Below are 139,326 nucleotides of genomic sequence, written 5' to 3'. Positions count from 1 at the left end.
GCTGGCTGATAGACTTTCAAGAAAATGAATGATGTTATAATTACAACTCTGGGCCTAAACCTAGTGTTGAGAATGGAAACTCCAGTAAAAGGTGACAGTAGCTTTACTTAATGTAGATGTAACTGGACAAAATACAGCACTAAGTTTTGGAAGAAGCTGCTCACCCCTTAGGAGTTACCTGCAGTTACAAATTAATGTAACACCTGGCCCAGAGACCAGTCTGTCAGGCATGTGGGAATGATTCTTTGGAGCCCAGATGTCTTTAATGAAGGATCTGGGAAAACAGGATGAACTCTTAGTTGAAAAATCTGCAAATCATTCTGCAAGTGGAAGCTGCAAAACAATCCTTAGTGCAAATCGGAGATTTTAACTCTGAAATTATTAGGAACTGCAGCATGTTGTTGTATGTGCATGATTCTTCTCTGCTCTATGCAGATACACTTGCTTATTTTACACTGACACATAGTGCTGAGATTTTTTTAAAACTTGTTATCACTTTTGGAGTGATTTTAAAGAAAAAAGCTTTATTGTTGTAAAAGCCAACATGTCTTTAATCTGTTTTTTACTTTCAGTTATATTTTTAGGCCTATGAGTCTTGACAAAATGTTAAAATATGCATTTTATTTCAAAGAATAGATAAATCCATCGAATATATGGGATGTTGTCACTGAGAGAAACACTTATCCATGTAACTGAGTTATAAGTAAATATCCTTTCTGGGCATACAGACATCATGTTGGGGATAGTGTGTACCTGTGTGTCTGTTGGAGTGCAGGCTGCATGTATTTGCTTGTGCACAAGTGCATGTTTTACTGCATTGGCCTGTTTCAGACTGCTCAGTTATCATATACCAACAGAAGCTTGTGTATTAACTTGAGCTATGGCAGGCCTGCAGGAACCCCCTCTGTATGTGTGGATATAGATGTAATATTTGGAAGTAAGTTTACAGTTCCTTTTTCTATTTAGGTTTATTTGAATCACTGTCAAGGATTTACATGTCTGTGTGTTGGTCATTTAATCTCTTGAAGTTAGAAATTCATGAATATCACTTCATATCAGCAATAAGGCATTCCAGGTGCAAACTTCAGGATTACAACTGTACTTGGGTAGATGAAGTTGCAGAACTTCTGGCTTCATGCCTTAGACTGCCATGCTGAGATGTAACATTCAGCTGTCCTTGGCTGCCTGTTGTGTTTCATTGCAATGTCGTGTGCGTTACCATGTAGAGCATAGTTTGAACACATACATGTAGAGCACACATATTAAGGAAACCACAAAGGAGGCCACCCACACATCTAAACAAAACTGTCTTGTATCATGTTGGCCTTTATACATGTTTAAATGAATGAGTTGAACTGTGACATAGTTACTGTTATTAATTTTGTCATAGTTTTTAAGATGTATTCTTGATACTTCAATTGATTCTGCTTTAGGAGAATCATTTAAGATTTTTACCTTGCTTTTTATATTAGAGAAAATTATATTGCAGCACCATTGGCACAGCAGCCTTAAGTAACAGAAGGAGCCTTTTATTTGGGAGAACATTGTGGTTGTTCCTGTAAAAAGGCATAATTAAAACAAGTGACTGAAAGAATCATATCTTACAAAGAAAGTGAATTAATTTCTTATCCAGCCATGGACTAGCAAAAATACTGTCTAATCTCTGGTTTCTGTGAAAAATAATAAGTTCCAGTGATATCCCTCAGTGGGACAACAAGAGGGCATAATTGCACCAGACTTGTGCAGACAACCCTGGCTTGGTTGTCAACCAGATCACAGGTTTAACTCCCTGAAAGAGTTGTGGGAAGGTTTTACAAATTTTGATCTGCTTTGCTGTAGATGTTGCAATTCAGTTGAAACATGTGCCTTGCAAGCTTTTATTAAACAAACAAAAACCTCAATTCATATTTCTTTTTGTGAAGATTTTTTGTTTTAATTCCTGTCCCTCTGATTTCTAGAGTTTCTGTTGTGTCTTAATATGCCAGCCTCCGAGGATGCCCAGGTGGTGCAGCTGGGATGTGTTCCAGCCATCCAACAGCTGTTCACTGGGGAGAATGGGAATTGGAATAGCAGTTTGTGTGACTATTCTGCTGGCTTATTTCCTCCTTCACATTTCCACTTTCTGATATACTTGATCTTAGTAAATGCAAAAAAATTACCTTGAAAAAATAAATTAGTATAGTATTTTCAGGCACTCACTGTTATCCTTAGACTTGTGAATCAAAGTTTCACCAACCCACAGCTAAGCTAACAGACATCGTTTTGTCTTAATCTTAAAAAAAAGCTCTTTCACTTCCTAAATTACCACATACTCGAACTCAGATTTGACAGGAGATGCTTGAGACTAAGGAAGGGTATTTCTGAGCATAAACTTCTATTCATATTATTTAAAAAAAATTGATTTAATTTTTTCCAAAGTAAATGGAAATACAACATTGAAAACAAAATTTAATACAAGCCAATCTCAAATACATTTTCCATAGGGGTTTGGGAATAAGGAGAAGATGCACAAATGTGGAAGAGGGCCAAAAGGTTTCACAGGCATTGAAAATTCTTCCAGCTGTTTGCTCTGGTGGCATTACTATATACTGAAAGGTAGAGGCTAGGGACCAAATCTTGTTCTTACCACCTTAATTTCACTTAGTCATCTTCAAGTGTCCAGACCTTGTGACATTCCATCAGCTTTTCCATGCGATTCACATGAAAAGGAGCTGCAAGATGAGGTTGTAGGGATTGTTAGGTATCCTTGAAATACTTATTAAAACTTCATATAAGCTGTCCTTCAACCAAAACTCCAGCAGGAGAAGGTGTAGGCTGTGCTTGTGAATGCCTGGGCGTGTGCACACATGATGTGTTTGCATTTATAAAGGTGTCTCTTTTACTGTTGTGTTTTGGAGATGGAATGAGGAACTTCTCTTATCCCTAATGGGGATTGAATATGTGAGTCTGGTAAATATTGATGGGCAGGTGGACTCTGGAGTAGTGTGCTATTGGAGATGAAAGAGAAGCAGAACTTCATTCCAACATAAGCAAAATTTCCATGTGAAGTAATACCTCAACATAAATCTGCAGAATCATGCTTTAATACTCTTTTTAAAACCTAACTTCAGAGGGAAAAGAGTGGGAATTCTAAGACATGCCTTGTGTGTTATCTTAATCTTTTCTACTTCATCAGTACAGCTGAAAAACACCATCATGTTGCTGCACTCTATGCCAAATGCAGACCTAGTGATGCCTAAAGGTCTTCTGAATTGTTTTGTACCTCAACAGTGTGTTTAAATGTAATAAATCTGGCAGTGGTTTTGGTTTCAGCACAGTTAAATGTATGTATTTCTGCCTTTCAAGTGATGTTTAAGGTTACCTATTTATTTGATGGGACAGAAGGTTTAATGTCTTTCAAAGATTCAAACTTGTTTACTTCAGTAATGCAGAGGAATTATTAGTGGTGCTTTACTTGTTCACAGTGATGTTCAGCAGTAACCTATGTGGCATATGGACTTATCTATGTGCAGCTATTTAATAACAAGTCTAAGGAATACAATTGCTTTTATCCTGTTTGTTGTCTTGGACAGTTTTTTATCAAAATCATGTATACATAGTAAATATTTTTCTCTTGTAACAATTTTTTTTTCTTTAGAAAAAAAATTTAATAAAAGCCAAGTCCAGAAAGTATGGATTCTTTGTGACACAAACCATTTTATCCTTTGAGAAATCAAGGGAAGACTGTGCAACATGGCTCAAAAGTCTGTCTTGACAGGCAGCATAAACAGTCTTGCAGCTCTTGAGGACAAGCAGCCTGCTCAGACTGGATCCATATGTCGTGCTGACTGTGGCTGCCTGTTGAGACATACTTGTGTGAGGATGAACAACAAAATGTGAGCTGCTTCATATGGAATTATTGAACTCTGTGACTTTCTCTCTAAAGATCTTCGTACAGCGAGCACATCACCTGGAAATAAAGTGCTATGCAATGTCACATGCTTACTGATTTAATTTTTTTTTAATCTACTAATGTATTATCTGCTTTGAATTTTTACAGATCATGATCACATATTTTGGAGCCCTCTACTGTTTTATACAATATTATTAGTAGGAATCTTTGAATGAATATTACTTTGTAATAATTTAGCATGTAATGATACAAAATCTTGATTTTTTTTTTTTTTTAGTTAAATTCTGAAGACCATACAAATACCCTACAGAGCACATCTCCAAAACCAGATCATTTAGCACATGAAAAAAAAATTACATATTTGCATCTTAAATTTATAATGATTCTGAGTTTGAGCATTTATTAGACTGCTTTGTTTTAGGCAAGTCAGGAAATGAGCTGATGATGAAGTATCCAAGTTTAGCCATTCAAGTAACCAGGCTCTATGGTTGCTTAGCTCAAAGGGGAATGGAGCTTCCTGGCAGCAGGAAATTCATGTTGGTATTTGTGTACTTTTCTGTGCCTTTATGCAAAACTGACTGTGGTTACTAGCTGTGAAACAGAGAACATTCTGTTACATGTAATACAATTTGTATTGGTATATGTCTGTAAATAGATGTTTTATGTGAGTCTATCTCTGTACAAAATACATATTCTGTTTATAATCAGTGATTCAAAGGTGTTAGGTAAAAGTACTATTGGTTTGGATGATTTTCCACCTAAGTAGTGGTTCTGGAATCTGTTTGTGGGACCTAGTTTCCAGATCTTCCAATTTTTGCAGTGACCCAGCCTATCATACCTCAACCCCTGTATGCTTTCAGGTTGCTTAGGTAATAAATGTCATGGACATTTTTTAATGATGATGAGATGCATCTTGTTGTGGATTAAACTGCATATATAGAATATATCAACATTAGCAAACCTGAGAATTACAGAGCTATTCAGTAGGTTGTAATACACCATCAGTACATTTGCTTTCAGAACCTTGAACAGCTTTACAATGCCTTGGAATTCTTCTGTTTCACAGTTACACTGTACTGGCTGCTGTCAAGCCATGACTCCTGCTGCTGCTGTGCTGACTGGGAATGGGAAGACCCAAAACATGTTAAGACTGACTTTATTTTTAAACTGCAGTAAATACCAGAGTAATTCTGTAAGGTGAGGGTGAATGTAAAGTGATGCCTTAAGCTATTCTCCCCTCTGAAGCAAGCTGATTAAGGACAGGTAAGAATGCAGCTCCATTCTTCACTGCCTCATGTTACACTCTCCATGAGACTGAGCACAGGGGCTGTGGTCTCCCCAGAGAAGCTGCTGGTGCACCTCTGGTTTCCCTGGCTGATCTGACTTCAGTTCTGGGCAGTAAGACAAAATCACTGCAGCAGAAGTGACTAAACCATTTATGCAACTTTGGAAAAGTACATTAAAATCAAGCCTGTATTTAATTTCACCATGAAAACCTCTTCCTGAAACACACACAGTTCTGAAACACTAACAGTCATTTTCATCTATTTCAGCATTATTAACACATGGAGAAATGCTGTTCCTTTCTTTTTTCCTTTCCTTTTTTTTTCTTTTTCTCTCCTCCCAGAAGTTGGCCCATTTTATGACAATCTGAGCTGCAGTCGGAACTGCTGGCTGTATTCCAGGGGCTTGTCCCAGCTGTGAGGCAGGGACAGAGAAAGGCTGTTGGGCTTGCTGATGTTTTGGCCTCAGAATGGCAGTACTTCGATTTAGTGATTGCAGTTCACAGTACTCAGTTCACTTGATCAGTTCACTTCTTCTTTGCTTAAGAAGAACCCTAAAACTAAATTTCACTATGATTGGCAATAGAAGCTGACACTGTCCTGAAGATATCTGTGTTGGTTTAGACAATATCTAAGGTGTGGGGGCCTGAATATATGTATTGTTATACATAAGCCCCCACACTAAGGAGCTTATTTATTTATATTTATTTCTTTTCTATGTTGTTTCCTATTGAAACCAAGAGCCATCTCCGCTATCTTTATTGAGAAGTCCTTTTGGATTAACACTGGATCAGTCTATGTGGATTCTGCTTCAGTTTTGCAGGAAGAGACAAGTTCCTTTAGAAAACACAGCTACACTCAAGTGTGTTTGCATCTCTTTAAATGGTAGGGTAGGATCTGTGGCCGCAAATATCCATACATTTGTTTTGTTGTCACACAGGTTTTGTGTAACTGGATGTCAAAAATAACACAGTTGTGCTACTGAGTATCCACAAGGGGAGCTTGGCTCTGGTTCTGCTCTGTGAGGTGTGCTCTAAATTCTGGCAATGGGAGTGACATGCAGGAGAAGCTTGAATTTCCATCACCAAAATGCTGTGTTAATGTCATAGAAATACACGGGCTCATAAGTGGGAGGAAATACTGTGAATAAATGTAGTTTATATCTTCACAGGCTGTAGGGAAAACTGCATGTTTCTAAGTGCTTGAATAGAAGAGAATAGAAAAGGTAGTGTGTCCTGTAATGTAGGCTAAAAACAGGAACTTTATTTTGAGAGGATTTAATTTGCTTGTTGAAAGTTGTGTAAGGATGAAACACACTTCAGAAGAGGGAATGCTGTGCTGTGTCTCCATACAGAGCTAAGCTTGTCCTAATCTGAATGCTTGTTTGCACGGTCTGGCTAGCTCATTAAGTGTTTTAAATTAATGAGCTTCTAGTGCCTTTGTGAAGGAAGGAATTAGGGCACAAAGAGCAACCTTAGCATACTCAAAGCTTGCTACAGCACATTAACCAGGTATGGCTCTGGATGGTTACTTTCATGTTGTTACTCGTAAACCATTCTATAAAACTGGTTTTACTTTTTGCCTTCCCAGTCTGAAATCTTGCATTGTGCCACATTTTAGAAGCTGTCATCCTTGAGGGGGTAAAAAATAAAGGTTGACAGCTTGTAATAATGGGATGTGATCTCCCAACAATTACCTCTCCTTAAAACTGGTAATTCCCCAGGTGCCACAGGTGCAGGTCTAGCAGTTGGTTGTCACCTTTGACTGCTGCCTGTAATATTTGACTAAAGATGAGTGAAATGGATTCTGGCTTTCTTGAGCAGAGCTTCACCTCCAGCCTAGATATGTCACCTCTGAAGTTACAACACAGCTGGCAACAAACACCCCTGCCTTCCTAACAACCTTCTGGTAAAACTAGCGAGCCTGCTCGAAGCAGGAAGAGGGAGCATTTCTGATGGAACAACACCTAACACCGTTTGACCAGCTGGATGTGGAGACTGCACAAAAGGCTGTTCCTGAGCTGTTACCATCACTGTGTGAAGGGAGATACTCTTGTTTATTAACAGGAAGATGCTGCTGCTTGGAGTGATGAGAAAATGAGTACTGTTTGGTTTGATGAGCAGTGGTTGACACTGCAGTGGTCTGGCTTGTATTGACACTTCCATTGATCACAGACTAACCAGAGTGATGAGTTCCAGGCCCAGATTGTTTTCTGCACATTTAGTGAGACTGATGTGTTTTGCTCAGTATGTTCAGAAGGACCATTTCAGTCTTGCTCTCAACAACAGCACACACTGTTATTGTCCCAAAAATATTGCATCTTTGCTGAAGGAGCAGCATGAATGTGCACTTCTGAGAGGCTGTGCTTCCAAGACAAACCCAGCTTATGACAGAGGACCATGTCTGCTGAATGACAACTACTCTTATGATTCAAGTGTCCCAAGGTCCTCTCTCCTTTATGCAATAGTGGCTTTTTCCTCTGTTTCTTTTATGGTGGTTCTTCTGGCTTGGCTGAGTGGATTTTTTCATACAGCCTCAGGAGAAGGGGAGAGATCGCCCATTTTCCGCCCAGGTCACTCCCCCAGGAAGTGTAGTTCATCCTGTCTGCTCAGCTTGCAGAAGACCTGGAGGGAGCAGCTGGATGCATGTGGTGGCTTGACCTCCGTTGAATGCCAGGCACCCACCAAAGCTGCTCTGTCACTCCCCTCTGCAACTGGACGAAGGAGAGAAAATACAACAAAAAGTTCGCGAGTCGAAACAGGGACAGGGAGAGATCATTCACAGATGACCCTCACGGTTAATGTGAAATGGGGGAAGATGAGGCATTTGCCAATCAACATTATGCGCTTTGCCACAGAATAGGAGAAAGTGAGGAATTTGCACTTCAGCGTTGCGCGCTTTGCCACGGGCGGGCTCCCCGCTCGACCAGGCGGGGCGGGCTCCGTCCGTCCCCGCCCACGGCCGTGCGTGGCTGCGGGACGGGCCCGGGCTGCCCGTGCCGTGTGTGCCCGCGGTGGGAGCGGCGCAGAGCCGGGCTGCGCTGCGCTCCGCTCGGCGGGATGGGCAGGGCGCGGCGGAGCGGCTGCGGGCTGCTCCCGCTCCCGCTGCTGCTGCTGCTCGCCGGGGCGGCGGGGCTGGAGTGCGGTGGCTCCCCCCGCCTGCTGCGCTTCTCCGGGCAGGTGCCCGAGAACAGCCCGGCGGGGACGCGGGTGCGGGATTTGCGGGTGCCGCTGCGGAGGCTGCTGGGCCCCGGGGAGCCGGCCGGGGAGTGGGCGCTGGAAGGCGACGGCGCCTCCCGCTTCTCCCTGCAGCGGCGGCCGGGCGGCGGCGGGGGGCTGCTGCTGCTCCGCACCGCCGAGCCCCTGGACCGGGAGGCGCAGCCCGAGTACGGGCTCCGGCTGCGGCGGCGGGCGGGACGGTCCCCCCGGGAGGCGCTGCTGCGGGTCCGGGTCCTGGACCGCAACGACCACCGGCCCCGGCTGCCGCCGGCGCGGCCGCTGGAGGTGGACGAGCTGGTGCCGCTGGGCACGGAGGTGGCCCGGCTCCGCGCCTCGGACCGCGACGAGGGCGCCAACGCGCGCCTCACCTACCGGCCCTGGCCGCCGGGTGCCGGCAGCCGCCTGCTCTTCGTGGTGCCCCGCAGCGGGCAGGTGCTCACCGTGGGCTCGCTGCTGGGGCTGCGCCGGCTCCGCCTCTGCGTGGCGGCTCTGGACCACGGGCGGCCGCGGCCGCTGCGCAGCCCCGCGCGGTGCCTGCGCCTGGCCGTGCGCGGGCGGGGGGCGGCGGGCCGGCGGCGGGAGCCGCGCTCGCTGCAGCCGCCGGGGGCCGGGGCCCGGCGCTACACGGCCCGCCTGGCCCCCGGGGCGCGGGTGGGCGACACCGTCTTCACCGTCCCGAGAAGCCGGGAGCGGGCGGCGGGCGGCTGGTTCGAGCTGGCCTCTCCCGGTGCCGCCCCCGTGGGGATCGACAGGACGTCGGGGCGGCTCTACCTGCGGCGGGAGCTGCGAGCGGGCGGCCGGGCGGAGGTGCTGGTCAAGGTGCACCGCGGCGGCGGAGGAGGTAGCGCTCCGGGAGGGGACGGCGAGGGTGGCCGGGACGGGGTCGGTTCTCGCCGCCGCGAGTGGGTCGGGATGGCCGCAGAAGGAACGGATGGGCATAAAGGGCTGCCCCGAAGGAGGGGGATGCTGGCCCGGCACGGCCGTGCCGGGCATTTGCCATCCGAGGGGTTGAAGCCGCGGTGATGCTGCCTCCGTGGGGCGCGCAGAGCCGCAGGCGGCTGCGGGAGCTCGGAGGGGGGCGTGGGAATGTGCGGGCTCTTCCCCGGTACCGCCCGCAGAGCTTCGGCCTCTTGCCTTTGAAGGAGCAGCTGGAAATGAAGGGAATGGTGTTTCGGTTATGCTGTCTTGTAAGGAATTGTTGTCACAGTAGGTTCACTTTTGTGGGACCAGAGGCGTCGGCTCAGGGCCCGGTAAAGAAGGGGCCACGCCGCAACAGACGGCTGGTTTCATAGTGGGGGCAGCCAGCAGGGAGCCTCTCCTGCCGCTCTGGTTCTGCTGGAAGGAGCTGGGAAGGAAGAGGTGACGCTGTCCCGGGTGTGGGCACTCACAGCCCACCCTGAACCGCACGGAATGGTGCTGGGAGTCAGCCACAGCGCTGGAGAGCAGGGAAGGGAAGGGAAAGGACTCGTTACAAAAGAGATGTCAACGAGCCTAGGACAAGAAAAAGGGAAAAAAATCTGAATCAGGAATCCTAGGAGTTGGTGTAGAGAACTAAAGGGAGATACTGTATGTCAAGAGTTCATATTCTGTTGTGTACTAGGTTTTCCTAGTAGGACAGCAAAGAAAATGGCTAGACTTGATAAACTTCTTAAATCACATTAAGCTTGAGGTGTGTTATGGTTGCAAGAGCCATCCTAATTAATGTATGTGTTACTTTCATCTTGGAGTAAGATTTAGAGTGTGTTTGTAAGTGCAGTTCAGGTCGCTAAAAATGCAACTGGTTATCATTTGCTTGGGTTTATTTTGTATTGTTTGCTTTTTTTCTTCGATGCTTGCAACCAAAAGAGGGAATATTTACCAATTTACATCAATGAATTTTACAGTCTAGTGCTCAGGAAATGTGAAACATAGAGCTGGGAGGAAAACAAATATGTTGCAGCATGCTGGAGACTGTGATCTTCACCAGACTGCTGTGTGCAATCTGCAAGTCCAGAGCTGCTGCCTGAGAAAGTTACTCTTGCAGAAATGGGATGTGTTGTGCAAGTGACAGACATTTAACATTAGAATAACTCTGCACAGTATTTCCAGCTACTAACTTTAAACAAATCACCTGATGTTTAAAGTAGAACTTCTCATTCAAGCTAAAGATGGAGCTGGAAAGGGGACACACAGCTTGGCTGTCTTGCTAATTTATAATGAAAGCAAATAACCTTGTGAACAGTGTTCAGCATATGATTGTGTTGTCCTCTCCAATCTGGTGGTGCACATCATGTTTTTACCACTGTCTGTGTGCTAATAATGTATTGACAACAGATGAGCCTCAGGGAGAAAGGAATTCAATGATCAAGTGGGACAAGGTCATTTAGGCACTCCTTTAAGCTACTTAGAAAATCAAAACTCTCTCATAACTTTGTACAGCAACAAACTTGGGATGTTTTTCTGTCTGCTTATTTTACACAAGTATGGTGAAATGGTGAAATGATTTGAGCATCCATTTTTTTAATCTGAAGAGACCTGGTGAACTGTCAAAAGTCAAACAGAATTGACTTTGGTCTGCTCCTCATTTCTCCTCATGTCTCTTACTAAATGTAATTAAAAATCACTCACAAAGCAATCAATATTATGGAACATGTGCCAAACTTTTAATAACCTCTTTAATTGAAAAACAAAGCTATCAGACCTTTATTAATGGCCATCTCTTATGTAAAAAACATGAATGGACTTAGGCATTTCACAGGTGCTGCGTCTCCAGGGAAGCGTGTGTCTTGGGGTTTTGGATGCATTTGCCTTTTTTTTTTCAAGAAAAGAACAACTTTTTAAAAAATAAGCTTTAAAAAATTAAACAGTAGGTCAGATAGTAACTTAGAGCACAGTTTCCTGCAACAGCAGTCCTAGCAAGACAAGGTAATTCTGTGTGTAGTTGAAACACTGAAATAAAGCTGAGTGCAGAGTACAAAAGCCTTCTGAATCTTCCCAGTGCTCAGCAGCACACACAGCAGTGATAGGGAGGGGGCTGCCATCTGTGTGTGGGGACCCTGTAGCAGGCACTGTGAAAACACAGCTGTTCTCCCACTGAATATACACCTGGTACGTGGACTGTGAAACATGGTAAAGGTGTTGGCAGAACTTCTGTGGCTTGTCTTATTTACCTCCACAGAGCACTTTGCATCTTCTTTGGCAATCTGACAGCCTGAATCTGTCTGTCAAAGCCTTGCTGGTCTAGGCTCTGTGCATGGATGGTTATGGATTGGACCTGGAGTTTAAACAAGAAGTCCCATCCTCCTAGATTGCTTTCTTCAGTTCACCATTGTTTACACTTTCTGGTAAACAATGGTGAATTGTTTACCAAAGCTGCAATGGTGTCCTTCGTGCTCAGGCTGGAAAAGGATTGTTCTGTCTAACTCAGCTGTGAGGAGAACTTGCTAACACTTTATATGAAGTTCACAGTTATACAATAAAGCAGTACAGAATCTGAAAAATATGAAAGCTAAATCTTAAGGCATCAATACAAAGGTATGAGTTGCAGACCCAACATTTCTCATCCAGATTTTCTTTTGGTACATTTCACATCCTGGAAACACTGACTGCACCATCAGAACAGTGTGTGGCCAGAGCATGGAAAGCTGGGGGTGGTGAGGAAGAGTTGAAGTTCCCTTTCTCTCCCATGTCTGCCTCTCTTCATGCACACCTGCAAGTACCTACACAGGTTTTCATCCTTCTCATTCCAACTTACACAGGGTGGGATGTGCAGATGCTGTTTCCTCTTCTGCTCCCTCAGCTGCCCTCTCTGATGCTGGCAATGGGTACTGGTGCACACTGTGTGGAAGTCTGAGGTTTAGGACTTTGTCTATCATGCTTCATACCCCTATTCTCCAACTCTAGAAGACTTTTAGTTCTCTGGTTTGGTTCGAAGGCTTTTCTGGTGGTTTGGTTTTTGGTTTGGCTTTGTTTTTTGGTTTGGTTTTTTTGTTTGTTTGGTTTGGTTTTTTGTTTCTTTAAACTTCAGGGCCTGTCACAAAGGGCAGTGCACACAGAGTGCACACTTGGCTTGGAGTAGTGAGCCCCAGTGGGAGATGTCCAGGTTCCTGCACACACTCACACTGCAGATACACCCCACATGCTCTCTAACTGAAAACAACTGTGTAGGAAGTCACTCCATTATCTGCAGAGGGTAATTTTGTTTGGCAACAATAGGAACTCAGAAAAAGCATGGCAAGACAAATCTCTTCCCCTGCCATGTGTCTGCAGTGCACTGAAGGGTTAAAGGGTCAGTGTTAGCTGCCCCTTAACTCTGGGATGCCTCAGGGCATCAGAGGGGGGTGAACAGCAGCAGGTAGTTTTAGACTGAAGTGAGTAAAACAGTTGCAAGGCTGTTCAGTATTTTCCTGGCTTTGGAGGTGAGGTGGATACCTCATTCCCTGGTCTCTTTCAGGTGGGATAGCAACTGTTTACTACTGTAAGTGAATGCCAAGGAGATGGATGTTAAATCTGACTGAGGAGGCTGTAGCATAGTGCAGTTCCTTCAGTGCAGTGTCTTCTGGTAGAATATGAGTAGTGCTGAACTCCAAGGGCTCACTGGAAGCAAACTGCATTTTAAAAAGGCTCCTGTCAGAGCTTGACATTCCTGTAAATACTGCACATGGAAAGAATATGTGGTTTGAGTCCCTTTTACTTTCTTAGGAAATTTCCACCAGGAAGCCTACTGGTAAGAGAAACCTTTCAATCCATGTCATACAGCTTTTGTAAAAGGTGACAAGTAATTAATGTATGTTGCTGGCTGTGATTTCAAACCAAGACATAGGTTAGGTTTGGGTTTTTTTGTTTTTTTTTTTTTTTTTTTTTTTTTTTTTTTTTTTTTTTTTAACAGAGCCAGAAATGTCCCCCACTGCTTCCTGGCACCTCCTGACATTTTTAGAAAATAAGTCTCACTCCAGAAACACAAACTTGACTTGATCAGCTATTGAGGTCACATTATATGCTGCCTTTTTTTTTTTTTCTTTTTCCTGGGGGTCAGGGGGGTGTTTCCTCCTGGTATCAGACTGATTAAAACCATCTGTGGATGCCATTAGTGTGCCTCCAAATTCAGGTACCAACAGAAAAAGCTTGCCTCACTTAACCCATGAAACCACTTTAATGGCCAGGGCTCACTGGATGAAAGAGCAAGCTCTGGGATGAAGGTTATTACTTTACCATGTCTGCAAATATCTTTAGGAAAACCTTGCTGTTAAAAAAAAAAAAAAAAAAAGTAAACATACATAATGATCCAGAGGCTATAAATTAGTTTTAAGAATGTCTGACAAAGTCATTAACTTTGAGAAGCCTACAAAAAGCTTAGAACTGGAGAGGTAAATGTAACGCTTATGTTACAAGTATTCTTGTAAGTTACACAAGCTATTTAAACCACGAGAAAACCTCTATCATAACAAATTTGAGAGAAAAGCAGTTGGAAACCTGAAAAATAGAACATTCAACCCTTTATTCTTAAGATTAGCATCCTGAATCCTTTTATACAGACAATGATTTAGTATTTCTGAGTTGCATTACATTTCAACAGCAGGAAAGCATTTAAAAATCTGTTTTTAGACCCAGATCAAAGCTGCACCATGCCAGAAACAGCCCTGCATGCTCCTGGTGCTGTCTCACACTCCGGGAGCACTGTGCAGGGTCCAGCAGTGTTTGATTTTTATTTGCTGGTAGGAGCCAGCTGACCTGGGGCTGCCTTTACACACCTGCCTTACACATGGGAGCCCCAAAATTCACACCTGCCACGTTTGCTCAGGCAGGGTATTCATGTTAGCTCCCCATGGAGAATGTGCACAAAGCCCTCTCTTTGGGACCGTGGCTGAAGGGGAGTTGAGCTTCCTCCTGCTGTGTGTCCCCAGAGGGCTTGCAAGGCTCTGCCCTCCCCAGAGAGCAGAGTGCCTTCACAGCTGCTGTTTGGGGCAGGCACTGGGGGCTCCTTGCCACAGCAGCACACCTTGGCTGCTGCAGCCTCTCAGGTTGGCCTGATATTGGCAGCTGGAAACTGCCCAAAGGTTAAAAAAATATTAAAGCAGAACGTTTAAGAAAAGCCTTTAAAAACCTGACCTGACCAAACAGGCTGATGGAAAGGACTTGGAATTCTGCTTCTGCCATGAATGTTGCTGATGGAATGCCCTAAAAGCAGTACTGGATGATAGCAGAGTGAGGAGCCATTGGTTCCTATGGGTGGAAACCCCGTGTGGCATAGACACTGATCTGGGAGAGAGAAGCAGCAAAGTGCCAAGGGCCATGCCTCTGCAAGAGGATCTGTTTAGAAATCTAGAATAAAAGGGGAACTGGAAGGTAACCTAGCAACTTCACCTCCTCATTTCTGAGGGCACAGAGAGCAGCCAGCAGAGAGCTCCTTTGGGGGCTGCTGCTCCAACCCCCCCCTAATGTTTAGCTGCTGGGTCTGAGCTGCTCCTCACAACTGCACCCGGGGGGGGGTAAAGGGGTAAAGATAATATTGCAAAGCTTTTTGGCATCTTTTTGTACATGTTAAACACATTTGCTGTCCTAAAATGATTGTGTTTTGCTGGTGGCATGAACTTCTTAAGTGTTTGGAAAGAAGTTAATAGACTCTAAGTATGGTTATAGGAATAGCTCTTACTGCATGAAGCTTCAGCAAGCAACTTTTTATTTTTAAAATGTTTGAAAAACCTTCAGGGAGAAGAGACTTAACTATGTTAAAGGACAGCTGATAAATGCCTATAGTTTTTCCACAGGAAAACTGAACATCAAAGCAAAGTGATTCCTAACCCAGACTCTGCTACAACCTCTAAGGAACAAAATTTTTTTTTATGTCCCACACAAAATACTTTAAACTTAATAAGTGCTACTTCAATGAGGAAGAGCAATGTGCTGGGTAGAATGACAAGAAGACATGATTGTAGCTGTGTCTTACTGCACTTTCCTTCTTTAAAAGCCATAAAAAAGCCCCCAAATGCCCTCTGTGCTGTTGACTCCTCAGCTCCTCTTACTGTGTTGGTGTGATCTGACTTCCTCATCTACTGATGTGCCTGCAAATAATACATTTTTTATAGTATTTAATAACATTTTTACTGAGGATTAGTCAGCTGTCAACATGGCAAACTGTAATAAAAACTTGTTTTATGTGGAATTCTGCTATATGGAAGCTTTTGAGATCCTGTGAATTGTTGTGCCTCCTACCTTTTCTGTGGCACTGTGTTTCTAATTCTCCTGATTGTGTGGTAACAAGCAGCTCTTGGCAGATACAGTGGATTTAAGGGTTGAGGCAAAAATGCTACTTCTGTAATCACAGGTCTGAGAGTGCTCAGAGCTTTCCTCTGGAAACAGACAACAAAATTAAAACAGATTTGAAAAACTAGAGGAGGACACCACAGGCAAGATGATGTGATAGCAGTAAAAATCCAATGGATTTTGAAGGCCTGTTCCTATAACTGCCTGCAGCTCTTCCTGTGGTGTACATTCACCTGCCTGAGGAAATGATCTTTGGTGCCTGACAAAGGCTGTGGTTCTCAGACACCCCATGGGATGGAGGTACCCCCTGCAGCTGTGCACTCACACAGAAAGGGAAAAATGGGCCGAAGGTTTTCCTTTGCTGTGCATGTGTGCAGTGGCACCTGCAGTTGCCTTTCAGCCTGATGGTCCCACCGGGTGAGTCCAGAGGCAGCACTGAGGAAAGCAAGACCTTGCCTCCTAAGCTGGGTGAGGATGTGTGTACATAGAAAATGTGTCCCAGTGCTGGTGTCTATTAAGAAATATGTAATAGATATAATGCAAGATTATCTCTGCAGGCTGCTTTTTCAAGCTTGCTGGTTGTGGTTAACTGAGGAGAGAAAATGGAAATTAGCAAAGCTTCAGCTGAGGCAGTTGGCACAGTCCCTTTGCCCAGGTGTGCTGGGGCTGTGGGCTCTTTATCCCAGGCTCCTGCAGGGATTTGTGAACTTCCAAGGGAATAAAGAGTCCTATTTCCAGAACTGATGGTGAGGGTATTACCTTGCCTTCAGGACACAGTACTCACTGCTTGGTCCAACATGAGTCCAGTCGGTGCCCTAGGATGTTGCAAAGGAATGTGTTACTCCTGGGCACTGCACCCAAACCACTTGTGAGACACCAAATCTGTCAATTATTGAAAGCATCACACCCAGGAATCTCTCATCAATGTTTCAGTTGGAGCTGACCCATCATGTTCATGACAGCAGACTAGCTGCACTAAAGGTGCTCCCATACAACTTTTCTTAAGGGAGTTGGGGAAAAGAAATTCATAAAAGTAAGCCTTCATTTTTGAGGGTGAGATCTGTGTTGTGAAGACTGTCCCCACTGTGAGAGCTTCTTGGTGCCCCTGCACTTCTCCTGGGGGAGTGACAGCACATGCTGTAGCTGGGGCAGAGGCCCGAGCATCATAGGTGCTGCTGACTGGGTTAGTCCTCAAGTCCAAGTTCAAGCTGCTTTCTCTTCTCCTTTATCTCATACCTTTATTGGGGGTGCTCATTTTCTGGCCAGCTGCTGATGTTTGAGCTTGTAGGAATAATTTACCACCAGATTTGAAAGCCCTTGGGCAGGACAGAGTGGCACAGTGGACAGCATGACTGTGGAAATGTCACTAATGATATCATTAAAATGCAGGGGGGAAAAAAGCAATTCAGAAAGTGATGATGAACTCTGGTTGAAGACCAAGTGCTGCCACAAGAAATTTTGGTTTAAGTTGAAATATGCCCAAGTAGATTATGCCTATTGTCCTGAAGATGAAAGGGAGGTTTAGCATTTAACCATTTCTCAGGTGTAGATTTCCTGGCCATGGTTCAGTGATGAGCCAAAGCTCCTGTTGTCCTGCCCTGCACTGAGGACTCGTGCTGTGGCCTGACAGCACAGTGGGGGCTTTCCAGCATCCCACCTTGGGGTTCTGTTCCAGCCTGGGCACTGCAGACTCTTCTTCACATACCACACTCTCTCTTTTCAATTCAAATTATTCTTTTTGCCTGAGGGGATAGAAATACAATATAAACTGCCATTTTTTTTATGCACACTTTTTAGTTTTTAATTTTCCAGCATTAGTCCCCTCAAACCCACATCAGTCAGTGCAGCTCTAATTCTTATCTTAGGAAAAGAATCACAGAATCACAGAAATTCTAGGCTGGAAGAGACCTGTAAGATCATCGAGTCCAACCCATGTTCTAACACCTCAACTAGATCATGGCACCAAGTGCCACATCCAATCTTTTTTTAAACTCTTCGAGGGATGGTGACTCCACCACCTCCCTGGGTAGATGATTCCAGTATTTGACCACTCTTTCTGTGAAAAACTTCCTCCTTAATCTAGCCTGTATCTCCCTTGACGCAGCTTGAGACTGTGTCCTCTTGTTCTGTCTGTTGTTGCCCGGAGAAAGAGACCAACCCCCAGCTCACCACAGCCACCCTTCAGGAAGGTGAAGAGAGTGATAAGGTCACCCCTGAGTCTCCTTTTCTCCAGGCTGAACAACCCCAGCTCCCTCAGTCGTTCTTCATATGGCTTGTGTTCCAAGCCCCTCACCAGCCTCGTTGCTCTCCTTTGGACACGCTCAAAAGACCTGTCTTCTCTTCTCTTCTCTTCTCTTCTCTTCTCTTCTCTTCTCTTCTCTTCTCTTCTCTTCTCTTCTCTTCTCTTCTCTTCTCTTCTCTTCTCTTCTCTTCTCTTCTTTCTTCTTCTGGTGAGGGAGGAAATGAAATTATCAAAGGAGTGAAATTGATACAGGCTTGCAAGAATAGCCACTTGCAGTTTCCAAACCCTTTCCAGTTCTTTCTTTGCTTTCATATTATTGTCCAAGGAAGGTGTGGGTGTATGTGCTCTGATCTGCTGAATAATGTTTAGCCCTCCAAGACACAAGCTTAGCATTTCTTCATTCCCCCCACTCCTGCACTTGCTACATCCTAACACTTTACTTAGGGTGCTCTTAACTGGTGATTGATTGGCATCCCTTTTGTTTACATGTCTTTTTTAGATGTAAGCAGGAGGTAAAGCTGGAGCCTTGGGGATACACCAGTATCTCCAGGAAAATCAGCACTCCCTAGTGTTCTCTTCCAGACTGATCTTACCAAGACTCTTTCCAATGTGTGGTGCAGAGGCCAGGCCATCCTGTTGTTAGTCTGGTTTCCTGATTATTTCCTTCCTTACAGTGGATAATTCATATTGACAAAATTGGGTGAACTGCAACATCACTGGGTGATGTTGCATTCTGATTTAATAGGATGCTGTGGTTGTGTCAGGAACAAAATAAACCACTATTGATTTCATAGGCTTGATCTGTTAATGCCTTTGCAGCTATGACAGTTAAAAACCCAATGCATTTCTGGGGAAAAACTCTACTTTGTCAAGGCTGGTTTTGTTTCATTGACTTGTTTCAAGACAGTGGGATAATTTTACACAGTATCTGATTGCCATGTGTCTGAAACACCTTAAAATCCTTGGATTTCTCACACCTGGTATGTGTGCAAAGGGGAGTGACCAGAACAGAAATGTCCCTACTCATAGTGCTGCTTCTGAACAGCTCTTTCTGCATGATAGGGGAAATTAGGGTTAATCAGTGCTGTTTGACTGACCTCCTATCAGTCTCCAGACCATGTTCAACACTGCTTTTTTAGGGTTTTGGACTTGAATTGATAAAATTGATAAAATTCTTTGTAACCATATTTTCTTCCATTTATGCCTTGCTAGAATTAGAGCTCTGATCTATATAGATATAACCTGGACTGTTTTGTCAGCATGCTTGCACGTTGCTTCAATTTAAATTTTGTTATTTGCATGGAGAAAACAGCTTTAAGTCTGAAAATCTGAAATAAATGCTGAGGGCCTGAAGGAGTGAGCCAGGTCTCAGCTGCAGAAAGATATTCCACCCTATAGCTGAAGTTTATTACCCCTGCTGCTGTACTGCAGCCCTCCAGGTTTGGCTTCATCCCATGTTTTTCCTTTCATGTGTGGTGCTGGATGTTTGTAGACTGCCATTCACTCCTTTTCTCACTTCTTACCCTTAAGCAAACAGCAAAGATAAAACACAAAGTCCCAAGAATGTTTATGTTAGAAGTTCCTTGAAGCTGCAGGGGAATGAGTGACATGTGGACATATATGCCTCAAAAATCAATGAGATGCAGAAGCTGAAGGGCAGGGAGATTATTGTGTGATGGAAAGGATTTAACAGTCTTGCTGGTTCTGTGCCCCTGCCTAGGGGCAGGTTTGGTCACAGCAAAGTGATTGCCAGCAGATATTTGTCTGGTCAGGTCTTAAAGACTCAGTGGTGGAGGCTGTCTCACCCCTCTGGCCACTGTCAAGGGCTCCCTTGTCCTTACATTTAAAAACATGGTGAGGGAATCCACCCAACATCTAATGCCAGTCTTTTCCTTCAGAATAAGAACTAGCTATTTTTTGGTTTGCAGGTTACAGAACAGCTGACTGACTTCATACCTTAGTCCTTAAGCCTCTTATATCAATGTTTGCATGTCTCTTGCAGTCTCCTGAAAATCTCCAGGTCTTTTCCCCTCTCTTGAAGGGCATTCTTTCTGGTTATGCTCTTGGCTTTTCTCTGGACACTTGCCAGCTGGTCTTTCTTGAAATCCAGCCCCTAGAACTTTAGTTCACTGGATTGCCCGGGGAGGTTTTGGAGTCTCCTTCCTTGGAGATATTCAGAAGCCTTGTGGACATTTTTCTGGGCAGCCAGCTCTGGGTAGCCCAGCCTGAGCTGAGTGGTTGGACCAGATGCCCTCCAGAGGTCCTGCCACCCTCACCCATCCCATCAGTCTGTGATCTGAGGCTTTGTTAAGTGTCACAGGGCTGAACATGAGCCAGCAGGGCCCAGGTGCCCAAGAAGGCCAATGGCATCCTGGCCTGTGTCAGGGCAGGGATTGTCCTCTGTACTGGGCAATGGTGAGGCCACACCTCGAGTGCTGTGTCCAGTTCTGGGCCCTCAATGCAGGAAGGACACTGAGGGGCTGGAGCATTTCCAGAGAAGGGCAGCAGAGCTGGGGAAGGGTCTGGAGCACAAGTGCTGTGAGGAGAGGCTGAGGGAGCTGGGGGTGTTTGGCCTGGAGCACAGGAGGCCCAGGGGTGACTCTATTGCTCTCTGCAATGCCTGAAAGGAGGCTGAAGCCAGGAGTGGCTCGGTCTCCTCTCCCGAGTAACAAGTGGTAGCACAAGAGGAAATGGCCCCAAGTTGTGCTGGGGGGGGGGGGGTTAGAGTCAATATTAGGGAAAAAAATTTCTCACAGAAAGGGTTGCCAAGCATTAGAACAGGCTGTCCAGGGAAGTGGTTGAGTCACCATCCTGGAGGTATTTGAAAGACATGTGGATGTGGCATTTAGGGACATGGTTTCATGGAATTGTAGAATTCTTAAGGTTCAAAAAGACCTTTAGGATGATCAAGTCTGACTGTCAACGTAGCACCAGCACCATGTTCACCATTGAATCATGTCCTCAATTCCATGTGCACATGGTTTTTCAACATTTCCAGGGATGGTGAATCCCAGGTTCAGTTGTTCAGTTGGCAGTACCAGGTTAATGGTTGGACTTGATGGTCTTAGAGTCTTTTTAAATCTGAATTCCTCTATGTTTCTATTTAAATACACCTTTCATAGAGAGGGAAGGTGAAGTGTTTGTAAAAGTCCAGAAAATTATGGTTAATTTGAGCAACACAAATATTTTCTCTGACATGCTGTCCTGAACTCAGTGAAATTTGTTCCCTTGTCTGTCTTTTTTAAAACATAAATCTCTGTTTTACTGCTGACTTTTGGTGGGTTTTACAATACCTGCAGCAGGATTAGGACCTCATTATTGATTGGTACTTAACAATTGGATCACCTACATGGAGCAATATTAAGAATAATCTGTATAATTGCTATTTTTAAAATAATTCTGCAAGTTTCACTATAAGGGAAAAATACTTGACTAGACATTCAATCTCTGCAGAAATTAGAACTGCCTGAATTAGACCAATAAATGAATAAAAATATCTTTAAATGCTCATGCCTACAAGTTTTCATCCCTTTACTAGCAAAATAACACTGTCTGTAACAGGCTGAATTAGGACATGTATTTGCCAACCCTCCTTCTTGGCTATAGATAAAACAGTGACTGCTCCAGCTGCATGAGCTACAGCCTCATGCTGTGGGTTGTGCCTCGTCCTACACAGCAATACAGAGAAAAAAAAGTGAACCAATGTTCTCCTGTAATCAGTGCTGGTACATGAGAAAACCAGAAACCATGTAATCTAAGAAAACTAAGGAAACCATGTCTTAAATTATTTTAAATACTATAAAACCCCACAAAAATTCAGTAAAGTTTTTTCCTTCCTTGAAACAATTATCTCTGGGAAATTTGTCTAGCACATATTTTTACTGCAGGGTAAGGCTGCTTGTAAGTGCAGGTCTGGTGTGTCAGGGAATGTCTGTCTGTGGGTAGCCTTTTATTTAGTATCACATCCCTGAGACACACACCTAAAATTGTTTGGAATTTCTGGCTTTTGGTGCTGGTTTTGTCCATGTGCTCCTTCTTCCATCCTGTGTGAAATGGCCTTCTTGAAGGCAGAGTTGAAGGGTTTCCTGTATGAGACACACACACCTGGGTGGGGGTTTCATTGTGTAGCGGTGCAGCCCTTAACAGACCTGCAGCCTCAATGCAGTTTGTTGAAGTATGTGATCATATTTTAACAGGCAGCAAACGTACATTTCTCCTATGTACCTTTCTACATACCCCCTTTCTACATGTAGTTTCTCTTTTTATTCAACTTTATTCTCTACATTCCATAATATATTCTTTTTAATTTGTAGTCAAATCTTAAGGCCACTTTTAGAACACAAATGTGCTTAGGAAAATTTCTTCAAGGAGCCCATACATAACTTTAGCATCTGTTAGTGACTTGCTGTGAATTAAAAAGGCTTGAATATAGGTCTCCCTATAGGTAAAAAATAGCGTGATTAAATCTCTACATGTCCTTTGCAGTGGAAGCTTCCTTCTCAGTTTGTTTACAGATACTGATGGATAAGATCTTAGCGTTAAGCTGGAGACCAAGCTGTGTGGAAGTGCGCGTGTGTTTTGCAGATGATGACTGGTACCTGTGCCACGTGACCCTCCTTGCCCCAGAGGAGGAGCTGCTGTCCTGGGCCATGTACCCGTACCCGTACCTGGCGCGTGTCGACCCCGATGCGCGCAAAGGCGCGCTCGTCTACCAGCTCACGGCGCGTTGCAGCAGCCCTGAGAACGCCTCTGCTGCCATAACCTACACTCTCACTGCAGGTAGGGCCAGTCTGAAAACAAAAGGTGAAATTCTCTTTAGTTGCAAATGTTTCTTACCGAGTTTACAATTTCATGGGTAAATTTTTCCCGTGGGGAATCCTTAAAGATACAACAAGTACAGCAAACAGAAGCTGGAAGTGCTGTAAGTAAAAGTTACATGGATGGGAATCTTCCTTCTTGCCATTTTCTTTGCTTATTTTGAAATTGATGGCAGCTTTATTGTTAGCTTAAGGCTCCATTTCTTACTTGTTCTTGTCTCTTTTACACTGCTGGTCAGCAAAACAGTGTGTGTGAAAGATAAGGTGAACAACTGGAAAGGTAAAAAGTGGTGCATCCAAGGACAGAGGTGGATGAGTTGAGGATGGCTTACTTTGAAATGGTGAAAGTGCCAATGTCCTTGCTGTGGGGCATGTCTCAGAGCAGCTTTGTGCCTGTGTTGGTAGGTGGTGACGAGCGATTCCGAGTGGATAAGGACACTGGCATGATCATGACCACTGGTCTGCCTCTGACGTGGAACAAGGAGTACGTGGTGACTGTGGAAGCCTCTGATGAGCAGGGCAACCGAAGCCCCTACGCCTCCGTTTCCATCCTGGCCGGCTCCCGCCCTCCGCAGTTCACGAACATGTCCTACAGCGTGTTTGTCCCTGAAAACACTCCAGCTGGAGAAAAGTGAGTTGTGCTTGGTTGGGTGACTCCCTTCCTGCAGTCTGAGAGGGGCTTCACAGAGCACAACAGGGTGAAACTGTTGTGATTTGCTTCCTATGCATGCCATGCATATGCATTTGTCTATCACACTTTAAAATTAATGTTGTGTTTTCTAAAAGAAATTATGCCTCTTTTGATGTTTCTCCAGTGTGACATGGGTCTCCATGTGCCACATGTAGTCTGGGATGCTGGAATTATTTTAATGCTTTTGAGGTTTTAGTGCATTGCATCGTGAATTAGAACAGCCAAACTACTGCCTATGCATCTCCTAGTGACTTAAACAAATGCTTGAAGAAAAGTCTTTTAATTAACCAGATCTGGAGTTGTTTGTGTCCTGTTTGACTTGTATTTAAATTTCTAGAAAGACAAGTCATTGCCATACTTTTGAGATAACAGCAGCAGTGTGAAGTGCAAATAGGTAAAGCTCAGTCTCCAAGGGGCTCTGCTGTTGCACGGAGAGTGGCAAAGCCAAGCCACAGTGCGGAGATGCTCTCAAGCTGGCTCTGGGTTTATTGTCACTGTTCAGCTACTTGAGAGCAGAATGGGCTTTAAGGCATCTAAGGAGCAGGTAGAACAGTGCCATAAGGCCTCTAAGGAGCAGGAAACCTCCAAATAAACTGATGACCTAGGAAAAAATTGCTGGAGATGTGCCACTAATCCTTAAGAGAGACTGAATGAGAAGGAGGAGGGAAATTTCTCTACTTCACAGGAGCTTTCAGTGAGATGAGCTAAAAGTGTATTATGCTGGTGAAAGACTGGTGTGAGAGGTGGAGCTTCAAAACACAAGTCACAGTAGGGAGGTAAATATTCCTTTGATATCCTGCCAAGGTGGACAGCAGGATCTGAAAGCCCTGTGCTCCATGGGTTTCCCATCCATGTCTAAACTCATTTCTTTTCTAAATATACAACTACAGAGAAACTCAGAAGTGTAGTAGGTCACTTATTCCTGAATAACTGAGAAACTGGGGGTAAACCAGTTTCTCAGTTATTCAGGAATAAGTGCTGTCATTTCAAAGGCTACAATAGGGAAGGAAAAGATGTTTTAGTGTAAGTGGGGGTTGAAATGGGTTTTTATTTCAGCACTACTATATCGGTGAATAAGTTTGGTGAGAGAAGAGAAGGTAGATGAGCTCCCTGTAGCAAAAGTGGTTTCCAGTCTGGATACAAAACTGAGCCAAACATTGACAGAGAGTGAGCAAGACACCTTTCCTCACCCCATCCTCCTCTAGCTGCTGAGGACACAGCTTTTGTTGGTATTGTTTTGAAGCAAATGTTGTTCTCTCGTTCTTTGCAGAGTAGCAGTTGTTGAGGCTGTTTCTTTCCAGAGCCAGCCTCTTTCCTACACTCTCCTGACCAACCCCTCTGGGCTGTTCCGGGTGAGGCAAGAGAGTGGAGAGCTCAGCCTGACCCACCCCGTGGACTACGAGAGCGAGCACCACCTCTACCGCCTCCTTCTGAAAGCCATGGAAGTTGAGAGCACTCTCAGCAGTGTGACTGAGGTACTGCAATCTCTTCACTCCTACCCATGGTCTGCCAGCCCTTGCTCCAGGACCAGTTACACAGATGGATAGCCCAGCGAGGATGCTGGGCAGCAGGGAGCCTTGTAGTACAGGCAGAGATCTGGGCTCTGACCTGGGTTCACATCTGGGCTCTGCAAAAACCTCTTGTTAGTACTCTTTGACTTTGCCTCCCATCTTGGAAGTGGAGGAGAAAACACTTCTCTGTGTTCCAGGAGTAGGGTGAGAAGAATAGCATCAGAGGTGTAAGGATGGGACAGCAGCAAAAGCACTGAGTGCAACTGCAGTGTCCAGAAAAAGGTGCTCCTTTAGCAGTGTAAGAGCTAAAATCCACTCTCAGTGTGTCCTTTTTCCTCAGGTCATGGTCCATATCACCGATGAAAATGACTGTTCCCCTGAGTTCCAGCGCTCCATTTACAGCAGAGACAACGTTCCCGAAACCATTCCCGTTGGCACGTCTCTTCTGCAAGGTGGGGACCATCCTGTCACCTCTCACTTCAGTCCTGCCACAGGCCTGCTAGTTTGTTACCTTTCCATGGTCTGGCCGTGAGGGAGTGCTCTCTTGGTAAGGTGTGGATGGCAGCTTTCCTGGCAGTCTGGGGATGACTCTTAGCTATCCTGGAAGTAGAGCTGTGAGTGTCTTCAGGTGAGGATCACTGTGCTGTCCCCAAGGAGACACCCTGTGCTATCCAAGGGCAGTTAAAACAGCTGATAGGAAGTGACTTCATTTCCTTTAAATGTTGTAGCTGTCTTTTAACTCATCTTGGTAATCTTTTTGTGCGCCAGAAGCAGCTACAATTAGTTTTACTTTCCTTAATGTGTTAAGAAAAAAACCTGGGCTTTTTTTAATGGGCAGCTTGCTTTGTCAAATAGGCATTTATGCTGTATAACTGACTTTCAAAGTGTTAAAGGAAAAATATTTTGAAAGTCTGTGAATTTAAATTTATGGTTGTGGCTTACCAGTCATCATCCCATGTTTGTTTTTAACATGGCCATGTGTCACTTGCATATAAACCCTGAGTGCACAGGTGACATTTTTAGAGGCTAAAATGGTATGCTGATAAAACACTTCAGGGGGTATGGACTCTGAGAAATGAGTATGTGCCAAGGCAAGACTTAGCAAAAAGATGAAAATGTAAATTTCCCAAAGCTGGAGCTGAACTCTGCAGGTTGCAGAGGTGATAAGAAGTTTAGCATCCCTTGTGTAAGGGGGCTGCAGGGCCTGCTTTCTCTAAATATTTGCAAAGAGAGTTCAGAGCTTGTCAGACCTAATTTTTAGATTTAATTGCTCTTGGGAAGAAAGAAATTTATCAGAATAACCAAATCCTAAAATTCCTAAGCATGTGATTCTCCTTAAAGAGATGGATATTCTTCTGTCCAGAGGACTTGTAAAGCTCATAAAAATTCCACTTGTGGGGGAAAAAACTTATGCCCCATGTCCAAAGAAAGCAGAATGTCAAAGCTGTGCAATTGCATCCCACATTGTTGTCTTGCCACATGGGGTACATTTCAAGAGAAAGAGCGTCTTAGAAAAGAAAATGTGAGGTGGAAGTATAGTGGCAGTCAGTGGAAATGGGTGTGTGAAGACTCACTTGCTGTGGAAGGGCTGAGCAGGGTTGTTGGTGGCTGCAAGGGAGCTGTGCCTTGTGCAGATGAGACCTGGGCCACCAACTCTGACTGCCAAGGCAAGTGTCTCAGGAAAAAAGACAAATAGCTCTTACCCTCACTGTAGCTCCTTGAGGGATGGGATGTTGCAGCCTCAGAATGACCCACAAACCTTCAGCTGCATCACTGTGCCAGCAGGACAGGGCTTGGAGCTGTAGCTGGCAGCTCAGTCAGCTTTTGAGCCAGAGTTATCTCGCACTAAGCTAGTTCAGAACATGTGCAAAGCCAGCGCAGAGCTGCTTGTGCCTGGCATATGATCCTTAAAATATCCTTTGCAAGGCACACCAGTTTCCAGGATGGAACAAAATGGAGAGGAATGGGATTCCCAGGTGCTATTGGGAAGTAAGGCATGTTTCTGTCGTGTAGAAGTGCCACATTCCCTATTTGCCAGAAAACATCTGGGGGAAAAGAAGCATATCGTTAAGCACATAGAATGTATTTCTGTGAGTGGTTAAATGGCTCACTAATGGCTGTAGATTAAATCTGAATTTTTCAAATAAAAAAAAATTTCACATTCTGCATGCCTTTCTAAAAACAATACTTAACCACTACATTTGACAGTCTTAAATCACTGTCATTTTAGTTTTTGTGTTTTGTCTGTCAGTGCAGCAAGAGAGTGATTAACACTAAAGCCCTTGATTTTGTAGTCTGTAATACAAACATTTATTCACAGCAGGATTTGGAGAGATTTTGAACAAGATATTGAACCACTCTAAATATCCTTGTAAACAAAGATGAGTAACTTTCCATAGGCATATGCAGTTGAAATTTTTTGCAACTAAGTAGAGCAGTTCTTCAGTGTACTTTTGAAATCATTCTCTGCTCTTTTCCTATTTTGAGTTAGTATTCTGATAGAGGCAGGTTGTTTCTGCCACCCCTCTGTGGATGGTGCTGCAGCTGTTTGCTGGGGTGTCCACATGCTGCAGTCACTGTTCTGCTTGCACAAGGCTGCCACGGTGGCTGCATCTGGATCCTACTGGTAGAATAAGGAGTTTGTTTATTAACAGTGTGGGAATGATGTGAAGCCTCGTTGTTAGGCTAGAAAAACTGCAAGGTAATTGGAGAGGTGAGCTTCTGCTCTTAAAAATCACTTTTGATGCTTTGTTGTGCTGGTTTGCTGCTCCTGAGCAGATGGGACACTCAGTGTACTGAATAAACACTTACTGGGGGGAATGTTTAATCACTCTTTGTACCTTGAAGTGCCAGGTAATTAAAAAGTATATAACTGGCTGGGAGCTAATTGAATTTGAACATAGCATTCCTGGAAAGAGCGAGGAACCAGTTTATGACTGATAATGTTAACCAACGTGCATACTGATTGTGTGCTAATTACCAGTGTTGACTGCTATTTGTGCAAAGCCTTTTGTGCAGTGCTGGGATCACAGCTCTAGCAAATTCACCCGACTGAGATCACTCAGGTTGGGTTGGAGCAGAGGGAAGAGTTGTTTTGATTTTTCGCTCCCAGCCTCCTCCTAAGTTCCCAGACTCTAACCACAAAAAACAAAAACAACAAAACAAAAACAAAACGACAAAAAAAACCTTTTATGGATGAAAGAGATTTAGGTGATGCCTGTTCTCAAAAACTGACAAAAAACCAGAGTTGGCTTGGTGGCAAACGGCATAACCAAACCTCCTTTGCAGTATGACTGTTCTGTTAATTGTGTTCTCTAACAGTGTTTGCAACCGACTGCGACTCTGGCTCCAACTCTGAGATCTCTTACTTCATCCAGAGCACTGATTTTTCCATCACACGTCACGGGGTTGTCAATTCTAACCAGAGGCTGAACTTTGAGCGAGCCAACCACATGTACGAGTTTGTGGTGATCGCTGTGGACAGAGGACACCCCCCTCGCACGGGGACGGCATCTGTGCGCATCCGCATGGCCAACGTCAATGACGAGGCTCCCGTCTTCTCCCAGGCCCTGTAAGGCACCCTCAGCCCCTGCCCCGCTCTTAAATGGTGCTGGTCTGACATGTATCCTTTGTGCACCTGTAAATACCAGTGAAATTGAAGGGTAATTTCTATATAGAAAGGCTTTAGGAGTTGGACTTTCATTTCTAGAGTGTATATTAAAAAATACATCATTTGTGATACCAGTATATTGACTTTATAGAGAGAGAACAGAATGAATCAAAGACCTGTCTATACAGGGAATGATTTTGACTGTGTTGACTCCTAGGTCTCAAAGTGATTATCTATGTATAAATAGGTGACAAATAAATATGGTACTTAGCAAACTACTACTAAAATTTAATTTTAGCACCAAAAGATTGTATTGTAAGCTAATTTCATGAGCTCCTGCTTCTTTAAGACTTCCTTTTCTTTCCTGTCCTCAATTGAGAAAATTTCTATTCTTTGCACAATTTTGAAGTCTGAACATATTTTAAATACAAAACATACATATATTTATTTATAAAATTAAATACTATTTTACATTCATCTCTGTAGTATCTGATGCTTTCCATTAATATATAGGGGCATAAGAAACACTGCATGGCAGATACTAGTCCTTTTACTCAACTTTAGTAGACAGATGATCCTGTTTTACAGTACAACTTATTATGGTGCACATTGTTATACTCCAAAGGATCCTTCAAAATTATGTATATCAAAGGTACAGGATTACAATCCTAAAATAAGTACCAAATGTTGAACAAAGAAGACATACCTTGAACCAATTTAAGATTCCGTGCATGCCCAAAGCTTTATGATTGCATGCCCAAAGCTTTATGATTGCATGCCCAAAGCTTTAAAAAGCCATTCATAGTGAGTTCATACTGTTGCTGATGGTTAAGAGGGTGATGGTTATTCTGACACTTGTGTGCTGCCATTGCTCCCTTGTGTCCATCAGTTACAGGACCTTCCTTTCGGAAGATGCTGGTCCCGGCACCTTGGTGGCGACTGTTCGGGCAGAGGACCCTGATGGGGACGGGCTGCTCTATCTGATTACAGGGGGCAATGAGGAGGGCAACTTTGAGCTGGATAGCCAGAAAGGTAAGGAAAGAGGGTTTAGAACTCAGGTATTTACTGTCTAATCTCTATTGATTCTGCCCCACCTGTGTCTCAAGAACCATAAGAAAGCTCCGTATTTATATAATCCGCAGATGGGAATGCTTTGTATCAGTGAGCATTAGTTCTTTGATATGATGGTCGTTCTTTAACTATCAGCCAAAACTTGGGATCCTGGTCCAAGTCTGTGCAGACTAACATGAACAGTTACAGTGCTTTGCTACCAAAATACAGTAACTGTTCAGAGAAATGTGATGCTCACTTGATTTTGTGTGTTTACAGAGCAAATTAACATGACACTTTATGCTTCCAAATTCAGGTATCATTAAACTCCGCAGAAACCCACCACCCAGCCTGAAAGGGCCACAGTACACCCTGAATGTCACTGCCATAGATGACAATGCCTCGGGGGGACCCACTCCTCTGAGCAGTTTTGCTGAGGTTATTGTAGGAATTAATGACGTTAATAACAACAAGCCGGTCTTTAGAGAGGTGAGATGTCTTTCTGCAGATACTCTTTTCCCATCTAAACTATAACTGGGGTAATAGTCTCTATTGCTACTGGTGGCTGCTGGTGGGCTGAAGGGTCTGTGTGTGCAGAGCAGAAGGAACTTGTAAGTGAACAGAAGACAATTCTCTTCCTAGAGGAAGTGTAAAATCTTCATCCTCCTTTTCCCTTCCTCTCCCTTAGAGATTGATTTCTTTGTGTGCATAAGTAATAGTAGTGATTTCCTTCCAAGTTTTTCCCAGACCTGCTGGAAGAAATATTGACACTGTGCAGCAGATTCACATGACTCTGTGTAATATTTAGGGTCGGATGTTTGGGTGTGTTTTTAGTGCGCTTACTACAGTGACAGCACCTGGGTTCTGGAGAACCAGCCTCCAGGCACGCATGTGCTGCAGGTGGAAGCCTATGATGCAGACCTTGGCATCAATGGAGAGGTGAAGTATGGGCTCATGCACCGAGATGGAGCTTCCCTTGGCTTCAGCATTGATCCAGACACAGGTCAGTATCTTTAGGTTACTGAGAAAAAATGAAAATTGTACGTTGTATTGTAATAAAAATACCTCTGTATCAGTATGTTCATGTGGGCTCATGCTTAACCATGTAACTGCAGGGTTAGCTGTGACAGTTTATAGGATAAACACTGGAAAATGCTCAGGGTATGTAAATACCCATGCACATCGATTAGATATGATTAGATTAGATTAGATTAGATTAGATTAGATTAGATTTAATGAAGGTTGTAGTGATTCAAATCATAGTAGCATATAATGGTTTGGGTTGGAAAAGACCTAAAAGATTATTTATTTCCAACCCCCTGCTGTGAGCAGGGACATCTTCCACTAGACCAGGTTGCCCAATGCCTCATCCAACCTGGCCTTGAACACTTCCACAGCTTCCCTGGGCAACTTGTGTTGGGCAGTGTCACACCACCCTCACAGTAAAGAATTTCTTCCTAATCTAAACCTGTTCTCCCTCAGTTTAAAGCCATTACCATTTTTCATATCACTATATGCCCACAGACCCTCTCCAGATGTTGTGTAAGTCACCTTTAGTTACTGGAAGGTGCTGTAAGGTCTCCCTGGAACCTTCTCTTCTCCAGGCTGAAAAATCCCAGCTCAGTCTGTCTTCACAGGAGAGGTTTCCAACTCTCTGATCATCTTCATGTCCCTCTTCTGGATTCACAGATCTACATCCTTCTTCTATTGAGGGTTCCAAATGCAAATTAAATAGGGAAACCAATCCCAGTTCAATAAGAAGATAGAAATGTGTTCTGTATCAATTACCTTCTTATTTGGATCAAGAGTAGCTATAAAAATGCACAGCAGAAATTATGATTTTTACAGGTAAAGTTTATTCTTCCCTATGATGTGGCCACAGTTTATTTCTCATTTCATGCACAAATAGGAAATCCAGTGCACTGCAGGCAAAACCCTTATACCAGAACAGGGCAATGATGTATTTATATACGATTTATTTCAAATGAAGATGTTATGTAGTTGTTGATGTTTCTATAGTCAAAATAGGAAAATGGGATATTGTTATCTCCAGGGCTGTGCAGGAGATTGGAAAGGATGACAACAGAGCTGAAGAACTCTGAGCATAGGGAGAAAAATAGGTCTAGAAGTGGCCACAAGAAGGTCAGTTTGAAATCTGCTAACCAGAAGAAAATAGCTGAGGTAGGGAGAGACTTGATTAGTAGGGAGGAAAACCTGAAGATTTGTAGGAAATGGTTTGGTTTATCCACTATACGATTTTACCCAATTTTAATCTGTTCAATGAGACAGCCTCCAACTCCTGTAGCAGAGGTTACTTTGGTCATGTCGCTTGTGTCTTCTGTGCTGTGACTCTTCCTCAAGTAATAATAAGCTGATTCAGTTACTTGGACTAAACCTAGAGAGGCTCTTCAATGAGAAGGAGAAAGTCCTGTGCTCCATGAACCATGAGATAACAAGATACTCAGACTGAGCTTTTTATCAGGGCAGCAGGAAAATGTGGAATGTGAGGAGAGGAGAGACAAGAGAACTGGAGCTGGTCTAGTCCAAGAACACATTGCAGGATCGGTGAGGATCGAGCCTCACGGCTGTGCTGCACGCAGCCAGAGCTTCCTTTTGTGCAGGAGTTGTGCAGGTTGCTCTCTGCAGACCCAGTCCTGAGGCTGTGGCAGGCAGCACAGGAGTGTCTGTGTTGGCAGGAGTCATCACCACCACGCAGAGTTTCGACCGGGAGCAGCAGCGGGAGCACACTCTGTCTGTCACGGCCACGGACCGGGCGCGGGAGCCGCTGATCGGCGTGTGCCAGCTCACCGTGCTCATCGCCGACCTCAACGACAACGAGCCCAAGTTTGAGAACAGCCGCTACCAGTGTGAGTGCTGCTAACTGCTTGTCCCAGTGCTGCCACAGGAATTGGCTAGGAGGTTATTCCTTGTAACAGCAGTCAGTCTGTTAGGTGACCAATCTTCCTTTGTTTCCCACTAAGCCAGTTACTGTTTAACCCATCATCAGTAGGAATGAGCAGAATTAACCAGTGCTCTTTAGTCACTGCAGTTCTCTTAAAAACATTTACATACTCACTCCTACAGATGAGGCAGGTCTGATCCCTTCTCTTTGCAGCTTTTCTCTGCACACTAAATTTTTCCACACTAAATTTTTATTTGATGTCCCAAAACAAAACATGACATCCTAGCTTGGAAATCATCAACCCTGACCACAAGTACAATTGTCATCGGTGTTGCTGTAGCATGATATTTCTGTTTGAATAGACTGAAGTGGCATTTATGTCTTGTCAAACAGCACAGAATCCTTGGTTTCCAGGCTGCCTTTGGCTGGGAGCCAATGCCTGCTGTGTCTGTCCTGCTGAGCTAGCTTTTCCCATTTGACCTGGTGACATTCCCTTTTTCATCCCCACATGATATGCTTTACATCGATCTATTGTTTAATTTGACTTGATGCTTCTCCAGTAGAATCCTGCATTTCATTACACTTGGACTCTCTACATCTAAAGTCATGAGTATAATCTCTAGCTGTTGGACTGGAACAGGTCCTTCCTTGCATAATTGCTTGAAAATGGAAAAAAAAATGTTGCTGATGCATCTGCCAACAGCTTCATTTTGGAGTTTTTTTGCCACTTGTGTGGAAATGTCATGGAGGGCAAAGCAGTGACCAATGCCCTATTAAAATGAAGATGGCTTATAAGAAAATTGTCTTTAACATCACAGATGCCACCATTTTAGAAGGATTCAAAAATAAGTTGGATGTTTATATTTTAGGAGTTTAACAAGAAGTGACCTGCTGGGAAATATGCTAAATATACATCCACATCTCAAAGTTATGTACAAGGACAGAAGGAAAATTGTCTTGCACCTTTTAAAGTATCTTGTAGTGACTAATTCTAAGTGCCAAATTCATTAAAATGTGTAGATTTGGAATAGCCATTTCTACAGTCTTACCAGTGTCTTCTGCAAACCTTGCCAAAGCAGCACTGAGAAGTTGAGTAGGAATGATCTTTCTGGAGAGAAATATTTTTGAGTGGAGCAAAGGTAGAGGTAATGTTTGTGCGAAGATGAACCTTTTATTCCACCATCACACGTGTCCTTCAAGTGAAACTGCCCAGGATTCTTTTTCAAAAGCTGTGAAGCTGAGAGGTTGCATTTGTGATTATGGTGGCTTCAGCACTTTGAGAAACAGGCAGGGTTTTTTTCTTTTTTCATGAACAGAGGGTACTGGCAAAGGTTCTGAAGAAAGGCAGCTGTTTGAGATGGCAAACCTGCAGATAACGAGGTCACCTTATGCCTAGCACTTTCCCAGTGTCTCTACATAAGTAATCAATGCTTGAACGTCACAGAATTAAAAATAGCTTTTTCCCTAACAAGATCAAAGGCCATTAGTCATAGGTTTCTATTCATCCTGGCAACTGCTGGTTCTTTGCTCTCAGCACTAGGATGTTGGTTAAATTCCTGATTTAGCCATGCATCTTATCATCTGTCTGCGAAACAGACATTAAAGAAATGCTAAACTGTAGTAGGGATGGTACAGTAAACGTTAAAGTTGTGTCAGAAGCAAGCAAAGCACCTGAAATGAGAGACTACCACCCTTCCAAGTAACTTTGTCTTTTTTATTACAATGCAATTTAACTGAATTTGGCTGTTAAAGACAGCATAAACACACACACACACACACACACAAGCCTAAACACAAAAAAGGAGAATTTTACAGTGATTTATGGCAGTTAATTCAATTTTCATTAATCTGTCTTAGTGCTGGTAAATCTCTTGTGAGATTTGTCTGTTACTTGTCTGTCACTGACATACCAAAGACAAGAATCCCAGGACAGTTAAATGGCACAGGGACAAGTGAAGCCAATTAAATCTCAAATTACTGCTCATAGAGCAAGTGGTTGCTGCTGTTTAAAGTTGTACTGCTCCACTACTACACACTGTAGGCATTAAAGGAGAAGACCAAAACAGAAAACATGACTGCTCCATAAGCAGTTCTGATTATCCCACATCAAAAATGCTAAAGGACACACATATAAAGGACATCAAAGATATGAAATCGTTTCTGAACAAGACACAAATTAACAGACTGACTGGGTTGCCTAAACCCAACTGCAACAGCCTTCCCGCAGTCAGCTTTAATACCCTGAGCTAGTGGAGCCTTAGTACAGGGAAACAGCTCAAAAACACAATCAGGCAAGCACACATAGCTACCTGAAAGAGGAATTGGCACTGGATGGCTGAGGATAGAGGGAAGAGCTGGACCAAAAATCAGTGCAATGTAAAGATGAGTGTGGAAGAGACACAGACAGCAGGGATGGGATGGTTTCATATGAAACTGTGCTTCACAGAGTGGATGAGAGCAGGAAATGACTGCTCATGATTTCCCATCATTTTGTTGGTGTCCCTTCCAGAAATCAGGCCTTAGGAAGACAAAATTAATTATTCTTCTGTGCAGTGGGCTCTTCAAATGCATGACTTTGCCAGCAGATTTTTAGATGACAATTGCGTGAGCAGGTTCAAAGAAGGATTGGTCTCTCTAGAACTACAGGCAGAAAGACACGACTTCTGACACAGGTGGATTTCTGGGAACAGGGAGTGAAACTTAAGGAAAGAGACATACATAAAATGATCCTTGCCCTTGCCCTGGGCAGTTTTTCCAAAACACTGTGGGGCTGGAGGCATTTTTTCTGTGACCTGAGTCTTTGTGCTTTGCAATTACCTAGTGCCTCCCACTGGCAGTGCTGCTGGCACCACTCATATTCAAGACTAATTCAATTCACACAGAATTCCCTTTGATACCAACCTGCTTTTATTATCAAAAATCTCTGCACTATCATTAGCTGAGCCCAGCAGGCTGGGCTGTGATCCAAAGCAGTGGGCATGTGAGCTGCTGTGGGGTTGCCAGCACCACCCTGGAGTGGCACCAGTGCTGGCAGCAGCAGTGTCAGTAAATCTGCACCACCAGCAGCTCACTTAACAACCCAGCGTGGCAGGGGAGAGGGAGGGGAAGCTGAAAGAGAACTACAGACACTGTTGGTGACAGTACTTTATAACCTGCTTCAGTACAGAAACATTTAATCTCCCATGAAGGGAACAATGACGTTTTACAGGGGTATTTCTTTACAAATACAGCCTGCTAAACCAGAGCAGACCTGCTGACAGGATCTTTGTCTTTTCAAAGACTTCCTCAGCGAAGACACTCCGGTGGGGACGAGTTTCCTCCGAGTTGCAGCTCACGACAGTGACCAGGGTGTGAATGCTGCTGTCACATACTCAATGCTAGAGCATCAGCTGGAATACTTCCAGATCAACCCCAGCACAGGCTGGGTGTACGTGAATTGCCCACTACCCCAGGTAATGTGAGAGTCCAGCCCCTCAAATCCATTGCAGAGGGTTAATTGCAATATTTTCAAGCATCCCGTGCCTCTGTTTCCCAGACAATGCGCATCAGCCGCTATATTGTAGCCACAGATGGCGGGAACAGAAGCAGCACCGTGGAGCTGACGGTGACTGTCACCAGTGCACTGAGCCAGCCCCCACAGTGGGAACAGAGCTCTTACTGGGTCACCATCCCCGAAAACACCATTCGTGACACCAGGATTGTGGTAGGTTAAAAGCTTGATTACTTCCCTCCCTCTTCATTTCCACTTCTTCCTCTGTTGTGCTCTATGTCAGAAGTTCACAGATGCCTACTCTGCAGCCTTGCTGCATTGCACTGTGCCCTTATGAGCCTTCACTGCTCTGTACCCGTTAAAGTTTGCCAGGTGTACCTGTCACAGAACAGGGGGGCATTTCAGCTGGCAGCAGTTTGCCCAGTGAATTCTTACATTACAGGAACAGGACTTGTGCACTGCCAAAGGAAGAAATGCTTGTGTGTTCCCTCCAAGAGCCAGCTCCTCACTCCTCCATCCTCATCCTCAGTGGCTGTGCTATCTGCTTGTGTCTTTCTTAAAGCTTTTCTCAGTTTAGCACAAGAGTGTGGAATGACATAGCTTGCTTTGGACTCTTCAAACCCAAACCAATTCCTTTTTAACCCATAGAGATTTAGTCTTTAAGGACAGAAGACTTAGTCTTCTGTATATTGCCACATAATTCCTGCCTTCCTCCTCCTGCATGTAATATTGAAGCACTTGGAAAAAATTTAGGGTTTGAGTTTTTCTTCTGTAACTTGCGGAGTAAAATGTACAATTCAGTGGAGAAATGGTCTCCTTATGGATCAGTTTTGCTTTGGAAGGAGCAGAGTGGAGGGATTTCCTATAGCTGTGCTGCAGTTCTGACTCTGAACATTTACAGGCAGATAAATTGCTTGTTGATTTAACACCTGCTAGATATTGTAAAATAAAACTCAGCTCTGTAAATGTTTCTGTTTTGTCTGTTACCTGAGTCATACAGGTGAGTATGTTCTTGGAGAACATACATGTGTGTGTGTTTCTGCCATCAAACTCATCACCCAACACTTGCAACCCCGTGCTTCATGAATGTATGTGGTGGCTCTTTTCTTCTTCAGACCATCAAAGCCACATCCCCTCTTGGTGATCCCAGGGTCACGTATAACCTGGAGGAGGGTCAAGTTCCAGAGACTAACATGCCAGTTCGTTTCTATCTGAAGCCAAACAGAGCTGATGGATCTGCTTCTCTTCTAGTCGCTGAACCACTTGACTTTGAGACTACTAAGTTTTTCACCCTGACAGTCCGGGCACAAAACGTAGCAATGACTCCTTTAGCTTCCTTTGCCACTGTGTGTGTGAATATAACAGGTAAGCTTTGCTGCTGTTCAGAAAAATATTATTTTTAGTATAATGCCATGAATTAAGGTAATATCCATGAAATGCCAAGCCACCTCAGAATACTTTGTATTTTTCTATACTGTAAATAGTTCTGCAGTCATTAAAGAGGTCTGTCTGAGGCAATTCCTAAGTACAGCCATCAAATGTGGAGATGTGGTAGTGCAAAAATGAGCTGTTTGAATGTTTAGGCAGCACTGTAGTTCTGTAAAGGTACTTAGAAAGATTTTCTTTCGAAAGGAGGAAAAACCTAGTACTTGTTCCCAAGCTATTGAAAGGAGATGAGTATTACTGAAAATACTCTGTGCTATAGAAAGCAAAACAGCTCAGATAGGCCAGGTTTGTGTTGGATATCTGTTTAGGGGTTTTTGTTACATTCAGTATTTTCCATTGCATACTGAGATTACAGGCACGAAATTTATCCTTATGATAAATGCAATTTTCAAAAATTTGATCCAAACCTCCTTATAGTGGGGTCTTTTCATAAGGCTCTGTTCCAGTAGATCCACATAAAACTATAAATCTGATATTAATCCCTGTTTTTGCAGGATTAGTGGAGTTACTTTTGTTAGGCAGACATCCAAATGAAAATATGAATAAATGAAGTCTCCAGCAAAAACATTTGTCTTGCCCACCACCATAGAAATGAAAATGGGGTAGTAATTTGAAAGGGAATCCAACTTTCCTGCTTCAGTTTATCACAGCATTGTCCTGTCTTTCACAATCCACCAATGCAAAACCCCTCCAGGCTGTAGCGCAGGGTCTGAGCCTCATTGTAGGTTATGGATCCTGTCCCAAAAGGTTTTTCATGTAGTGCAGTTATTGGTACCAGAATTTGGCAGAAACTTTATTCTGCTCACAAGAAAAAATCCTTTTTCAGCAATTTAGCTGTGGATGAAAGCCCTCCTGGTCCTGGCATTTACAGACTTAGTATATCTCTGGTCAAACCATTAGCCACTATCTCAGCTGGGATCAGGCCACTGTTTCCCAGAAACTGCCCAGTGTCTATAAAATGTCTCCTGATTGCTACCATGAGAATGAGAAAACCCAGAGCAGGATTGCTTATTACTATAATCCTTAAAAGTCCTTCCTCCAAGCAAAATACAACTGTGGGGAAAATACCAAAAAACCACAAAAGTAAACAAAAAAGTTTTAAAATATTTTCTTACCATGATCCTCATCACCTCCTTTTTCAGATGTCAATGACAATGTTCCTTTCTTCATGTCTTCTAACTATGAGGCGTCTGTGCCAGAAGGAGCAGATGTTGGCACGTCCGTGGTTCAGGTGTTAGCTATGGACTTGGATTCTGGCCTACATGGAGAGGTTTGACCTTAATCCAGTTCCTTTCCTCACCATACTCAAGCTGTGGTACTGTAATTAGTGAGAACGTGCAGGGTAATGAGCCACCAGCAGTTCTTACACTTGTCAAGCATTTGTGTGTCTTATGGCTGGTGTGCCTCTCACGGGATGCAGGAGAGAAGATGCCAGAAGTGACCTCAGGGTCCTGCAGCTCATCCTGATCCAGCAACCATGACAAAGCACTGCTGCATGATTCTCTGGGCTGCTCCCACGACAAGACAAGTGGCTGTGGCTGCAGGACATGTTTTCAAACTCCTGCCTCTTTAGCTCATTTTTTAATTGACCATCAGTGATTATTGTCAGTTATTCACAGCGTTTTAAGTATGGTCGATTAAACACCATCATTGGTCAAACCAGCATTTGACCATCATAGTAATAATGACCCAAGCCTAGGAAAGAGCAGAATTCTGAAGGGAATTGCTCATTTTCTTTGCATTTTCCTGAGCCATTTCTAAAAATCCTACTAGCTCTTCTGTGAAGAAACTCTAGCTAGTGGAGATTCTGGGAACTCTGCTGTTCTGGAACTGTCATTTTGTAGCTTCTGAAGAGCAACCTGTGTGGTAGAACAGTTGGTGCTGCTCTGGGCAGGACTTGAGAGTGGGGACTGAACTGGTGTTTTTTCGGAGAATGACTTTTATTAAAGGGAAAAATGTGAATAGCTTTCATTGGTGGAGGTTTTCATTTATTCAGTCTCATTGAACAGGACCCAAATTATTAGTTTGTTTGTTTGTTTCTTTGTTTGTTTGTTTTGGGTTTTGTTTTGGTTTTGTTTGTTTTGGGTTTGTTTGTTTTTGTTTTTTTTTTTAATCAGAAGCACAGTGAATTACTAGAAGCTGAGGAGACACCAGGGAAAATGCCAGTCCATACATTCTCTCTCCTTCTGTTATTCTTGATCTTTCTTAACTGGCCACTGTTGGAGATTAGATACTGGTCTTGATGTGCCTTGATGTCACTGGTACAGATGTTCTTCAGTTTGAGAATTCTCCACTTTTTATATAAAAATAAACAAAATACTTAGAAAAAAATTGTTCAGGTGATCTGTCTTTCCTCAGAATGTTGCTACTTTGCAGACACAACCAGGAGGCTACTGAGGAAGGGGGAAGTCACAGCACTTAGACATACAAATGAAAATTGAAAATGTAACCTCTTTTAATAACTTCCTTTTTAGGTTCACTACTTAATATTAAAAGATGCTAATGAGGATTATCAGTTCTTCACCATTGAACCTGAGACAGGAATTATTTATACCCAGGCATCTTTTGACAGAGAGAAAAGAGCCTCTTACTTGATTGAAGTTCAGTCTCAGGACTTATCAGAATCTGCTAGACCTGGTGTTCATGGGCAGCCCAACACAGGTAAAACTAAGAAGGAATTCTGTATTGGGCTTTTTAACTTTCATAGGCTTGGCAGGTATGTGAGCTGTTTGGAATAAAGCAGGGTATTCCACCTCTGCCATTTCTCCTCTGTGTTCCTCCTGCATGTCTCAGACACAGCCTACGTGAGGATTTTTGTCAGCGATGTGAACGACAACGCCCCGGCATTTCCTCAGTCAGTGTATGAGGTCAGCATGGATGAGGACAGGGAGGTGGGGAGTCCTGTTGTGACAGCAACAGCAGATGATGAAGATGAGGGTGAGTGGCCCCTGCATGTCCTTTTAAATCCTTTTCATGTTAATGTGTGTTTGTGTGTAGGGCTACTTCCTACATGGACAAACAGCTCTCTGCACTCAGGAGACAATTCCATGTTTCAAACATTTGTAAAAGTGGGGAGAGAAGTTCTGGGTGTCTATGAGTGCTGTCTTTAATTAGGTGCTCAGGTTTGTAGTGCAAAGATTAAGTTAGCTGGCAATGTCTTTGGGGCAGAATGAAATCAGCCTGAATCACAACACTGCTGTAACTTTATACACTTTCCAGAGCACATGCGTGCTTTTTGCTGACTCCTGTGCTTTCAAGATCTCCCTAGGAGTCAGTTCTATTTCCCACTATTGTAAAAAAATCAAGTTGTGTTTTTTGGTGTGTTAGTGGGTTAAATATACTTGCGGAAGAAACTGACAAACAGTGGAAAATGTGGGATGGCATGGCCAGAAATGAAGTCAGGAAGAAAGGGAAAGTCAGACCTTCCATTTGGGCTCACCCTGACACCAGCTGTGATGGTGTGAAGCTACCCCTACAGTGTGGTGAGACCAGATGGACAGAGCCAGTCCAACAGCATGTACAACATGCTGACAACAGTCAGTCCCTGTCTTTGCATTTTGGTTGCTTTTGTGAGCTGGTCCAGCTCAACTTGCTGAAGAGGAACAAATCTGTTGGTTAAAAGAAGGCAAGCCAGTGACAGAGCCCGGATAAGAGCCAGAGGGACGTGTTGCTGGGAGCAGGTGAGAGCTGACTGTTCTTTCAGTGACAGTGCTGCAAAGCCTTTTCACTTTCTAGCCATCCATATTGCTCTAGTCATGTCATCCACAGCTGACTCACAACTTAAAAAGCTGAATGTTCTTCTTGCTCCTAGCAGCTCACCTATTTAATTTAGGAAATGACTTTGTATACTGAAATGCAATTTTTTTTTTTTTACCTTTCCAAATAAGTAAACAGGAAGCACTAAACTATTTGTTGTTGTTCCTAAAAGTTTTACAGCAAACAAAGAGCTGTTGTTGCGCAGGTGGAGTGTTCGAAGATGAATTCTTGCTCAAAATAGAGGACTTCTGTTTTATTTTAGCACCACCCAGTGGTTTAAAAAAAGTTGAGGAATACTGGCATTTGAAATGGGAGGCTTAGGAAACATTGATTTTCTTGTATTTTCAGAGTATGTTACATTTTTATTATTGGCAAATGAATGCACAATGATTTAGAGGCACACAGTCTCTCCATTATCAATCAACAAGTGCTTGTCTGTGTCTGTAAATTATACTTGTAAATATAAATGCAAACCTAGCCTCCTATCTACTACACACAAAACCTTCAAATTTCATATACAGATCATTCTGTGTGTGTTTTTATGTTTTATCTCACAAGCACACACCACAACAATCTTGGAAAATAAGGTTTCTGTTGGATACATGTCCTTTGTGCATAGCTGGATTGAACATTTCATAGAGAGAACAGGGGACAATTGTTTCTTTCTCTTATAGGTGCAAATGCCAAACTAAGGTATCAGATCACTTCAGGAAATGTGAAAGGGGTTTTTGATGTGGAACCTGAGATTGGAACTGTCTTCATTGCTCAGCCTCTGGATTATGAACAAGAACAACATTATGAGCTCCGGCTTGTAGCTTCTGATGGAAAATGGGAAAACCACACTCTTATCATCATCAATGTTGTCAATAAGAACGATGAAGCACCAGTCTTCACTCAGAATGAATACCAGGGCAGTGTCTTGGAGGAGCTCACTGATCTGCCTGTACTTGTCCTAAAGGTAAAGCAGTTTCCACAAAGCAGGGCAAAACCTGGCTTTGTGTTCAGCCAATCCCATCCATTCACACAAATACAAAAAGATAGTGCATTTAGGGTGGGTGAGGCCTGTTATTAGGACTTAGCTAGCAACTTTCTGTAAAGAATAGAATAAAGTAAACCTGGTAATTTTTCGTGGTGGACTTGCTCTCCTCACCTACATAAATAGCGGCTGGTTTTGATCTTAGAGTCTTTTTCAAACTGATTTCTAGTTATTGGAAAATGGGATAATTTCCTTTACAAAGAAGATTTGGCACATTTTGAGTAACTCTATAAGCACAGAATGGTTGGCATGTGTACTTTATGCATGTAATGGTTAAATTTTTGCTACCAAATAAACTTTACCAGGGATTGTTCTTTGACTCCAGCTCAGTCATCTTCATTGTTTTGTTGTTAGAGCAGCTCTTGGTAGGTCCAACTAGCAATCTCCTAAACAATCCCTGGATATAAATCAGGAGCTGGGAGCTCTCTCTGGCCTATGCTGATAATCAGCTTGGATGTATGGCCTGTTTTCACAGCAGTCTGTAAACTCAGAGAGAATCAGCCTCTGCATGCCTTTGTATTCCAGCTCCAAAATTTTCACAACAAATATTTTCTCAGCAGAACTGTTATTATTTTGATTCTTCCTACAGTTTTTTCTCTTTCCAAAATAAATGGGGGAGTAGAATATATTAGTCTGTGGAAATGTCCTGGTTTTGTTTCTCTAGGCTGTGCATAATATTTTTTGAAAGAGTACTTGAATGACTCAAGCCAATAGATGCTTGCTGTTAAAATTCACACTGTTCATTTAACCTGCACTGTAGCAGCTGCCATCAATAAGAGAAGTGTGATTTTCCTTTTTTGTAACATAAACACTTGCCTGCTGTGGCTTGTTCCAGGCTTCTGCAACAGATCCTGACCAAGCAGCAGATCAAGCTGCCATTAGCTACTCCCTGCACGGGCAGGGAGCCGGCAGCGAATTCAGCATCGACGAGAGCACAGGTGAGATCAGCGCACACACCAGGCTGGACCGGGAGAAGCGATCCACGTGGCGCTTCCTCGTTCTCGCCACGGATGAGGGCGGAGAGGGCCTGACTGGCTTTGCAGATGTGATCATAGAAGTGAGGGACGTGAACGACAACGCGCCCCTTTTCCTCTGTGTGTCGGATGGCTGTTTCACAGGCCACATCCCTGAGGGCTCTCCAGCTGACACTCCTATCATGGAAATGACAGCAGTGGACCTCGATGACCCCAAGGCTGGTATAAATGCTGTGCTAACATACAGTATCATTCAGAACGTCAAAAACGAAATTAATTTGAACTTGTTCTCAATTGATTCAGTTAGTGGCACCATCTCTACGGTGCTTGGGTCCTTGGACCATGAGAAGGAAGACAAATACCTAGTGGTGGTTGAGGCCAGAGATGGAGGAGGGCTCACTGGGACAGGCACTGCCACTATTTTGGTGACTGACGTGAATGATCATGCTCCAGTCTTCCTGCAAAGGATCTACACAGCGTTTGTCTCCGAGAATGCGAGTATTAACACTGAGGTGGCAGTGGTGTCTGCTGTGGACAGAGATGAGGGAGAAAATGCCATGGTGACATTCAGCATTGTTGATGGGGACAATGACCGCAAGTTCTCCATAGAGACAGATGAAGTCAACAACTGTGGGTTTATCCGACTACGCAAACGGGTCGACTTTGAGAAACCTCATGAGAGGGTATTCAATTTGACTGTGAAAGCAGAGGACATGGATTTCTTCAGCATTGCTCACTGTGTGATCTATGTGGAGGACTCAAATGATCATGCTCCTGTCTTCTATCCGCAGTTCTATGAAGTGGCTGCACTTGGGGAAGATGTACCAGTTGGCACCAAAATTATTCAGGTTTCTGCTGTTGACTTGGATTCTGGCCTGAATGGGAGGTTTTCTTTCCACCTGCTAAACAAGTCTGATCCAGGTGGCCAGTTCTCTTTGGTTAGTGATGGGTGGCTGATGGTTGCAGGATTGCTGGATTATGAGACGGCGGCTCAGTACCAACTCATTGTGATTGCCACTGATATGGGACAGCCCCCTCTGACCGGCAGTGCCACTGTTTTGGTGACTCTGCAGGATGTAAATGACAATGGGCCAGAGTTCGAGGCACATTATAACCCAGTGGTCTGGGAAAACACAGCTTCTCCACAGGTTGTCCAAATGAATGAGACCTCCACACTGCTGTATGCCAAGGACCGGGACACTGCTGCGAACGGAGCCCCTTTCTCCTTTCGCCTCCTCGGTGATCTGGATAGCCTGACCAGCTTCAGCCTGCAGGACCTCCACAACGGCAGTGCCGTGCTCACTGCCCTGCGCACCTTTGACAGGGAGGTGCACAAGGCATTCTTCCTGCCCATCCTGATCACAGACAGCGGGATCCCACCCATGAGCTCCACCAACACGCTGACCGTCAACATCGGGGACCAAAATGACCACCCGCATTCTGCTGGGTACATGGAGTGTCTCATTTACAGCTATGATGGTAAATCACCCCCTGATGTTTGCTTCCAAGTGTGGCACAGGGTCAAAAGAGGCAGCTTTAAGTTTTACAGGAGGACTGTATCCTGTTCCACATTAGCTGTCAGTAGGGGTGCTACTGAAGTTTGCTTAAACCCCAACAGAGAGCAGTAGGTATGTGGGGCACAGGTCTCTGGGCCACTTGATTTGTAGAAGAAAGTGAGCCAGCCTTGAAGAAGGAGCATAACTGGCTGCTTTTCTTGGCACCTTTCTGTCAAACTTGAGTAATGGTCTCTTGGTTTCAGATACAGTTTTTCAGCAGCATTAACATATCAGGGGAGAAAAAATTACCAAAGTTCATAATGTTGCTGAGAAATTATGAGTCTGAATGCTGAGAACTTTTTCTCCTGCATTGAATTTTAATGAATACACTTATACTGAACTCATATGTAAACTGCTGAAACATTCATCTAAGTCTTCAGCTGAAAGATGCTGTTATGGTGGAGTTTTCTGTGAATGCTGGCTGCATGCAGTGTGAGAGAAGCTTCTTTCCCTTCTTGCTTTGGCAATTAGGCAGCAGTATTCTTGTGATCTGGTGCCCCCATAATAAGCCCATCAGGAAAATAAAACACACAAGTAAAAATATTTTGGGATGCTTGCATGTTGGCTCAGGGCGTTCCTTCCTCTTCTACTCTGCTCTGTGTCCTATGGTTTGATAGCGCATTAGATAGATTATCTGTTGTGGCACATTAGGAACTACTTCTGAGTAGATGCTGTTTATTTGTACTGAAGCCTTGTACTGCCTGTTGCATAATTACTCCAGTTCAGCTTCTTGTTAAATTGAAACCAAGTCTGTTTCTATTTGCTGAGAAACCCTGTCTGTAGCTTAAATACCAAACATTTTCATTCAAGCCTGAATTCCATATTAGTTGTTACTTTCATCGGTACATTAGTTAATTTCTGAGAGGGACTATTCAAGACCTCAGATCTTTGATTAATTAAAATATAAAGGAGAGGCAGAATCAAAAGGCTACTATCACATTGTATGTTACATTCATATCCTGTGGGAATGAAACACCAGGGCATCCTGTATCTCCTGCAAAATACCCAGTGAGTGTTGCCACAGCTGCCAGAGAGGTACAGTTTCCTCTCCTTGCATTCAGTTCCTCGGTTGTCAGGGTCTGTGCTGCTCCTTGTCATACGGTGAACTCCTGCATTTATCCTTTTTGTGTATCCTTGATTCTTTACTCAGTAGGTTTATGAATTCAGAAAACTATTTCCTTCAGAAGTAAGGAGGAACCTTTCCTTCAGAAGTAAGTTTTGTAAATCCAGAAAATACTAATCTGTCAGTTTTGCTGAGAGGATGCAAAACAAGCAGAATACATGCTGCTTTCCATCTCACCCCAGTCTCACCATCTACTCAAAATAAGCCTGGCCACTGTATTTTGGGCATCCTCTCTATCTTGCTGTAATTTCTATCTTGCTGTTATTTCTGTCTTGCTGTAATTGCTACTGTTTTTGCTTTTTATAACCCAGTCTGCATTTTGGTTGTTTGTCCTGCCCAAACACCAATCCCTGTCTAAACCACTTTGTAAGTTGGTTGAATAATGCAGATAAAACTGAAAATTCTCAGAGGCGGCTTTTCTTTTTGCATTCCCATTGCTTTTCTTTGCAGTTACCTGTAGAATTAAATCTGTGTAGTCATACAGCAAACATGTGACAAGCAGGGCACCATGTGGCATTTGCAAACCAGTGCATGGCTCTCAAGAACTACCACAACTGTTTTTGTAGAGCTCTCAAGGCTTATGACACATGTGCTTAGACCAGAACCTGTCTGTGTACATGTGAGAGCTCTGACTGTGCACCTGTGTGCTGTGTTGTTCCAGGTATTCTCCCCACGACTGTGCTGGGCCAGGTCATTGCTCCTGATGCTGATGACTGGGATCGCAAAATCTACCAATTTGAAGGGAAGACATCAAGGTATTTGGAGAGAAAAATTTTGCATAAATTTTCTGGGAAAATAGAGCACATACAAAATCACAGCAAGTTTTTACACTGACTCTTTTTTGAAAACATGAGTACAAAATAATTTTGTTGGTTAGACACTTCAGTGTGCAGATTTCCAAAAGCCCTTCTGAGTGTGAGGCTGCAGTAAATAACACTGCATGCCTAACCAGTCTGCTGCCCATTGCCTCATGGGCCAGAATTCTGAATTCCTGTTCACAGTCATTCCCACAATCTGTATCAGTGAGCTGCTACAGGAAACATACCTACTAACTTCTAAATTCCTTCATCCAAGCTCCTGGTGTTTCCATGTCACCATTGGTTTCAAGACCTTTTTAATACTAGATGTATAGACTTGGGAGTGTCTGAATTGTGACTGGAGCTGAGATGTACATGTGCCATTCAGAGGTTTTGACAGAGTGTCACTCTCAGTGAATGTATCTACACTAGGAGTTTGCACTATTTCCAAAGTTATGGCTATTGCAGCTTTAGTCTTCCTACACAGTTAATACAGCACAGCAGCAGGACAAAACCTTCATGATACACTGGTGAAGAGTCATTAGGAGCCACAGGAGATAATGTAAAAAAGTTCTGTTCTGCTCTGTCCTTTCATGAGAGAACACATCTGCTATCTTTGATAAATAGAAAGTGGCTCAGAAAAACCACCAGTGATGATAATTAGAACTTAGCTTTTGAACTTCTCATAGCTTGTTCCTTGGCTTAACTCTTATTACAGGTACTTTATCCTTAATGATAACTCAGGTTTGCTGACTATTAAAGAAGGAACCCCCCCAGGAACATACAACATAAGAGTTAGAGTCATTGATGGAGTCTGGCCAGATGTTATCTCCACTGTAAAGGTTATAGTGAAGGAAATCAAGGATGACGCCCTCCGTAACGCTGGTTCTGTACGAATAACAGGTAAGCAATGTGCTCAAGTATGGTCTAGGTCTGCAATGTTACTGCTCTGATACTTTGAATTCTGCTTGGAATGCTCTTAGACATGGGATGAGAATTAATAGTTTTCCAGGTTAGGATTTGAAAATGCATCTTTGCATGGTCCTCTGATGCTGCATGTGGAGAGGCACCTATGGAGAAAATTGACAGCAAGGAAAAGTTGTCTCATTTCTATACCAACTTTTAAAATATGCAGCAACTTATATTTCAGAAGGAAAACTTTATTTGAACAAATGCCTGCCTGAAAATCCCCAACCTTTGCGGAAAAGTAAAATCTTCTTAAACATGTTTCTCCTTCTAAAAAATAATTTTAAAAAATTGGTAATTAATAAAAGTCTAAAAAGTTTCAGAACACACAGGTTTAGTAGAAGCAAGCATGGAAAATTTCAGAGCCTAAAAATTACAATACTCCTGAATTTGCAGTTGAGTCCATTTTCTGCAACCTTATGATTTATTCTGTGCTGCTCCTTTCTTCTATTGCTACAACAGTTGCAAGAAACAGGTGTCAAATTTTCAACTGCTGTTACAGGTATCACACCAGAGGAGTTCATATCCCAGTCCCCTGAAAAACAAAGTAAATACTACCAGATGAAGAAGCTGCTTTCAGAAATTATCTCAGTTCAACTGGAAAATGTTCACATTTTCAGTGTACTGAATAGCCCGAGTCCAATCCGAGGGGTTGATGTTTGGTTTGCAGTTTATGGCCCACCTTATTATAAAGCAGAAAAACTTAATGGCAATGTAGCAGCTTCCAGAGCCTGGGTAAGTATCCATCCTGTGTATGAAACCACAGCATCTTCTCATTGTGTCTATTCAGGTAATGCCTGTGAATGTGAACAATTAGAATGATTGAGAGAGTAATGTGTGATAGTTTTAAATAGATAGCTTAAATCAGTAAAATCAGACAATCCTTTTGCACTTATACTAAAAGTTTCAAATACTAATGTTCTGAAAGCCAGACTCTAAATACATATCAAGTCACCTAAACACAATATGCTTTTAGGACTGCGAACACGTTTTTCCTATTGAAAAGACTGTAAAACACTGTATAAAGAATGTGTTTGGCTGTTGCCTTTCTACATGATGCTTTAATGTTTCAATTTTTAGTTCTCTAGTTGGAACTCCCAAACCAGTCAAACATTTCAAGGTTCTAGACTTAAAAGAGCAAAGTAGTAAAAGAGCCACTCTCCAGTACAAAACCAGGTTGGAATATGTGTTTAAAATTTAGTAAATTTCCTTTCCCTCTAGCAAAAAAAAAAAAAAAAAAAAAAACCAAAAAAAAACCAACCCAAAAAACCTTCCAAACCAAAACCACCATTGAAAAGAGTTAAATTATTTGCTCTGTTGAAAACATATTGGTGCAGAGTTGTACCAACTCATACTTGCCAGGAAAGATATTTCTTCACTATCCAGTGCCAATTCCCAGTATCTTTAAGTCAGAAATTCAGATTAAAAATATAGTTTATATGCTGTGTAAATAATGCATCAGAACCATTAGTGATAAAAAAATTATCCACTCAGTCTAATGCATATTGAGAGTATTTTTGCCTTTAAAATGCTTATTCATGCTATAATTGACTTATACCAAGGCTTTGGCCTTAACAGATGCCAGACTGAGCTGCCTTTGGCTGTATAGGGTGAGGTAGACATTGGAAGGAATTGGCATAGCAACCAGTTTTGCAAATAAATAAGACTTGGGCTTTTCATTGCTGTCATTGGTGAACTCAGTGGAAAAGTCAGATGAATGCAACTAATTATTCTTCTTCAGCTGGAAAGCATTCTGGACATAAATATCACCCAGACTGGCATTGATGAGTGTGTGACTGCAGAGTGCACTCACAGCAGCGGATGCGTCAGTAAGCATGAACAGAACCATGTACCAACCATAACCACAGCTGGAAGTGTTTCACTGGTGTCTGTGACAGTCCTGAGCCATGCTGTGTGTGGCTGTGCTGCTCGGGAGAATCCTCATCTTTCCTGCTCCTCATACCAGACAAACCCTTGTCTCAATGGTGGCACATGTGTGGATACCGATTTGGGCTACAGGTTGGTAAAGCTCTGTAAGGTGTACAAACACAGTGCATGTAGAGCAGACTGTAAGGAGGATGAGTCAAAGCTGCAGGAACCATCACTTCATGGCTTCTCATTGTGGCAAATCTAAGTTTTGTTTTACTTCACACACAGGTCTTGCAAAAGAACCTCTATTCTCAGGTACATATATTAGGTACATATATTTTATGTTCAACATAGTCTCCAGGAAAACCTTGGGAACATTCCAGGCTGCACCAGTTCCATTAATGCCACCCTGCAAAATGCTCTTAGTTTGTGCAGCCTGCCCTAAACACTTTAATTTTGTTAAATGTTTTAATCACATCTCTTATGCCACTTAATAACCTCTTCCCCACATTTCTTGCCTTATTTGTTTCTCCAAAAATGAGATCTCATAGATAATATAGTATAAAGATGAAAAAGAAATTATAGGACTGTACTAGCTCAGAATTGGCCTGATCCCATTCCAGAATGTGGCTTCCAGCATGTTTTGCTTAAAAATAATCATCCCAATATAGGAAAGCAGAAACATTGGCCAGTGTCTTCATAGCACCCCTAGTAGGGGTGACAGGACTCAGACTGAAGCTGCAGAAGCTCTTGTCATGCAAAAGTTCTTATTGCTACTCAGGCATAATCAGACAGGGAAATTTTGCTGCTCAGAAACTCTAGGCAGGCTCTGTCACGTATGATTTGTTCAATTCTGAGGTTTCTTTGCTTTTGCTCCATGTTCAGTAGTTTTGGGTGTCATCTTTTCCTGCATCCTACCCCCATCATTCTGCTCTCAAATGTACTAGCAATCTAAAGCAAACAGAAACTCTGAAATAGGAGCCCAGCTGATCTCCCTTCCTGTCCCTCTGCCCATTTCTGTTGTTCCTTTGGTTTCCCACTTAGAGGTTCTGTTACTGTCATACTGTGGCTATTTTTTTCTACAGATCATTAAGGAAAGAACTCCAAGTGTCTCTTGTTTGATAGTGTAAAAGAAATAAACTAGCAAGTATCTTGCAATAAATATGAAGAGGTCAAGATTTATGACTGCCATAGCCCTTTTTTTCTGGGTGATATTTCCTCCCCACACCCTTCCTGCAGAGACTCCGATTGGGCACAAGCTGAAATTCTTTCCCAATGAGAATAATCAACCATTGTATTAATCTCCCCAGGGAGGTGGTGGTTTACCCAGCAATGGACTCTACCAAGATGCTAGGCCATCTTGTCTAGATCATTCTTTTGCCAAGAAAAGTTGCACCAAATTATACTTGAGGGCCATTCCACCTGGCATTCTGTGATTCTGATTTTCCTTTGCTTTTCCTGTCAGCATTACAAAGTCTTCAGACAAGCTGATAACTAAGCCTAGTGAAAAACGTTTTTCTTTTTTTGTGCTGAAGGTGTAAGAGGTTTTCATGAGCTTTATGTATTACAACAGGTCCATCATTTACTCACAGAATATCCTTGCATAGACATATTATAATTTAGACTAAATTTATATTGTGTTTGAACAAACAAGTCAAAACATTTGTTGAAGTTTTGCTAGTGCTTTACCTGTACTATGGCCTAGGGAACATGGAGTCCTGTGTTTAATGTGGAGAGTCCTGTTCTCAGAACACCTTTGCATTTTCTGTTTGCATGGTGCATATTTGCTTTTATTTTTTTATTAAATAGATGCAAATGTGCTGCAAATTTTCATGGACCAGACTGCCAGCAGACAAAACACAGCTTCAGAGGCCACGGTTATGCCTGGTTCCCTCCTCTTCAGCCCTGCTTTGAGAGCCGCATCTCCTTAGAGTTTGTCACTGAAGTTGCCGATGGCCTTCTGTTATACCATGGACCAGCGGCACGAGGGCAGCCTGGAGAAAAAGAAAACTTCCTTGCTTTAGGTTAGCACCTTATAGAGTATTTGTGTTTATGTGAAGGTGAGATTCTACTTAGTTCATAGGTTTGGGATTTTATTTTTAAAAAGGCTCAGAAAGTTACTCCTGGAGAATAAGGAGAATGCACAATAGTTTGCCAGTATGCCTAATTCATATCTTTGTGTCACTGTTAGAAGCTGGACTTTTTTTAAGCTGTCTAAAGATCTTCTCCAACTAAGATCTAACTGCAACAGTAATTTCAACTTCATTTGAATGGGAACATGGTTACTGCATATCCAATAAGAGTCTTTCCTTTGCAGAACTCTCTGGTGGTGTCCCATCGCTGACTGTGAGCCACAGCTCTGGTGAGCTTTTCCTGCAGCTGTCACAAAAAGTTAATGTTGCAGATCGCCGCTGGCACAATATTAAAATTATAAATGATGGAAAGGCAAGTGTAAATATGGCACAGGCAGTCCTATGTAAGCATTAATTCATGTACCTAGTTATTCCTTCCAAATCCTTCCTCTCTTCTGTGGAACTCAATCAATCAATTTTCCATCATCTCTGAAATGGCAGGGGTAGAAGTTTGTCAGTTCGAACATCCTCTTAGTCTTGAAGTAGTGAAGCAAAACAAGGCCTGGAGAAGTCTGATCCAGTTATGAAACTGGCCATGCTATTTCCTTTCTTTAGTTATCCTGTCTGCTGCTTGGACAACAGAGTTGTGATAATCCAGGGCCTAAATGCTTCCTGATGTGATTGGGTGAAACATTTGTACTTTATCTGAGTGAGAAGCCCTGCCCCAGCAAGAGACTTTAGATGTGTAGCACAAAGGAGGTAGATGCACTTTTGTGTACAGGGAATATCTTGCTGATACAACACTGCTGAAGGCATCTGCTAGGCTCCCCTTCTCTCCCACATAAGACAAGCCAAAAGGCAGGTCAGGATATGGGATGCAGCCTGACAGACCTTCTGCTCTGTTAGGTTATCTCTCTGTGTTCTGATCTTGCAGAAAACTCCAAGAATGTCCTATGCTCCCTCTACTATGCCAATGACTTGTCATGGTCATGGCAGAGTTAAATCTTTCTTTTAGTTACATGCCATGTGCAATAACTTTCCAGATTAATATGTGGAGTATTTTATTATTTTAACAAAGTTTCCTGCACTGTAATTGCTAGTTACTGTTCTATCTTCTGAGAAGTGAAAGAAAATATGGAATTAAAATATATGCATGTCTCTGGATATAATTGTTTTAAATAATGCCTTTTTCTAGGAAGTGAAGCTGATTCTTGACAACTGTATGAATGTCTCAGTTAGAGACAATGGCAGTGTCACTAAGAAGATTTCCCAAATGGATCTGTCTGCCTGTGAAGCCTCTGGAGAGATTGTGGGATCTCAGAGGTAAACAAAAAACAAACAACAAACAAACAAAACCAAACAAACAAAAAACCAAAACCAACCAACCAAAAAAAAAACCACCACCAACAAAAAAACCAACAACAACAAAAAAAACCAACAAAACCCCCTGAAACACAACTAGTCAAAAGAGCTACAGAAAAAGGTGAGGGTGGGGTGGTGAAATCAGCCAGGCTGCTGTATTTTGCATGGCACTAATTCTTTCTTTCCCTCCCTCCTCTCCAGCATGGGAAAGCTCTTCAGTGGCCATCAGCCCCTGCAGCTGGGGGGAGTTAAGCAGACCTTGCCTTACCGTGACTCCCAAAGGCACTTCAGAGGGTTTGTGGGCTGCATACGCAACGTCATCGTTGACAGTAAGGTAGGGCCACAGAGATCACTTTTGGGTTTACTGCTAATTGTAAGCACCTGCTGTGATGGTTTTCTTTGACCTTTTCCAGGTCTATGATTTAGAGCACCCTGCAGAGTCCCTGAACAGTGCTCCAGGCTGTATCCTTATGGATGAAATGTGTCAGAGTGGTGGGATGGCCTCCTGTGGCACCCATGGCAAGTGTGTTGGTGGCTGGGATTTCTTCCACTGTGACTGTTCCCCAGGATATGCTGGATTAGCATGTGAAAAAGGTACTGCAAGTTCTAGGGAGAAATTTGTGGTGAGGATCTGTGGAAGCAGCATCAGACCCTCTGTTCCAGTGTTCAAAGTCATACTGCCATGACTTTGAACAGAATAGAATAACAACACCATGCTGTACTCTGGGAATGATTTAGATCTTCAAAGATGTAAAGATCCTACTAATTCTTGTTAATTAATGTCGCAGATGAGGGTTATGTTTAGAGCTCCTTTATTTTGCAGGGTAGGGAAATGGTCAGACAGGTTGTTTTGTCATTTTTATCCCCATCCTATTTCCCAGTGGTGAAAAGGGAAATATTCTGCATTGTGCCTTTTTCCTCTGCTCACGCTGATTCCAAAATGAAGTTTAATGAACATATGAAACCTGTGGGCATAACCCTCTTGTTATCTTCAGACCCCATTTCCCATTTGTGAAATGGTGATAATTGCATTTACATCTGTCATTAGAATGAATTGCAAGTTGAGCAATTCCCCTAGACCACAGCTGTTGGTGTATGTGAGGGCATAATATCACGCTGCCTGCACCAAATGTGTTATCCTGTAAAAGCCAGCATGAAATATGTATCAGAGAACAAAAGTTTCCCGTGGTGGATAATGAAAACCTCTGAGATGTTGTAAGAAAGTGGAAAATTTTAGCACAATTCAAAAACTTGGGAAATAAATTATTTAACTCCTAGTAGCCCACATCCATGTTTGGGGTACAGGGGATATACACTTGAAGTTGCCTTTGTCCCCTCTATCTTAAAACCTTCATCAGCCAAGCAGGAATCAGAAGTGAGTGACAGATGTTTATTGGGACTTCACCTGCCTCTAGGTACAAGGTACAAACAATGTGGTTGATCATAACAATCTGTAAAGAGCACCAGTGCCTTGTAACTCTGGGGGGTTTTGTTGGAAGAGAATTGTCCCACTCAGTCCTGTAGTTTGAGCTACAGGTGAGGATGAGGAGCAGAGAGCAGCTGGAAAGGAGTGCTTACAAGCTAGTGTTGGATCAATATGTTGGAATTCATGAACAGGACAATAGTGCATTACTCTTATCCTTTCAGCTCAATGCACTTAATTTTCCTTCTTGTATACAGAACAATAATACCCAATGCAGGCAGCCAGACCCTCTCTTTCTCCATCTGCCACACAAGACTTAAATAGTTTGACTGTACATTACTCAGTGGAAACCCTGTCTGTCCAATAAGGGGGAAGACTGGAATTGTAACTGGAGCATTCACTGTTTAAGGTGTTCATAATGACCAAAAAATTGGTTAATATAGTTAAGCTATTTGTATTACAGACAGACATACTGGTTTATAAACGTCTGCTTGGATTCAAATCCTACTCTGTTTTGCACTATTTTTAAATTCTGCTTCACAAGCCCAGCTGCTGTGTTGGTTCTACCCCTCATTACTATGGGACAAACCAAGGGCTCAGAAAGCAATTGTTCAAAATCTGTAAGTCATATCCTGATGTAACAGAAAAACTTTGATTGGCACCAGCTTCTTCTAATATATTGGGCTGCAAAATGCTGGTGTCCAGCCAGTGCTTTATGAATGACTGTGACATTCTCACAGCAAGGAGCAGACAGCTGAGGACAGGAGTCACTGGAGCATCCCAGGAAAACCCATGCCTGCTCATCAGCTAGAACCTGTAGCTGCAGAGACAGTGAACAAGAAAGAACTGGGTTAAGAAAAATGATGTGGGGGGGAAACCTAGAGGAGAAAAGAAAACATGCTTCAAGAAAGGAAAGAGAGAAGACAAACGGTGAAAGGAAAAGAGAGTGCAGAAATTAAGTCTCTTGATCATTTGATATTTCATGTCCTGGGAACCAAACTAAATGCCCCAGGATGAGCTGGGTACTCTTTGGATTTCTACTTGCACGGCACTGACATCTGATGAGCTGTTGGTGACCCAGTGTCTGTCCTGTCTGTTAACTAACTTGAACTATCTCTTTATCTGGTGAAAAGAAATTTCTTTTTTTTTCTACTAAGCTTGACCCAAAACAGATCTAGAATCGCTGTCAGCTAATGAGACTGAAATAGGTGCCTGCTCTGCAAGAGCATCAGGGCCTGGGTAGTTTAGTGGTGCTTGATTTCCACAGAAGTATGCAGTGCAACTTCATCAAACTCTGTGCTGGACCCTGCGTTCCTCAGAGGGACAGGGAAACAAATAATTTCAGTGCATTTTCCCTAGTTAAAATAGTAAACACTAACTTAATCTCCCTTTGTAGTTAAAAAAGTCCTGTGGCTTCCTGGAGGCTTTCTCTTGTGCCAAGTGAAATGGGAAGTAAAGTGCAAATTTTCTAACAGTGGGGGTTTTAACCATGGGATTAAACTACTGAAGGAAATATTTGGTTCTTTTCTTTGGTTGGTTTTTCTGGGAGTTGTTTGGTTTTTCTATTTTTCAGATCAACATAAGCTACTTTACTGGAAAATATGCTTCAGATTTAAAAAAAACCAAAGTGATTTGGGCACAGTGTAGGAGTGATGGGGTAGAACATTTAGCTTGTAACAGGCAGACTGCAAGAGATAGTATCTAATTGTCCCTTTCCTGCTTAAATTCTGAATCCTTAATTTGCTGGTTTTCTCTTAATTCCCTTTGAAGTGGGACAGAGGTTGCTTTCCATGATGCTTCATCGTATTACCAAAATTCCTTAAGATCTAAAACTCTGACATTCAGAGCTAGTAAATTCTCCAAGAGCAGAAATCTGAGGGAGCAGCCATTTCTGAGGTTTTCACTTTGTTTTTGCGTGCTGTGCTCAGTTCTTCCAGAGTGGGCTTTCGGAAGGGACAGCTGGATCCATTACGAGCCAAGGAGCACGCGCAGCACGCGCAGCACGCGGGTGCAGCTGCTGGTGCGCACCCGCATCTCCCACAGCACCCTGCTCAGCCTGGCCTCCGCCGACGGCAACGGCCACATCCGACTGGAGGTGAGCAGAGCTGCTCTGCCTGAGGCTCTCAGTTTGTCATGGAGTACCACAGCGAGAGAAAAACACGCGGTTTGTGGTTAAAGACATTTGTTCTGTCATGTAAAAACAGCAAGAATTTTCCATATGAGGGTAACTACTCTCATTTGTGTTGTCCATCTCAGCATTACTCTTTGCAATCAATTCTAGTTTGCACTGCCCATAAAATGTCCATGTGATGCATGTGAATGAAGAACATTGTTCTTCTTGTCCTGCTTGCTTTTTCCCTTGGCTTCTCTCTTTCCCTGTCTGTCAAACTTGCCTCTACATTTTTGTTGCTGTTGAAAAAAGCTGTGTGAACTATACTAGCCAGAGAGAGGCTACTTATTCTAATTGAAACAGGAGGGTCAGCTGGGAAGACTTAGAGGTAGCTATCAATAGGGAGAAGACTGATTATAAAGAGTTCATGTGAGTTAGAAGAGTGGCCTGTAAAAAAAAAAGAGTTGATAATTCCTCCACCTGTAGTTTTCTTGTGGTAACTTTTATCTGGGAATAAAGCACTTAAAAACAAGAATGCCATTTCCATTTTAAAAACTGTCATCCATTTCTTGAGGCAGGACTGTGTAATAACATTTAGAAGTGCAATTATGTTATTAAAGGTCTTTATCATCTTCTTCTAGGTGGTTGAGGGTTTCTTTAGTGTTAACTTCAGTTTGGGGGACAACACCCACTTTTTGAGAATGAGAACATTACGTATAAACAATGGCCAGTGGGTTCTTCTGACCATGGAGCGCTACAACAATGAATTTACCCTGCGTGTTAACAGTGGTGGAGGGGATCAGGAAGTCACCTCTGTCTTGGGTGTGAATAGATGGTTTGAAATGGATTGGGCAAGCATCGTGCTAGGAAACCGCCTTCCCAGTCATTCAGAGAATGATTTCCAAGGTAAGTGATATGATGGATTCCTAATAGGGGGTAATTAAAGCCTGAAAGTGGCATCTTTGAGTGTATTGGATAGTCTACAACCCAGGTAACAATTCCTATATGGACTACTATGCCCTTCCTTTACTGGGGAATTCAGTGTTCAACCCTATGTGCCATTGTATCTGGTTCTGTTGAAAGCATGAGATTTCCTGTAAATATTAAAAAAAATAGCACTTCAGTTTTTTGTTTCATAGAATCATAGAATAGGTTGGAAGAGGTCCTAAAGATCATCTTGTTCCAAGCCCTCTGGCAGAGGCACTTCTACCAGATCAGGGTTTCTCATGCCTCAAGCAGTGTACTTGTGGTGTGATCTGTTTTTGTCTTGGAAGGATCTAAGGAACAGGCAACACAACTTTTGGCAGGAGGAGAAAGAATTACAAGGCAATTTGTGGTATTCTCTCCATTTCCTGGGATTGTGTGCTGAGACAGATTGTTGTTCAACAAGAAGACAGCTTTTCCCATTCTGTTGCTTTTTATTCAGCCCCACTTTTAAGATTATATCTTAAATCTAGATTAATTTAGTGGAGCTGTTCTGATTCACAGCACCATTCTGCTGAACTGTGGTATTGGTACAGTGCAGCTCTCCTGCAGAAGTACTGTCAATCTGTAGATTGACCAGAGCACAGTAGACATATTTTCTGTCTCTCTCCTAAAATAAAGCTGAGGAGTATAAGGATATTTTTAAACAATGTTTTAAGTTTTCTTCAATGCTTTAAGTTCTCCTACTTATGTGCTGGGGGCAAGGCTTGAGGTGGGGAAGAAGCAAACGGAATGTGCTCCTGTGCGTGCTCCTGTGCTTTGTTACAGGCTGTATGCGCGATGTCCGGCTGGACGGACAGCCGCTCCTCGTGGAGGGCAGGAGCACAGAGTTCGGACTGATTCTGAGGCGGCAAGGGGTCACCATGGGCTGCCACTCCAGTGCCTGCAGCAGCCAGCCCTGTTACAGCCCCTTCCTTTGTGTAGACCTTTGGAGAAAATACGAGTGCCGGTACATGAAGCTTTTGTTTTCATCCAGGGATGGCTGGGAAGCTCTTTCTTTCCACCTTTGACCAGGCAACTTGCTTCTAATAGTGAAATTCCCTGTAGCTGCTGGCCAGAGAGAGACATTATGAGAACAAATTCTTCTTTCCATCTCATATCCTGTCATGGACTAGACTTGCCTTTCTATGCAAGTCTGATATGCAGAAAAATTACTAATTACTCCACCTTTTTTTCCATGGTGAAAAGATCACCAGAAGGCCAGTGAGAAAATTAAATGGCCTTTAATAAAAGGTGGATTGCAAAAGCTTTGGTCTGTCCTCTGTATGAAAATACCAACATAGTGTATATATACACTTATAGTGTATATAGACTCTGTGTGTGTATACACATCAATATATACATACATACATGTATATAAAATATATATTTTATAAATATATATGTGTATTGCAAATACATGTTTACATATATTTCTTGTAAAGAAGTTGAAATTAATCATAATTTGTATGAAACAATGAGACTTTCAAAATTAGATTGTCACAAAACTGGATTCTAGAATTGGCTTCCCAGGGCCAGAGCTGAAGCCCAACAGCTGTTATCCTACACAGTAAGTTTCTTGGAGAAAATCTGCTATTTAAAGAAAAATTTCAAAATATTTATTAAAATATGCAAACCAAAATACAGGCATTTCTGTTTAAAAAAACCCAAACATAAATACATGCAGGACTGAGAGGAAGAGTCACTTGAATTCTTGGAATTCAGACGAAATTTGGCACTTGTGAAGTCTGATGATTCTTTGCTAGAAGAGGCTGTGAGATTGTTTTAAGTGTGCTTGGGGACACTCCATTCTTCAGACTGCTTCTGAAAGAACAATATGAAGTCTTTGCCATTTTTTCAGTCCATTTTTTTCTTTAGATTGCAGAAAGAAATCTGTGACCTCACACTATACCTCCAGGGCCTCTCCAATTACATGCAAGAAGAAATCAATCCTAAAAGACAAGACGAGTCATTCCAAGGTCAATGATATTTCTCCCCAGGGTCCAAAGGAACATTACTGAACTTATACCACATGCTCACTAGCTCTCTGCCTATTGATCTCAGCTGTCCATTTTCTTTCAGGGTCTTTGATTAGAACATGGATTGAGAAAAAGGGTTAGTCAGAAAATGATGGCTCCCTCATTTAAGGAAAGAGTGAAGCTCTTCTGCATATCTTCTCAATCAGGAAACCAGAACATGTGTTCATGTTTTCATAAGTCTACTAGCTCACTAAGTTAGACTCTCCATGTATTTCAAACTTGCAATGTGGATTTGTGGTTTGCTTGAGAATAATTAAACTTTACTTTAAGAAACATTAACAAACTTTGCACAAAACAACATACAGCTCCAGATGCTTTGCTTGCCTATAAGACATCATCTGCTTTGGTTGTTCAGGTGCCCAGCTGGGAAAGTAGAAGTGACTGACACCCTTACAGGGCTCAGACACTGTACCTCATCCCCTTGTGGACACTGGACCTGTAGGAATGGGGGTACCTGTGTGGCTCAGTCCCAAGACAAGACTATCTGCCAGTGCCCTGAAGGTTACAAGGGAAGATGGTGTGAAATTAGCCAGGTGAAGGCTGCAAGACCTGTTGGACTAAGCTCTGGCTCTATTCTGGCAATCAGCATGTGCCTCCTTGTCTTCCTAGGTAGGAGATCATGTACCCTTTTTCCTTATTTTTAATCTTGTACCTTGTTCCACTGAATTAAGTCTGCTTTACCTTTGAGTCTTGTGATCAGTATTTTGCCTTTTCTGGAGATCACTATTTGAAGAAGCTAAGAGACAGACATCAGGACATAGTTAGAGTTTACTTGCTTTGAGGACAGTTCTAGCAAAGTTAGGACTTTTCCAGTCACTTACTTTCAATCCCTCTTAAGTAAGAGCTTTCCATCTTTGTGTCCAACTCTGTGTGCAGCCACATCCATGTGAAACCCCCACCTGCCCTGAGCCCTTACATTTATAGTAGGTAGAACCTACAGCTACATATGCTCTTCACATATTAGGAAAGAAGAGAGATCTAGAAAGTTCATGGTCTTAAAAGGCAAGCCTCATTAAAAGCATGGGCACAGAGAGATGTTCATAATGTGTCCTTTTTCAGCTGCACTTTGGCTGAAAAATTAGTAACACCATAAATTAATAATACCATAAAACTGTGTTGATAAACTGCACAGACATCTCATAATAGCGAAGACTCCAGGATTATATTACACTTGTAACCTTCATTAAAACAGTGGTTTACTTACTTTGGGTATCTTATTTACTCAGGATTGGTGAAAGGCCAGAGATTGGCCAAAATGCCTTCTATTTAAATGGATTCCTTTAGGTAAGTAAAATACCCTTTTAATGAAGTTTATGATGTAATATACATAGATTATTCTTTACATTCATGAATTTTAGTTGTTTGTATATTAATAATACTCATTTCTTACCTGCAAATTTAGTTGTCAAATTAAGAGTTGATTTAATATCTCAGGAATTATATAACTACTTGTTTATCATGCAACATACCTTGTCATACCTCATATAACAAGTACGTGTCTTTATTTCTTCCAGCACTCTTGGTTTCCTACACAGTGTGGAGTCAGTGGGGAAGTTCAGGGTTTCGGAAAGGAGGAATTTACCACATTCCTGAAGAGCGTGAAAGCTGGGAGGATGTTAGAGAAAATGTCTTCAATTATAATGAAGAAGGAGGTGGAGAACGTGACCAGGTATGATGCAGCTTCAATCCAGCTTTGCAAATCCAACATCTCCTCACTTTCCTTTCCCAGACCTTTTAGTTAACTTCTTCTCAAATTGGCTTTTTTCTTCTTCTTTTTTTACCTGAAATCCTCTTAACTGGGAGGCTTCTATTTCAGCCCCGTCTGTAGCTTTAATGATGCTGGTCGTGTGTGCCCACTTTCAAGGGTGGGCTTTGGACACCTCATTGTTGATTTAGCTGAAAATTACCATTACACAAAGGGATTTGGTATGATCTGAACTTAGTCCTCTGAACTAGGCACTCCCTTCTTCAGCTTGTAGAAAACTCAAAGAATTCAGTCTTGTGTTGTTTTGTGTTGTAAAACATTTTTTCAGTCAGTTTCCTTTTGAGTTGTTTCTCTCTGATATTTGCATTCTCTTTGTTTCCAGAATGCTTACAATATAGATGAACTGAAGAAACCTCTCCATAAAACTCCCCGCTCCTCCTTGCGAGCAGCTGCTCCACACTCCAGGACACCAACTGGCCCAAAAAGAGACTCACTCCCCAAACATGCACATCAAAAGCAATCAATATCAGCTGTTACCAGCATCCCAGACTTCAAGGAATATGTTTCTCAAATCGTACGGGATGCAGACAATGATCTAAAGAGTCTTCCAGCTGACACTATTCATTTTTACTGCTTGGAAGGGCAATGCTCTCTAGCAGGGAGCCTTAGCTCATTAGATTCCATCAGTGGGGATGAAGATCTGAATTATGATTGCCTCCAAGAGTGGGGGTCAAAGTTTGAGAAGCTTAAAGAACTCTATTCAGTCTCAAATGAAAATTTATAACCAGAGTTAAACGAACTTGACACATTGTCATGACATATGGACACTACTTATAAAATTGCCCTTTTTTATATATGTTACATCAAGTAACTTACATGATGCAAGTTTTTGGCTACAATAGCATGATATACTCACTTTTCCCAGGAGTGATAATCTGAATAATCTTTTTATATGCACTCTACAAAATTATTTCATTATATAAGTGCAAAGACTTTTAAAGCATGAATTTTCTTGAAAACTTTGGAATGTAGAATAGCTATAGAATAGTATTATAATATCCTTTTTTATTTATGTAGACCACACTGACTTACTAGAATTATCGTGGATGCAAGAACTTGAATTATTTTCTCCCTAGTATTAATGTGAAACCTATCAGGCAGGTAACAATGCATAGGGCATTCTTTTTAAAATGGAATTAATTTTAGACTGTGAAATAATTATTACCAATGTTAAATATAAAACATTTACGATTTCTGGTTTCTTGTCAGCTTTTATTATATCCTCCTAAACTCTGCTCTTCCATGACATGACACACACCACCACACTCACAGGCTGCTCAACTCTATGGGACTTTTTCTGTCTGACCCTTTTTCTGACTACCTGTACCAAGGGGAAAAGAGTAGCAAGATCCCATCCGTGAACATGACTTTGTGACAATTTTACACTCTTAAAGGCAGCTGTAAGACCTGGGAAAAGTTTATTTTCAGTAAACTTTTATGTCCAGCTTTGCTTTTCACATGGAACCCTTCTTCAAAATGTGGAGCTGGAAAACAAAAGAGCTGATAGCAAGTGTGAAGACAAGACAGAAGGATATCCAGGCAAACGTTGGAACTGAATTCTTTCAATCAGGACAATCATTGTAAAAGTTGGGATCCTCAAAACAGAAAGCATGGGAAACCTAGCCTCTACTCCTTTGTCTCCACCTGCTCTCCAAAAAACAACTGGTTTTAGAATGGAAAAAAGGGAATCAGAAGCTTCTGAAATCTGACATTGACTTGAACACTCACCTCTGTGACCATGAGCAAATCACTTTGTTCTTTCCCTTTCTCTCTTAACTCTCTGAAGCTGGAGCTCCCCTCTTGGGCAGCTCCCAATGCATGGGGTGATGTGTGAATGTTAATAGGTGCTTACAGAGTGCTTGTAAGCTCTAAAGCACCAAGGGGTTTTTAACTGTTTTCAACTCAGTGGGATTTTTTAATTACCATGATACTCAACATTTGTTTTTTTATCATAGTCTTGACACTTGCTTTGATTTATTATTGATGTTTTAAAATTAGATTTTTCATCACTCTTCATCATTTTACTTGGCATAAAGAATGCAAATGTAAATTAGTTTTGTACCTAGAGGGAAGATTTTGATACTATTAGAACAAATAGTTTAGATCAAAAATAAACTGAACAAAAGTACCATGTGAACAATTTGCAGTCATTTAATAAAATTATTTGTGTAAATGACACTAAATTAGTAGTATTTATTAGAAAGATTTGGAGAAGGAGTCACCATGAGCCACTCCTTCATGCCCAAACCTCACATGGCTGGGCACTGATCGTTCTTATGGAGTCATAAAAAATAAATCGGGTGCATATATTAGCATATAGCCACATATTGTTTCATGTAAATTTTTTCTCCTTTCTAAAAACGTGTAGTGTGGTAAGAAACTACATTTCTTATACGAAGGGATATTAATATGTGATTGCTGCAAATGAAAACTGCTGAGCCACAGAACTTCAGTAAGGTGACTCTTCCGAGTGTTGAATTCTTACAACATTTTAAGTGAAAGAAGTGGATATACATTTTTATTGCTCTTTTATTAAGTTGCCTCTTCTGAATATGGTATCAAATAAAACTTAGCATAATTATTGGTAAACTGTCTCTTCCAAAAGAGACCAATTTGAACAATGTGCTACAAATCATGCTAACAGACTATGATCTCCCTGAGGGTTATTTTGTAATTCATATTCTGAAACTGAACATTTTACATTTGGATGCACTAAATAACTCAGGAAAGCTGAAGCAGTACTTAATTTTTTCCCTCAAAAAACTGAACATACAAAGTAAATGCACAACAGAAGATAAATTGCATTGAACTCAGGACATGTAATGGACTTCTTTCCTCATGGCAGGTGAGAAAGAAGAACCTCTATCTCTATCCTCTATCTCCTTGGGTCACTTATAGCAAGATGCAGAATGCTAATAGCTGAGAGCTGCACATGACAGCCCCAAGAGTCATGTTATTTGCCTGAAAAGTATGGTCCAAACACTTCTTGAACTGCCAGGCTTGGTGCTGAAACCACTTCTCTGGGTAGCCCATTCCACTGCCCAACCACCCTCTGGGTGAAAAACTTTTCTAGTACTGTAATATTATTGTATGTAATCATGTATCTATATTGCAAACCTCCTGTACAGCCTTTGTGAACTCTTCGCTTGGTAAAACATTAGAGAGACACAGCTAATTTACTGAAATAGATAAAAGCTTCTGCTGGTCAACATGTTCTCCCCAGGACATATGTGTTCTAAGAGCAGGGATACCTGAAAAGCTTCAGAACCAGATCCTGGCTAGTTGCAGTTGAGAGAGTGGCACAGTTGCACGTGGACTCATGCAAATACTGACACCTTAATAACACTGGAAGATGTTGCTGCTAACACGGACATGGAACAAGTCCAGAGGAGGGCCATGAAGTTGATAAGAGGACTGGAGCATCCCCACTGTGAACATAGGCTGAGAAAGTTGGAGCTGTTCATCCTGGAGAAGAGAAGGTTGTGTGGAGACCTCATAGCAGCCTTTCAGTATCTGAAGTGAGCCTACAGAAAAGATGGAGAGGGATTCTTTGTCAGGAGCTGTAGTGATAGCACAAGGAGGAGTGGATACAAATGGAAAGAGGGGAAATTTAGGTTAACTGTTAGGAAAATATTCTTAACTGTGTGCATAAAAGCCATGCTATGAAAAGCTAATGTCCATAAAGGAGGCAGAGGAGTCCTGCAATTTTATTCTAATAAAGGGGGAGAGTCACTGGGACAATCCCCCATGGGGTCACTCTTGAGGTTGTGGAGAATGCAGCCTCCTTTCATCCTAAACTCCCGACCGCAATGTTGCCCTCTTTGTTTCCCCACTGGCTGAGGTACTAGGAAGGTACAGCCTTCCAAAACCACGTACCACATATTGCCCCAAAAACATGTATTGTCATTTTACCCTAAAGTTGGGAAGTTCAGACTGTCTAGGTTCTGTGGATCCACCAAAAGTTCAGACCATCTGGGCTCTGCAATAGACTTTGCACAGATGCATTTCTCCTAATACTCTGAAGTTCAGGAATTCAAAATGTCTGGTCAAAATGCCTGGGTTCTGTAACAAACCCACACAGCTTGATGCTCCTAGAGACACATTTCAAAGACAGTAACACCCATTTCTCCTAAATCTCCTAAATCATCTTCTGATCAAATAATCGGTAAAGACATTAGCACCCATCTTTCCTATCAGCTGTGAGGGAGGTGAAATCCTGGAACAAGTTGCCCAGGGAGATTGTGGATGTTCCAACCCTGGAAGTGTTCAAGGCCAGGTTGGACGGGGCTCTGAGCAACCTCTGGTGGGAGGTGTCTGTCTGTCCGCGGCAGGACAGGTTGGGTCTCGATGATCCTTAAGGTCCATTCCAACCCCTTAACATTCTATGATTCCATGATTTAAATCTGCCTCCATGGACCAAGGTCCTAATTTCTTTATTCTTTCATGAGGCTCATGGGCAGGAGCATGGAGGGTGAGCCATTTATCGGCCTGAGGGCTCACAGGGAGCACTGCGGGGACAGGACGGCGATGGACGCAAAGGCAGAGGGACGGCTGCGGGGACAGGCAGGGATATGCGCCGAACTAGTGACTTGGGAAAGAAAACCACCGATGGAATAAGGGAGCCAGACTGCTCTGCCGATAGGCCCGCTCCGCAGGGCCGCCCCACGGGGCCGCGCTCCCCGCGCCGCGGCGGGCGGGGCTCTCACGGGCCGCCTCCGAGGGGGCGCGGCCGGCGGCCATCTTGTGCGGCCGTCGGTGGCTGCGGGGTTTGTGCGGGTCCCTGCCGAGCGGCCGGCATGAGCGCGGAGGCGGCGGACCGGGAGGCAGCCACCTCCAGCCGGCCATGCACGCCGCCGCAGACGTCGTGGTTCGAGTTCGTGCTGGAGGAGGCGCTGCTGGAGCAGCACCTGCAGAAGCCCTCTCCCGGTGCGTGCCCTGCTGGCCGCCGCCTCCCCTCGGGGCCGGCCGCGCTCCCCGGCCCCTCCTGCGGCAGGCTCGTTCCGGGGGCAGAGGGGCGGCAGCGGGGGCTCTGCTGCGGTGCTGGGGAGAGCGGGGCACAGGGAGCCGGGCACTGCCCGCGGCCGTGCGGCGGCATTTACCGCCGGCAGTAACGCGAGTTTTCTCATTTCACTTTATCTTTCCTATTTAATAACTTCATTTCACTGTCTTTCTTGTCTGGTAGATCGCTTTTCCTTTCGCGTGTGTGAATGTTGTGTGCGGAAGTGTTGTAGTTTGTTTATTCGGTGGGAAGCGCTGCTCATGCATCATTGCAGCTGGCAGCTGGTTTTCTGCCATTGGGGTCCTGTTAGTGGCAGGAGCTGAAGTCCTCCGACAGGTTCAGTGCTGAAATTGCTCTCTGGACCTGGAATAAATAGAATTCTCGTCTGATATGTTATAAGAAAATGGCCGTATTTAAAATTATCTGATCTTTTGATCATAAGTGGTAGTCATCTTTTCCAGCACCTGAATTCTGCGAGGAGGTGGAGGAAACAGGAAAACCTGGGCCAGTGTTGCCTCTACAAAAAGTCAATTTAAGCGTAATCTATCTTAGATCTATGCTTAGATTTTATACTCTAAGATTTTATACTCTAAGATTTTATACTTAATTAATTAAGTAATTTGATAATACTTGCTTTATGTTTCACAGAGTTCAGTGAGATTGTAATAGCTATGGTTTGGCCTCTTTTTTCAAAAGAGCTGAAAGGTATTGGCTGTCTTATTGGGAGAGATTGGGTGCTTTTTTGATGCTGTGTTTTAACCAATCGGAAAGTATTTCGTAAATGTATTCGGAAGTACCAGCAACTGCTTGTAAATATACTTTATGTGCAGAGGATAATTACAAGTAGATGTATAGTTTTTGTATCTTGTAATTTCTTTAGGCAGCATTTATTTTCAGTAGATGCAAGTATCAAAACATAATTAATACAAAATAGTGAAAAATAAATAAAAGTGTGAGAGTGTGGTTACCATGGTCAAGTGAATTTTAACATTTAGCAAAGATACGTTGACAGTCTGTTTTGAGTTAGCACATGCAGGACACCATTTAGGATTAGAATCTACCAAGTAACAATGTCAGCACTGTAAACACCGAGGATAAAAGAACTGTGTTCATAGCTAGGGAAAAAAAAATAATTTTTGGGCTTATAAAGAATTTGAGGAGTGGCTGTGTTTTCTTGCAGACCCGCCACCTGTGCAGCTGATTGTTCAGTTCTTGGAACAAGCTTCAAAACCATCAGTGAATGAACAGAACCAAGTCCAGCCACCACCTGATAACAAAAGAAACCGCATTCTAAAACTTCTTGCTCTCAAAGTTGCTGCTCATCTGAAGTGGGATTTGGATGTATTAGAGAAAAGGTATAGTCTTCATGCTAAGTTTACTAAATTGATGTGGCTTGAGATACTTATTTAAAAAAATGGAAGTCTCTCTTGCTCCCTTTTGGGTATGATAATTGAAATTTAGTTGTATTTTAGCTGTAAGTTATAGAAGAGTTTTGATGAAGTCAGTGTGTCTGAACAAATCAGGAATGTCTAGAGAGGAAAACCAGCATGTCTTAGACATTAAGATGTGTACATGTAAGCTTCATAAAGATGAATTTGAGGTTATGTTTTCTTCAGTGACAAAACTACCATAAGTTTCCTCATTCTGACATGCTTGAAATTGGAAGTCTCGCTCCACTGTTGTTGATGTGAATTGCTCCATGTATCTCTGAAATGACTGTGGTTGAAGTAGACAGACCCCAGCTTTGCATCTTTCCTTTGGACATTTCAGCTAAAAGATGGTCTGATGAGCTAGAACAGTCAAGAACTACTTCACTTTGGCAGTGCTGTGCATGTTAGGGAGCTGCACTCACAGAATCACAGGATGGGTATGTTTGGAAAGAACCACAGTAGGTCATCTGATCCAGCCTCACTGCTAGAGCAGGGTCATCCCAAAACACATGGCACAGGATTGTGTCCAGGTGACTCTTGTTTACACTTGGCTTCCTGTTGGCACTTAAGTAATGGCAGAAGTTCCTTATTCATTCACACAGGTCTCCTGCCCCCTTTATCTGTAATTTAATGTAAAATCTTAAGGGCGCAATAATTGCCCTGGTTCTAACTCACATGGAATTGTAGAATCATTTAGGCTGGAAAGGAGCTTTAAGATCATTGAGGCCAGCTGTTAATTTGACACTGCCAAGCCTGCCACTAAGCCATGTCCCTAAGTGCCACATCTGCATATAATTTAAATACCTTCAGGGTATGATGGTGACTCAGTCACTTCCCTGGACAGCCTGTTCCAATGGCTGACCACCCATTTGGTGAAAAACTTTCCATAAAATGTAATCCATTTCATAAAATTCAATCTAAACCTTCCCTGACACAACTTGAGACCATTTGCTTTCATCCTGTCACTTGCCTGGGAGAAGAGACTGGCCACCCACTTGCTACAACCTCCTCTTAGGGAGTTGTACAGAGTGATAAGGTCCCCTCTGAGCCTTCTTTTCTCCTGGCTAAACACCCCCAGTTGCCTCTGTCACTGCTTGTGAAATGCTTCTGATAGAACACAAGACCTGAAATTTATTAAACAGAAATCCTGGCTTTAGCTGCTAAAAGTGTAGTTTCACTGGTTGTTTTCAATACTTGTTGCAAAGCATACAAATTTTTCACAAGATCAAAGGTACTTTGGCAGTAGCTGATCTAATTTCAAAAAATGTCTAAATTAGTAATAATATTTTAGTTGTGTTAAATTATACCACAAAAGCTTGGAGCAGTGCAGTCCAGCCTGCATGTCTTCTCATTTTATTGAGGAGAGTCCTGTCCCAGCCAATGTATCTTGTACTTACCACTATTCAAAAAGTACTTAGTCTTAACTTCACTTTCTGTGAGTGAAATTTCATTTGTGATGGAAATGCGGTTGCTTACCTTCAGGGAGTATGATCTGGGGCTGCTTTGAAAGAACTCTTACTAGCTGGGTCGTGCTGTTACAGGTGACTGGATTATTCTGGTAAGGTCCCTGTGTGGGTAATGCAGTGGTGCAGAGTAGCACTTCAGCTGTCTGGGTGGCTGAACTACTGCTTGGGCCCATTCTCTTGGGCTTAATTCATGCAGCTAATACTGGTAACTGCTTTACATACCTGATCTCAAATGCTGAATAAACATCCCTGTGATGCTAAGTACTGAATAGTACTTAATGGTATTCAGCAGCCAGTACTGAATAGTAGTGTACATTGTTTAACATTCCATAAATAGATTTACTCTATGAAATATCTGATTCTGTCTTTTATTTTTTAATAGCTTGTCTGTTCCTGTATTGAACATGCTATTGAATGAACTTCTGTGTATCAGCAAAGTTCCCCCAGGAACTAAGCATGTGGATGTAGATCTGTCCAGCTTACCCCCAACCACTGCAATGGCAATACTACTCTACAACAGATGGTAAACTACTACATGGCAATAATATAAAATCATTATGGAACAAAGCAGTGCTTTCTTCTATCTGTATAATTGTATGTAGATGGAGAAAGAACCCTAAAGTACTAAGTGTTGTGATCTGTTGCTAGGTTATAGTGAAGGAGCAGAGTCTGAAAAGCTATTCTAGAACTGGTTTTCTTCTCTAAAAAATAGTCAAGATAATGATTTGAACTCTCTCCTTATAAATATAAAAATCTTCATCTTTCAGCTTTTTATGGACATAAAAGCATTTCTTAGCTGCTAGATGTGCTCTTGAGTAAGGGATATGTTCTAATGGTATAATGTTTCTGAAATGGCAAACTGCTATTATCAAGAGGCCTGTAATCTGCTTATTACATTTCTGAGGCTAATACCATTCTTTGCTTAATTTTTTCCCCTGTGTAGGGCCATAAGGACCATCGTTCAAAGTAGTTTTCCTGTAAAGCAAGTGAAACCTGGTCCACCTCAGTTAAATGTGTAAGTTACAGATATCATTAATTTGGATGTCATAGGTATTTTATAATCAGAAATGTAATTTCTAAGTGGATTAAATAATGTTTCTAAAATGTCTAGTTGTTACATGGATAACTTGGATTTATTTCAAGTATATTCTCACTTTCCTGTCAGACATGCTTGGTACATATACTTGTCTGTTGTTCCACTCTGTCAATGTTATAATCTCTGTGACTTTGTCATGGCATGAAAAATCAAGAGAGGAAGAGAGGTGGCAATTTCCCTTGACAGAATGCTTATGCTCTAGTTTAGCTGGGGTACATTTCTTGCATTCTTTTGCATCCCCGACTTTCAGTAGCTTGCTTAATGTTGTTGTTTTGTTACACCATTTGGAAGCATTGTGTGTGATAACCTTAGAAATAATGAAGTATTTGCTTCATTAGGCAGTAATTTGTAATTTAAAATCAATTTTGCATTTTGCCTTCTAGAAGCTGTGAGGCTTTAGTAACAGCTTGTCCTTGACTTTTATGTTACAGTTATCTCCAAAATTTGGAAGTATCTAAGTGGTGCTTTTCATATGTTTTATGTTAATTTTACACTTAAGTATTAGACCATACTTGTTTGACAGAGTCTGTTAAATATGTTGATTAAACATACTCTTCTTCCTCCTCCGTATTTTACTATAGATGTTATATAGTCCTATATGTATCTGAGTCTGATCCTGAATAAAAAAAAATCTCTGTGGGAAAATAATTGAAAAATACTTTTAATTTTTGCATAAACATGTGGACATGCTTCTGCTCCTGACATGTTTGAGATTTAAATGTTGAAGCTTCATGAGACTTGAGGCTGTGGAAGCTTTCTTCATTATCATTTTGCTATTGAATTGGTATTAACAATCTGATCTTGGAAAAAGGCAATGATAACTTTGCAACTTTTTGTTTTATTGAACCACATTCTCATACAAAACTATCTTTTCATTATGAAGGTCTGTATTTCAGATAGAGATAGATAAGAGCAGTCAGTCGTCCTGCATTATGATGTTCAAAATGTAGTTAAGAAAACCAAGCATGAATGAATTATTATATCTAGAACATGAAGTATTGTGCAGATCTGCCTTATAACTGAATGCTTGACCTCTTGTATCTAACTTGCAGTATGAATCATATTCAGCAAGAAAAGGAACTAACTGAAAATATTTTGAAAGTGGTGAGACTCTTTTCCCTCATATTTTTACTCAAATTTGCATGTAAATATGAATTTCTTTATTGTACAAGAAATACAAAAACCAATTCTACATTGTGTAGAATTTTTGAAGGACTTTTTAAAAAACTGTTCTTTTACTGACCTGTTTAAAATGTAGCATTAACTGAAACCCAGAGTTGAACTCAAGACCAAGAGGTTAATTCTTTTAATGCATTTGAATTATTACAGTTGAAGGAGCAGGCTGCTGATTCCATCCTGGTCCTGGAAGGAGCACTTAAATTGAACAAAGATCTTTATGTCCATACTATAAGAACTCTGGATTTATTGGCCATGGAACCTGGGATGGTGAATGGAGAAACAGAAAGTTCTACAGCTGGACTGAAAATCAGTACAGAGGAGATACAGTGCCAGGTAGCTCACATTTTGTACTAAAGCTTTCAGTTTATATCTCTTTCTTTAGAAAAAGTGTTTAGTAATAATTTTGAGGTAAATCACAGTTTTTTTCTATTAATGTTCCTTGTGTTATTTTGGGTTTGGTTTTTTTGTCTGTCGGTTTCTTGTGTAATACAATGAAATAATACTGCCTTCATTTTTACATTAATAGAACTTTTTTTAATCATTGTAACTGTTGTTACTTCCCACTAACCTCTCACTTTTGCCCTCTCAGTCCCCTGAAATAACCCATTATATGACAAGGATAGCTTGCTGCATTGTTTTCAATGATTATGAGGAAATCATTCTTTAATTTTGTTATGCTTGTGCAGAGTTACTTAGATTGCAGTTAAAGGGGAAGCAATTGAAGTATGTGGGGTCAGGTGTGCAGTGTATGTTGGTAAATTAGATAAAAGTAGGAGTAGTTTAAAGTACAAAGCTGAAATACTTCATCTTGACTTGGAACATGATGTCCAAGAGTGTGTGTTTGAAATGAGTGCTCTTTGCAGGTTTGCTATGATTTGGGTGCAATCTATTTCCAACAAGGGTCTACAAATGCAGCTGTTCATGAAAAGGCTAAGGAAAAGTTTTTCAAAACAAAAGAGTTGATTGCAAAGGTAAGAAGTGTTCTTTTAGTATGTGTGTTCAACTCTTTTCTAAAAAAATGCCTTGTCTAAATTATTGCTTCCTTCTTTAGCAGTTTAATAACTCTTAATGGTACACAGAGTTTTTAAAGAAACTTTCTGAAGTTTTGAGAGTAATTTTATTCACGTTGTGCCTGGTTTGAAATTATATTAATTGTTTGCAGTATATTGCTGCTTTGTTCTACCTTTTGTAATGAATAGTCTTTTACACAAATTGTATTGATGCGAAAAACGTAGAAATGACAGCTCCAGTGCTAATAGTAACTTGACTGAACAGTACATCTGTGTCCATGGTGATGACATGTTTTTGAGGAAGGTAACCATACAGCACTTTTGTTTTTTTTTTTAACCTAACTTTCCCTTGGAAATCAGATTCTCTATGTTCTAACCTTTTAAAAAAGTACATCTTATTTTTTAAGAATTGTTTGCTTCCTTTTTTATTTTGTTTCATATTCATATTTTCAAAACTTCAGAATTCCAGTTTTTATTTAAATGAAGTGTGTGCATGTACATTCTTTTGTTCTTTTGCTGTTGGAAATTGTGAGTCTCTGTTTTGTGAATTAAGCATAGATTTCATAATGCTTTGGCTACTAAGATCTGCTGTAACTCTTACTTTTCAGAATGGCTCATCATCACTTCATTTTACCATAGATGAAGCACGGTTAGCTGGGTATTGTCAAGCTTGTGAAGTTCTCACCTCATCTTCTGATGATGCATCTCAACAGGCAACTCCTTACAGTAAAATCCACAGCTGTATGAAATCTGGCAAATACCAGGTAGAATGCCTAAACAAACCCATGTATATTTGAGGGGGGGGGTTATCCTTCTTTGTGGAGGATTCAGTTTGAACTGGTATGGATTTTAAGAAATGTTTAATGGCAATTTAACTGTTTACATACTGGTTTAAGTTCTATGTGTTTAGGAATATAATATAATCTGGTACATATTGGATTAAAATATCTTGGATTCCATACAATGGTAAATAATTCCTGCCAGCTGACATAAGAGCTTTTCAGATAATTCTTTGGGTATTGAGAATTATTCTTTCAGCTAATTCTCGGGTTCTAATTCCTTGGCTTTCAGAGACTGTTGCTACTTAGATGTGCAAGTTTGTTTTGGGTTTTTTTTTGTTTTTTCTTTGATTTTTCTGATAATAAAGAACTTCTTTTGTTACTTGATTTCTTTTTGATCAATTAATTTTAGTATTAAATATGGATGTGAGATGCTTCTCTTAGTTTTCTCATTTTTACCAGGTAAAATAATTTTCTGTCTGGTTCTATTGCATTATGCATTGAGTATTCCAACTGTTTTTGTTACAGGACTTAGTGAAGATATTCCTTGAAGATAACCTAACCCTCAGTTTACCTGAACAGTTCAGACAATCAGTGCTGAGAGAACTCTTCCAAAAAGCTCAGCAAGGGTGAGACATCAGAATATAATCAATGTTCAGTGATGATGAAGAGTAATTTTCATTGGTAATATTTTTTGTGGAAAGTGTGTAAAATCTTTTCACAACAAACTACTTACATCCATGAAACTTCAGCCTTTGTTTCTTTTAGCAGTAGTCTAAACTACATTTTACATCACACTACAGCTCCTTGGTTGTATCTCCCTGTGGCCATAGATGGAAAAAATGTAATGCACGTTAACAGTTGATTTTATCACTTGACTGATTCTTTCAAAAAATTTTTGTCCACCTGTTGTGACACCACTCTTTGTGTGTCAAAGCTGTTCTGTGACCTTCAGTTTTGTGTTCTTGCAGGAATGAGGCTCTGGATGAAGTGTGTTTCAAAGTCTGCGTGTGCAATACAGTCTGTGATGTGTTACAAGGGCGAATCATTGATATTCAGTTTTGTCAACTGTTCCTGAAACCCAGCAAAGAGAAAATAGACTTCCTTCTTGAGGTAAAACATTAGCCTAAAATTGGAAGTGAAAATGATACTTAGTGAGAGATTTCTTTCCCCACATGACTGTTATTATTGCAAGGGATGCTCTGCTTTCTGAAGCAGAGAAAGGTCAAACATTATTCAACTTATTTGCAGTTAGGGCAGCTCCACTCAGTGATCAGTTCTGCATCTGTTGTTCATAGCTCTGTTTCCATCTGTCAGGGAGGGTCCAGTGGAGAGCTGTTGCTTCAGGTTGTATTTGAAATTGCTGCTATTCCTGATATTGTTAAATTATGTAGAGATATTGCTGAATATTTGTTTTAGTGGAACAAAGAATCAAATTCTCCAAGACAGAGAGAATGAGTAGAAAAAATACCTGTGGAAGAGGACCACTTTTCCCTTATTAGCTTTGTTGTAGAAGTTAGCATGGGATGCAGTGATCCTGAGTTACTGTTACGTGTGAGACCTGCACTGTTACCCTTAGTGAAGCTTTTTAGGAAACTGAATGTTGCTTAAGCTAAACTTAATAGTTTTATTTCTTTGCTGTTATTTTAATGTATTTTATTAATTTGAGCCTAGTTCTTTTGCTTGTCTCTTCAGTCATGTGGCAAAAAATAATTGACAGTGCTCTGTACTGCAGAGCAAGTAAAAGCTTACATCAGCCACTCATATTGGAACTGGAATGTACTTCTAAAAAAATTATTGCAAGCTGATAAATTCAACTGTCTTCTAGTTATTTTTCAACTTCTGGTTTAAAAAAAAAAAAAACAGGTCCTAGTGGATCTTATAATTTTGCACTTAGAAATACTTCATTTTTAAACTCATGTGCTAAATGATCTTGTGTGGCACCCAGTGTCAGTGCTTCTGTATACCAGAGAAGTAGGAAAAAGGAATGTGGATTATGTCTTGACAGAAGATGACAGTTGTCTGAAGCATCCTATCTTGTGTACAAGTTGAAGGAAACTGATCCATGTGTGATGGCAGTAGCTTTTATCAGGTTTACTTCAGAGACAGTCTTATTTCACACAGTGGTACTGAGATTTCTTTATCAAGCTTTGTCAGTCAAATCTTACCTTACTTTCTTTGGCTTACAAGAAACCCTTGAGAGCTGGTCTCATCTCTACAATAGAGTAACTGAGTCATGACAGGATTACACAGAGCACAACAGAAATACTGGTTTGATTCTAGATTAATTAGGGTAACCACCCAGCAATGCTGCACTTGGTTCCCATCTAACAGCACTTGAGCAGATTCAAAAATTGCTCTACAAAGTAAAAACAACAGACAGGCAAAAAGAGTTGGAATTGTTCTGGGTGGAGAAGCAAAGGCTCCAATGGCATCCTTGAGAACTTTCAGGCTCCTAAAGGGGACTAGAAGAAAGCTGTTTTGCATTTTGTTGTGGGACAGGACAAGGGTAATAGGTTCCTACTCAAAATGGCAGATGAAATGTTAGGAAGAAATCCTTTACAGTGAGGGTGGTGAGGCACTTGAACAGGTTGCCCAGAGAAGCTGTGGATGCCCCATCCCTGGAAGTGTTCAAGGCCAGGCTGGGCAGAGCTTTGAGCAACCTGGTCTAGTGAAAGGTGTCCCTGCCCATGGCAGGGCTTTTAGAACTGGATGATCTTTAAGGTCTCTTCCAACCAAAACTATTCCATAACTTGTTGCTTCACCTGAGGTAGAGGTTTACTGGCTGTTACTACTTGTGAGACAGAAAGCTGGTCAGTAACACTGGCTATAACTAAATATTATAATATGTGCAAGGTGACTGCTTAGTTATTTTCTGCTTTCCTTTTCCAGGTTTGTTCAGGATCAATAAACTTGGAAAGTGCTTCTGAAGAATTGAAGAGAAGAATGGCAGCGTTTCTCAAGTATGTATCCATATTAAGATAACATGAATTTGCACTTTGTAAGCAATGTAATACAACACAATAAAAATTTCAAGAACTTACAACTGGAAAAATAAGCATTTTTTTCCTACTTATGTACTAACATTTTTATTTGCTTAGAAACTTGTGTTTGGGCATGGAAGATCTTCAGTTTGTCTTCATGATTTCATCTCATGAGCTTTTCATAAAACTGCTGAAAGACGATGAACGGAAGCTGCTCATTGACCAAATGCGGAAGAGATCTCCTCGAATCAATCTGTGCACAAAACCTGTCACTTCTTTTTATGATATCCCAGGTAACTTTCACAGCATTTTCATTAACTGCAGCTAGTGTCCTATTTCCTTGATGAGTACCTTGAGGTTACAAAGTGCAGGTCTGTTCTCAAAAAAGTTTATAATGTTTTTAGAGAGAGTACTTCCTGTTATTGGTTGGCGCATGTCCTGCTTGTTCAAGAAGTTGGCTGCTACTTGCTTGTTTCTCAAGTGAGTGTAATACATAAGCCCAGATGAATGTGTCCTCGGTGACAGAGTGAGAGAGCATGGCATTAGTTTGAACAAAATGTGGCTGTGGCAGCTGTTCCCAGAAAGGGAGTCCTGCCTCTGGACTTACATACATTAATGATGATGTGACTGTGCGGTAAGCTGGAACAGGAGTGCATCTGAATGAAATTTTTAACCTACCAAAGTAAACCAGTTAAATTCCCCAATACAGCTGGCTGGCTGTGCAGCTGCACAAGTCAAAGCTAACAAGAGGAGCCAGATGGTGGCTGGAGCTGGAAAGGCCTTACCTTTTCTGAGGTTGAATCTTTGCTCTGCTATAGCAAGAGTGGTCAGAGCTGCTGGAGTGAGGAAGGGGATTGCAAGCAGCCCTTTAGGTCGGGTGTGAAGGTAGCACAACGTGTTTGTCAGAGGACACAAAAGGATGTCTGGACCTATGGAAGCATGATGTATCTGCTGTTCTTACTATGTTCTGATTGAAGTGTTATATACTAAAGAATTGGAAGTATCTACATTGAGAAGAAATGTGCTGAAGACCTGGTTGCTTTTCTTCCAGCTTCAGCAAGTGTCAATATTGGCCAGCTTGAGCATCAGCTCATACTGTCAGTGGATCCATGGAGGATTCGCCAGATCTTGATTGAGTTGCATGGTATGACCTCAGAACGCCAATTCTGGACAATTTCTAATAAGGTAACTTAGCTCATGTGCTCACAAGAGACTGTAATTCAAGGACTGGTGAGGTATCATACTGCAGTGAACAAGAAACATTTTCTTATAGATCCTCAGGGTGATTTATCTTTTCCTTCTCTGCATAGTGGTGGTTTTTTAAGAAGGATGATACATATCTTAACACACATTCTGTATGAAGAGTGTTACAAAAAACCTATAACCTTTGTTTTAAGGAATCACTGGCTGTATCACAAGCTTTCCTTATGAGAAAAGATTTTTTGTAGCTTGTCCTTTTAGTGTTCTGACTAGATAGCAATATAGTTTTAGCTTAAATTTCTGTCATTAGAAGGTGGGAGCAGGAGAGAGGAGGACTTTGTTTAAGTAAAGATTTCTTGTCTCTTTTTAGCTCTTCCCTTTAATTACTGCATATTCAGAGTGTGAACAAAGGGTTATCGGGCGTTTTTATAGTATTTCTAAATGTACCATACATTACTTGTGATGAGATGTAAAGACAGGAATTGGCAGTAATTTTCAATATTTGGGGTTTGTTTATGTTGTTTTAAACAGTGATGTGAATTCTAAAACTTGTTTCTGTGCAAATATCCTATGCATTTCTCTCCCAGTGGGAAGTACCAAATGTTTACGGCAGTGTTATTTTAGGAATCAAAGACAGTCTGACTAGGGATTTGGTCTACATCCTGATGGCCAAGGGATTGCACTGCTGTGCCATTAAGGTGAGCAAGCCATATGAGCTTACTGGTTGGTTTGGACAATTGAATCTTAATGAAATGGAAAATTTGAAAGCCCTTTTTTAGAAAAAGAACTGAAAAATTGGGTGGTGAGGGAGATATTGTGACAAGCTCCATGTGTTGTGTAATGGATAAGGATTTCTGTCTCTCAGAGTTTCATCAGCAGAGCAAAGATAATGGCTTTCCAATGAGTTGGGCCTGGAGATAATTTCATTCATATAAAGTTTTGATTATGTTGTTCTAGATCATGTGGCATCTACATCCAGTGGTGATTTGATTTACTGATATGAAGTGCGATTCTTTTGAATAAGTGTATTACTTAAGGAATTTATTGGAAATGCTGTTCTATTTTCCTTGTAATTGACAAATTTGCTAAACTGCAGCTAAAACAAAATTGTAGCAAGCATACCAGTAGTTGATTCTAGCATGTTTTTGCTTAAACTCCTTGTTTTGTTTTCAGAAGATCTGGAACTCTTAAGCTTAATAGCAAGTCCAAAGGACTCATAAGTAGACACTGTGAGATGCTTGAGCAATGCTGATGCTAATGGATGCTGAGTCTGGTTCAGCCAAGATAGAGCTGATTGCACTTTAGCTTGTAGTATTTCCCCTTAGGAATTTATTAGGAATCATTAACGCATATAATTTTTATTGCAGGATTTTGTCCATGCAAAACAGCTTTTTGCTGCTTGCTTGGAGCTTGTGACTGAGTTCTCTCCAAAGCTCCGTCAGGTCATGCTCAATGAAATGCTGCTGTTGGACATTTATACTCACGAAGCTGGAGCTGGTGCTTCTGGAGAGCGTCCTCCTTCTGATCTTATAAGCAGAGTCCGAGGATATTTGGAAATGAGAGTGCCTGGTAAGTACATTACTGTCTTTCTGAGGAGCAGTAAAGCACAAACCTTGAGAGAAGGGGAAAAAATCCACAGCAAAATAAAGCAACTTTGTATTGCAGATTAACCACTGTGTGTAAATGGAAAAACAGTGACTTTGACGCTGGTTTTAGTAAGTCTTCAGAAGTTTTATTAGATTTTAGGATTTTGAAGTGAGCATGATGCCTGCCTGTTGCTAAACATTGACAGTTTCTATTCAGTGCCACTTAAAGGACTTGAACAGGATTAAGATGTCTGCACTTCTGCCAGAGGGTTTTGCCAGTTCTTAAAGATTCCTCCTGGTTTCACAATAAGAGAGTAGCATTGTACTGTTGTGATTAGGTGAAACCCTTGTTGCTTCTAATTTCCAGAGGTGAGGTCTCCCATTGGGTTAAGCATCATATCTTCCTGTGATATCAGTGGAGCAAAAACAGCTGATTAGAGGGAATGGGATATGCTTATTTTCATACAACACCATTTACAACACTGTTTTCTCAAAAATAAAAAGCTAAACAAAGAATCCCTTTCCTTTTAGATATTCCTCTTCGACAAGTTATAGCTGAAGAATGTGTTGCTTTCCTGTTAAACTGGTGTGAGAACGAGTATTTGACCATGCAAGTTCCATTACCTCTGGTTCAGACTAATCCTTATGTGAAGGTAACAAGTGCTCACTCTCAAGGCTTTCTCAGACTGTAGTTGACTTTTTTTTTTGTTGAAGTATTTTGTACTTTTCAAAGCAAGTACCTTTCTGCTTAAGAGTGTGGGGCTTTGTGGCTCTAATGAATTGAGTATGGGGTAGAACATAGGGCTAAGCAACAAGCATGTTTAGCACTTGACAAAAAACATGGAAGCTGTGCTGCAGGAACACATGAAATCTTGCCCCTTGTTGGCTGCCAGCTAAGGTTGGTTCCATCAGGGGTGTGTGGTTATGATCCATGATTGAAATGCTGTAGCACTTCCTAAAGGACTCTCCTCTCAGCTGGAATTCAGCCTAGGTTGATGTAGGAGGTATGAGAAGTGTGCAGATCTCTGTTTTCAGGTCTGGCTTCTTTTCTGTTCCTGAGATACTTATGTTCCAAATGCACTGTAAGAGTTCTGGTTTTTACCCAACAGTGGTGTTGAATTTTTGGAAACTTTGCCTTCTTTGAAACTTTGTTTTCAAAATTGTTTTGCTCCAATGTTTCTACTTCACAGTTAGGGCATGGAGCAGAAGGCAGGTTGTATCACAGGACAGGTTCATTTTTACCCTGCTCTGCTTACCTATGATACTTCCTAATTTCTGTTCTGAGGTTCAGCTTTTTTGTATAATATTGTGCCAGTTTCAGTTAAGATTAATTACTACATGGAAGTTAAATGAGCTCTAAAGAGCCAGTCTTTATTAAACCATATTTTATGGGGGTTAGGTTTTATGTAATATATGTTTGTTTTCTGGAGCTTTTAATAATGAAATAGATACCAAGGAAGCTAATAAATGGCAAAATGCTCTGTTTAATTCCTGTTTTCCAGCTTCTTCATCAGTGGTCTCTGCTGCAAAATTTAGTCACATTCCTTTGTAGTTCATAATTTAAAATCACTTGCTTTGCCATTTTAAAGGCCAGTAATTCCTTTGCTGTAGATGATATGCAGAGGAGCCTTAGTTGCTGTGTTTTTTCTGTTGCGTTGTGTAGCTGGGCCAGTTGCTGGCTGCCACGTGCAAGGAACTGCCAGGTCCCAAAGAAAGCAGACGCACAGCTAAAGATCTCTGGGAAGTCGTCGTACAAATCTGCAGTGTATCCAACCAGCACAAACGTGGCAATGATGGAAGAGTGAGTTTGATAAAACACAGGGAGTCTACATTGGGTATTATGTACAGGTATGGTTCTAAAATTATTTTTGAAGATGGCTTGAATGGTTTGTTTGATCCCATGTTCTCGTCAGAAATTGTCTGGATTCCACTATCAGAGTGATGGCAGCAGCTAAAGATCTGAGTAAAAATCCTGTCCACTGTGGGAGTTGGCTTTTAGTAGGGATGTGCTGGCTTTCCTTTTCAGAGGCAGAAGAGGAGTGTGTGGGAGGCAGCTCTCCCTGCAGAAACTGAAGCATATATGGCTGTGCTCCCATTATAACCAGTAAAGTCAATGCATCTAGAGGGCAGTAGAGCTGATGGCTGGAGGTGTCTACTTTGCAGCAAATAGAATTATTGTGTATCAGTTTTGTACTTTTATAGCTGTTTCAAGCACATAGCTCACAGCATGGGTATCTATACTTAGATTTGTATCTGGGTCTAAAGCTAAATGTTACTGAGTTCTTGAAATGAAATTCTAATTCAGCTAAACTCTGCAGAGTAAGAAAATCAAATTACTCTGGTCAAGAGTCTTCTCTGTCAGACACCTTAGCAGCCTTAGCCTCAAATGACTGATTCAGGACTCTCTGATTTGTCCAGTGCTGGCACCTGATTTGTCCAGTTCTGGCCTGTTCTGAAGTCTGAGCCTAAGTATAAGTTGTCTAATATGGTATAGTTTGGTTTGTGTGCCTGTATTGAGCAGCTTTCCACGTTAAAGCCTTGGGAGAGGTGCCTCTGTCAAACCTCTGTGTCTTTGCCTTCCTTGAGCTAATCAGGTTAAGGTGTGCCAAAGGCCAGCTGCGTTTGCCTACGCTGCTCTGGGGCAGGTGTAGGGGGTACCAACGTGCTGCAGCTTCCAGTTGTGTACTCTGGCAAGGAAAAGGAGCACAGCTGTACTCCAGGTTACTGAACCTTTCCTCATCCCTCTGATTCAAGTAAAGGGCAGTGACCCTGTTGTTATTATGGAAAAGAAGTAGTGAAAACTTTTCCAAAGGTTGTCCTTGTCTGAATTGTCCTATGCTGACAATTTCTGATGTTCATTACAAGGAAACTGAAGTACATTATAAGTGATCACTGTGTACCCTCTTCTCTAAGTGTGTAGGTCATTGCTGCAAACCTGGCTTAGGGAATCGCAGTACAGTTCAATTGATTTCCCCTTTAGAGTCAGTGGTTGACTTCTGTGATTTTCATGCCTTTTATAGTTTGATAGAAGAACATACTAACCTATTTTTGGTTTGAAATTTGCTAGTAACTGTATTAAAAGTGAATGGGCTGGTCATTTTCATTTACATGCCCTATATTTGTAAACTTAGAGGTGAAGGGGTGTTTTAGCAGGTGAAGAATTTGCTCTACTGACTTGTGTTTTAAGTGTGCATATATTCTTTATTGTGGATGATTTCTTACATGGGTATTTGTGTCCCTCATTTAGGAGTGAATTGTTGTCCTTCATCAAAAAGCTTCGGGTAAGTCACAGTGGTGTTGAAAATATGTTTGCAACCAAAACATCCTTTTGGTGTAGTATTTTTCTGGAGTTTTTGTGTTAAATTCCAAAAAATCTAACAGTTATATGGGTGCTTTGTATGGCTGTAAAACGTCAGAGTTTGCTATACCTGGCATACAGCAGTGTGGAATAGCTTGTAAAAAAATTACCCTGAATTCTGGTGGAGATCTGTTTACATTGGGAGTGTATTTTATTGCAGCTGTCACGAAGCAAAGCATTCCTTTTGGAGGGAGACAGAAGCTGCTACATGCATCATACTAAGCAGCAGAAGTAAGAAGGAGGGAAATTGTTTATAGCTTCTGGGTTTGTAAATGCATAGAAAGTTGTAGTAAACCTAGCTTAAGCTTAAGGTTAGGTAGTAATCACAGAAACAACATAAAGATCTGTAAAACAAAAGTAAAGTTTATATCCAAGGAGTTATTCAGGAAAAGATGAAGTAATTAAAAACTTTCTACAGAAACATTCTTGCAGTATCCTTGTGGTGCAGATCTCTTAACAAAATATTGTCCTATTTCAATAGGAAACTATAATGATTGCTTGACTTCTTACATAGTTTTGAAGCTTAGGGAAGAAAGTGGAGTTTTGTCAGTTCATGGAATATTTATTTTCCCCTACAGGAACCATTGGTTCTAACTACAATATTGTCCCTGTTTGTCAAGCTTCATAATGTTCGGGTTAGTATATATCATCAAAGTCTTTCTTGGTTTTCTTGAAATGTTTCTTGTTCTGATTTCTCACACCATCTTTCTTCTCTTAGGAAGACATTGTGAATGATATTGCAGCAGAACACATTTCTATCTGGCCCTCATCCATCCCCAAGTAAGATAATGATTAAGAACACTTTTTCAAAATACTGTATGTGATGGGTTTGGTCCCAGTTACTGTTAGTGTGGTTTCTCCGTGTAAAGGCATCACTGCCCCCATTCTGTCTCTGGAAAGGTTGGTTTGAGGACATGGAGAGTTTTGTTCCTAGTTTGATGGTCCTGGTGGAGATAGGGGAAACAAGAAAGAGGAGGAGAAAAGGTATGGCTTTTAATCTGTGTGCTTTATTGAACTATATGTTCACTTTATCTGAACCATATAATACTTTATTGTGAAATCACTAATATTTTTTGAGATGTGTTTGAATAATAGCCAAAATAGGAAGTAGCAAATGGTATGTATTGATTTATTCTGACTGTATTGAATTTTATTTCTCTACTGAAATTTAGAGGCTCTGTGGGGTGGGATCCCAGAATCTGGTTTAGTTCTGGCATTTTGTTCAAGCCTGTGAAGGCTGTATTTGTTCAGTCAGATTTACTATATTGTAACAACAGTAGTATTACTCAACACAAAATCCTTTCTGGAGTTAGTTATGCTTCACACTTAGGGCAAGGTGCTTGGGACCTCACCTAGAGGTGAAATCAAGTTAGTGGTTAAAAAAACAAAGCAGTAAGTTAGGAATTATTTTTCTTTCTTTTTTCTTTCAGTCTTCAATCAGTGGACTTTGAAGCTGTGGCTATCACAGTAAAAGAGCTGGTCAGCTATGCCTTGACTATCAATGCAAACAACCACTTCTGGTTAATTATTCAGGCAGATATTTATTTTGGTAAGTGAAACCAATGTCTGTGTTTAACATGTGTAGAGGAACCTTGCTGCTCTGAGATTTGTTTGACATAACCCTCCTTGTATTTCCTTTCATGAAAAGAAGTTTAAGTGATATATGAGGTTCAAATCTTCAGATGCAGTGGTGTAGGTGGGTTTGTCTGGGAAGGTGTCTAAGCCCACAGATAGCCTGAGCTTCTGATAGGTCATGCAGACTTGCTTTTAGGGGAAGGGAAACTATGAGTTACCCTTAACTTCCCTCTTCTAGTGCAGTTGGTCCTTGACTGGTGTAACTGTGCAAAACCATGGCACTTCAGTGTTTTATAAGTGAATGGAAACTTGTGAACAGTGATTGCTTTTAAATGTGGAGATCAGCTTCAGTGGAGCACAAGATGAGCAGAGTGGAGAGGATCTGTATTTTATATAGGGAAGTATCAAGGGTTTGTAAATGAGGAAGCATGAGGAAGGGTTTGTAAATGAGGAATAGCTACAGCTTTATAACTCTTGGGGTAAGAGGAGGAGTCTTAATGCAGTGCTCAGTGCTGTCATGTTACATGTGGGAGAGTGATTCAGGGTGATAAACTGTTTTCCAGTGTTTATTGCCTGTACAAAGTGCAGCAGCATCCCAGAAGGAGGACATTTATGTAGGGAGCCTCAGAGCTGGTGTTTAAAAGAGCAGTGGCAGTGGGCTGTATTTCTGTTTTGCTTCTGCCACAGAGCCTGGAGGCTGCTGCCTTCTCTGCAGCTCAGGAAGGGCTTCCTGGGAGTGAAGTAGTGCTGAGCCATGAGGGTGCTGTTCTCTCACTCACACCAACTCCTTCACTACCTGTGTGTGCTCAGCTCACTGAAGACAAGTAAAATTCAGCTATGAGAGATGTATCTGAATAATTATATAAACAGTTGATCTGAGTATTAAATAACTGCTGTATTTGAGACCTTATTTGGCTTTTTTCCCTTGGCAGCAACTAATCAGTATTCAGCAGCCCTTCACTATTACCTGCAGGCAGGAGCTGTATGCTCGGACTTCTTCAATAAGATGGTGCCACCAGATGTGTACACAGACCAGGTGAGCTAAAGTGGGATTTGCAGAAATCTCTTTGGATTCAGACAGCATCCTGATTCTATGTAGAGACAAAAGTGTCCAGCACACACACTTTCCTGTAGCATGTGAGGTGTATCTTGATGCATGTAGGAACAGATGTCTTCATCAGTTCTTTTCTTTTTTGGCTTGTTGCTTGAAAGCCAGAGGAAATCTGAGCCTTCTCCTCTGCTGAATCACAGAAGGCTTTTCTGTTAGTTCATAGAGCCTGCAGAGCTGTGTGCTGGGAAAGCACTGTGGGACACCAGGAGCGTGGAGAGCAAATGGAAAACCCCAGAGCACAATCAGTGTGTGGTCTGACCATCCCCAGCTCATCCCTGCAGAGCCACACCGTGCTGGGCAGGGCTGGGGCCAGAGGGGCTCAGGACAGTGCAGCAGCCCTGCCTCACCAGCAGTGCTCACCTGAGCTCCAGCTGCTGAAAACATCTGGCTCCTACTGTGCTGGGAATCTCTATAGTGACAAATAGGGATGTGCTGAAGCCTGGGAGTTTCTAGGGGGCAGAAGAATGTAGATAGCTACTTAGGTGGTCCCTTGAAAATAATAATAAAACCTGCAGTTTGTGTTCCAAAACATGCATTTCAGAACGTGTTCTGTTTTAAACCTTTCTGTAGGTGATAAAAAGAATGATCAAGTGTTGCTCTTTACTCAATTGTCACACCCAGGTAAGAGGTGAAACATGGCATTAACTTAAACATTTGCTTATAAATATTTATATAGGGGATAAATTTAAAAAATACTAACTTCAACTTCCCTTGGAAATACAATCTGCATTAGAGTAGGCTTTGTTATGTTTGCTTCTAGGACAGTTAGAGGACTAAAATTAGTAAATATAAGACATACTTGGAAATGTAAAATGTAGAAGTAGTCTGGGGGTGTTTTGTTCTACTTTTCTCTGATAATATAGACTTTTTTTTTTTAAGAGAGGAGGTATCCATGGGGTGGTGTTGGGAACCTGGCCTTGTTTTTCAAAACTCAGGTTCTGTTGCTGATCCATGGGGTCAGTCATTCTCCAAGAAGTAACAGCACTTGTACTGCGCTCTAAAGCTCTTCAATGCATTTGGAAACCTGGAAGCCAAGTCGCTCCCTTCTGATCTGAGTCAATCCCCTTTTCTTGTAGCTGTTGCCACTGCTGTGTGAGAATGATCTGTGTTCAGGTGCTCAGAACTTGCTTGCCCTGGTAACAAGGTCTAGATTAGGTCTAGAAAAGAAGTGGCATGAACAAGGCATTGTGTGGAAGGTTTGTTTGTGGGGAATTGAGGCTGTCAGAATCACCGAGTCTTTCCTTACAGGTAGCTATTTTGTGCCAGTTCCTCAGAGAAGTAGACTATAAAACTGCTTTTAAGGCACTGCAGGAACAGAACAGGTAAATGGTACAACAGAGTTTATAGATGCCTAAACACAGTATGTGACTCTGTCAGTTTAACCTGCCTTGTCTTTCAGTCACGATGCCATGGATTCTTACTATGAATACATCTGGGATGTCACCATCTTGGAATACTTGACATGTATCCTTTTGCTGGAATACCACACATGCTGGATGTTGACAGCTGAGAAAAAGTCCATTACCTACTGACTTTTCTTGACTCATCCTCAGATCTCCACCACAAAAGAGGCGAGACAGACAAGCGGCAGATAGCAGTGAGTTAACTCAGGGTGCTGGGACTTCTTTAGAGTCTTTCCCTCCCTGAAATCACCTCTGAAAAGGTGGTTTCTGTTCCAGTTAATTCCATCACACAATTCTTTTAGAATCTGGGTGCTTATGTCAAGTTGTGGCTGAAGGGGTGGGGTGATGGGGCATACAGGAAATTAAAACAGAAATAAATCACCCATGGAACTAGTGCTGAAAGTGCCTTGAAATGAAACAGCTCTACTGGAAGGCCTCATGCTACTTGTGTCTACTCTTTTGTTTCAAGATAAAAGCCATTGGCCAGACAGAGCTGAATGCCAGCAATCCTGAGGAAGTCCTACAGCTTGCTGCTCAGAGAAGGAAAAAGAAGTTTCTTCAAGCAATGGCAAAACTTTACTTTTAGGCTAATGCTGGAAGATGATTACAAAATGTATAAAAGTGAAAAAAATCTTTCAAGACTTTATTATTTTTAAAAATTCAATTAAATTTTTGTACAACATTTACAGTCTAGTATCTTTCTTCTTAGAAATAGATGAAATCTTACAATAAACCCCTTATTTTTACAAACTGTACAGAAGGCTGGAAGCAACTGCAGCTAGTTCCACAATGGCTTGTTTGAGAAGACATGAATTCAAGTTTACAAAGTTGTTGTGAGTGTAAAGTGGATGTGGGTGGCACTTGATGCTCTAGTGCAGCTTTGTGGGCTGCTCAGTGTAATGTAACACTTGTCCCTGGGTGTGCAGCACAGATTGGAGCATCTTGAAAGAGGGAAGAGGAATGATACCCTTCTTTCCCAGTACTGCCCTTCATCACAGAAGTGACTCAGAGGTAGTGAGTATTCCAAGGAAAACACAGTAGTTAATGCTGTTCATAAGCACTGCTGGCATACAGCTCCACAGTTTAAAATACTGTTCCTATGATGCGAGTGGTTGCAGAGTACCTGCGGCTCCCTTTGCTCCACACCTTCTCCAGTTCTCATGCTTTTCTTTCTTGGTGCAAGTGGCTGGCTGGGGACTGTACTTCTTCCAGTTAGGGTTACTGCAGCAGCAGCTTCTTTGCTGGTACTCTTACCTGAGGTCAGTGATGCACTAAACTGAAGTTCATGGCAGGCCTAAAGGGCGTTAAATACATCAGGCTCCTGTGGAGCTGGGATTTGGTACAAGGCTGGCTGCAGTGTCCTGCACACACAGAGTGGTTTCAGAGATGTGAACTGCTTACCCAAGGGTCCCTGTAATACTGCACCTGAGGGGACTGACTGACTGACACAAGTGAGCTCTGACCTTCCCAGGAAAAGAAAAAGGGTCAAGAAGAGGTAATACATACAAGCTGTCAATATTCTCCTGCTCATCTAGCCCAAATTAAAGCAAGTAATTTGCTTTAATTATATATATAAGCTTGAGTGGACAAATCTTGCCACCCAGCCCTATTTAAGGATGTTCTTGAAAGTCATAAGTTAAGAATTCAGTTCCCACCATTAAGTCTTGTCAGAATGGACCAAAGTGGTCCAGGCTCTTGTGGTAGCAGGGTGCAATGCTCAGCTGAGCTCTTTTTGTCAAGTCTTTTAGTAGGAGGATGCTGGTCTCAGTTTCCATCTGCTGTGTCTTTTACTGCCCAAGTCTTTAATAGCAGTAAAGAGCATGAGTCACCTTTAGTGTGGTCTTGTTCTGAAGCACCAAGTCCTGTTTCTGAATCCATTTGTGATAATTGACTGTATTTCATTTCTTCTCTGTGCTTTTGGGAGGGGTTATAATTCCTCCTGTTGACACAGGTGATAACTGCCCTGGGGCAGTAGACACTACTGCACTGTTCACTTCTTCCTGCATATTGGGAAAGAAGACAGCAATTAATACCTGTGACAATTAATACCTTTTTTGTGGCAGGAAGAGGCAGCAGTGCTTCCTCACACCACTCACACTGTTCAAGTGCTCTAAAGTCAGGGTACTGAGAAAACCAAAGTGACATTGCATAACAAAGTCACAAACAGCTCCCCTGTACTGGTAATGCAAGTGTGTGCTGGGAGTGTTAGGGTAAAGCAAGTGTTGTTTACAGCAGCACTGGTGGTGGGCACTCCCTCACTGAGGTGAGCCAGGCCAGGTGTGAGCAAGGAGGTGCTTTGGCCTCTCAAAAGCTGCCCTGGGACAAGGAACGTGTAATGAACTCTCAGCTGCCCAAACTGCACATCCACAAACCACTTACCAGCATGTCCAGATAATTTGTGTGGGTCTGGATATTGTGGCGATCTTCCGCTGCAACCTTCTTGAAGTTCTTCAGCTTCACAGGGACCTTTTTTGCCACATTGACAAAAGGAACCATCCATTGTACACACTCTGAAATGCTGTCCCAATCTAAGCCTGAAAGGTAGAACACCAGAATATATTTAGAAATCATGAGATGTAGCACAGTGTTCCCATATGACCATGAGTTAAAAAACACAATAATACGGCAGATAAAAATTCAGAAACATCCTCCCAGAAACAGCCAACATTCCTTATGCTTTTACTTAAAAAGGTGGTGGCTGGAGGGTGAATGGAGGTCACAAGGGTTGTTGCTTTCCAGGGGAGGCTGAAGTGACTTGTGGCTTGAACACAAGATTGTGGGTCATGCTATAAAAACACACTGGGTGTTGCTGACAGACATGCACGACTACTTGAAAACTACATTTCAGGAGAAAAAGTGGCTAAATATATAGCTAATGATTCCCCAAACACTTGGAAGCCATTGAGCAAATATTAGCCCAAAAGCAAGAACAATAAATGTTTCAATTCCTTAGCAAAAGCTGCACTGCTGGGGTTTCCGTCTTCTGAGTCTTTGTAACATCTGAAATAGTGGTAGGAAGTGAAATTAGAAGGAAAAGAAGCACACAGAACAAATATTAGTGTCCATGTAGGTTTTGGTCTTTGCAGCTTGGTAAACCAATACCATCTTAAGCAAATTTGGGTCTGTGACATCTCCCAGAATTCCCTGCCCCACAAGGCCAAGCTCTGCAGAGGCATCTTACCTGAAGCTTTCTTAACTATTTCAATTGAGGTATAGTGGCAGAGTGCTGCAGCAGCTAGTGTTCTGTACTGGAAGTCCAAAGAATTCACATCCAGAATACACAGGTCTAAAAGCTGAGGACATGAAGAGTAACAAATGTTCACAAGCTGATACTTTGGCATGATCCTTTCTCAAAGAAGACTGGGCACGCAGCAGTCCTCCTACAGCCAGAACAGGGCTGAGCTCCAGGAAGGTGTCTTAAATTTAAATACTACCTAGTGTAGTATTTACACCACTGAGCTACCTCTCTGAGGCTGGGCACAACGCATGTCCATACCAACAGAACCACAGCTCTTCCAAAATAGTCAAAACACTCCCCAGGCTGCTGTCTTGGCAATTACACAGATACACTGTTAAGGGCAGTTAAAAAACAGCCTCGAGCCCAAAATGATCCACCTTCCTCTCAGAGCTGTCGCTACAGTTTACAGAATGCTGGAGTGATTAAAGAAATAAAATGGATTTTTTTATTTTTCCAGCACACAGAAAAGTCGTAAAGTATGTGAAAGCAGGGAAATGAGAAACACAGGGGTAGTTGTCCTCAAAACTGAATTTCTTGGGTGGAGTCAAACTTGCACGCTCCTTAACAAAGTAACAGGTGAGGGGGAAACAAGGGAACACTTAGGACGAAGTGGCTTTCAGGGTGTAATGTTCAGTAGCACTTGTCACTGCCCCAAGAACCATTTTCCAATGTTTTACTACTTACCTGGGCTATTTGAATGAATTTTTCCTGAGAATACTGAGGTAGCAGTACTTTTGGAACATCCTTCAGAGCATCCACTTGAAGATAGAGGTTCAGCCAAGAGACAATTGTCACTGGACAGAGTTCCCATTTTAAAGCCTGCAAATATTTAACAAACAGTTAAGTGCCATAAACCACTCAAGGATAGTTTTGTGCTCCGATTTCTTCCTATGCCTCTCCGGAGATTATTGCACATATCCTTAAAAGACGCCAAAAAATATTTCCAGTTTCAAGTATAAGTATTCTTCTTGAGTTGCATTCTTACTGCTTTTTGAAAAGGCTGTATTAGGATCAGCACAAATCTGTATCCTTTCACCTGTGCAGTTGGATTTTATATGTCTTCTTCATTCAGAAGCTGGGAAATTCATATTATTTCCTCAAGCTTTTGGGCTAGCTGTGTGAACCTGCAGCTCATATCTATTAAGGAAGAGTAAATATATAGAGTCCTGTGCTGGTAAAGATAGATCCTTTCCAACACAAGGAGCACCAAGCAGAGCGAAGTTTTTGTCTGTCTCCCCAGAAGCCCCTGTTCCTGGACAGCAGGGGATGTTGGCAAGTGCAGTACATGACAGTGAGAGCTTTCCAGCCTGCCTGTGGCTGCCTGCACTCTTGAGAGCCTTTACAGTCACACAAGCATGAGAAACCTGCCCTTTTCTACCAGTCAGGGATTGCATCCCAGCTAGGGTGTCAGAGGTCCACACACACACAACAAAGGCTCCACTACTGTGCACAAACAGGGACAGGTTCCTTTTCCTAAGCAAGTAAGTGACATTAAAACAGAAGGCTCAGCTGGAGGGTCTTTCACCCAGCATTTACAAACACAGCAAATTATTACCTTTAACATAATAAGTTCCATTCTTACAATATCTTCCTCACTGCAAGCACCATCAGTGACGTAAGCAAATTCCTGTATTTTAGGAGCGTAGATTTCCTTTAAAGGGAGGGAAAATGAAGATGAGTGTATCTTACAGTTCTAAGAAAGGTTGAGAAGATACTGGGAAATACTTTTCTGTCCACATTGACATTTTAACTTTTCTTATGCTATAACAGTGTTTTTTTCATTATATGAACTGACATGAAACTTACAGGATAAGGAGATGACACATAACCTACTTGGGTTTTAGTATCTGTTTTACAATGCAATGGATTATTGCAACCCTTTGAGCTTCTGGGGAGATAAATGCTGACCAAGCAAATCAGAACACCCTTTCATTTTTAGATCTTTCTACTCAGCCATTCCAATGCTGTAAAAACATACATCATCCCAATTTTCCTACAGATGGCTGACTGGTACAGATTACCTGCATTGTCAGTGCTGATGTAATTGCATAAATTAAAAAAATAAAAAAACCAAAGAGAAAAGCTAAAAAAAAGAAGAGAGAAAATTCCACAACCACCTACTGCAACTGTCAAAATCCATGGTGCAGAGATGGTCAAGGAAATTTGTTAAGCCAGTCATGCCAGCTGGGGCCAAGCACAGTTTGGTAAGTAGAAGAGAGCTTGCCAGCAAAAGTGCTTCCCTACCAGCTGGCTCTGTGACCACCATGGCCCCATGAGATTCCTTAGGACAGGAATGACTGCTCATATGTACAACCTTGCTTTGGGAACCACAGTGAGATCTGGGGGTTCCAAGATAACAAACCCAAGTTCTCATGTCAGTCTAGCCCACTATGCATCACCCAAAAGCTCTTGGTCCATGGATGTAGCACACAATGTGAGGTCTCACCATCGCTGCACTCAGGACTCACACTCCACTAAATGGAGGCTGTTGTAAGGGTATCAGCTTGATGTACAGGCAGTTTGAGACTTAGGCTTGGTTTTGTTCACGTCCCACACCCATTCCTGAGATTGTCTGCCAACTGCAGTATGTTTGGAAAAAGACTAGACAAAACAAAACTACTTCTGGCACATTTGCATGCCTTTTAAGCTTATGTGGTCTCTTCCCTACTGCTGGAGAAAGGGAGGACAAAAACTACTCTCTGAGAGACTGACAAATGCACAACTGAAGGAAGAGAAAAAATCTCCCCTTCTGACCTTCAGTGTTGTACATACACCATCAAGTTCAAAAGATTCAGACATGAAATAATTGTTATAACTGTCTTTTTAGTTACTCCAAATTCAAGATCCTCCTCCCTGTAACAGAGCTTCTTACCTCAAGTTTGGAGGCAATAAATAATGAGGTAATTCCTATGAGCTGAAGCATGCTCTTGTTAATGTTCTTTTGTGTCAACATGAATCTATCAAAGAAGTCTTGAGCTAGGTAGAAGGTTTCCCGGTGGAGTGCATACACCTCACACACCTACAACAGGGGAAAAAACCCCAAAAGTTCTGTTATAAAACTCTGTGTACACACAGGAGTATTCAAGCTTTAACAGCAAAATGCAGGTTCATCTTTTGCACACACAAAGCTTCACATACCAAGGTATGGTGTGATGCAGTGGTTAGCATGGGATTGGAAAAGGTATTTCCCATGCTTCCACCTAAATGTGAATTGCCTATGAGGTACTAAAAGACTTTCAAGAAGTATTTTTTCCAAATTAAATAGCAACCATTTTTCCACTGGAAGAAGAAAGCCCGTGGAGGAAAAAACCCCAACAAAACAGCAGCACCTACACACACACATATTAATTATCTTGATTAAGAATACTCTCAAGCCTCAAGCTGAAGTCAAATCCCCGCTGAATTCCCAGTAGGTCTGTCCCAGGGCAGAGCCACTAAAAAAACCAAAATCTTAGGCTCTACAGCAAAAGAGCCTGGAAGTTCCTGCTGGAGTGGGCTGTGCTGGCAGGCCAGGAGCACTGCCTGCAGCCCCTCAGGCACACCAGCAGCCTCACTAAGCAGGAACAAAACTGCAGGAGCTGCCATCTGCTCCATCCCATTGCTGGTTTCCCTGGCAGGGAGAACTTTTAATATTCGCATTGTATCAAAGTGTTTCAAATGCCAGTTCAACAAAAAAAGAAAGGAGAGTGCCCAGACCTGGAGATCTTAGGGAGAGCCCTACTTTTCATCTAATCTCTAATTGAACTGGGAGGGGCTACCACATTTCCAGCTCTCCTGCAACTCCATCCCCCTTTCACAACTAGAAAGCAGTTAGATATCCATTAATTACTTACAATCTACTTGCAGTAAAGAACAAGAGCAGAAAAGAACATCCAAGAAATAGATCCCAGCCACTTTATTATTTTACTTGGATACAACATCAGAATATAATCTCACTACTACAAGCTATTTCTCAAGATAAGGTTGGAAGCTCATTTGCAAATTAAAGCCCTTCCTGACCACCAAAAATGCAACTGATTGGCAGAAATAGCACAGCTCCACTCTTTTAAACCTGATAAACGATGCATTACTCTGATACTATTAACGACTGCTCTAAAGAAGATTCAGAGCTAAAACTGCATAGACCAGGCCTGCTCATAAATAAATGGCAGAATTTCTATAGAAGTGTAATTTCCCAACATAACAACACTTGGCCATGTTAAGCAGCATCTGTTATAATGTTACAGAAGACTGTTAGGAACTACTGAAGAGGTCTCAAAGTTGCTGGGATTTAAATCTGCTGTGGCATATAGAACCACTGAGCTGGACAAAAGCAATGCCCCTGATGATTGTTTGGAAGTTGGATGATTTCCTAGTTCAAGATTTAAAAAAAAGCAACTCTTCTCTGCTCTCTTCCTATGATAAAATTGAAAATTTGCTATGAAATCAGAAAATAGCATCATGGGCTGACACTCAAGAGCTCTTGATATGGTCAGGCCATAAATCCTCAACAGACGCAGTTTTCTCATGGCTTAGATACAGTCTACCCCCTAAGTTAGAGATCCATAATTTCAATACAAGTGTCTCAAAACCAGATTTCTCTCTCTTGTAGGATGCAGGGTGCCATGAGCAAAAGTTAAAATACTGCTGCTTACTGTCCTGGGGGGAGAGGAAGTTCAGTACCTCCTGCCTGGGAAGGCCCAGGTGTAGCTCACCAAGAGCATCAAAAGCAGTCATTTGTTCTGCTGCAAAATAGTTTGGCCATTTTTTACAACTGCACATGTTACTATGAGATCTTTATGTAAAAGCTGTGCTTTTACCTGCCTACTTCACGGGCATAACACATGATAAAGTAACTAAAGATACACACCTCTAAGAGCCAGTCTAGCAGTATGGATCTCATGTGAGGTTGCAAACTAGAATGTAGTGATGTGAAGTGTTTGCAGTGAGCATATCTGTTTTCCTTCGTCAGGATGTTGAGCCAGACATCTTTGGAATTGCCCCAGCTATGGAATAAAGTTACACAAAGCATTAGTAAGTATATGCACAATTAAAAAAATAAAAACCAAACAAACACGTTATTTATTATTTACAGATATTCAAAAAGAAAAAATCCATACTATAAGATCCTTATGGTAATTGGAAAAGTGCAGGAACATTTGGAACATTTTACATCACCACAACAGCAGCTTGGCAAGCTCACCAACAAGCCCAGTTCTACAGAACAGGCAGTAAAACTGAACATGTGCCACTCAAAGCTGTATGTGCAACTAGAGTTCCCTATTTTGCCTGCTTTGGTGGCTGTTCAGAGAGCAAGATAAAACCAAACCCTCCCCCTAAAAAAGAACAATATACTCCTCCTCAGGAAACAAAGCATACATAAGCTTAGCTTGAGAAAAGCTAGAGATAGTGTTTAAAACTCACTCATCCATCCCTTTATTTCCTAGCTTACTTCACAGCTCAGAAGCAAGCTATTTAGAGAAAAAAATATGTTCTTCTTTATTGTTAACTTATAAATTATTAGTGCTCCAGTCTGTTTGGGAAGATGATGCCTATATCATCAATATGGCTTTATTTGTAATTGTTACTATCAATCCATATGGGCTTTTTCTTAGATGCTCTTCTCATCCTGCAGGTACTAAGAGGAAAAGCATGTTAACCAATGAAATCACGATTTCCTACTGAAATTTTTGGAGTTATTTACCTTTCCTCAAGCAGAAGGGGAGAGACAAAGCTGATCACTGGTATTGCCTACAAATTTTAACCCAGGTCAGTTTCATTGTGTTGCCCTCATAAGTTAGAAGCTGGGGAGATAGTTGCTTGTTTAATACACAACTCTTCCCATTTAAGCAGGCAGGCATTGAGAAATGAATTATGATCTTCTTACAGCAGTTAGGGAAGGATGGAGAAGGCAGGAGAAGTAAATTATCCTCTAATTCAGCTAATCAGAAAGGATGGAGTTCAGCTTCACCAGATGCCTGTCAACAACAGGATTAAGCACCTTGCATGGAACTCTGTATCTGAACAGGTCTTTGAGGTAAAGCATCACCTGGCAGCATCTTGAAGTTCTGATCCAGTTTGGGCCAGCACAAAAAACCACCAAGATATGTATATCTATAGAAAGGTTCTCTTAAGTAATGCTACCTGTTCTGCTTCTCTTCTCATTGACCTTGGCAGAAGTTTTCCTCAACACATTGCAGTAAATTTACCACCTCCTTCATCAAAGCCCAGGCTGATACAAACAGCAGCTGGGTACTTCTCTAGCACAGCCTGATCAAAGCTATCTCTCTGCAGAAGGGCAACTGTCTGAACTGTGACTGCACCAAGCACATTGCATTGCACTAGCAGGCTACCTGCACAGTGGTATTGCCACAAGTTTATTTGAACACTTTAAGTTCTTTAAGCAAATTTGGTTAAATATTTTTTAGCCACAGTTCCAATAGCACTGAAAGAAGTTTAGTTTAACCCTTAACCTTTAGAGTGCCTTAACCCTCAGAGTGTCCACTGTAAAGTTATAAAAGGACAGCTCTGAAATGTGAAAACTGTCTGGTGTGTTTATAAGATCAGGAAAAAAATATTCAAACAACCAAACTCAAGAATTTCTCTCTTTTGCTTGTACATAAAATCTTTTGTGAGATAAGGAGACAAGTAGAGGTATGTATTATATAAGCACATAAAACAAGATTTTATTAGAGTAGTTCACACATTAACAATTACTGCCTCTGTTAAACTTACTTGAGTTCTGGCAAAGGAGATGGATTTATGAAGAGGTTCCTGAATCTGTATTTTTTGAATCTTGAGAAGTCAGTGGTTACTGATTCTTTGTGAGGTGTTTCAATAATTATGCAAGGTGAGATACCTCCTGTTATCGTGGGGGGCCAACAACTCTGCAAAATAAACAAGGTGTCTTTTAAATGCTGTGTTTACTATGAGAGCAAGAAAGGCAATAAATAGATTACAGTAACAGCAATAATACATGTAATGTACATTAGTCTTTCTAGATCTCAGCATTGATTCAAGTACTGAAACCAAGAAAGAAGAAAATTAAATGCCACCAAAACCTTCCATAGCCAAGATGGAATATATATAAATAAATTGGATGCATTTGGGAACTCAGCTTTGAGGAAGATGACCATCTTTAGTTTATGAACCCACAAGTAACCTATCCATTGCTTGAAAAGCTCAGTTACAGTACAAAAGGCAAAGATATTAATTGCTACTAAAACACAGGACATTAGGTTACTAGTCCAATCTACTTATCTATTCAGAGGAAAAGAAAGGAGGGGGTGGAGGTTTTACTGTCTCTCAGTGGAAATTCAGCAACTTGTTATCTTCCAGTTTAGTGCTCCAGAGAGGAGCCACCCATCTCAGCTCCAGAGCTAGATACCCACTGAGCAAGCAGCAGCTGTGAACTCTCTCTCAGCTTGCCAATGCCAAATATGGGATGCAGTGACTCCAAATGAGAAGACTGCAAAGGTATTCCTGCAGAAAGCCTTAGAGAAGGAATTCTAGATGTCTTTGGTTAACTGTAACTTGTTTCACTAATGCTTATTTGGTTGTAAGTAACCAATCAGTAAGGGGGTATCAAATCCCTGGAGCACATGCAATGCTGTAATGGCTGACAGCCTTCAAAATGGTGTCACACAACCTAAATTATCCCCTGCGGAGCTGAGAGGGAATCCCAGTCACAAAGAATGGCAACACTTGTCCCTGAACACAGAAGCTTTTCCTATACAGCTGACTTGCAAGGTAAGCTACACAGGATTCCTCAGTATATCCCAACCTATTTATAGCCAGACTGAAGTACCCCAAGAGTGAAGTTACATACCCCAGCAGAACTGACCTTAACAAACACAACCAACAGAAAAGGGAGGTCGTACTCCTCCTTCTCTCCTGTGAGCCTCACTGCCCAAGTTCCACTCCAATGCTTGCCAGACCCTCTGCTGAGTTGACTTAATTCACTAACCTGGCAGAACTTTAACTTATTTTCTAATGCCAAATTAGCAAGATGAACCTGCCTACTGCTTTGTTCAAGGAATGGAGCAAGGCTGGAGATGGACTGCACAGCCCTTCAAGGAAGAAGAGACAGGGACACAGGATGTCCCCCTTTCAGCAAAGTTGAAACACTTCACACTTAAGTTTCACCCCAGGTACAGCTGAAATACTTATGCAGCATTTTTCCCTACTCAAGATTTACAAAGACAACTTCACAATCAGAAGAGTTTTGCTTCACCATAGCTGTTAGTCTCATTCACTTTACAAACAGAATAATTACAAACAATATTATTTGCAAGAGAAAGTTATAATATTTTACTAGTCTGCTTTACAACAGAAAACCATAAGGCCTGTCAGTTTTAAGAGCTTACTGTGTTAGTGAAAACACATTCCTAAATTGATTTAAAAAATCAAAAGAACTGTTAAATGAAACTAAAGATGGCCTGCATGGTTATGAATCTCAACTAAATGGCCATGAAACCACACCTAAAGTTAAAACAAGGGCAGTGATCTTGTTTAGACTTGCCTCTAGGCCTAACCTGCTCTGCATATGGAATTGTTCTGAAATATCAGGGGTGATTCTCTTTTTTCACTTAATCTTACTCTGCAGTGGCAAGATCCTTCCTTACGTTGAAGGATCTTTTATCTGCAATCAAGTAGTGTAAAACAGATAAAAAGGTGCTAAGCTCCTATAGTTTCTAATATCTAAAAATACAAACTTCCCCTATTCAATACCTTCTGGTGTGGAATGCGTGGTTTCACACCTACCAACACAAACCAGACTCCCTTACCTAGTTTGAAATGGTATTCACAATTGAATTACCTTAATTTCATATTGATGTTTTTTTGCAATTTTTCCATCTTCTCTTTTCTTAATCTCCTGCTGAAAAGAGAGACACATCAATACACTGACAGTGACCAGCACACCCTCCTACAGCTCAGAAAATCTCTTGCTACCCCTGCCTTGCACTTTGTAACATGGCAAAATAAAGACTGTCCCATCCAAATGCACTGCAGAGCTTTCAGTATCATCCAACTTTCCAAGTTGCTCAAATTGCTCACCTCTGCTGTTCTCCTTTTTCTGGTCTGGAGATAATCTAGTGCTTGCAGTTCTTGTGGAGCCTCTTCTGGACAGGACAGTGGCTGCTGCTGTTTGGCCTGCAAACGGCTACTGCAAAGAGTAAAAAGACATGAGATGTTAGGAGAGCAGCAGTTGTTAGATTAGTACAGATACTCTGAGTACAATGCTAACAGCTTACCTGCGCCTTGACATCTTCTCTGGGCTATGAGATCTCTACCTGGATCAAAGTAATAAGACCAGCTCAGTTAGTGCATCCTCACAAAATTAGAACCAAGGTCCCTACTTTGTGTCATGAAATCATCACAAAGAGCAGCATGGTTCACACAGCTCAAACAGAAGGGCACAAGTATTCCCCTGGCTTGAGGAATGCCCAAGCAGAGCATGACTGTGGTATGTAAGCACACGCAGCTCCATGTCCTGCTGCAGGGTGCCCAGGTATGCCAGCAGTTTAGCTCAGGCTGCCTGGGGGTGGGGGCAGGGAAGTTGTAAAGGGACATTTCCCACACAAGAGGATGTGGAGGGGTCCCTGGGGCTGTGACCCCTCTAGTTCCCCGCACCCTCCATTCCAGGCACCCACACAGACACTGTTTGGACGCTGCCGCTCCCTCAGGGGCGATGCCCCCCACACCTGCCGGGATGGCGGGGCCGCGATGGGCCGGGCGCCGCCGCCCGCGCTCCCGCCGCGCCGGTTCCGCGCCAATTTCCAGCGAGCGGGGAGGCGGCGGCGGCCTGTGCCGGGGTCAGGCTGTGCTGGGGACACCGCCGGCTCCTGCCTTCCCCTCCCAAAGGGCCGATCCGACACCCACCCGCTCCCGAGGGTGCTGAGGGGACGCGGGAGGGGCAGGACCGCTCCCCCACCCCCCCCTCCGCGCTCCCGCCTGGCTGAGAGCGCGGCTCCCTCCAAAACCTGAGGGGGAAGGAAGGGGCTGCCGGGACGGCGCCTCACACGCGGGGACACCCACCCCCCGCCGGGACACCCCTTGGCGGGACCCCCCCGTGCAGGGACCGGGGCTGTGAGGGGATGTCCCCACAGGCACCCCGCTCCAAGGGCCAGGGCGGGGAGCCGGGTCCCGCTGGGGTGCGGCGCAGGCGGGCGGTCGGGGTCAGCCCGCCAAGCTGCTCGGCCGGCATCCCCGCCCCCAGCGCGCCGGGCTCCCTCCAAAACCGGGCAGCCCGCCTCCCGCGGGGCTCTCCGCGCTGGGGCGGGGGGCAGCCGATGGCGGGATCCCGCCGGCACCCCGGCCCACCGCACCGCTCCCTCCGGGGATGCCCGTCCGGGCCATCGCTACTCTCCGCTCCCTGCGGATGGGGCAGCCCCCGGGGACGTCTCCCCCCAGGCTCTCCTTAACAACTCTCCCTCCAAAATGCTGCCCGGGCGGGCGGGCAGCCCGCCTCACCACTCCCGGTCACGGCTCCCGGCCACCTCTCCCGCCTCACCGCTCCTGGTCACCGTTGCCAGTGCCCCCTTCACACCCCCCCCACCACCGGCACCGTGTCTGCCGGTACCGCCACCACCACTACTACTATCATCACCACCATCCTCAACACGGCCACCGCTCCCATTATCATCGCTACCATCATCACTGATACCATCATTAACATCATCATTATTATTATTATCATAACCCCCCAGCCAGCCCCCATGCTCCCCGGCGGGACCCCGCTCACCTCCGCCGCTGCCTCCCGGGCCGCGCTGCTCAGCTGGCGCCGGCGCCAACCCGCTATATAGCGCGGCCGGGCCCGCGCTGCGCATGTGCGAGGGCGGCAGGCGGCTTCCCCGCCCGTCCGCCGCCCGCGCCCCGCTCGCCCCAGCGCCGCCCCTGTGCGGTGGGGCCGCGCCGACCCCCGCGCCCCCCGGAACGGCCCGGAACGGCTCGGAACGGCCCGGCTACTCCGGCTCCGCCGGCAAAGCGGCAGGCAGCGCCGGGGGGAGCGCTGCCATCGCTGCCGCCGCCCGCTGCCCCTGCACCTCTCCGCCGCCCTGCCCCGCTGGCGGGGGGCATCCCCGGCACCATCACCCCGCTCCGGTCCGCTCCATCGGGCCCCGGGCCCCGCCGAGACAGCGGCGGCTCCGCCGGCGGCCCCGCGCGCCCAGCGGGGCTCAGCGCGGCCGCCCCGGGGCGGGGCCGCCGGCGGAGCCGCCAATGGGAGCGCGCGGAGCGGCGGCAGCGTGCGCGGCCCGGGATGTAAACACGGCCCCGCCCCGCCTGCCGCCGCCACAGCTGTCAGCGCCGACGCACCGGCCTGCCGGGATCCCCACAGCCCCGCCGGGACCCCGCCGCACCGCCCTGCTGGGATCCTCACCGCCCTGCCGGGCCCGTACCGCCCCGACACCCCGCACCGTGCACGGGGGTGGCCGCCGGCAGCCGCAGGCTGTCATACACCCCGCTGCACGATGTATGGCCGGGTGGAGAGGAGGCTCAGGAATGGCCTCATCGCTCCCTACAGCCCCCTGAAAGGAGGTTATAACCAAGCAGGGAACATCCTCTTCTCCCGGGTAACAAGGGACAGGGCAAGAGAACAGAGTCTTAGGCTGCACTAGGGGAGGTTGGGGTTGGACATTACAGAGAATTTCTTCACAGGAAAGGTGATTAGACATTGGAATGGACTGTCCAGGGAGGTGGTGGAGTCACCATCCCTGGAGGTGTTGAAGGAAAGACTGGATGTGGCACTTAGTGCCACAGTCTAGTTAACTTGGTGGTGTTCGTTCAGAGGCTGGACTCGATGATCCCAGAGGTCTTTTCCAACCTAATTATTTCTGTGATTCTGTGCCAGCTGGACAGGCCTCCCCCAAGCACAGCCTCCATGACATCGCGTGGACAAGCCCTATTCCCTGCAGAGCAGGTTTCCACACCTTCCTGCCAGGCCCCCCTCAGGCTCCCACTGTGTCCAAAGGCAGCAGGGCCCACTGCAGGAGCACCCACCCTGCAATCCCCTTCTCCAGCAGATGATGCTGAATCTTACCCTCAGCACCAGCACACCTCCTGTTAACATCGCTCAATGGTTGCTTGGAGTTTTCTTAATACACATTCCAAAACAACCCCCCCAAAAAACCACACTATCCCAAAAGCAATGAAACCCCACAACACCACATACCTAGCAATGCTGTAAGCAGATGCTTTTCTTTAAAACACCCAATGCAGGGCACCCACGGCCATTTTGCTAATAAGGAACAACTGGCACTTTCTCTTAGTGCTCAGCACGTGTCCTGCAAAACAGCATAAAGAGAAGCCATGTCTGCCTTAAAGTAAATCCACATCTTCTTCTTTTTTTGTTCTTATTTTTCTTTTCCCCAGTGTAACATTATTGCAGAGTAAGAGTAGATTTTGCCTCCAAGTATGTATTATAATAATTAAACACAATAACCAGGTGCTTCTCCTCTGGTAGCTTTGCCATTTTAAAGGGGGCAAGAGAAAAAGCAGTGCAGCCCACCAAGGCAGAGGTGTCACAGTAGGGTCACTGACAGCAGTTTAACAGGTCCCAAGTTTTGGGCACCGAGGACCATCTCTCAGCTGTGTGTCCTTACAGTACCTGATGAAGTGGGGCCAACAATACCTGCAAACTTGAAGTAAAGCACTGACATGTGCAAGATGGGCATTGCAGCCAGCCAGCCACCTCAGCTCTGCCAACTATCTGTTCTAGACCTTGTCATGAAGAAAATCTGCTAGTTGTGGCTCAAAAGGAATGCAAAAAAAGCCCAAAACACTGTCATTTAAGCAGTCTTTTGTCAACTGAATGTATTGCATCAGCTCATTGTAAGAAATCTAACCCATGTCATAGTTCAGGATGCCTGCAGTCGGCATGCAGGTATCTCTTTTAGTTGACTTCCACTGAAATCTGCCAGCAAGATGCATCCTGCTGTCTGGAAGTTCATCTCCTACTCCACTGACTACAGAGGAAAGGTGGTCCCCTGAATTTGGGCAAACTTGACCTCCTGCCTTTAGCTGACTGTTGAAGTTGAAATACTACCATAGCTAATTTGTTTGAAACAACTGAAACGTCAGCTAGCAAGAGAAGAGAGACAAATTATAATTTTTCCCTAAAAGTCCTCTACCCTTCAGAGATGCTTGATTAGGGTTTGTTGGCAAACAGGCTCCACACAGCAAAGTGGGTTTGGTACATCAGGAATGAATTCCATGGCAAACTCTGAAAGGAGAACACTGTAAAGGGAATAGTAGCTAAAAATTGAATGGGTCAGGATGGCCACGAAGAGGTCTCAGCAGAAAGACTGTAATGATTATGCTGCTCATTTTTCTAGACCTTTTGATGTGAGCTGCTGCAGGTCGCCTGCCACATTGTTGTGGTTTTGATTCAGTAGTGGAATATGCACCAGGTCCCATGAGCATTTCTCATCCTGCCAGCAACATTTCCCATAAATTTTCATCAGTGAAAAAATCCCACAAAACAACCAACCAAACCAAACCAAACCCCCAGAAGCTAATGTGCTATTGAATCCTGCAGCAGACAATGAAATTATGATTTTAATGTGAGCTAACACACTGACCTTTTGATGTGGCAATAAAGCTGAAGTGGGTTAGTCCACAATGGGGCATTTCCAAGTGGATTGACACATAATACATCCTCTTTCACCACTGTGAGGATGCCTCCTTAGGGAGGATGAATGTAAAAGAAGATTTTTTAAACTTCCAGAAATATACTACTGCTGAGCAGTGTTTGTGTTGGGATCTGGCAAGTCCTTTTAGATATCTTGTGGGTTTCTTTTTTTTTTTTCTTTTTTTCCAATTACCACTTGTAGGTATATTCCAGAGAAGGTGTTAAGGCCTTCCTTACAAGTTTACACACCTGAGGTTGTGTTTCTTGGTTATCCTTTTATGGATTTATTTGAAGGACTCTGGAATCTACCAATGATCTAAAATGCACAGATCTAAAGCTATGAGGATCAATCCAATTACTGTGTGCTCAATACTGCTCTTCTGCCAGGGACTTTCTGAATCCATTTAGGTGTTGCCAAGGAAAGGAGCAGGATTTCATTAGAACATTTGTACACAGCTCCACTGTGATCTGGGCACAAAAATAACATGGAATATCATGTCCCATATTCCTCCTACATTGCAGTAAGTGTATTGCTATGGTCATCTGCTTGTGCTGTCAGGCTTTGTCCTTCTCAGTCACAGCCATTTTGTCAAAGCTGTTCTGTAAGGCAGTTAAGGGAAAGGCCTGCTCTTCTGTGGATGAACTTCACTGTTATTAAGAGGAGTTTTAAGGTTATTTATGGCTTCAGCTACATAGCCTAAACAAAGAACCGTTAAAGCTTCATACCTCCTAAAGAGAAATACTTTAGCAGGAAGTTACACCCTTCCATAAAGGTATTTTTTTATGTTGAAGAGGCTGAGACAGCTTGAAACTCTGAGGTTTAAAAACCTCTTGTTTTGTATTAGAACATACAATGTTCTGCTTTCCTGCTCATTTCATTCAGAGATCTTTTCACAGAATCAACAAGGTTGGAACGGAGCACAGTGGGTCATGTGGCCCAACCTCCCTGCTCAAGCAGGGCCATCCCAGAGCACATGGCACAGCATTGCATTCAGACAGCTCTTGAATATCTCCAGTGAGAGATATTCACAACCGTTTTATTTTTAAACAAGGCATGATGCAGTTTAATATACATTAAGGAGTATTTTTAGGACCCTACAAGATGAACTCATTTTGTGGTTTGTTTTTTTTTCTGATTTGGTGGGGAAAGAGCTCATATTACTGTTATTAAGAACCTGTTAGCTAAAACATAGCTGAGTAAACCTTTAGTCATAAGCAAATGAATATCTCTTTCTAAGGCAAATACCAGCAACAGAGAGCATAGGCAAAGACCATCTATTGATAAGCAGCTTGTATGACAATCAAATCAGCTTAAGACATCCAAACCAAGAGTTTTAACTAAAAGATATTAGCTAAGAATTATTTTAATAATAGAGGGAGGAAACTCAAGTAGAGATCAAGAATAAGTTACTAGTTCCCTTACAATTTACAGTGTCAAGCCTTGAACAGTATAGCATGATACAAGGATTTCCTCTTTTAATTAAATTTTTGAAGGCACACTTTTAAAGGAGGTGGGGAATCAGTCACCAGCCTTTTAAACTCACATTCAGAAAGTGGATGCTGTCACTTCACAGCAGTTAGAAAGCAAACCAATGAACTATGTCCTTCTGGCTCTTATTAGTAGCCTCTTTCTTTTTGAGATCATGCACCTTTCTTATCAGAAGGGAGCTTGGAAAATACCATTCTCTTGTTCTGAAAGCCCTTTCATGCAGAAGGCACTTTATTTGTATCTATGAGAACTCATATTCATGTCAGAGACCCATAGCCTTTCCCGTACATAAAGATTTAAACTCCTGCTGTGACACACCAAAGATGAAACACCTTTAAAGAACAATTCTTACACCTAATCTCCTGAGCAGAGCCCACACTCATACCCCAGTAGGGATAATGTCTCTGCAGTGAGAAGGAGCACCTGTAGTGGTGGTTGATGTTCAGCTGCTGTGATAGAATCATAGATTATGCTGAGTAGAAATCATCCACATCATCAAGTCCCACTACTGGCCCTGCCCAGGGCACCCGAAGAATCACACCGAGTGCCTGAGAGCATTGTCTAAACAATTCTTGAGCTGTGTCAGGCTTGGTGCTGTGACCACTTCCCTGAGGAGTCTATTTCAATGTTCTCTATCCTCTGGGTGAAGAACCAGAATTTTTCTGATATCCAGCCTAAACCTCCTGGCTCAGCTTCATGCTGTTCTCTTGGGTCCTCCACTGGTCATGAGAGTGAAGAGGTCAGTCCCACCCCTCTGCCTCCCCTCATGAGGATGTTGAGGTCTCCCCTCAGTCTCCTCCAGGCTGAACAAACCTACCTCAGCTGCTCCTAATAAGGGTTCTCCTACAGACCCTCCACCATCCTCGTGGCCCTCCTTTGGACACTCTCTAATAGTTCAATATCTTCTTTGTGTGTGGTGCCCAAAACTGCCCCCAGCACTGGAGGTGAGGCTGCCCCAGCTCAGAGCAGAGCAGGACAATCCCCTCCCTTGCCTGGCTGGTGATGCTGTGCCTGATGCCCCCAGACAGGGTTGGCCCTCCTGGCTGCCAGGGCACTGCTGACTCACATTCACCTTTCCAGTGACCAGGACCCCCAGGTCCTTTCTGTGGAGCTGCTCTCCAGCCTCTCGTTCCCCAGGCTGTCCTTACACTGGGTTGCTCCACCCCACATGCAGAATCTGGCACTTGTCCTTGTTAAACTGTGGTGTTATCATACTGTGGTGATTGCCCATCTCTCTCGTTGACTTCTCTCTTCAGGGCCTCCCTGACCTCAAGAGAGTCAACAGCTCCTCCCAGTTTGCTGTCCTCAATAAACTTACTTGGGATTTTTTTAAGCACTGTGTCCAGGTTGTTAATAAAGTTGTTGAAGAGAACTGGGCTGAGGATGGGGCCCTGCAGAACCCCACGAGTGACAGGTCCCCAGCCTGGTGTCACCCCACTCACTGTCACCCTTTGTGCCTGACCCCTGAGCCAGCTGCTCACCCATCACAGGATGTGTTTACCCAGCTGTGTGCTGGACATTTTGTCCAGAAGGATCCTGAGAGAGAGTATCAAAAGCTTTGCTGAAGTCCAAAAAGGCTTTCCTAGATCAGCAAGGTGGGTTACTCTGTTACAGAAGGAAGGTTTGATAAGCAAAACTTTCTCCTCATGAAGCTGTGCTGGCTGTGACTAATGACTGTGTTGACCTCAAGGTGTTTTTCAATACCTCCCAGAATAATCTTTTCCATTATTTTACCAGCACTAAAGTGGAACAGACAGGTCTGTATTTTCCAGGGTTCCCCTTCTTGCCCTTCTTGAAATTGGACCAATGTTCACCAGCCTTCAGTCAGCTGGGACCTCTCTAGATTCCCAGTTCAAAAATCATCAAGAGAGATTTTTTGATGACATCAGCTAGTTCTTTGAGGATTCTTGGATGAATCCCATCAGGCCCTATAGATTTTTAGGGATCCAGCTGGAGGAGTAGATCCTGCACAAGTTCAGGGTCAGCTGGGATTTGCTCATTCTCACAGCCATGGTCCTCCAGCTCAGAGCACTGAGACCCCCTTGGTCCATCATCTGTGCTGAAGACAGAGGCAAAGAATGCATTAAACACCTCTGCCTTGTCCATGTCCCTGTTTGTGAGGTGCCCATCCACATCCTGTAACAGGTGATGTTATTTCTATGCTGCCTTTTGCCATTAATGCATTTGAAAAAACTTCTTACTGCCTCCCACATTTCTGGCCAGCTTCAAATCCAATTGGCCTTTTACTGCATGAATTTTCTCCCTACAGTGGCAAGCTGCATCTCTTATTCTTCCAGGTCACCTGACCTTGCTTCCACTGGGCACACACCTTCCTTTTTTGCCTTAGACCCAAAAGAAGATCCCTGTTCACCAAGCAAGCCTTCTGCTTGACTTCTGACACTGGGGAATTGCTGCTCCTGTGCCCTTGGAAGGTGATGTTTGAAAAGTGACCAGCACTGACAGACCCCAGCACTACTGAAACATTTCCCAGGGGACTTTTCTAACTAGGTCCTTGAGCAGCCTAAAGTCTGCTCTCCTTATGTCCAGAGTTGAGGTTTTCCTGCACTTTTCCTCCTGTCAACAAAGATTTTAAACTCAATCACTTTGTAGTTGCTGTGGTCAAGATGGCATCAGTCACCACATTGCTCACAAGATCCACTGTGATGACAAACAGCAGATCCAGGAGGGCACCTTTCTGAGTCAGCTCCCCCAGTACCTGTTCCATAAAATTGTTGTCCACATCTTTCAGGCCCAGGTTGTACCAGCTGTGTGATGCTCCCAGTTAATTTCTGTCAGGTTGAAATTCCCCATAAGGACAAGAGCAGTGGATTTGGAAGTGTCCCTTAGCTCTTCAAAGAATAATTTGTTGATGTCATTGTCCTGCCTGACAGCTCTATAGTAGACTCCCACAATGACATCCACATTGTTTGCTTGCCCCTTGATTCTTATCCTGAGTCCCTCAACTGTGCCATTGCCAGCTGTGAGCTCCACACATTCCAGCCCTTCCATTACATACAGTGCCAACCCCTACCTCTTCTGCCATGTCTAACCCTCCCAAAGACCCTGTAACCATCCAAACATGTCAACCTGCACCCCCAGGTCCTTTTCTCACAGGCCACTTTTCAGCCACTCTTCCCCAAACCTGCAGCACTGCACAGGGTTATTGTGATCCAATGAAGGATCCAGCACTTGGCCTTACTGTATCTCAGACCACTGGCTCTGGCCCATCAATCATTCCTAAGTCCCATAGATAGAAGAGCTAGAACTGAAATTGACTGCTAGGAGTAGACAAGGGGATGCTTCTGCCCATGTCAGTCCTCCCTTTCTTGATCAAGATCTCATCTCCTTTGTTTACCTTGCAAAAATTGACAGCTCTTGGATGATAACCACATATCCCAAAAGCCTGAGGCCTCCCTTCCCTTTTCCACCTCTCTCTGCTGCTGATTCTCTGTACAGCCTCATTTCAGGGAATCTACAATTCTTTTAGCACTCTGACAGATTTATTCTTGTGCATAATGGTATTTTTTTATTATATTGCCTAAGTCACCTTGCTTGGACATAATTTGAAATCTATAGAGGAAAAAGTATAGACCTATGGCACAGCCCATGTCTGCAAGCTGAGATCTGAAGCCTGCTCCTGGACACTAGCCTAGTTTTGTTACTCTTATCTATTTGTTGGGGTTTTTTTGTTATTGTTGTTGTTATTATTCCTTTTCCCTAGCTTACTCATGAAATTGCAATTATTAATTTGCCTTATTAAGGTATTTGAGTGTTGAGCTATCAGTCTGCCCACAGAACTTTTGAACAAGTCAAGACTCTTCTGAAGTATCAGTTATACAGCAGTAACTCCAGAACAGTATTTTCATCAAGAAAAAGCTGGCTGCAAAAGGTATCCTGTTAAGCCTAAGTTCAGTCTAATTTACTCTAAGACTGATTTATCATGACCACACCATGGGAACAACAGTGCCACAGCAGCATCAGCATGTTCTTTTAAAGAGTCATTCCTACATGTTCCAAACCTTCCTTGCGAGTATCACTCAATAACAGTCACGATATTTTGTGGCTATAAACATGCACCAGAAGTCAATGGAACAAAGAAAGCAGATACCAAATTACTTGATGAGGTACCAGAGTAGTAATTATGGTTCTCTCTGACATTTAACACCGATGAAGGCACTGTATCAGAGACATACAAGGATTTATATAGACAGAAAACTAGAGTGTAAAGTGAGAACTTAAGCCAATAGTTACACTAATGCAACCCTTCATACAAACATTTTTGCTTCAGCACAGAGAAGTTACAAAAGACACTAGTTCATGGTGTTTTGGAGACTGTCCAAGCTAAATTTTAAAAGTTGCATCGGGTCTGAAATAAGCACCCCCAAAAGGAATACTATCAGCTTAACTATGTTATCTGCATAGATACAATAATACAAGCATAATTGATCAAACCTTCTCCTGAAGAATACTGTACAGCTCTCAGTATAGACTTGCTGCTTTGATAGATGTACAGGACAAAATCTACATTTCAAAGGGAGAGATTTTACTCACTTCTTGCTCTGGGAATATGGATGCCTTGTTGCACAAATACCTTTTCACTGCTGTCAGTTAAATAGATCATTTTGTCACCCTGCTTGTTTGGTGGGTGAGAATTAAATCAGGAACTACTTCTAACAACTCAGCTCATACAAACCCATGGAAGCCTGTATCCAATGTGCTGAGAGAGCTGGCTGATGTAATTTCAAAGCAAATCTCCATAAATTGGAAAGCCACAGAGATCAAGGATCCCCAATGACTGGAGGCAAAAATCCCCACTCATTCATATAGTTTCAGAAAAAGCCATAATAACACGGAGATCAGGGAGCCCATTTCTTACATTCAAGGATTTCCTGCATTTCAGCTTGCACACACTGCCTTTTGTCCTTTCACTAGGCACCACCAGAAAAGAGTCTGGCTCTGTTGCCTTTATTGCCCCCTTCAGTTGTTTATATACCTTGACAAGATCCCCTCTGACTTTTCTTCCCGGGCCTAAACAGTCCCAGCTCTCATCCTCTCCTGGTTATTTCTGTCCTCAATCCTATTATGCCCTGGCCTCTTGCTGGATACCCTCTAGCACATCCATGCCCTCTCCTAGTGGGAGCTCAGCACTGGACATGCCATTCAGATGTGTCTCCCTGGCCCAGGGTGGAGGTGCAACATCACCTCCCTCCTCCCTGCTGTTAACACCCTGCCTGCTGCAGCCCAGCAAGCTGTGAGTTTCTGAGCCAGCTCCTTCAACACTTACAGGTGCATCCCATAAAACTGTATGGTGCATTTCTTTAAGCTTTTCTTACCTTGAGACTTCTCATCCAAGGGTCAATCTTCATTGCTTTCACATTTCCCACATGTGCCAGGGGCCTGCAGTCCCAAAGGGTGGTCTTCCAGTAGACACCAAGGCAAAGACATGGAGTACCTCAGCCTTCTCCATGTCCTTTGTCACATGGATTCTGGTCCCCTCCACATCCCTTGCCAAGTTCAGCTGCAAGTGGCTTTACTTTGCCTTCCCTAACCCCATCCCCAGGCATCTGCACAGGGTCTCTGCCCCCTCATAGGACACCTGTACCAGCAGCTTTCCACAGATTTTCATGGTGGTGCATGGCAGGGCAATGATAGGCAGTGGGGTATGAGCTGACACAAGAAAGGTTCAGCTAAGATACAGAAAAACATCCCCCCCACAATGCACATTTCATGTGGGTTTTATCTCTGTCCTGCTCACCTACAGAGTTCCTGCATGTTGGTCAGGAAAGGCAGCAGTCAGCAGAGATGTGCAACACTGCTTGGATGTCACTGGATCAGCAATGCAAGCCAAGGCCCAGAGCAACTGCTGTACTAGAGCTAGCAGTGAGACACACATTGGACCTGCCACCTGCACAAGATGCTCAGACATTTGGATTTTCATTAACCTATAACATTAAAGAACAGACTGACAACTTTTAATAGGCCATTTTTTATTGAGAGTTAAGATCATGTTTCCCCACAGTGCGCAGAACGCACCATGAAAACAAAATACAGAAGATCACTTTAGTAAATACACACTGGTTAAGCAATGCTACCTTTTTTGGCAAAGTGCTGTATTTTGTCTGTTTTCAGCTTGTGTTAAACTATTAAAAATAAGAGCCACAGATTCTTCCATATCAAAAGGACTGCTACAAATAGAGAAGTGGCTCTGGAGAGAAGCTGCCATATATGCATAGACTGATGTACAGTATTAATCCCAACTGAAATGTCCCTTTTGAATCTTCAAGTTTGCTGTGTAGAAGGCACAGTTTAAAATGCAAATCTGTCCATTGACCAATACATATGAAAATACAATTTCGCAAGATTCATGAATATCAATCAGTATGAGACAGTGCAAGGCCTCCACTTTTACAAGAAAAAACACACACTTTAATACAATTCAAAAAACCATATAAAAAGCCACACAGCTCACTATTAAAACAGTAAACCAAAACAAATCTAAATGCCCAATAGCTCCAGGCACAAAACAGGGCTAGACCAACATAAATACGTAAAACAAATTAACAAAAAGCCATTGATGTAGTACTATCTCACACAATAATATGGTTCCAATATTACAAATTGAGAAGCACAGCTTTGTGCAACAAAATAGTTTATATCCTGAAAGATATAGGTTTTCATCACCAGAAAGTCATCTAGTAATGCAGTATAAAAAGATCAGTATCTCCCAATTCTAGGAGCAGTCTAAAGTTGCATTTACTTGCCTACTGAGAAGAACAGACCAAGGCTCTCATTTTAATGCCTGGGAGCCTTATACTCTCAACTCCACCTCCCCATTAGGAGTTAAGGGATTACTTACTCCTTCCAACACAGGGAGGTGGAGACTCCATCTTCCTTCATTGCACTTTAAGAAAATTAAAGCTGAAGGAAAGTAGTTACTTTTATATAAAGAAAAGTAATACAGGAAAGCAAAGAATTTTCCTGAGCTAGAAAGTTGGCACCAAGGATAAGGAAGTTTAAGCTAGACAAAAAGTTGGAGTGATAAAGGTAGGTAGATAATCTGAGGCAAGTAAGAGTACTTGTGAACAGATAAGAGACTGGTGAAATTACAGCTATTTGCAGATAAACCAAAGTATTTGGACCACATGAGAATTGTTGTATGGACATGGGCACATACTGCTAAAACAGCAGTAACAAAATATCTCTTTCGGAAAATCATGGTGTGACCAATTTTGTTTTCTTTCAGTGTCCATGTGAATTCAACTTGTCAAAAAAAAAAAAATCACCAAACAACAAAACCCCAAAAACTAGCGTATCCAGGAAAGCACCTCTTGCTTTTGTACATTTAATTATTTTCAACATCCCTTTGTGACAATCCTAATTGCAGTGAAGCAGGACATCTGCAGCAAAACATAGGCTATGAATGCTGTTCCCTGTATGCTAAGTAGGTTCCACAACAATTTCAGCTGCAGAACACACAACAGTACCACTACATCAAGGTCAATTTGAATTGCTGGGGCTTTGCTTCAGTGAAATTGAAGCATCTGGCTGAATTTAAATACTTCTTAAGTCTGGAACAATTCACATTTATCGACCTTGTCTTATTTCAAGGACTCCTCACATGACTCCTTGTACCAATTTCTGTGTAAGGACTACTGGAAGACACAGCTGAGTGTAATGTTAACACTGTAATGCCCTAGGCACTAAACACGTGGGAAAACAGCAAATCACATTAAGCACTGGCAGAAAGGAAGATAAACTTACTTTTGGTTCCTCCCCCCTTCACTCACTGAAGATTTCTGCTTCCTTACGTCCATTCCCATTCAATCCACTTCCCAGACTGATCTAGCAGGGTCCAGCATACCACTGGCTACTGTATAACACAGCTTTTGTTAACAGGTGAACTTTACCTGTAGTTGTAGTTGGCACTGCCTGCCAACTCCCAAAACATCTTGCTCAGTGCTCTTAAGAAAACTACTTGATAGTTTTGAATGGCTTTTCTTTCCTGTTGGCCCGTGGAATTGCTATTAAGCCCTCCAGTGGGCTAGGAGAACAACCACAGCTGATTGATCAATTTTTATATACTGCTATCACTGTATTTAGCTCAGCATCCAATTCCCCCTACCTCACACTGCCCTTCATTTCCAGTCCCCATTAACTTGGATTTCATTTTCATAGAGAAAAGGAGAGAAAATTAGGAGAACTTTGAATAAAAGCTTCCTTCTAGCGACTTCTGAGCTACTCTCAATCTGTGAATATGAGACAATCTAATAGCAATTTGTAGCTCAGAAATAGCTGTCTATCAGTCTGACTTCTTTGAAGAGCAGTCAGCTACTGACAGGTCAAAAGAATGGTCAATCCACCATCTTTCTTCTTTAACTAGACTAGAGATTAAATGAGATAGGGTAGGGGAAATACATGCTTCAAAGACAGAAATAGTTAGAGAAACTCAAACTTTATCTGGTAAAGCCCAGTTCAGTTCTGTGTTGTGCATCTGCATGTTACCCAAGGGTTTACTTTTCTTCCCACTCCATGTGAGGTACTACATCTGTAACACTGGTGCCATATTGTACTGCAACAATGTTGGTGGGACATTTAACCCTCTTTCAATATCCATACCAAGTACCCAGCACACCTACACAGCCCCCACTAACACAAGTAAGTTCTAGGAATTTAGATGAGATGTCCTTCTTGAAACAGCTCAGCACAGCTATGTAATATCCACTGGCAGCTGTAGAAATTCCTTGTCAGAAAGTAATCATATATGCTGAATACAGACAGATACACAAGCTGTCAAGTACTGGTCATTAAAGCACATGGCTAACCTCAAATTTTCTAACTTCGTTTTGATTAATGCAAAATGTAACTGATTTCCATCTCAGTTAAATTTCTTTAAAATACCAACTAAGAACCCATCTATACATCAAAGTTTATAAAACAGCACACAAACTATCATACTGATAGGCTTCCAAGACATTGATATTTAACATCAACATTTAGACCTTGATGCAAGATGTTCGGAGATTTACGCGTCTTTTGAAAATTATGCAACACTAGTTATGATTGTGTTTGAGGGATTGACAATCAGCTTCAGATTGACCACACTTACCTACACATGAAAACAAAAGCAACCTAAGAAACAATTAGGCCATAGATTAAAACCACAAGAGCCATCAGTAATTGAACTGACGCTGGCAAGGCTGGTGAATCAACAGTCCGTTGTGCTTGATTTGCCGAGAGTGGCAATCCCTGGCGAGGTTTTGGCGACGGAGACTGCTCCTGTTGAGACAGTGTCTTTCATTATGTTCTTTTATCCAGTGGGTAGGACGAAAGCTCTTGCTTTTTTCCAGAAAAGTTGAACTAGTAGCAAGAGCCGTGACATAGCAGTGAACACGCTGTCCTGTTTCATTTTGGGCCTCCTGTCTAGAAATGTAACAAGCAGGTATCAGTCACCACTGAGGAGCATTGGAAGGACAAGCAAAACAAAGGGGAGAACAGGGATATCAGCATCCAGCACTTCAAAAGGGAACCCTCATTCTACTGGACAGAGATTTGGGCTGAGGTAAGGTCAAGCCACCTACCACACCGGTAAGTAACCTGTAGTGCTGCTAAATCACTTTCTGTGTGGGGGCCCCACAACAGCCTTAGGACTTTTGGCTCTTACTCTACTGTGCTCTTTCTTCCCCACACCACCTCCCTAAGCCCAAGATGCAATAGAGATCAGACATGTAGGGCAATGTGTGTCACACTGCTCCAGCTTTAGAAGACTTGAGAGTTTTCCATTAGGCAAAGTTTGGTTTAAAATCATCTTGAACACTGGTGGTTCAGCCTGAAAACAGAAGCACACTAACAAAAGTGCATTTCAATTGCCAGCCACACAAGTAAATCCAAACAAACAATGTTCATGCAGAGGAATGGAAAGGTAGACCAGTTGTGACACACATGAAAAATAACTCAGATTTTTCCTCAACCAGCCCCCTAAATGTCATGAGCAGTGAGTCAGCAGTTTTGGCAAACCCTTGCTTCATCATGCACTAGTGAAAAACAAACCAGCAGCCTATGCAAGCAGCAACTGAAAAAGGACTTCCCTACTTGACAGAACAATCACTGGCATTTCCTGAAACTTCCAAAGTAAAGTTAAAAATAGCCTAGCCCTTTTAAAAATAAAGCAAACCCCTCATCTGAGTGCTAGAACTGGTGTGAGACCAGTGGCAGCAGAGTTTCTTGCCTTCTCTCTCCCCACTCAGGGCCCAACAACCAGCTGTCAACTGGTCAGTGGTGCCCAGGAAAGATGGCTGCAAGACCAGGAACTTGCCCAGGCATGAGCAGGAGGTCTCTTGGGAAATCTGTCTGTCAACATTAGCATGACTTTGTCATATAAAGTCTCTTCTGGAAGAGCTTATCTAGCAATTATTGTATGATGTCTCTGCAGACATAAGTCAGGTCTGCTATGCCCATGGTACCCTTTGTAGCCTTACTCTGGGAGGCTGCAGGTGCTTGACATGAAGTAAACTCTTCTGCCTCCTCCCACTGCACACTGGAGGGAAATACTCCTTGTCATCAAGGGAATACTCCCTCCCTTCTACTTTTTTCTTATTTCAAATATCCCAATCTTGCTTTTGGATCCTTGGGTAGTTTGATATGAATGACTGAAGAGTAGAGACTGCAGAACAGTCATATGTGACATGCTGGTCTTCCCCTATTTTTCACGGGTTATTATCCTATACCTAGCACTTGAAATACCAAACAAAAAGTGAGTAACAAGCACAGATCAATTCACAGTGCCTTGTAAAGACATTCTTTGCAGATTACACCAGTTTAATTTACATGAGGGTACCTGCAAATATGGGACTACTATTTTCCTTGTGGAGCAATCCCTTAGTGCATCCAACAGTGCTGGAGGTGGAACTGCAAGTGAAGCCTTTCTAGGGAAAGCTATTACAGAGGCAGGAAGCCACACCACAGTTATTGCAATCTGTATTTCCTAAGTATACCCTTAACTAGCAAAAGGCAGCAACTGTTAATACAAACTGCTGTGGTTTTGTTATGGAAAAATATGACTAATCTGACAAATAGGGAAGTTTATACAACATCCTTTTGCTTTGAAAGGAATTTAAAATGAAAAAAGAGATTTCCTCCACAAAAGGAGAAAAACTGGTTTAAACTTGCTGGCTGAAAATACTTTAGCTTTTTTCCCCCCCTCTTATCAAATACTCTTCCAGCAATGCTTTGCAAACCAACACTTTATTTGTCATCAAAGTGACATTGGGATAGCAGAGGTGGTTTGAATGAGCTAAACATCCACAGGTTCTTCCAAAATGCAGCCTTTCAGTACCTTAGGTGCATTTGGTAGGCTGGCACTAGTGAGCTCCATGCACTGAGAGAACAGGGTTGATGAGACTCCATCACATTGTCAAAATGCAGTTTTAGAGGGGCTGTGTCTTAAGCCAGACCATCACTACATGCGCTTGCTGCTGTGCTTCCAGTGTCTACTTTGCCAGAAAGCAGAAGTGTCCTGCTCATCGTGCTACACAACCACAGCTCACAACAAACATTAAAGGCTTCAGACACCCAACCCAATCATTTCAGTAATTTTTCTGCACTTAGCATTTTGGCTTGTTAAAGCAGATGTAGTTAGGCTTGATCAAGTAATCATTTGGCACAAAGGTTAGTCCTAAAACCAGTATTGCTTTGGCAGACAAGGCTCTAGAGGAAGCAGTGTTGCTAGCAGCCTGATCAAACAAAAAGCACTGTTCCAAAACAGTAGTACTTACTGTGCCAGTGTGCCTTAAGCAGCTTTTCTTGGCCCTACAATATTAAATGGCCAACCATTAAACCACTAGAGACTTCATAACAGCTTTTGAAACTTACTCTAGTATTAGTGTAACCAATGTTCCCAAATTCTGCAGTCTACCTCAGCTTTAGACCTAAGTCTCACCCCAGTTATCACACAAAATATCCTGTACAAGAGCCTGGATCCTCTGATAAAGCAACAGCGCAGAGTTCAGTGTGAAGAAACTTAATTACACACCAGCTGAAGAGCACACCTCTAGCTTCCCCAGGCACTGAAGCAGCTTAACTGTGCTGTGTAACACAAGACAGGATTCTTCTCTGGCTGAATTTACATCAGGATCCCCAGGTCAAGTGACTGAAAAGTCAGTATCCAACTTTTGAGTGTTACTATTCACTGAAAATTGTATTTTCGATAAAGTGCTAGGGCATGTCCTGCAGCCTACAGCACTCTTGCAGATTCCTTCAGACTCTCATTTTAAAGGTGCTGTCTGTTCATAGTTTCCTCCAATTTAACTTAAACTAGACCCTGATGCTTAACATCATAAACTGTCCTCCCCAAATAATTATACAGATCCCACACCAAGATCAATAGTATCAGCACTATATTTCAACATTATACAGCAGTATGTAATTTCAAAGTCACCTGCTTCTTTGAGCTAAAAACTTAAATATGGCAAGGGGCTGATTGGACAAGTCAATAGGCATCTACCTACAGCAACTCAAGAGCTACACTAATTTCTTCCTAAATATCAAAGCTCAGTATACTGTGATTTTTTTTTTCTTTAGTACTACTGTTTCTAAACTTAAGAACTAGATGGTATGAAAAGTCAGTCTTTGTTACTAACTGGGATTCACAAAACACCCAATTATTTCAAACCCAATGAACACACGGGGACATAATGGCAAAGGAATCCTCTATTTGCATACAGCCATGTTCATTGTACTGGTACAGCTGCATACACCAACATCAAAGAATGGCAGGGCATGGCAAACATGCCTCTACAATAAACCCACACGGATAGATTTTCAGGACCCAAAAGCACTTATTTTGCTAAAAGTAGAAGGCTGCAGCACAGATTTTCACATTGAGGGGACTAAGTTTTGTGGAATCTTTCAGTTTACTTTTGCTCCACAAGCCACTTGTGTGCAAATTTAATCCTGTCCTTATCACTAGGTTGAGGAATGAAAAAAAAAAACATAGAAGCCTCTCACCAAAGCTACTTCCCTGTCAGGATCATTAAAGTTCTGTGTTTCATCTCATAAGGTGACCGAAAGAATACTGACTAGCAGTTATGAAAAACACACATAGCTGTGAAGGGGGCAAAGTGCTTTCATATCTACATTACTGGCTATACAGTTAACTGCCACCAGTCTATACAGGACTGGAACACACTCTGCAAGGGAGTAACAAGGCTCCATGAATATTCACTGCAGTGCCAAAATGCATACCCAGCTGTTTGCCAACACTGCCATCTTGTACAACACTTTTCTGAGCAGGCAGGCACCTGACCACTCTACACACCTTGTGCGGTATTCATGCTTTATTCACCTCCCCTGAAATAAGCTGGAAAATTCAGTATTAAGTGTCTAAGCTGATCAAGGAGAAACCAGATATTTTCAGCACCAGAACTCCTTGACAAGAGAATTCAGACATACCTGGGGCTACCTGGACTGTGAAACTCCTCATCCCCACATGCAGCCTCATTAAGGCTGTGACAGGTGTTGTGGACAGCATACACAGACATGCTGGGATGCTCTATCAGGAGGTTCTCCATGGGACTGGTCTCCACTTTGATAGTGGTTAATCCACCTGCAGTAAAACATGGGGGAGGGGTAATAAACCAGCTCTCCTCCATAGGACATGACTCAAACTGGATGAAGCAGGACTCGCTGGCCTCCGGCAAGTGTTCCAGGGGAGATGATAAACAAGAGAAGACGGGCGAGCTGTCCGTGGCCGATGCTTCAACGAGGTCTGCTTCCTCCATGGAGCAATTAGTGCAAGTGTCTGCTGCAGGGGACCAGTCATCAGTGGAGAGGAACCATGGATGTTGGTGATAGCAGAAGGTCAAAAACAACACAGTTGCACACAGCCAGAAACGGGATATGAAATAATAATAAAAAAAGAAAAATTTAAAAAAGAGCCCTGTTAGCACATACACAAATGTTTACTTTTTAAAAGCAGGGGAGGGGAAAAGGGAGCTCCCAGACAAGCCATGTTAGACATGTGAAACAACATTATCAGTAAAGCTATATAATTGCGAAATAAGTCAAATAGGTTTTATTTGTACAAGCGGTTCTGCTGAAGCCTGTGTCAGGCTTATAAACCTGACATCATTCTTCTCACCAATTTACACAACATGTAATATTTGTTTGGAAGACGCCCTACACTCTAATCCCACACTGGTTTTGCTGATATAGTTTCCCCAATATGCTGGTTTGTTCACATGGAAGTAAGACAAGCAAGAGCCAGAGCAAGACAAAGGCAGAACTCATGTCTGACAGACATCTTACCTATAAAGTCAACCAGAATCCATTCGTCATCTTCCTTCTCACTGAACTCTGGCTCTTGGCTGGACAAGCTATCAATCTCTCCCATGAGCATGTTATTTAACCTCTGGAACATTACTAAGGCAGGAACAAGACTTTGGCTGGTAGGTCTTTATATCCAAGGTTCAAGGCACAGCTCACACTACTAGCAGAATGGCACAGACTTGAGATTAAAGTGCATAGATGCTTTATCAGCTTAGGTACAGGACATGCAAAAGCATGACTTGTAAACAGTTTACGTGAAACCTGGAAAAAATGATGACAAGCATCTTAATGACAAAACCACAGGTAACATCCCTAGGGAAACAAATTAGAAGCCCCTTGTTAGTGCAGTCTGAGGTACCAGTGAACATTTTTCCCTGAAGAGAGGCAGCTTCAGTGGCATCTGCCATCCCCTCCCAGCTAGATACAAACAAAAAGCACAATCCTAAGTCTCTCCTGGGAGCTGAGTGCCTTTGTCTCAGACCTCCTCCCCCAAAAAAGGTCTGTGTAGGTGTCAGTCCCCCCTTCTCCTAAGGGAGGAGGTGTATAGGATTCTTGTGTCTACACTCCCCCAGCTCCCTCCATGTCAGAGAGACACCAAGGGCAAGGGCAGGTTTTCTGCTCCAGACAACTCACCTCCCCTGCTGACACAGAGGAGCCCCTGTGAGCGCTCCCAGGGAAGCCCAAAGCAGGGCTTCTTCTCTGTTCCACCCTGACTGCAAGTTAACACAGTAGCAAGGCACATCCTGTCTTCAGGTTCAAAGTACACCACAGAGTTACCAGCGAGATCATGTTCACAGCAACCACCCAACTAGTCAGGTATCCTAAGTCGAAGGGACATGGAAAAGTATTGGATGTGTTTAACTAAACCCACTGCTTATTTCTCAATTCACTCCCCTAAATCTACATGTAGTTGGTCACTGTAAGCCTGACCTCTGCATTTGGCAGTGAAGATGAAAAATCCCATTAGTACCAAGAAACTGAATGTTTAAACACCCCAGAACTGCCTTTGATATTTATGTATGAGCCAATAAATAGAAGCCATTAAAGCAGGTAAAAAAGCAAAAACCATGAGGAAAAATATTCACCAACTTAACAAGTTATTTTTGCCCATAGCAAAATTTGAATCATCACAGCAGAATTATTACTGATTAAATACCTATTTGATTATTAAATAGGAAAGAATATATCCATGTAAGACAGTATGAGTGCCTGCATTCAGAAAGGAAGCAAGACACATGACAGTGGACAAACCTAGATACTAAAAGATACAACTCATGAAGAATATTACTTATATATAGACCATTATACCTTGCTTTACCCTAGAACTCTAAGGCCACACCAAAGAGCTGTTTGGCCTCCTGTGTCATCTTACCCCAGGAAACCAGACCCCATCACCCACTTGTTCAAGGGAAGGACAAGCACTTGCTCCACGCAGCACTGCTCCTGTACACATTTATGCAGCTTCCTCCTTGTTCAGACAGCACAGGAGGAGAGGAGCAGAATTTAAAGTAGTCTTCAGGAGCAATATGAAAAGCTACAGTGAAACTCAAGAAGTTATGCTCAAGAGAAATGACTGACTGCAGGAAAACACAAGACTAGAAACAACAGGCTCAGCTGCAATAGTGATACAGGTCTATTTTTAAGGACCACACATGAAAATAAAACATTAGGTCTCTCCTAAAGAGAGCTACAAAAATTATCAGAAGTCAAAAGAAAATCAACAAAACTTTAAAAATGGTAAATCTTAATAGAGGGAAAGAAAAAATTACAACAGTAGTCAATTATGTGAAGAAAGAGGCAAACATTTACTGTCTTCTATACCCAGAGCAAGCAGAAGTGGCTTTAACTGCAGTAAAGTTCAACTTTCAGTGGTTACTAGCAGGAAACACATTTAACCATTAAGGTCTCTAAGCCCTGGATGGGTTACCTAAGGAAATGCCAAATGCCTACAGTGTTCCCAAGTACCTTCTTGAGAAGGTTTGAATGCTTCAGTTATAGGCAGAGCTTACTATGGATAAGGAAATGAATTCTAAGTGGAAGTTTAAGTCTGTAGTTTTCCAGTCACCTTCCACATCCTTCCCTAACTCTCTCCTGGCACCAGGCCTATGAAAAAATGAGTTTATTTTTTCTTTAGGCTAACTAGTAAGCCATTGTGTGGCTGCTGATCAGCACTGGCTTTCCCTGTACTCCCACACACGTGTGTTGTCTCTTTACTACATCAAGCCTGGAGGTACCTTCAGGCAGAGGCTGCCTTTTTGTTCTGTGCAGAGTGGAGCAAGATGAGAGCTCACACTCCCCTAGTAAGGCTCCCAAGGCATCACAGCAACGTAAAATCATTACCCTCTAACAAGTTAAGAGAGAGATCCCTGTTCCTGAGAATGTGAGCTAAACAAACCTCAGCTTTTGACCCACAAATGACTTTCTGTAGATCAAAAGCAGTTTGTCCCATTTTTCCCTTCCCCCACCCCAAGGAGGATCCAAAAAAACATCTGAATCATTTTGTCCTGGTTTCATCTCCAGCTGGGCTTAAAACCACGGCACATTTAGAAAGTGGTTGATGCTTTGACATCCTTTTGGACAAGCGCCTTTAAAAAGGCCACGCTCGTGTGCTATTGTGCAAGCCAGGCAGCACAAGAGAAGTCAGGCTGCTATCAAGGGCCATCGTCCGGGGAGGAAAAAAGGACAGAGACCGAGAGAGGCTTTCGGGTTCTTAGTCAGGAGCTGTCAGCGGCAGGAAAACACAAGCCTGGGAACAACTGACTCAGCGACAGTAATGATTAAGAGGCTGTTACAGATAACACACCGAATGAATGTCAACAATACAGTATCGCTGCAATTAAAAAAGTTTTTTTTTTCCTTTTTTATGGGTTTTTGTTTGTTTCTAACCTAGCAAAGGAGATGAGGTATGCGCTAAGCAAAAAGAAAACACAACCAAAGAAGCCACCCCCCAGTCGGTCCCAGAGCAGCCCCGAGCCGGAGCCAGCCGCCGATGCCCCGCGCCCCCCGCTCGCAGCCCCGCGGCCGCCGCCAGGAGGCTCCACACGGCCGGGCCAGCGGCGCGGGCTGACCCGGCACAGCCGCGGCGGCTGCGCACCTTCCCGGCCCCGCTCCGAGGCTGCCCGGGAGGCGGGCGGCCGAGACCGCCGGCTGCTCCACAGCCGGGAAACCATCAAAAGCCCCCGGCCCCGGCGCCGCCCCAGCGGAGAGAAGCCGGGATGGGCGCACGGGAAAACGGGGGCTCCGCCGCTGCTGCTCTCCACCGCTCAGACGGCGGGAGCCCATCCCACCCGGGCCACCGGCAGCGCGCCCGGTGCCCGCAGCCCCCCGCGCACCGAACTCACCGCCACCTCACCGCCCCAGCCCCGCCGCCTCCGCGGAGCCCTTTGTTGTCAGGGCCCGGCGCAGCTGACGGACCGGCCGCCGGCCACGCCCCCCCGCCCCTCCACCAATGGGCGCCGCCGCCGCCTGTCGCTAACGCACGTGACGGGCGGGCGGGCAGCGCAGGGGGCGGGGCCCGGCGGCTCCGCCCCGCCCCTCGCCCCGCCCCCGCGGACTGGGGCGGATCGGGCGGGCCGGAGCGGGGCCGTGGCGGCGTCACCGGACCCTGGACCGGGACAGCTCCGCCATACCGGGCTGCCCGCAGCCCCCTACAACCTGGCCTTGAGCGCTCCCAGGGATGGGGCAGCCACAGCTCCTCTGGGAAACCTGTTCCAGTGCCTCACCACCCTCACCGTGGAAAACTTCATGGTCTCCCTGGAGCCTTCTCACGGCTAAACAATCCCAACTCTCTCGGGGATTGCCTCTTCTTCACAGGAGAGGTGATCCAGCCCTCCACTCATCTTGGTGTCACTCCTCTGAACTTGCTCCAACAGGTCACAGAATCACAGAACAGGTGAGGTTGGAAGGGAGCACCGAGGGTCATCCGGTCCCGTCTCCCTGCTCAGGCAGCGCCATCCCAGAGCACATGGCACAGGATTGTGTGCAGAGAGTTCCTGATATCTCCAGTGAGGGAGACTCCACCACCTCTCTAGGCAACCTGTTCCCATGCTCAGTCACCCACAGAGTTAAGAAGTTTTTCCTCATGTTCAGGTGGAACTTCTGTTCATCAGTTTCTGCCCATTGCCTCTTGTACAATTGCTGGGCACCACCGTGAAGAGCCTGGTCCGTCCTCTTGTCACCGTCCCTTCAGAGACTGATGGACATTGGTGACGTCCCCTCTCAAGTGCCTCCTCTTGGGGCTGAACAGGCCAATTCTCAGCCTTTCTTAATAAGAAGGATGCTCCAGTCCCTTGACCGCCTTTGTAGCTTTCTGCTAGATCTCCAGGAACTTCATATCTCTCTTGTACTGAGGTCCATGTCCTTCCTGAGGATTAGATCCAGGACTCCAAGCGGGGTCTTAGGGGAGCAGAGTATAGGAGAAGAGTTACATCTCTCAACATTTATTAGGCTGAAGAACCTTAGCTGGGCTGTGAAGCCCTAGAGAACTCATGCACTAGATCACTTACTCCATCTTTTTAGGAAAAAGATAGAAGAGGCAATGAATGTAAATGCAGCACTTTTCGTTTTAGCTGCTCTTTTCTCAGAAAGGAATTTCCAGACAGTGAAATTACAGTCCAGGAGAGCTGGTGTGGTTGTGCTGCACACCTTCAGCCACTTAATATAACTGGGTATATCAGAAAGTTGGTAGTCACTTCACACTGCAGTGAATGCTGGATGGGCAAAGATCTGTGTCCTTCAGAAGATGCTGAAATGAATTAGTGATATGTTGGCAAACAGCATTTTACATGCAACATGTCCTACCAATTTAGGATATTTCACAGTTTCAGTTGTGCTGTGGAACTTGGTTTATTACAAAATAATAGCATTTTGTAATAAAATACTACGTGTGCAGCACGAGTGTGTCAGTTGCTAGAGTCCAGATAAACTTGATCTTTTAACCTCAATGTTTATTGATATCTTTTTTGTCTACTTTTTTGCTTTCTCTTGCCCTCCCCCCCCCCCCCCCCCGTTCATTTTCTGGTAAGGACAAAGCTTCTCTATGTAAAACAAAATAAAGTAGACTTTGGAAAAATGCTGCAAAGTGCCTTCCTGTGGCTGGGAATAGGTTGTGTGAGTTGACCAAGAGACCGCCTGTACAATCTGCAATATTTTTGCAAAAGCTTCAATTAGCTAGCATTTGATGATACTTTTCCATGCAGAACTAGCCATTCCTGAACTAAAAGATCAACTTTATTTTTATAACATCAGCACTATCAAGGGACATAAACAAATAGTATATTTGATTGAGTTTCAGTTTATAAGTTGAGCAAGAAATGAGAATGCTTACAAAGTCTCTTCAGTTTTCAATGATAGTTGCTGCAGGAAGGGGGAGGGGAGAAGCAGCACATATCTGCAAATTCAAGATAGGCGAGACAGAAAATTAAATGTACAGAACAAATGCCCCAAAGGACTAATCTGTATTGCAAAATTACATTGTGTTAGAACACGTTAATTAAGGTGATACAAACCTCTTAGTGTAGACAAGAACTGTCATGTTTGGCAGCTGGGTTACCTTGGGTCAACAACAACAAAAAATGTCAAAGCCTTTGTCTTTGTTTGTACTGTTATATTAAGCATAAAATGTTAATCAATTAACATAATGTATTTTTCCAGTGTAGGCAAGCCCTAGGAAAGCTTGGGTTTTATTTGAGACACAGACTCCTAATGATAAAAAGTCACTAAAGATAAAAAGTTTATATTTTTGAAAGTCCCCTGAGAAGTAATTGAAGGAATAGAAGCTTTCTTCTTCCTGTAGTGTTGCTCTCAAATTCTTCCATTTTCATTTCACTTATTTATTAATTCTCTCTTGTAACAAAATGGTAGAAACAATGAACTTGCTTATTCTTTCTCTCAAATATCATTGCTGTTGGCAGGAGAAAGGCAGTTCTGAAAGCTACTCTCTTTCTCAGCCTGGCAACCATCACACTTTTGTTCCATATCTGACAAGTACTTAAGCATATGAATGGTTTATAAGGAAATGAATAGTGTGTGTGGACTCAAATACCTGCTGAGCAAGAGCCCAGGTATTTCATCCTGCACTCACTGAGGTCAACAATAAATTTTCAGGTGGTTGCAGTGGGGCATGTTGTGGCCTCAGGTGCTTTATCCGAAGCCTTTAAAACAAATTAGCCATTCTATTGATTCTAATGAGCAGGCCCTCAGCAAAGGAGATACAGTTGCTTGGACACAAAAATTTACTCAGAAACTGGCCTTCCTTTGAGGAATTCGATGTTTATATTTGTATTAGAAAAAATATTCTGAAGAGATGCCTGGAGGAAGGGAACCATCCATATTTGCAGTAACACGTGCCCGTGCATGATTCTGGATTTATTGGTATGAGTTAGCAGCGAGCACACTGTACTTTCTGTGTGCTCAGTGGCAGCTTAATGGCACAGCCATTGCTGCTCTGTGAGACCTGGGAACAGTAAATGGCTGGGCAGCAGTCCCCTGTTATTTGAATTATATTGATTTTTCAAGATCCTATCCATTAATGCAAGGCATGACCTATTGTCTGGGTTGCCACTGCGATGAAATACTACAGCAGCATTTAGCAGGCACAATGTGTGTCTAGCCATGGAGTAGAGAGTGACCTTCCTACCACAGGACCTGTGAGTTACAATGGGTGCATTGAGCCTACAACAAAGCACTGCCATGTGTTGTGCCTCTGGGAGAGGCCCTGCTCCACAGCCGTGCCTGTTTCAGGGGTACGTGGGAATGCAGATCTGGCTCTGCATTAGAAATACTGAGTAGCAGGAGGGAGAACCACACCAAACAGAGCTTGCACATACTAAAAAAATAATCTCCCTCTAAACTTTGGACAAGATATATCCTCCAGACAAAGATAAATAAGAATTCTTTCCAAACAATGTGTAAAAACCAGTTTGATATCACTCTGATTTACATAAACACGCCCATTGTTCCCACACAGAAAAAGCCTGGCATATCAGTACAGGAACCTCCACACCAGTCACCTTTGCTGATGTGTGCCATTGTTTTAAGGTCAGTCTAGCACAGCTACCAAAATGGAAGTTTCTGTTTAATGGTAAGCTATAAACTGATGTCCTGAACTTAACCCTGCTTAAGATGAAGTCTGAAACCTTTTGCCCTGCAGCTTCCATCTGGCTGTGGCAGAAAGTCCTGTGCTGTATGGGAAGAGATTCTGTGTGATACTGCAACATCACAGCTGTCAGATAGATCCTGATCTGTCCTACTGAATGCATTATGCAGAAAGTGCCAAGGTTTCTAATTTAAAAAATATCTCAAGTTTATGATTAACCACAATGAAATACTGTTGTGTTGGTTTGGATTTTTTATTTGTTTTTCCTATGGAGAAGATAGTAGCTACTGTTCAAAAGAGCCCAAACTCTTCTGTCCAAATTTCGGTACAAACACTTCAAACCTGCTGTTTAGAGCATGAACAGTCTAAACAGATCCAAGCCTAAAAAAGCACAGTCTGACATTTGTATGCTTGTACAAATGTCAGTCCCATTTTTGAAGTGGACTTCTAGATTTAAACATCAGTCTCAACTAAAACAGGCACTGACTTTACTGCTCTTCTTCCCCTGACTTTATTTAGTGCAAAGATTTCTGCAACATTGGCTTCAAGATGATAGATTGATTGTTTCTGCTATAAGTCACAAGTTTCTAATGCTATTTTCCCAAACAGCAAATTACAATTTGAGTGAAAGCAGGCCTTTCCAGACTTTTATGCAAAACAGGTGTTAGAGACCTGTTACTGTATTTCTACAGCATGAATTCAGCAAATTCAAGAATCCAATTTCAACATGACTAGAACACTCATGATTTGGCTGAGCAAGATCCAAGGCGGCAGAAATTACTGGATATGATCCTCTAAGACAGACTAAAAAAGTTGAGGGATTCCATTTTCAGAATAACTATTATCTTAACACAATCTGTTTTAAGGCAATCTGTTGCCCTTTTCAGCAGACTGCATTTTAGGAAAAAACTCATTTTCCTTCAAAACTGTCAAAACACAAATCCTGCTTTTTGTATTGTTTGAGAGCAAAACCAGGTACAACTCTGCCTTCAAATTGCCATTGGCAGGAAGCCATTATAAATCATAGCCACATTGAAAAAATAATGGTAAGCTTTAGCTGTACTTTTCTTCTTGTCAAAATAAAAATCCTCTCAGAAGTCAGTACAGATTTCAGTGGTCTGAATAACTCTGTTTTTTTCTAGAGCACCCTCAGTGGCAGCATCACAGTAGGGAGTGCTGGGCATCACAGTAGGGAATGCTGTGCCACAATGGCAGCCAGCAGAGAGCAAGAGCCAGATGCCTCTCCTTGTCATTGTGGGAATGATTTCTCTCCTGAGCCCAGAGGCATTCATCAAATATTTTCCATTGGGATTGTCTGTCCTCTCTCATATTTGTCTCTTGTACTAGAAGTCCAGTGCATTTCCACTGTTCTTGCCTGAACCTGTCCTCTCCTTCAGCACTCAGTAATAAAAGACTATTGTACCTCTGGGTACAGCCAGGAATACTCTTCTGCTGTTCTCGTCTTTGCCATGTGATTAGAGAGCCTTTCCAGAAGCAAACCTCCCACCTAACACAGCCTGGCAAAGTGTTCTTAACATCCAAAGGGGAAATGACCTGTGAAATTTTAACTGTGGCATTGAACATGCATTTGTTACATTTATTAAATTCTTGCACGCTTCAGATGTTGATGGGTCATTACCATGGTTATTAACCCTTCATATTTTTTTGTTGTTCTTCATTTCAATGGTGATGTTAGGATGACCAGCACACAGTCAATGTATAGGCAAGTCTGCTTTATCAGGTAATACAGGTTGTTTTGGAGGAACTTGCCTTGGTCATATAATTTATTTTACTCAGCTGGATTTACCTTTTAAAGACTGTCAGATAATGTTCAGTGAGAGAATAAGCAGTGTCTGTATGTATTATATCTTTTGTTTAAATCACATAGGAAGATGGACAGTGTGCAAGATCACTTCCTCCTTAAATTGTCAGCTCAAAATGTGGGTTTTTTTGTGTGGCTAGCCATGCTTAAAACCCTTCCTTGAATTTTTTCTGCACAACCTCAGAGTCAGCAGACACACTGCTCACATCTCTGAGGCATTTTTAGTCTCACCAGTGATCCATTTGTTTCCTTTTGGCTCTCCCACTGATTCATATGCTTCCTAAAATAGAGCTCACTATCTTTGTTCTGTTGTGACAAGTTACAAAAGAATTAGCAACATCAGTTTAGCACCAAGTAATATGAATCATATCATATGCCTAGATGTGCTTGGAGTTCAACTATAAGATTACATCTAAGCGTGAATTACCATTATTTTTGAAAGATTTCTGAGTCTTTTCAGGGTACAAAGCCACACACCATAATTCTGCATTGCTGCATTGTTACTCTTTTCATAGATGCTTCTTACAAGTACTGAGCCCAATGTTCCTCACCATAGTTCAGACTGGTCCCAATTAAAAAAAAAAAAAAAAGGCCAAAGGCTTCTGAGAGCAGAAAAAATAATGTCTATTGCAATGGAGGCTGAGGTGATCATGGTGCATAAAAAAGACATGAACTTTCCTGCACCCAGGTCTCAGGCACTACATTTGTAACAAAGCAGTCAATACTTCACGCTGTCCTTAGCTTGCACATTCCAACTCCATTTTAACATGGGATATATACAAATATAGATTTGTCTTTGCGTATTTCATAATCTATTTATGCAGTGCATTGCAGCATAATATGCATGTTTCTGTAGCTCACACACAAGAAGACCAGCACTCTGTGCTAGCTGAGGGTGGCTGAATGAATAAATAACGTGGGAGGTCTTTTCTCTGGGGTTAAGCATTTCACAGGAGCCAGGTGTGAGCATCTTTCGTGCCTACTGAATCTCTGCAGCTCAGGATCTGGTATTACAACTATTTTTTCAGATAGCATTTCAATATAATAATGGACAATAATGAATTTATGAGGTCTTAGTCTCTTCAAGATTTGTGCTAATGAAGCCTTCAGGCAAGGGACAGATTGTCCCTTCCACATGCCCTTCCAGCTTGGAAGAGGTAATGTTCACAGATAGGTTTAGCTTCCCTACATAACAATATAACTCCCCAGGTGACAGCAAAGGTTTTACTAAAACTTGCTAGCAAGGTCATGTTGTGCAGCCACTGCAGTGAGAGAGCTGTAGCTCCAGATTTAGTTGCTAACCTGTTGCATGGCTTTGGGCAGGCTGTGTAACTCTGCCTGAGTTCCTCATGTGTAGGATGTGGTCGGGCAGCCAGGCACTCCACTGGGATGATGCAAGAGAGCTGTTTGCATTTAACCCTTTCTACTCTTGGCTGCCTAAGAACTTTTCAAATGGCTGTAAGTTGCTGGAAAGGTTCTTGGGTAAGGCAAAATAGAGCTGCTCCTGGGATATTCTTCCAGCTGACAATTCAGCAGGTGGGAGGTCCAAAACATAGAGAAAGTAAATTAGTATTAAATTCTTAAACAAATACACCAAAACATGAGTGACAGTATGACAGCAAGTGACAACTTGAGAACGATGCCCTCCTAGCACCTGGTATTTCCCAGGGCTCAGCCCCAACAGCTGATATGATACAAACCATTTGTCTCACCTATGCCAGTGCTTCAAGGCATGATACCAAACATATTTTAAAGATACACCTTTCATCCTGCTGTAGTGAAAGTGCTGAAGTGCAAGAAATATTTTTTAATGAAAAAATTTCTGGCTGAAGCAGGGCCTTACAGTGTCTTCCAGGGTTTTTGGAAAAACACAAGGAGTGGTTGTGACAGAGTGTGGAATGTGTTGTGAGAAAACAGGCAGTTCAAGAGAACAGATAAATAAGACTGAAGTTGAAAGAACTCTTTTTCTCTGGATCTGAATTTTGGAACGTAATATCACTCAGATGTCAGTGTTTGAGTTATTAAAATGGTGTAATGAGATGTAATGGCCAGAGCTGCAAGGACAGTAAACATAACTGCAGTATTATCAGGACAAGCTGAACTTCCAATGGTGCAACAGGTCAAACAGCTATAATCATAACACCGTACCTGGAACAGGGGAAGGGAAAGCTGCACATGAACATAATGTACTTGGGCTCTGGGACTATAACTAGAGCAAAGCTGGAGATTTGTGGATCCCAGGCATAAACCAGCATAATAAAGTTAAAAAAAAAATTGAAAGTAAGATGGAAGAAATATAAGCTTAGCATTCAACCAAGCAATTTCACACCAGTTAACTACATAGCTGAAAAAAATAAGAGGTTATTTAAGACTAGGAAATCCAATATTTTATGTCTGGTCAAGAATAATCTTCTGCCAAAAACACAGAGCAAATGAGTAGGGAACAGCCCTGATGAAATATTCTGGATGTTGCATACTCTATCAAAAAAAAGCAAACTACATAGTGAGAGGTACAAATATAAATAGAGGCAATAAAGCACATGAAGTGATTCGTCCACTTTCCCCAGTACTGGCAAAGATCAGTGGGAACTCAGCAAGCCTGGCTTGGGCAACCATGCTTGGGAGAGATAAAACATTCATCAAGCTACAGAGTAGACCAATGTGTATGATCAGAGTTCTAGAAAAACACAAATTACATGGGAATACTGGATAAACAGGGGTGCTTGTTCTATTGAAGAGAAACCTAACAGAAATGTGAGAGCAGTCTTCAAAAGTAAAGATATTACAGATTAATAAGACATTCCATTGCAGCAGAAATAGGCTTTGGTTAGACATTAGGAAAAACTTTCTAAAAATAAGGGTAGTGATGCATTAGGCAAGATTGCCTGGGGATTGTAAATCTTTTTAAAAGAGATCAGATAAAACTTAGTCAGTAATGACAGAGATAAAATATATCCATCTGTAAAGAGTGGGATGGTATAGATAACTTCTTGAGATACCTTTTAATCTCTGTTTTCCATGTTCATCCACAAGATGAGTGTTTGTTTTTTTTTCAGACCTGCTTGTTTATTCATGCTAGTCGCTTCTTCATCTTAGAAATGGAAATCCCATTATTCAGTCCCAGTCAGAGCTGAGTTCAGGTTTTTCTTGTACTCTGTACCAACACAATGTGACTGTTCAAGGTGCAAAGACATAAAGACAAAATTTAAAACTGTGTTAAATTAATAACTATGAGCAAACAATCATACCAGACTTATCATTGGCTTCAAATCAAAAGAGTTTATGAAAACAAGCTCTAAGTCGTGAGTCCTGGGTAATTCACATGGTCCCTTTGACACTTCAAAGAGACTGTGATGCTTGGATGAGATGTGCAATTTTACTGGGACAGGCAAGGCACAGTGAGGAACAAACCATTTGGATCCACTCTGCAAAGCAGCTGTTCCCACTCTTTCCACATGAGAAGCAGGAGATCTGCCATGGTTTCACGGTGCTGCCAGCACCACTGACACTTTTATACACATCCACATCCACTGCCAGCAACATGGAGTGCCTCTCACACAAAGGAGGTGGCAGGCGGATTTCAAGAGTGCTCCCACTGAATCTCTGGGGTCTTCAGCAGGAAGACTTGAGATGTGCTCAGCAACACAGGCCCCTTCCTGCCACCATGGATGCCTTTGGTGCTTTTCTTCCCCCAGTGCTCCTACAGCAGTGGAATCAAAGCATTGAACAGCTAAGCCTTCTGCCTGTATTCTGAAAGATTTGATCAACATTTGACTATGTTTCTGTTTCGATGTCATTTTGGTTATTGCTACTGAGAGAATTTTAGCTTGGCATCAAATTATTTACACTCCATTACAGTGATCCTTGTTGGGACATGTTAAGGCACTTACCTCCTGAGCAAGTGCCTTACAAAAAGGATAAAGTGCACCTATCTATTATGATTAATATTATTTTGCTAAATATGGAGGGCACTTTGGCTGCCCTCCCCCCAGGTTGCTACAGCAACACACATCTGCAAAGAGTCATTCTTCTAATTGTGCCAATTAGGCTTATATAAGGGTATTTCAGTGATCCAAATGCTGTAGAAAGCACAGTCTGAGGTCTGGCTGAAGGCAAGCCTCATGCTCCAAATGCTAAAAAAATTATTTTAAACCTCCTTCTGGTGTAACTGCATTAGTCACAGTGAGCAAGGGGCAGTGCAGTAGCTCACTGAGCTGGGCAGGTTTGTTTACTCTCTGATGGAAAGAAGCACAACAGGAGACTTCTGAAATGCTTCTCTGAAACAGAGGGAAAAAGTGAGCTTGCATTTTGTTTGCAAACATTATTTTTCTATCCAGAAAACGAAGTGAGAATGCATACCCAGCACGTAAAAGTTTATGAGATTAATGATTAATACTTGACATCCAAATGGTGCCAGATTAATGACAAATGCTTTGCAGCTATATATAACTTTTTGAATAAAGCCAACCTGTGAAATACAGAGAGGTGCACAGGTCAGCAACAGTGAAAGTGCAGCAACTGTCTGATTGACCCCTTTGACTGGAGCAATGTGGAAGCTGCAGGGGCACCTGGGAACTTTGCAAGCCACAGCAGAGTATTCCTCATGCAAGAAAACTGCTATTTTCCACACAATAAAATTAAGCTAAGGAGTTTGTAATAACTAGCTGCTTATTTTATTAGCTTTATCTTCCAAGAGTGTCTTTGCAACCCAGATCATTATGTGTGAATAAGAAACACTTTTTGAAAACCTGGAGTACTTGAAATGGTTGTCATTAAAACATGAGCAAAAGACACTGAGTTGCTGTTATGTGACATTATGACATCACACTTGATGTGTTTTTCTGATGGTTGACTCACCATAGAAGTTTCCTTGAGACTGGCTATTGGAACACCATCCAATTGCAATAATTGCTGTCTGAAACAAAGACAATGATATCTTTAAAGTGAGACAACTATGTCTAATTACACCCTCTGATAGTCATAAAATAACTGTCCAAACATAACAGTACAATTGTTCAAATATGCAATTATATTAATCCAAAAGAAATTTAAGAGGTTCAAAAATCAACATGCTGACTCTTTCCAATTCTCATCATCTGTAGCAATGGGTTTACTGGTCAGGCTGGAATATTATTATTGTGTAGAATATGGAGATACAGGCTTTGCATACAATGTTTTCAGATTATACAGTCACAGAATCATAGATCAGCTTGGGTTGGGACGGACTTTAAATATTATCTAGTTCCAACCCCCTGCCCTGGGCAGGAACAACTTTCTATAGGAAAGTATAACAATGTCACTTTGAATAAAAGTTTATTCTCACTTTTTTTTTCCCCACTAAGTTATTGGAGGCCACAAAGTAACTCACAAATGCATGTTTGTATAAGATGGACCTTGAAATGTCTTTGTGTTAAAAGGTGATAGTGGCTTATCTGAGGTAAAAGATGACGAAAGGACCCCTTCCAGGGGACAAATCCCAATGCTACCTATATTTAAGAACTTCCTAACTTTAGGCTGAAGTATAAATCACCATGTTGGAGCAATTTATTTTACCCTTGCATCAGGCTGCCTAGGGCTGCAGCCTTTGGCTAGGAATTAGATTGTGGAGCTGAATGTGAAATGACAACCCCAAAATGCAGTGGCTTCCCTTTGTCAAAGAGGGGGTGAGGAGGAGGCAACATGGTGTAAGAAAGCAACCAGAGAGGTTCCCCAGCTCAGCATTTCCAGAGCCAGTGCTGACCTACATTAACCTGCCCCCCAGAACCGAAGCTCTGCCATGCTGGTGCTGAAAGGATTACTTCCCCATGGTTTTCAGTCGTCAATCTTCCAACCTAAAGCTCCTTTCTCCTTAAGATTCTCAATAATTGTTCTGCTTCAGCAACCAGAGAATCACCATAAATCACCTTTCTACAGTACTTTTCCCCCTTCTGTGCTCTCTCAGGGTGTTTTGTCATTGATCTTGTCTGCCCTGCACTATTTTAGCTTTCACTATTTTAGCTGCATTTAATTAGCATGGCCATTTATAATGCTCAGAACTGGAGTGTTTGTGGATTTGAAAAGAGTTGATTTCTAAAAGGTGTTTTAGGAATGCTGTGAAATTCCACATCACCAGAAAAATGTGGGGAAGTGAAAAGCAGGGCAGTAGCTAGGCACCTCATTCTTTCCAGCAAATGCTGTACCCTGCTAGTTACTATGGCTGGCTGATAAGGAACACTTTTGAGAGTGATTGTTTCTACTTACCACTGCAAATTTCAGTATCAAGATTCCTATGTATACTTATGCCCTGAAGCCCTCTGCAGAAGATCCTCCTGGCTTCTGCCCAAGTGTGTCCCCTCTCCTAGGCCCCCTGGATCTGACAAATTACTTTGTCCAAGCAGAGCTGAGAGGGATTCTCTTTGAGAGTAAGAACATCATCTGTAAGAATGTTCATGGGGATGGTTGAAAGAGTAGGATCCCACTGTGAGATGGAGCAGAACAATGTGACAGGGTGGAAGCACTCTGTATGACTTCTGAGGAACCGCGCTGAGTTTCAGAAGGGGATGTTCCAGAATTTATACCTGAGACAAAGACTAGGCAGAAAGCAGTTTGACTGGACAGTCAGGCCCAGGTTGTGGATCTGAGGAGCTTGAAGTGCCCAAGTTTATTACAGAGACCTGGGGAGGTCGCTGGGGTGAGAGAGAAGGATGAGAATCTTGTTTCTTGATCAGAAGGCTGAATTTATTGATATATCATATATAATACATTATAACTATACTAATAGGAATAAAGAGAGAAGTTGCAGAGGCTTGCTAAGCTAAGTTAAGAATAGAATAGAATCTAAAAACAAGAGAATTCTGTCCCTGTGTTCCAGAGAGCTTGCCCTGTGATTGGCTCTTAATGGTACACACGGAACACGAACCAATCACAGGTGCATCCTATTGCATGCCACAGCAGCTGATAATCATTGTTTACATTCTCTTCTGGGGCCTCTGCTTCCCAGAAGATGGACAAATCTGAAAGAAAGTATTTCTGTGAAAAAATGTCTGCGACACAAGTTTTTGTCAGAAAAAATACTTAAGACACCCAAGATCCTGGTTCTGCATGTGGCATCATCTTGGTACAGCTGGCTGCCACAGGACCTCTGGCACATCAGCATCCCTTACTCACCCCAGGAACCAGGCCCAGGAAACCTCATATTCCCTCAGCAACCATTTAAAAATGAATACACATAGAACAAATGCTGCACAGTCTCAGGAGACTAGGCATGTGTCTTTACACTGTATTCTGCAGTACTGTCCCTACAATTGCTCCTTATGGCCTACATGGTATAAAATTGTCAGATCATTTAAGGGTGTTTTAGTTGGGTTAGCAACCCTGCACCCTTGCACAATGGGTTTTAAAAAGGAAAATATTTTCAAAAAGAAGCTTGCAGGATTTGGGGCAGTCTCCTGCTAAGCAGCTGACTCTGCAGCCTGTTCTCACTGGGACTGCCAACACCTGCCATGAGGGTCTGGGATGTATGAAGGAGAGAGGAGGAGAGGTTAGTTTCATATCAGAAGTGGGGAAGGAGACTGCCACTGGGACAGAGAGCAAAAGTCAAGATGCAATGAATCTGTGTCCTTGCAGCTTTACAAGTTTTGAACATGTTGCTGCCAGTCATTGGTTACAGGTGAGCTTCCCAAAGCATTGTCTTATCCCTGGAAACTGGCACACTGCCTGGTCTGCAACATCCTAGGAGTGTCTTTTCTGCACAGAAAGTTTTCTCTGAGCCCTTTTACAAGCTGTTACAAGGGCCTTGGAGGCAGCAAGGGCGCATTGGTTGCTGTAGCACTGCCAGCAAACCTGTAATGTTTTGCCCAGCTGCCTGGCAGCACACGCAACCCTGAAAGAGTTTGGAGCCTGGTTAAAGTTCTTGGACAGGTCAGGGGTTAGGCTGAACTGACCATAATAAAAAGGGATCCCCTCAGGCCACCAGTTTTTTAAACAGCAGAAGACATCAGAAGTTCCTGGCTTGTGTCTGGTGGAATGTATCCAAATGCCAAAACATGCTGTCATCTTGGACTCTGCCAGGGTAACCAGTTTATGAATTATCCTTGCTGACTAACAAGGCTCGTGCAGATCAGGTGAGGGATCCTTCCTAGCTCTTGCAGACACAGACCCCACATGAAAAGCAACCAAAGGAATGTGGGTCCCAATTCTGTCTCTTTTGGTGAAATGGCATTGGGTAAATTCCCTTGCAGGTCATTCTTGATGCCAAGTTCTACCCTTTACCTCATTCTAACACACAAAAGTAACAAGCCCCAGCATGCCTGCACAGGGAGCACAAGGCAGAAGAACAGTAGAAGAGGGAGCTGTCTGTATCCAGCCACAGCAAGTGCTGCTGGTCTCATCTCTTCTGCCTCAGTTAGCAAAGCTGGACACGGGCCTGGAGAATCTTTCCCGAATGGGACAGCTCTCATACCACCCTGTACCCCATTAATATGCAGTAGTGATGTGCCTTGTGCACCAAAGAGGCCCTTAGATGTGAACACTAAAGATGCAAGTCAATTAAAATGAGCTGGCCTAGGACCATGAATGGCCACCTCTCTCAAGGTGACCATTGCAGACAGTGCATGTGTAGCCACAGGAGCTCAGTGACAGGACTTCAGAAGCCCAGCTGCCAACTTTGTGCTTTAATTACTCAATAATGGTCCCTCCTGTATTTATATGTTCCGAAAAAAGAAAACATGGGGAAGTGTGGAGGCCTCAGTAGAACATGATAAGGTCTGGAACAAGTTGTTCTCTTTACTGTTGTTGCCTTGCCCAAATGCCTGAGGCCTCTCTCACCATCCTGTATCTGCTGTCACTTCTTTCCAGGTTTGTCAGGGATTAGTCCTAGTGATGCAGTTTCTCATTACTCACCTTCCCTCCTTCTGAGTGCTGCTCTGGCTTGCAGGGGTCCAGGAAAAGAGATATAAACAAAAGCAGTGTACACAACAAATAGACCTGCTTTCAACACAGCAGACACAACATTTAGGTCAATTTATCTTCTGGTGAAGAAACATTCACTTGGTGAAATCATTGTTATATTTGCAGTTGACTTCATCTGCATGCCCCAAACAAGTCTGCACACCTTCAGCTTCCTTCCTTCCTTCCTTCCTTCCTTCCTTCCTTCCTTCCTTCCTTCCTTCCTTCCTTCCTTCCTTCCTTCCTTCCTTCCTTCCTTCCTTCCTTCCTTCCTTCCTTCCTTCCGCCACTTCCTTCCGCCACTTCCTTCCGCCACTTCCTTCCGCCACTTCCTTCCGCCACTTCCTTCCTTCCTTCCTTCCTTCCTTCCTTCCTTCCTTCCTTCCTTCCTTCCTTCCTTCCTTCCTTCCTTCCGCCACTTCCTTCCTTCCGCCACTTCCTTCCTTCCGCCACTTCCTTCCTTCCGCCACTTCCTTCCTTCCGCCACTTCCTTCCTTCCTTCCTTCCTTCCTTCCTTCCTTCCTTCCTTCCTTCCTTCCGCCACTTCCTTCCGCCACTTCCTTCCGCCACTTCCTTCCGCCACTTCCTTCCTTCCTTCCTTCCTTCCGCCACTTCCTTCCGCCACTTCCTTCCTTCCTTCCTTCCTTCCTTCCTTCCTTCCTTCCTTCCTTCCTTCCTTCCTTCCTTCCTTCCGCCACTTCCTTCCGCCACTTCCTTCCGCCACTTCCTTCCGCCACTTCCTTCCTTCCGCCACTTCCTTCCTTCCTTCCTTCCGCCACTTCCTTCCTTCCGCCACTTCCTTCCTTCCTTCCTTCCTTCCGCCACTTCCTTCCTTCCGCCACTTCCTTCCTTCCGCCACTTCCTTCCTTCCTTCCGCCACTTCCTTCCTTCCTTCCGCCACTTCCTTCCGCCACTTCCTTCCTTCCTTCCTTCCTTCCTTCCTTCCTTCCGCCACTTCCTTCCGCCACTTCCTTCCGCCACTTCCTTCCGCCACTTCCTTCCGCCACTTCCTTCCGCCACTTCCTTCCTTCCGCCACTTCCTTCCTTCCACCACTTCCTTCCTTCCTTCCTTCCTTCCTTCCTTCCTTCCTTCCTTCCTTCCTTCCTTCCTTCCTTCCTTCCTTCCTTCCTTCCTTCCTTCCTTCCTTCCTTCCTTCCTTCCTTCCGCCACTTCCTTCCTTCCTTCCTTCCGCCACTTCCTTCCTTCCGCCACTTCCTTCCTTCTGCCACTTCCTTCCTTCCGCCACTTCCTTCCGCCACTTCCTTCCTTCCTTCCTTCCTTCCTTCCTTCCTTCCTTCCTTCCGCCACTTCCGCCACTTCCGCCACTTCCTTCCGCCACTTCCTTCCGCCACTTCCTTCCTTCCGCCACTTCCTTCCGCCACTTCCTTCCGCCACTTCCTTCCGCCACTTCCTTCCGCCACTTCCTTCCTTCCGCCACTTCCTTCCTTCCTTCCGCCACTTCCTTCCGCCACTTCCTTCCGCCACTTCCTTCCGCCACTTCCTTCCTTCCGCCACTTCCTTCCGCCACTTCCGTCCGCCACTTCCTTCCTTCCTTCCTTCCTTCCTTCCTTCCTTCCTTCCTTCCTTCCTTCCTTCCTTCCTTCCGCCACTTCCTTCCGCCACTTCCTTCCGCCACTTCCTTCCGCCACTTCCTTCCGCCACTTCCTTCCTTCCTTCTGCCCCTTCCTTCCTTCCTTCCTTCCTTCCTTCCTTCCTTACTTCCTTCCGCCACTTCCTTCCGCCACTTCCTTCCTTCCTTCCTTCCGCCACTTCCTTCCTTCCTTCCTTCCTTCCTTCCTTCCTTCCTTCCTTCCTTCCTTCCTTCCTTCCTTCCTTCCTTCCTTCCTTCCTTCCGCCACTTCCTTCCTTCCGCCACTTCCTTCCTTCCTTCCTTCCGCCACTTCCTTCCGCCACTTCCTTCCGCCACTTCCTTCCTTCCGCCACTTCCTTCCTTCCTTCCTTCCTTCCTTCCTTCCTTCCTTCCTTCCTTCCTTCCTTCCGCCACTTCCTTCCTTCCGACACTTCCTTCCTTCCGCCACTTCCTTCCTTCCGCCACTTCCTTCCTTCCGCCACTTCCTTCCGCCACTTCCTTCCGCCACTTCCTTCCTTCCGCCACTTCCTTCCGCCACTTCCTTCCCTCCTTCCGCCACTTCCTTCCTTCCGCCACTTCCTTCCTTCCGCCACTTCCTTCCTTCGGCCACTTCCTTCCGCCACTTCCTTCCTTCCGCCACTTCCTTCCTTCCTTCCTTCCTTCCTTCCTTCCTTCCTTCCTTCCTTCCTTCCTTCCTTCCTTCCTTCCTTCCTTCCTTCCTTCCTTCCTTCCTTCCTTCCTTCCTTCCTTCCTTCCTTCCTTCCTTCCTTCCTTCCTTCCTTCCTTCCTTCCCTTCCTTCCGCCACTTCCTTCCGCCACTTCCTTCCTTCCGCCACTTCCTTCCTTCCTTCC

The 139,326-nt window shown here is 42.9% G+C and overlaps 4 protein-coding genes across 10 annotated transcripts; 2 read left to right on the top strand and 2 right to left on the bottom strand.

Moving 5' to 3' along the window:
• Nucleotides 1-22,349: 22,349 nt before the first annotated feature.
• Nucleotides 22,350-63,270, top strand: LOC132078095 (neural-cadherin-like). The gene is made up of 32 exons (XM_059480008.1): nucleotides 22,350-22,656; nucleotides 23,100-23,325; nucleotides 24,656-24,860; nucleotides 25,237-25,348; nucleotides 28,218-28,467; nucleotides 29,396-29,538; nucleotides 29,873-30,045; nucleotides 30,391-30,559; nucleotides 32,253-32,423; nucleotides 35,738-35,910; nucleotides 35,994-36,161; nucleotides 37,064-37,313; nucleotides 38,537-38,664; nucleotides 39,869-40,055; nucleotides 40,188-40,331; nucleotides 41,825-42,108; nucleotides 43,022-44,639; nucleotides 46,501-46,594; nucleotides 47,355-47,539; nucleotides 48,105-48,337; nucleotides 49,344-49,621; nucleotides 51,281-51,495; nucleotides 51,789-51,916; nucleotides 52,739-52,866; nucleotides 53,107-53,239; nucleotides 53,319-53,499; nucleotides 56,257-56,423; nucleotides 57,080-57,344; nucleotides 58,191-58,371; nucleotides 59,796-60,049; nucleotides 60,955-61,109; nucleotides 61,528-63,270. The coding sequence occupies exons 1-32, from the start codon at nucleotides 22,350-22,352 to the stop codon at nucleotides 61,927-61,929; spliced, it is 7,707 nt and encodes a 2,568-aa protein (XP_059335991.1). The 3' UTR covers nucleotides 61,930-63,270.
• Nucleotides 63,271-65,945: 2,675 nt separating this feature from the next.
• INTS8 (integrator complex subunit 8) lies at nucleotides 65,946-87,063 on the top strand. Of its 3 annotated transcripts, XM_059479058.1 has the most exons (27): nucleotides 65,946-66,131; nucleotides 67,385-67,559; nucleotides 69,483-69,623; nucleotides 70,044-70,115; nucleotides 71,249-71,300; nucleotides 71,526-71,708; nucleotides 72,239-72,346; nucleotides 72,994-73,149; nucleotides 73,693-73,793; nucleotides 74,136-74,277; nucleotides 76,057-76,127; nucleotides 76,266-76,441; nucleotides 77,200-77,333; nucleotides 77,936-78,046; nucleotides 78,716-78,917; nucleotides 79,466-79,587; nucleotides 80,598-80,782; nucleotides 82,182-82,215; nucleotides 82,871-82,927; nucleotides 83,011-83,072; nucleotides 83,723-83,841; nucleotides 84,800-84,903; nucleotides 85,549-85,599; nucleotides 86,227-86,300; nucleotides 86,378-86,442; nucleotides 86,532-86,575; nucleotides 86,851-87,063. In XM_059479058.1, the coding sequence occupies exons 1-27, from the start codon at nucleotides 66,002-66,004 to the stop codon at nucleotides 86,965-86,967; spliced, it is 2,988 nt and encodes a 995-aa protein (XP_059335041.1). In that variant the 5' UTR covers nucleotides 65,946-66,001; the 3' UTR covers nucleotides 86,968-87,063. The 3 variants fall into 3 exon arrangements, 2 of the variants coding, with proteins under 2 accessions (XP_059335041.1, XP_059335056.1); XR_009419053.1 differs by lacking the exon at nucleotides 86,227-86,300; XM_059479073.1 differs by lacking the exons at nucleotides 86,227-86,300; nucleotides 86,851-87,063 and having other exon boundaries at nucleotides 86,378-86,575.
• Nucleotides 87,064-87,298: 235 nt separating this feature from the next.
• Nucleotides 87,299-98,887, bottom strand: CCNE2 (cyclin E2). 2 transcript variants are annotated; one of them, XM_059479086.1, is made up of 11 exons: nucleotides 98,853-98,887; nucleotides 98,656-98,764; nucleotides 98,417-98,476; nucleotides 96,334-96,485; nucleotides 94,469-94,604; nucleotides 92,492-92,638; nucleotides 91,175-91,270; nucleotides 90,304-90,438; nucleotides 89,563-89,674; nucleotides 88,761-88,915; nucleotides 87,299-88,381 (listed from the first exon to the last, which is right to left on the bottom strand). In XM_059479086.1, exons 1-11 carry the CDS (start codon nucleotides 98,864-98,866, stop codon nucleotides 88,280-88,282), a joined length of 1,218 nt encoding a protein of 405 aa, XP_059335069.1. In that variant the 5' UTR covers nucleotides 98,867-98,887; the 3' UTR covers nucleotides 87,299-88,279. The 2 variants fall into 2 exon arrangements, with proteins under 2 accessions (XP_059335069.1, XP_059335079.1); XM_059479096.1 differs by having other exon boundaries at nucleotides 98,417-98,473.
• Nucleotides 98,888-110,687: 11,800 nt separating this feature from the next.
• On the bottom strand, nucleotides 110,688-122,445 carry TP53INP1 (tumor protein p53 inducible nuclear protein 1). 4 transcript variants are annotated; one of them, XM_059469027.1, is made up of 4 exons: nucleotides 122,381-122,445; nucleotides 119,019-119,300; nucleotides 118,164-118,515; nucleotides 110,688-114,137 (listed from the first exon to the last, which is right to left on the bottom strand). In XM_059469027.1, exons 2-4 carry the CDS (start codon nucleotides 119,128-119,130, stop codon nucleotides 113,888-113,890), a joined length of 714 nt encoding a protein of 237 aa, XP_059325010.1. In that variant the 5' UTR covers nucleotides 119,131-119,300; nucleotides 122,381-122,445; the 3' UTR covers nucleotides 110,688-113,887. The 4 variants fall into 4 exon arrangements, with proteins under 4 accessions (XP_059325010.1, XP_059325017.1, XP_059325035.1 ...); XM_059469052.1 differs by lacking the exon at nucleotides 122,381-122,445 and adding an exon at nucleotides 116,489-116,522 and having other exon boundaries at nucleotides 113,890-114,137; nucleotides 118,164-118,512; nucleotides 119,019-122,211; XM_059469042.1 differs by lacking the exon at nucleotides 122,381-122,445 and adding an exon at nucleotides 116,489-116,522 and having other exon boundaries at nucleotides 113,890-114,137; nucleotides 119,019-122,209.
• Between the last annotated feature and the right edge of the window lie 16,881 nt (nucleotides 122,446-139,326).

The sequence above is a fragment of the Ammospiza nelsoni genome, chromosome 1, assembly GCF_027579445.1.
Source record: "Ammospiza nelsoni isolate bAmmNel1 chromosome 1, bAmmNel1.pri, whole genome shotgun sequence".
Taxonomy (NCBI): Eukaryota; Metazoa; Chordata; class Aves; order Passeriformes; family Passerellidae; genus Ammospiza; species Ammospiza nelsoni.
Note: the sequence above shows the minus strand (reverse complement) of the source record. Positions and strands in the feature narration are given on the sequence as shown.

Coding starts and splice junctions, on each gene's coding strand:
- LOC132078095 (XM_059480008.1), top strand. CDS start 22,350: ATGTCCTTTGCAGTGGAAGCTTCCTTCTCAGTTTGTTTACAGATACTG. Junction 46,595..47,354: donor TTTGAAGGGAAGACATCAAG/GTATTTGGAGAG, acceptor CTCTTATTACAG/GTACTTTATCCTTAATGATA. Junction 61,110..61,527: donor GAGGTGGAGAACGTGACCAG/GTATGATGCAGC, acceptor CTTTGTTTCCAG/AATGCTTACAATATAGATGA.
- INTS8 (XM_059479058.1), top strand. CDS start 66,002: ATGAGCGCGGAGGCGGCGGACCGGGAGGCAGCCACCTCCAGCCGGCCA. Junction 66,132..67,384: donor CCTGCAGAAGCCCTCTCCCG/GTGCGTGCCCTG, acceptor GTTTTCTTGCAG/ACCCGCCACCTGTGCAGCTG. Junction 73,794..74,135: donor TTCCAAAAAGCTCAGCAAGG/GTGAGACATCAG, acceptor GTGTTCTTGCAG/GAATGAGGCTCTGGATGAAG.
- CCNE2 (XM_059479086.1), bottom strand. Junction 91,271..92,491: donor TTATTGCCTCCAAACTTGAG/GTAAGAAGCTCT, acceptor CTCCCTTTAAAG/GAAATCTACGCTCCTAAAAT. Junction 88,382..88,760: donor CAAATTATCTGGACATGCTG/GTAAGTGGTTTG, acceptor CCCAATATGCAG/GAAGAAGTGAACAGTGCAGT.
- TP53INP1 (XM_059469027.1), bottom strand. CDS start 119,130: ATGTTCCAGAGGTTAAATAACATGCTCATGGGAGAGATTGATAGCTTG. Junction 118,516..119,018: donor GATTCTGGTTGACTTTATAG/GTAAGATGTCTG, acceptor GGTCCCCTGCAG/CAGACACTTGCACTAATTGC. Junction 114,138..118,163: donor CACAGTCCAGGTAGCCCCAG/GTATGTCTGAAT, acceptor TTACATTTCTAG/ACAGGAGGCCCAAAATGAAA.